At 52.0% G+C, this 142,894-nt stretch overlaps 2 protein-coding genes across 4 annotated transcripts in view; one reads left to right on the forward strand and one right to left on the reverse strand.

Annotated features, from left to right (window-relative positions):
• SNX20 (sorting nexin 20) overlaps positions 1-467 on the forward strand; it is an 11,250-nt gene extending 10,783 nt beyond the window's left edge. For both annotated transcript variants that reach the window (XM_033418922.2, XM_004264887.4), the window contains one exon: positions 1-467. This exon is cut by the window's left edge and continues 1,451 nt beyond it. The gene's annotated coding sequence lies outside the window, so the exon portion shown is untranslated.
• Positions 468-30,117: 29,650 nt separating this feature from the next.
• Positions 30,118-116,465, reverse strand: NKD1 (NKD inhibitor of WNT signaling pathway 1). 2 transcript variants are annotated; one of them, XR_004480664.2, is made up of 11 exons: positions 116,213-116,454; positions 116,058-116,090; positions 115,243-115,376; positions 59,689-59,755; positions 44,809-44,915; positions 40,920-41,015; positions 34,752-34,899; positions 34,153-34,237; positions 32,715-32,842; positions 30,646-31,676; positions 30,118-30,397 (listed from the first exon to the last, which is right to left on the reverse strand). XR_004480664.2 is itself a non-coding variant. In XM_004264886.1 (10 exons), the coding sequence occupies exons 1-10, from the start codon at positions 116,235-116,237 to the stop codon at positions 31,084-31,086; spliced, it is 1,416 nt and encodes a 471-aa protein (XP_004264934.1). In that variant the 5' UTR covers positions 116,238-116,465; the 3' UTR covers positions 30,118-31,083. The 2 variants fall into 2 exon arrangements, 1 of the variants encoding a protein (XP_004264934.1); XM_004264886.1 differs by having other exon boundaries at positions 30,118-31,676; positions 116,213-116,465.
• Between the last annotated feature and the right edge of the window lie 26,429 nt (positions 116,466-142,894).

Raw genomic sequence — 142,894 nt, forward strand, 5'->3', positions numbered from 1 at the left:
GACCAGTGACCTGGGTCCAGCGCAGGGCAGGAGTTGATGGTACAGGCTGGTTTGGACCCCATATGCCTATCAGGCTAGTAGTCCCTGAAGATCTAAACCATGTGGCTGAGGTTATTATCAGGGTGAGGCTGTAACTTGGGAACCTTAACCTGGGGCGCCACACTGGCCTGAACCAAGATCTAGCTCAGCAAAGAGCAGTGGGCAAGCATTCACTGAACTACACCAAACATATTCAACAGCAACACCATGTGGCAACACCTAGAGTGGCCCAACCAGGCTCCTTCCTGGAGGTTAGACACAGACTGACACCTTCAGAAAAAGAAAGTTTTCAAGTATCTCAATTTACTCCAGGAGAAGGACACTTTAAGTGGGAGAGATTGGATTTCTTGGAAATCTGGGCAGGTGGATAATTAAAGTGTTAAATGGAAAAATAAAAAGAGCTGCAATTCTTTTGTAATAGTAAAGAAGATCATATTGATTTTACAAGTCCTTTCATCAAATATAAAATGCTGCTGTCAACTGTTAAATGCACCAAATATTCACTAAGAAAGAAAAAAAATGCCCAACATTGGGGAGTTTAGTAGGCGTTTCCAGCAAAAAGCTGGGAGACAAAAAAGAGTTAGCTCCCAATGTAACGGTCCACGTAGAATAAACCTGCCTTGTAGAAACGGACAGTGAGGAAAGGCATGAATCAAATTTGACACTGAGTGGAGAGTGCGGACTCTAGAACTGGAACTGCAGACTGGTACTCACCCAGGTTTGGGGTCTAAACACACACAGTGTGGTCCCAAATCCTCAAGCTGAGAAGTCATGGTAAAGAGGTTTCAGATGCAGGTGTTTCAGGTACCTTGCACCACAGAGGCAAATTCTGAAGGAAGTGAACATAGATCCAGGCCAATAGAGAGGAAGATGCCATTGACTTCAGAGGTGCTAAAGCGTAGGGGGTGGAGGGTGACTGTGCATCTGAAAATCACATATATATGGTGTACATGTGTGTGGTGTCGAGACAGAGGAAAAAACCTTACGCAAGGTAAAAGGGAACTAAGAAATCATATGGGGGAGTTTCCCATCAGTACCCTTAAAGAAGGGCTGGGTACCGCAGAGTAAGGAAAAGGACTTACTCTGGCTTCTGAAAAGGGCCCACCCACAATGCACAGCTTCAGGCCTCCCACGTTGTCTCCTCCTGGTGATGCTAGATGCTGCCCTCCCAGTTCTTTTGATGGCCTTGGCCTGTGGGTCCACTGGTGTTTCTTCAGGCCACGCACAGTGTGTCTTCATCCACTCCGGGTGTCCAACGGCCTCTCCTCCTGACATCTCCCTTTGCCGCAGAAGTCTGAGACCCGCTCATTTCTTGGGTTCCTGGAACAAGTCCTTGAATTCCTCAACCCCTCCTCCAGGAAGCTTTCCTTGGGGCCCACTGTGACCCCACCAGGGTACCGCACTTCCCTGTTTGCCTGGACCCTCTCCCACCCGACAGTATTGCTAAGTCTTTCTTTCCAGGGAACTCTGGAGTGGTGGTAGCTGGGATTGGACCCTTTTCTCCTGACTTCTCAAAAGTTGAGCCCACAGGAAAGGTGAGAGGCACTTGCCCTCAATGCTCAGGGTGGAGCCCCGGACCAGAAGCATCTGTGTCACCTGGAGCTTATGAGACAGGCAGAATCTCAGGCTCCACCCTAGACCTTCTGAACCAGAATCTGCATGTTAACCAGATTCCCTCACCCACCTTCTCCTTCCTGCCCCACGAAGGTGATTCCTCTGTACGCAGGTTAAAATTTGAGAAGCCCCATGTTGAACTGACTTGACGGTGGCCTTGAGGAAAACCATCCACAGATCCTGGGCAGTCTGCCATCTGGGTTCCTCCCTGCCCCACCTCCTCCCAGCCCAGGCCCTCGCCGGTACACATGCTCCAGCCTAGGGCCCGAGCAGCTCTTGGTGGGAGCACCATGCCAGCCACACCCACACCCGGGAACCTGCTCTGGGCACTTGGCTCCGGAGCCTGAGGGGGGCCGGTTCACATGAAGGTCTGCTCCAGCAGCCTCTGGCTCCTGCTGGATGTGACACAGAGCCAAAGGTCTCCCTTTGGACGGGATTTGTCATCCTTATGAGACCCCATGCCTGGGATGCTGGCAAGTCTCTTACCCCCAAGCCAGGATGGGGAAACGGTTACTACCAGGGGCTCCCCAGCATTTTTGGAGCCCTACTGTGTGTCTAGGGCTTCTCTGATTACTGGTGGTCCAGCTCTGCCCAAGAGATATTCTTATCCCACTTAACAGACAAGGACACAGACACCCTGAGAGGTTAAGTGACTTACCCAAGGTCACACAGCCAACAACAGGTAAAGCAGGAAATTAAGTGCAGGCCTGTGTCACCCCCAGCCTGTGCTCTCCTCCCTGAGCCCCACATTGGAGGACTGAGAGGAGAAGGTTGCAGATATGTCCCTGGGGATATGTCCCTTCAAGAGACTTTCACTCCTCTCTGCTTACAGGTGGGGAAACTGAGACCTGGAGAAGGGGCTCTCTCCAGGTCACATGGTGAGACAGGGGCAGCTCCAGGACTGGGGTGTCCACGTCAAAGTGATGTGGTATGGCAGGCTGGGCAGACAGAATAATCCCGGGATGGGATTCCAAGAGGCCACGGGGGGTCACCCGGCTGGACCTGTGGGGCACAGGATCAGTACTGAGGCCTGAGCCAGGGCGTCCAGGCTGCTAGCCAGGAGGCTCTGTTCAGGGTGGGCTCCAGCCCCATTGCCTACATTCCCTTAGCTCAGCAATGGTCTCCTAGCTGTAACTCTGCTTTGGAGCAGCAAATTCAGCTCCAGTTCCACTTGCTGGGGACAGGAAGCTCCCACCGTGTCCCCAGCCAGACCCTCCTGGGCTCCTCCAGAGCTTCCTGTCCTCCTGCAGCTGCCTTCCCAGAATCCTCCCTGGGGGGCCCAACAGCACTGCCATCTGTTCTAGCATCCACTAGCCATCTTTCTTCTAGCAGTCTCCTTTTACGCATGTAAATGTATTTGAAAAAGAAACTTCCTATTACAACCCTCCATGGAAAATCAGATTCACCTGCTATAATGAGAAGGTAGCTATAAAAGTAAGCACAATGAAACCTCTCGCTGTTATTACACCTCTGCGGCCTTTGTCTGAGACAGGCCTTGAGTCTAAGGCCGCCAGATGTCCTCTGTTAAAAGAGACAGAGACAAGCCTTGGAGACCTGTCAGCACCACGTTGAGACTGCTCTCTGATTTACTCAGAAGGAATGGAAAATACCGCAAAGGGAAATCAGCTTCTGACCGCACGGCCTGGATCATGCGAAGTTCTCTGTGCGTTGTCTCAGACTAGTTGGGGCCTTGCTCCCTCTCCTGGGCCCCGTGGCCCCGATCCCCGTCCCAGGCCCTGTATCAGCCCTGCTTGATCAGTCGTGGGCCTGGTTTCGGCTTTGGCTGACATCCTTGGTTTTCCTCACCCCATCTGGGAGGTGGCACCCAGGCTCCAGCTCTGGGCTTCACACCCTGACATCAGGTAAGACCCACAAATGGAGGGAGAGTTCTGGTTCGGTCAAAGCCAGAACCTGCAGTGTGTCCTCTACTTGGTGTCACTGTGTCCCCTGGTAAAAGCCAAAATAATGCCCCTCCCTGGAAGAGGCCCTGCACAAGCCCCACCGGCCCAGTCAGCAGAATAGGGCCCCTCACCAGCCTTACCCATAATTCTCCTCTCTCAGTAAACAACGACTCCTACTCTATGCCAGACCCTGTGAAGAGCTGGGGACGCAGCAGTGAACAGGACATATTGGGTCCCTGTCCTCATGGAGCTGAAACATCAGAAGGGAGACACTTGCAGAGCAAACTGAAGCTGGGACAGAATGGTCTCCCTCAGCCAGATGGTCAGGGAGGGCTTCTCGGAGGAGGAGGTGTTTAAGGGAGCCATAGGGGAGGCTGAGGAGGCAGCCACCGCAGCGTGGGGAGGGGAGAATTTTAAGCAGAGGGAAAGCGGAAGCACAGCTCTGAGGCAGGAACCTCCTCTGTCCCCAAGGAGCATCAGCCCAGGCCCGGGACCAGGAAAGGGGCAGGTAGGCCCTGGACATCCCTTCCCCTGGCTGTGCCTGCTGAGAGGAAGGGTTCCAGGTGCTGATGGAAAGCCGCCTGGCAAGCCCATCTGTGCCGTGGCCCATCTCCAGTAACTGGCTCGTTGCAACATGAATGAGCTGGGAGCTCGTGTTTAGGGCACTCAGATCCTTTGGGTTTACGAGTGACAGAAATCCAGGGTAATCGGACAAAGAGAAATTTATTCTCTGAAAAGCCCAGGAATAGATTAGCTTTAAGCTGGAGCCCAAAACTCAAACCATGGCCTCTACATCTGCTTTCTTTCTCACTTTCACTTTCTCTCTAAATTTCCCTTTCCTTGGTTTAGCCTTCTCTCTCAACAAGCACTCCTCCTGGTGACAAGATGGCTGTAGCAGTGCCAGGCTCATATGCTCCTTCTCTGCAACCCCGCAGGAGCCCCCTGCAGGGCTCCCGTGAAGGCCGGGTCTGTAGGATGTGTAGGAATCGCCCACCCACATGCCCTTTCCTGAGGAGCCCAGGCAGGGCAGACCACAATGAACTCCCCCCGCCTTCACCAGAAATCGGTCACCACATATTGTTTTGTAATCGGCTTTAAAATTTTTTTTTACTAGACTTAATTTTTTTTAGAGCAGTCTTAGTTTCCACAGCAAGATGGAGTGGAAGGTACAGATAGTTCTCATACCCCCTGCCCCCACACATGCATCGCCTTCCCACCAGAGTGGTGCATTCGTCACAGCTGATGAACCTACGGTGACATATCATTGGCACTCAGAGTCCACAGTTTACATTAGGGTTCACCCTTGGTATTGTACATTCTATGAGTTTGGACAAATGTATTCACCATTATAATATACTGAGTGTGATAAAGTATGATTAGAGAAGGATTAAATTTTTTCTGTATACCATGAGCATTTTCCTGGAATATATAATATTTTCCCATGCTATTTTTAATAACACTGATTTCTAACGTATGTGCCACCGCTGGTTTAACTGTCTTGTAAGGTTCCAAATTTTCCTAACTACAGGCACCACTGCAGCCAACGCCTTGATCCAGTGTCTTTTTCGTATTTGTGCTCTCTGAAGGCAATTTCTAGCAGTGGTATTTCTGAATCATAAACACTGTTAGTGATTTTGATAATATTAATTTCTTTCTCTCCTTAGAGTCTGTACTAACCCACCCCTCCAGCAGCTAAGTGTGAGAGATGCCATTTCCCTGAACCTTCTATAACACTGGATGTTAGCATTTTTAAACTATTTTCAATGTGATACTGAGAAATGGTTTCCACGGTTTAATGTGCATTTCCTCCTTTCTGGTGAGTATGAGCATTTTTCTTAGGCTTCCTGGTCGTTTTTATGGTGCTGAAAGTTGTTTCTTTTCCCCTTTCCATCAGCCACTTCTGGAAGGAGGCGGGACCTGGAGAGGATCTATTCCGCAATTTTTAAAAAACTGGCCAGCAGATGGCGCTGCCGCATTGGCGGCACCGAAAGCTTCGCGGGCTGCGCTGGCGAAACGGCATTTAAACAAACAGGAGGGAAATTGAGCGTTTCTTTCAACAGAGAAAAACAAGACTTTGAAAAACCGTTGGAAGGGGTTTGAAATAATGCTGAAAAGAAAGAGCTTTGCTGGGAAAGTGCTGATGCTTCGCTGCTTCTTCACTGCACTTCCCACCGCTCATGTTGTTTGGGGTACCCGGGCGACCCCCACTTGCGGTTCAGAACGTCACTTCTCGATTTCTTCTCCCTCATCCTCTTCCCCCAGCTCACACACCCAGAGGGGCGGAAGGAAGCCTCATCGCCGCCGCCCCTCCACCTCCTCGATCAGCAGGAGGCAGTGAAACCGCAACTCCTAACAGAAGGGACCGCATGAAAATAGCAGCAGCGCGCAGAGCCCCCAGGAGCAGGACCGCACCCACTGTGGCCCGACGTTTGGTCCGCTGGCTTCTGAGGGAGAGGGCTGGACTAAGCCTCCCTCCATATGGGAGGAGGGTCCTTCTCCAATATCGGGGTGGGGGCGTGGGCACCCACAAAAGCCCTGCCACGTGACTTTCCAGGAGGGAGGCCTTGGGTGTCACCCTCTCCCCAGATCCCACCTCCGATCTCTTGAGGACCTAGATGGTGCTGGGGGCTTCCCATCCATCTGCCTGCGGAACTGGAGGAGAGGGGGGGCAGCATTACATGACTTCTTTTTACCATTTAAATACCTGGGCCCCCGGTCTCGAGACGGTTAGTAAAGCGTGGGTTGAATGAGTAAGTAAATGGAAGGAAGGAAGAGGGGAGAGAGTGAGAAGATAAAGAAAAGTCTACCATGCTTGTTAGAGTGTAAATTGGTACAACTCTGGGGAAAACCATCTGGCGCCATCTACTGAAGCTGAACATAAACAGCTCTCTGAGGACCCACAATTCCACTCTTAGGAATATACCCCATAGATAGAGAGACACCATCTTCACCAAAAGACATGAGCTAGAATTTCAGGGCAGGACTACTCCCCAAAATATTCCCCGGCTAGAAACAACCCAAATCTCCATCAACAAACAGATAAGTAGATGGTGGTACATTCATATGTTGGAATATTATACAGCCACGAAAACAAACTGCACTTATACACAAGGACGTGGATGAATGTCACAAACAAGACTGAGTGAATGAAGTCAGACACAAAGGAATATAGCCTGTGTGATTCCATTGAACGAAGTTCAAGAGGAGAAACTAAACGATAGAGGTTAGAGATGCTTACTGAGATGGCAAAACTCCCAAAAGGAAAAAAAAAAAAAGCAGAAAGGGTTGCTATGAAAGTTGAGAGAGTGGCTACTACTTCTGAGGGACAAAGGGTCAGTTGATAGGAGGCAGTGGAGAGCATCTCGGCAGTGTGGGAATTTCTATTCTTAGTCCTGGGCGATGGTTACAAGAGTATTTGCTCTAATAATTTCCTAAGCTGTACCATTGCATTTATGCACTTTCTGAAAGAATGAATGGATGTAGCCAATATGAGATCAATATTTAGTGTGCACCAAGTAATGCAGCACTCAAGGCTGGAATTTGAACCCAAGGCTTCTGCCCCTAGCCTGTGCTGCCTTGTAGCACTAAATCAATGGGGAGGGGCTGGGAGTCAGGGGATGTGATTACCTGAACTTCAGGCCTCAGACTAGTGAACGATGCAGACCAAGATACTTCACACCCAACCAGCAACTGTGGGGCTCGGACTCCAAATCCACACTTTCCTTAACCCCCAGGAACAAATCATGAAAGGTAGACATTCAGGAATAATCCTTACAGATGCCTCATTTAAATAAAGTGTGTGGTGAATTGCAGGGATGACGCCAGTTCTCTATGCCTCCCTGTCACCATGCCATTTGCCCTGTGACACTGCAGTTCCTCCACTACAGAGGCAGCGTCAATTTCCCTACTCCTTGAGTCCTGGTTGTTCTGGACACTTTCTTTGGCCTACATGATGTGGCAGAAGGGACAGTGTACCAGTTCCAAGCCTTGGCCTGAAGAGACCTTCTGTGTTTTGCTTGCACACTTGAGCTTCTACCATCGGCATGAGAAGAACATGCCCATGGTCTCCTACCAGAGGATGAGAGACTCGTAGAGCAGAACCAAGAGTAGCTGACAGAGAGCCGACTCCCAGACATGAGGGAGAACTCAGTCAAGATCAGCCACCTCTCAACCATGCGATTCGTGAACCCAAATAATAAATTGTTTTAAGCTACTGAATTTTGGGGGCTGTTTGTTATGTGGAAATAGCTAACTGATACATTGTCTGTAGACAACTGTGGAGTCCAGGAACTTGTTGGAAGAGGTTCCAGAAAGGAGATGCCCAGGATGGGGGGTGATCAATGCCGGTCTGCCCAACACCCCTGCCTTCACTGGATTCCCTTTGAGGCTCCCAGCAGCCTCCATGTCAACATTACCAGTGAGGCTACTGATGCCTGCCTACAGAGAATCTATCACACCAGGCCCTTGGTTCAGCACTTTACACACTTATCTCACATAACCCTTACAATAGCCCTATGAGGTAGGCACTATTACCATCCCCATTTGACAGATAAGGAGACTGAGGACAAGAGGTTAGATGAGCAGCCCAAGGGACCATGGCTTGTAAGAACTAGAGCTGGGATCTGACCTCAGAGCCTGTGTCATCCTGCCTGTCCATCCCAGCCAGCTCCCCCAGGAGCATCTTCCCCAACTGCAGGACGCCAAGTCCCTAGACTCTCAAAAGAAGGTCACCCTCCCCCCCGTTTGCCTTCTCCTCTCCCTCGGGGCCACCAGGTCCCCAGCATGAAGGCTGTGCTGAGCAGAAATCCTGTCCTAGCAGAAGATGGTTCCTGTAGATAAACAAGGGGCCGGTTTACAGGAAACAATCAGTGGAAAGGATGCTTTACAACAACTTCTAAACAGGATGAAGTGTGTTGGAACAGAGTTTGTCATTCTGATGGGGAATCTTGAAATATTGGGGTTGGAGGGAATTCCAGAGCTAATCCAGTCCAAGTTTCAGACATTTTTTAAGCCACAGAGTCTTCTTCAAATGAAATGTGATATAGAAACTGAACACAGAAGAAAGACCAAAGCCAAGCTTTTCAGGCTGTGAGGTCTGGGAGCTCTACCTTAGGCCCATCGGTGGTACCCCTGGGGCTTCGTGGAGCACTATTTGAGAACCACTGTGGTGGCCCCGTCGGGTCACTTTGCTGATGAGAAATGTCCTCAAGGTCACAGAGCACTAGAGTAGAAGAAACAAGACTTGAACTCAGATCTGCTGCCTCCCACCCCTGGGCTTGCTCTTCTGTTCCAAGTGTTCAGGAATAAAAACACTCATTCCAAAAGGAAGGCATACACCTGAGTTTTTTTTTAACATCCATTTTTCAAAATGGTGCACTTGGCATCTCACCTTAGTCATTGGATAGAATCGCTCAGTCAGCACATTTCAGGAAAACTTTTTTTTTCATTGCTTTGTCATATTTAGCTTGGGGTCCACTGGGACCCTGGACCCTTTTTCCCGGGATCACCTGCCTTGATTATTCTCCCCTCATCTCACTGCACAGCCCTTGTTTAGCCAGCTCCCTAGGGAACAGCTACCCCTAGAGCAGCTTTTCCCTGCTGCTTTTCCAACCTCTTCTACTTTCTGGGGTGATGGTCAGGATGCAGGTGTCTGCAGATGTGAGAAGGTGCTCCAGAGCACCCCCCAGGTCCAGGAGGAGCCAGAGAGGCCAGGGAAGGAGCTGGGCAGCGTGCATGGGGCGCCTCTGGGTTTTGCCTGCTTGGCTCTTTCTGGAAACAGCATCCTTTGGGAGCCACCCCTCCCTGATTCCCAACCATGTAGTTTGGGGGGAAAGTTGTATTCGTTTCCTAGGAATTCTGTAACAGATCACCACAAACTGGGTGCTTAAAACAACAGAAATTAATTGTCTCACAGTTCTGGAGGGCAGAAGTCTGAAATCAAGGTGTCAGCAGGGCCGTGCTCCCTCCGAGGTTCTGGCGAAGAACCCGCTTCACGCCTCCTGGCTTCTGGTGGCTTCTGGCAATCCTTGCCATGCCTTGGTTTGTGGGTACATCACTCCAGTCTTCGCCTGCATCTTCACATGACCTTCCTCTGTATGTGTCTGTGTCCAAATTTCCCTCTTCTTATAAGGACACCAGTCATTGGATTAGGGCTCCTCCCAAGCCAGTATGGCCTCCTCTTAATTTGGTCACATCCGCAAAGACCCCATTTCCAAATAAGATCACATTCGCAGGTACCAGGTGTTACGAGGTCCATCTTCTCCCCTCCTTTACACACCTGGCCCATCTGGTTCCTCGTCCCATTTCTGCCCTTCCCCCTCCACCGCGTGGGCCCCCTTGATCCTCAGAAACACCAGCGTCTTTCCTGTATTGGGCCCTTGCTCCTGCTGGCCCACCAGCTTGGGGTGCTCTTCTCACGGCTCTTCAGGACACCCTCCCCGGGGACCCGCCATTCTTTTGCCTCCTCCCATTTATCTCTTTAACAGCTCACATCCCCAGGAAAAATCCTCTTGAGGTCAGCTCATTGCCCCTCTTCCCCTAGAGTATGAGTCCCTTTGGGGCCCAGCTCACCAGGCCCCTGCCCTTGGTACCTAGAAGGGTGTCTGGCTGAGCCAGCATCATGGGCGTGTGACCTCTGCAGTCCCATGGGACCCCACGCCTACAAGGGCCACACGCTTGATTTAATGTTCTGCTGTCACGGACCTGAAAATCTTAATACTTTTTGAAACAAGATCCCACATTTTCATTTTGCACCGGCCTGGTAAATTACGCAACCTGTTCTGGTGTCCGGCAGAGAGAAAGCACTCCATAAATAATTATCGAATGACGCCACAGCACCCCTTGCGGGGAGGCAGACCCTATGCCCTGCAGATCTCCTTCTGGGAGGCTGGGCCAGGACCCTACCCAAGCTTAAGCAGAGAAGCAGAAAGGGGAAGACTGCTGGGATGGGCAAGGTAGGAAGTGGGGAAGGAGGCAAGGCCAACCTGAATCCCATACCTCTGTCCCTGGGTCCCTGAAGACACCTCAGAAACAGCAGCAGCAGAGCGCTGGGGCCAGGAGGGGCTATAGGGCTGCAGAGCTGGGTCGGGGGGAAGGGAGAGACAGACTGCAGGAAACTTCCCGCTGTCCCCCGCTCAAGAACTAACACAATGAACTCACTCACTCTGCAGGGCACACCTGGACGGCCAGGTGCACACCTGGAGCACGGGGAGGGCCCTCTGGCTCATCCAGACCAGTCTCTCCCAGAGTGGAGGTGCGGCCAGCCCAGTGACCCCATCATTTAAACCACCTGCACCCCAGAGTCAGATGTCAATCCCCTTTCTCTTCCTCTAATTATGGCCAGGAGAAAGGCCCCCTGACACTTCCCCAACTCTTGCCCATCTCTGCTTTTAACAAAGAGATGGCTGGGCTTCCCTGGTGGCACGGTGGTTGAGAGTCTGCCTGCCGATGCAGGGGACACGGGTTCGTGCCGCGGTCCGGGAGGATCCCACATGCCGCGGAGCAGCTGGGCCCGTGAGCCATGGACGCTGAGCCTGCGCGTCCGGAGGCTGTGCTCTGCAACAGGAGAGGCCACAGCAGTGAGAGGCCAGCGTACCCCCCCAAAAAAACAAAGAGGTGGCTGCTCTCCTCTTGTTGCTTCCGGTGGACAAGACTGTCTGGCTAGAACTTACTGATGTTGTGTTTCACTGTATTTATTTTTATGGTTATTTTTTTTATTATGGACCTGATACTGTCTCATTTTTTTCCCATTTATGTTGGTGACATAACTGTTCCTTATTAAATAAAATGCATTTAAGTTAGGAAAAGGGAATCTTCGTGAATAATGGCCAGGTGATGGTGGATATGGTAGAAACTGGCATATTTGGCACATGCCATATGGCAGCGGGTCCCGAGAAAAAGAAGGAGGGCGTTCTGAATTCTGGTCCGGGCCCTGATACAGAGTGGACACGGAGGCTCAGACTGGGGACGGGACGTGTCTGGAGTCCCACGCAGGCTAGTGGCGAGGCCAGTTCTCTGGGCTCCCTGCCCAGTTCTCCCCTCCAGCTGACCAGTCAGCCTCACAGGTCTGTGATTCATGATGAATCCAAGGCTGGGCTGCCGCCTTCCTCCCAGAAACTCCCTTCCACCAAGTCCCTTGGGGACCCCCCTATCCCCGCAACCTCAGGGTTCCTGGCCCATTTAATAACGCAAGCTATAGGCGAATCCTCCTTAACAACCCTCAGACAAGCAAGACTGGAAATCACGTTTCTGCTTTGAAAACTGTCACCGACTGCCTTTCCCACCTTACGCTCAGCAAATCTTCACAGGCGGTGTTTTAAATACTCTTTCTCCTTTTGCTGTGATCAAAGCACTTGCTTGTTCCCCTGATAGGTGACAAAAGATGTCAGAGAGACTAATGAGAGAATGTGGTGGCTGCCCGCTTCCTTTCTCTTGGGGGAAGAAGGCTCGCAGGGCGTCTGGGGCTGGGTGGCCTTTAGGATTTGGGGGCTGAGTGCAGGGAGAAGGGTAGAGGCTACAGGCAGGGATGGAGGAGGGGACCTCGGGCAGGCTGATCATTTCCCAGCATGCATTTCCCCTTCTCCTGGACAGAGCATCCTAATTTTGCTTTAGGATAACTACCCTTCCTCCACCCTCAACTGTTTCAGGAGGTGTTGGCTCCAGCCTCGGCCATGGGCTGTGTGCGGGACTTAGACCTTGTATTCTCCTGGCCCTGGTACTTGGTATTGCGGTGGGCGTATCAGCCAATCAGAACTGTGCAGAAGCGATCTTGGAGCTCCAATTAGATTGACTACTGGGAGAGAAGACAGCTCTTCCAGCTGGACTTGGTGGGACAGGGATGTAAGCCTGGAGCTGCTAGGAAGTTTGCCCAAGAGGGACTAAGCAAATGGAGCCCCCAAGTGGAGGGAGAAGTGGACGGACACTGAGTCCTGATGATCTTAAGTTCCTGGATCAAACTGTACCTGAATACGAAGTCAATAAACTCCCTTTTTGCTTAAGTTGTTGACGTTTTTCTTTCATTCTGACAACAGATGGCCATTTCATGATCATCTCTTATCATCTGAACCTGTGTCTTCAAGCACCTCACTCCCTATAGTGAGGATGCATATCCCTATGCCCAAGGATATAAATCCAGTTTCTTCCATTCTCTACATTTCCAGACACAATTTCAGCCCCTTCCAGGCTCATCACACGCCAACACTGGAAGACTCTCGGTTAGCGGGCACAAGTCCAGCTGTGGAAACTGGGACTCGCTCAGGTAGGATACCACATGGAGAGTTCCTGGGATGGGTCACACCTCCGGGGTTGTCTCTGCCTGGGTATCTTCCCACCCAAAAGATAGCCCAGAGGAATGGATCAAAGCCTAGAGACTCCTGCAACTCACGCTCCTTGAACATGACAGTCCCATTTTCCAGGTTCAGGGACTGAGGCAGCCAGGGCCAGGAACATCTGACACTCCTACTCTCATCTCTTCATCTTGACACACACTCAGCACTTAACCCTCCGCCTTGCAGCTAGGAGAGAGGGAGACTAAGCGCTGGCGTTGACTGTGATCCTGGATTCAGCCATGCCCAAAGGCCCTAGATCTACCTCTTGGATCTTTCAAAGGCCAATAAATCCTTTTTAGGCTAAACCAGGTTAAGTTGGGATTTGGTCACTTGTAACCAAAAGAGTCCTGATTATATAGCTGCCTTCAAATATTTGAGAGGCTGTGTGTCATGGGACCAAGGGAACAGCTATATCCAGCCAGCCCCAGAGGTCAGGAGGAAGACCTGTCACAGGAAGCTCACCTTTCATGGGCCTCCCTAGTTATCTAGGTGGAGTAGAGCCCCTGGAAGCAGTGGGAGGGAAGGCTGGCAGTGTGGGGACATGATGGAGACCAGGATGCATAGGAAACCACAAATGCCAGGGCAAGGTGCCCCTGAGAGAGGGGCTGGTCTTCCAAGAACTGGGGCCATAGATGCCCCAGACCAATGGTTCTCAAAGTGTGGTCTCCAGACCAGCAGCATCATCATCACCTGGGAATAACAAATGCGAATCCTCAGGCCCCGCCTCAGACCTACTAAATCAGAAACTGGGTTTGAGGCCAGCAATCTGTGTTTTAAAAAGACTTCCAGGGGGTTCTCATGCTGAACAAAGCTTGAGCACCACTGGTTTAGACATTTCAATAAATTAAATGTGCTCAGTGAAGAGAGTAAATTATTTACTATTGAGAAGAGATGCGGGGAGCCCAGAGCCCAGCTATTGAGTTTTCCTGTTCCCAAGCGTCTCAGGGACACTTAGCAGTTATAGATACCAGTACAGTGGCTCCATGCCTCTCCTACAGGCTTGCACCAAGCAAGGTGGCAAGGAAGGGATGGCCACCACCTCCAAACCCCTCCAAGCCCATTTGCCTCAGCCTCCTCCTGGGGACCCTCCTCCACTGAAGAAACGCCGGGAAGCATCCTGCCAGGCCCAGCATATGGAGAGGCGGGCACGGCCCAGAGGGTGTGAGCACTGGGTCATGGTTGACCAGATGACCCATAGCCAGACCAGCTAGGAGCAGATGCCAGCCAGATCCCTGACCACAGCCCTCGCTCTGTCCCCAACTCCTTTTCAGTAACTCCACCTCATACTAGTTAGGATAAGCCTGGGTTATCCTGGCAGTAACACACAGACCTGACCTCTCAGTGGCTTTGTACATCGCATATTACTTTCTTCCTCTTGCAAAGTCCAGAGCAAGTCAGGTGACTTTCAAGGATGGTTTTCTTCCTGCAACGTCATCTTAGCAAACCAGACTGCTTTGCTCTTGCAGCTCTGCCATCTCAATACAAGGCTCTAGGGGCGGGGAGGACTGGGGGGATGGGCACAAGCTCTTAAATCCTTCCACCCAGGTCACTTCCACTGGCAATCCATCAACAAGGACCAGCCTGTAGCCCCAGGTAGCTGCGAGGGGGCTGGGACACACGGGGGAACCTCTCAGACACCCCCAGCTGTGGTCCACTCTGCCACCTCCCTGGAATCACTCATTTCGTCACCAAACACCTATTGAGGAATGACTTAGAACCTGCCCCCTGCACAGCATGGGGTCCACCACCATGAATGGGACAGACTTGGCCCCAGTCCTTAAGGAGCTCACGGTGGGGGGGTGGGGGTGGGAAGATCAAGCAGACCCTCATCGAAGTCTCCCAGGACACCATTTCTGCACCCCCTTTGTTACAGCGTCACCTTCCGTCCTGACATTAGTCAGCTTTCATCCCTTGACTGAGCCTCGGTTTTCTCATCTGTATAATGGGGATAATAAGAGAGTAACAGAAGTCATCCAATTACAATGAGAAAAGGAAGTCACAGACTGGGGAAGCCTCACAGCCCTGGGCGGTGGAGCCGGGATCCAGACACCATCAGTCTGATTCTATGGTTCAAGCCTCTTCAGTGGCTCTGGTCTCTTCAGACCTCCCTGGGTGAATGGCCCCTGCAGAGTTTCCCTCAAGCTTTTAAACTTTCTATAAGGAGGGGATTTGACAGCCCAGCCTCCTGGCCAAAGCCAAGGTTGGCCATGCCTGGCCTCGAGCCAACGTGGTTCCCCAAAGATAACTTGAGGCAACCCAGCCTGACCTCCGAGGCATCCTTGAAACCGGCTGCTGGCTCAGGTCACTCCAGAAGGGCCATAGCAGCTCTCCCACCCACCGGGCCATGGACAAGTTCAGCTCCAAGCCCCTCACCCCCACTGCCCTTTCTCCAGACTTAGATGCGATTGAAAAGCTTACCACGGGACCAGCAAGGCCACCGCTGCCACCATTAGAAACCTGATCCCCAGTTGCTGATTAAAACCAGGAGGGGGTTTTAATCAGCCGCGGCCATATGCTATTTAACTGAAGATGAAAGTACGAATGATAAGCATCATCTCGGAAAGGATGTCGTTAAAGGAAGAGCAGAGCAGCAAGTGGCATCTTTTATCATTACAGCAGCCCCTCGCCAAGCTCTCGTTAGGGGCTTTGAGGACCATCTGGGCCCTATCTTCATTATGCAGTGCTTACAGCGTCATTGTGTTTGACGACGGCTCCCGAGCCCACACCACACTAAACTTCTAAATATACAATTAATGCCCATTAATTATAGTTTTCAAACCAGCAAAATGATCCTTCATTAACTTAATCGCCTCTTCTATTTTATCAGGAAATTGTATTCTCTCTTCTCATAATCCCCGCATCTGAAGCCACCCGTTGGCGGCGGCACGTGACGCTTGGCCCACTGTTTGTGGGACAGCCTGCCTGCCTGTCCCTGGCCATCTCAACCCCCCCGGGCCCGCCCTCCACCGTGAGACGGGAAGCTACCGCGGGCCTCCAGAGCATTCCTACAGGTTGTCCGAACAGGCGTGGGGTCCAGAGAATGGTGGTGGAAGTGAGGCTGGGGCAGCTGCCACCCCCCGGCACCTGGTCAAGCTGGACCCCAGGTCGGATCGAACCGGATTTAAATCAGTGTGTGTGGGGTGGCGGGGTGGGGGGCGATGTGGAGAGGAAACTGGGGTCACCACCTTCTGAACCACTGTGTGTTGTCCTCATCCTCACTGCCAGCAGCCGTGGAGCCCCCCTTCCCGGTCACACTAGCCAGCCACTTATGGTATTATTAACCCCATTGCATGAGTGGGAAAACTGAGGCTCACAAAAGGGGAAATGATTTCCTCAAGACTGCAGAGCAAGTCGGCAGCCAGGCTGGGACTCAGACGCTGGTTGTCTAACCCCCCAGGAGTGGCCTCACCCTATTTGCAGGCATGAGAGCTGGCACGACTGTCCAGCAGCTTTCCCTCCCCATCACCCCCTTAGCGTGGAGGGTGCTCTCCTGCCCCATCGCCTTTGGCTTGGCCCTGTGACCTGCTTTGGCCAATGGGATGGGAGCAGATGTGATGCCCACCACAGCCCCTGCATCTTGGATGGTCAAGAGATGCTCAGGGGAAAAAAAGGGAGGCGGGAGGGCAAGGAAGAGAGAGAGAGAATATCACAGAACACAAGCTTTGCAACCTGACTGGGTCAAATGCCCTAGAGAAATTGTATAACCTCATAGCCTTACCTTTTCCATCTGTAAAATGGACATGATAGAAAACCTACCTTGTAAAGTGAGGATTAAATGGACAGTGCTTTACCTCCAGTGGGATTTGGATACCGTGGCACCTCAGAGAGCCTGGAGGAAGTGGCTGCTTCCTCACCCCAACTCCATGGGTCCCCGAGCCCGTCTAGATTCTGTTAAAGCCCTATTACAGTGTTCTATAAATTTAAAGGATCTCTACGGTTCCTTGCCTCTGCTCCAACTTTGTTTCCACAGTCTGCTTTTAAGCCCTATCACCACATCTCATGTATGCCTTAGTTTACAGACAAGCAGTTGTGATGTGGGGGGAGCATGGATGGCTCAGGAGGGGCACATGGCTCAGCCTTGGGGTCAAGGGGGGCTTGCTAGAGGAGCCAGGTCTCGAAGAGGGAGTGGGGCAGATGCACCACAGACCCAAGGCCACCTACAACTTCAGCTGCAACTCTGAGGAACAGCCCAGCAAGCACAGACTCCCGTTGCCCCGGCAGGCTTGCCTCCCTGCAAATTCCTGGGGCCCCCTCCAGTCCCCCGGGAGTCTGCTTGCAAGCACACAGCCTGGAATTGAGGAGGCATCACCCTGAGACACAGTCTAGAACCAGTGAGCACATGCTCCAGCCTTTCGTCCTGCAGGTGGACACGCCGGGAGCACTCCGTACACCTCCCAGAGGTCCACCACCTCCACAGTAAAGTTTTGAGGTAGGATGATGAGTTCCTTCAGGGGCATGTAGCTGGAACTCCTTGTCAACGGCCTAGAGACGGCCATCAAGGCCGTGGCAGTGGATGAGAACCCCGAAAGTGAGTCCATGGAGGAGACACGGAGGCCAAAACTGAGATTGAAGCAATGCCACTATTTTTAAAACTTTTTATTTGAAATACTTACAGATTCTGCAAAGATAGTGCAGAGAGGTCCCATGTACCCAGTTTCAATGCTGCAATTTTTAAAGGAGGATTAGGCAAAGCTGACTGCTAAAAGCAGCTCAGAGAGGCTGGAGCAAATCCAAAAGGGCTTGATGGCAGGGAAGCAATTTCACTTAGGATTCAGTTTGATTACAAGGGAGAGTGGTTTAAACAAGTGGGAAGTTGATTTCTTCCTCATTTAATAGTCTAAATGTAGATTCCAGGTCTGGAATAAAAGCCCTGGTCCTCTAAACCCTTAAGGACACAGGCTTCTGCCAGCCACCCCACCATCTCTGGGGTGTTCTACTTGTCCTCATGGTCCGAAATGGTGGCTAGAATTACAGTCATCACACCTGCTTTCCAGGCAGCAGAATGGAAGAAGGAATGGAGAATAAAAAGGATGATAGGAATAAACAAGGCAGCTCTTAAGGCAGATTTCCAGGAACTGCCACATAAAACCGACTAGAATTTAGTCACAAAGTTTAGTGACAAAATAGTCTGAAAACTGTCATCTTTATTCTTGAACTCAAAACCAGAGATCCTATTACCAAGAACAAAGGGAGAATGGATACAGGGGAGCAACTAGCATCCTGGGCACAGAATCCAAGGGTGGAGGGTATTCTGAAATGAAGGGTATGGTCACCATCGTGAAACACAGCCAAGAGGTCAAGAAAGGTAGCCACTGTAATTCCCACTGGATTTAGGACAAAAAAATCAGTGGCAACTTGGTGGGGAGAATTAGAATTGTCCATCTGACCCCAGAGCTCTTGATCCTGAGCGCTTTACTTTTTCCAGAGTTGGCTTCTGTCATATGGATGGGGCAGAAAGAGAGAGGTGATGGAGTAGAGGGTACTGGACAGAGAGTGGTGGAAATCCAGACCACAGCCTATGGGAGAGGAAGCAGGAAGTGAAGATGAGGGAGTGAAAGGGAGCTAGTCAGGAAGAACCGAAAGGGAACCAGTGTGAGAAGGACAGGAGTAAGGACAGAGGGAGGTAGCAGTTTTTGTGGCTTCCAGGGTGGGGTACTTCTGGGTCCACAGTGGGACTCAGGAGTGGGTAGCTTAAGACAAGAAAAAAAAGGAGGTTGTTTCCGGGAGGGGGTTGGTTTACAAAGTTTAGAGATTGGATCTAGGTGAGTGCTGAAATCCCCTAAGATGCTGGCTGGATGTCAGGTAAAGGCAGATGCCGAGCTCCCGTAGCGAAGACCCAGGCACCTTCCACACCACCCCTCCAAGTCTTCAACGTCCTCATCGTGACATGGCCCCAAACCTTGAACGTCTGCCCTTGGATTCCCAGGAACATGTTCAAAGCCCTCACCTTTTCCTTGGAGGCCCTCCATGATCACCTAGCAGTGATTAAGATGCTGTCAGCAACAGAAACCCTAAGGAACAGACAACGCCAGTGCCTGGCCCCGAGTCCCCCGCGTGAAGCGTTTCTGTGTCTGCTCGTCCGCTCCCCAGCTGCCAGCGCCTGTGATGGAAGGCTCCGTCTGGCCACCGGAGCTCCCCCTGCCTGTGGTGGGAGCAGCCCTCGACTAAAAACTGGTGGGAATGGGTGGATAAATACCCCAGCTTCCTGGCTCTGAGGGTAGGTAACTCTGATGGGCGTTTCACATGGGTTCCCAGCAGAATCAAGCTCTAGGTATCTTTCCTGCCCTGTCCCCTTCCTCACTCCCCTACCAGCACTTCCCAGGATTGCCTCAAAATAAACAACTTGCTCTCAAATCCACATCTCACGATCTTCTCCTGAGAAAAGCCCAACAACTGAAGTGCAGATGCTGGGTAGCCACCAGTTACTGTGCAAGTAGGAGCTCAATGACATCCTCTCGGGCCCGGGCTCTCCCCGCGCCTGCTCTGTGGTCCTCAGGCTGGTGGCCAGACGGCTGTCATCATGACGCCTTACAGGCCCCTCAAGAGACTTTCCTTCAGGTCTCATTGGCCAGAACAGGGTCACGTGACCTCTCCTGAACCCATCACTGGCAAAGGGGATGATGGCTTTACCAAGACTGGCCGAGACCAGCAATGCGATTAATAGAAAAGGCCTCCTACATCTGTGAATTTGTAGAAGAAGAAGGAGAAGGAGGAAGAGGAGGAAGAGGAGGGGGGCAGTAGAGAGAGAAGAAAAGAAGATCAGAAAAAAGAGGAAAAAGAACTCAAATGTATAATGTCAAAAGAACAACTTTACAAGGTCAAAAATTCATATTTGGTTATGTTCTAATTATTAGAACCAAAATGTAGTTTAAAAAAACGACTGGCAGGCTTCCCTGGTGGCACAGTGGTTGAGGGTCCGCCTGCCGATGCAGGGGACACGGGTTCGTGCCCCGGTCCGGGAAGATCCCACATGCCGCGGAGCGGCTGGGCCCGTGAGCCACGGCCGCTGAGCCTGCGCGTCCGGAGCCTGTGCTCCGCAACGGGAGAGGCCACAACAGTGAGAGGCCCGCATACCGAAAAAAAAAAAAAGACTGGCTTAGACTAATCACCTAGGGGCAGAAAGGATATTGGGGTCAATCACAAGGACCAAAGCACGCCCCCATCTTCCCTTGCAGTCTGAGTCTTCCACCATAGACATGAAGTACTGAAAAGATGGAGCTGGTTGACTCGGAATGCCGTTCATTCACTGATTCGTTCATTCAACCAGCGTATATTATTTACTACGTCCCTGCCCTCAAGGAGCGCACCGGCTGCTTGCTGGGGGCAGAGGTGTGGAGACAAGAAAGGCACAGAGGGCTGAGTGTGATGGGGGCTGGGTGGCCGAGGCATAAGCCAGGGGTCCCCTGATTCAGCTGCTTCGCCATCTAGAACCCCCCCCACCCCCCCACACAGCCCCATCATGCCTGCCTCCTCCAGGAAGCCTTTCCTGACTTCCCCAGGCCCCCAGGCGCTACCCTGCCCCGAAGCCCCCTTGGACTTGGGATGGATCAGGCCCTGGGCTGACACTGCCTAGGATGGTTCTGAAGTGTCCTTGTGTCCGTTTGTCTCGTCTTCCCCATTAAAAGTGAGGACTCCTAGAGGGAGGGGTCGTGTGTCGCCGGGGCCAAGCCACAGCCTAGGCCAGCCTGCTGGTCCTCGTCTCAGCCCCCATACGTGCCTCGTGGCCTCCTCTTCGCCCTATCTTTCCCATCAATTTCTTTTTTCATAAAAATCAATTTCTGTCCCGTTTTTGCCATCTACATAAAAGACTGTGGCATCAATTAGCCTTCGTTCTCTCTCTCTCGGTCTCTTTTTTTTGCTTCCTCGTCTTTTTTGGAAACCTTTGTAGGGAAAATCTCATATTTCAGCAATTTGCATTATCCACACACTCAGCTTTGAAGTTCTAAGTTATGGTAAGAAAAGGACCCACTTATCTGCCCATAAAAAATGTTCAAAGCTTATAAATTCCCTGAAACAGATGTACATTATCATTGGATTTGCCTTTCTTTTTGCTAGAGCATGCCTAATAGAGTTTCGGCCGCCCCCTGGCCCCCTTCCCCCGCCCCTGTTAGCATCTTGTCTCCACAGAAGCCTGCTCCCCACTGGGCCAGACCGACTTCAAAGGTCCCAGGCTGTCTGTTAGAAGCAAAGCACAAAGTGGGAACATAGGGGCCTTTTAAATCCCCCATGTTTAAGTCAATATCATGCCTCCCTTCTTTCCCCTCTCCTGGCAGAGGGACATAAGTCAGCCATTCCTTTTCTGCCTTCACAGGCGCCAATTCAGCAATCTGAGGCCTCTGTCTCTCTCTGCCTTTGCCTTCTCGTACTTCCCAACTTTACTTTTTGTTCCTTCTCACACTTACGACGTTGTTCAACAGCAGAGAAGGTATTGCTGAACCCGGGTATAGACAGAAAAGTGGATCCCCAGCACTTTTATGGGTGAGAATGTCATAAGCAACTTGTACGAACCCGGCTGGCCTGTGTCCTATGATGAGGGCTTCCTCTCCAGGCTACTGGCTCCAGCTCCTTCTCCACTAAGCGGCCGATGGTCATATTCTGTGCCCACCTTCCAACCTATTGTTTGACCCTCCTACTTCTTGATGTTTCTTCAGGGTCGTGAGCAAACTCTCCACCGTGGCCCCCCAGACCCTGCCCACCCTGGGCTTCTCTCTAGGCTGTGCTCAGCCTCTCTGGCCTCCATCCATGTGTCCAATGGCCTACCCGGTCTTGTACCTCAGGGCCTTTGTACAAGCTGTTTCCTCTAGCTTTCACCAGACTAATTCCTCCTCATTGTTGAGGTCTCCACCTAAATGTGGCTTCCCGGAGAGGCCCTCTGCAAGCCCCAATCTCAATCACGTCCCCTCTGTTATTCCCTCACATGTCTCCCCAAAAGTTATCACAGTTGATAACAATATAATTTTGGTGTGACCGCTGTCTCCTGAGGAGACTGAAAGCTCTGAAGGGAGGGAGGAAGGAGGCCTGTCTTATTTCGTGCTGAGCATGGTCTTGACACGCAGCAGTTGATCAGTAAGTAACTGAGAGTATGAATGGATAGGGGAATCTGGTGATGAACATGAGACAGGTGTGGTCCAGGGAAAGGCCACCTGGACCTGAGAAGGACCTCTCTGAGCAGTGAGCACCAAGTTTGGGTCACCCTTTGCTCTGACCAGGCTTGATTTTGGCCGCTTCTTGTCACCACAGGGGTGGTCTGACCCCAGACTGACTTGCAGTCACCAAACCGCAAAGCAAGACTGAGTGGGGTACTCAAATGCCAGATTCCTTCTCCACAACAGAAGAAGGAAGGAGGGAGGGAGGGAGGCAGGAGGAAGGGAAAAAAGGTCCTATGGACCACACTAGAATATTCTGGCATTCTGGCTAGGAATTTCTGAACAAATCACAATCAGATGCTGCTTTTTGAGACTAGAGCCAGAGGAAATGGAATCGTGTGACCTCTGTTAAGATGGCCAAGTACACTCTCCATCAGGAGAGGATCTGGCCTGGGGACAGAGCCACTCAAAGTCACCTGAGACCCGTGTCCCTGGTCTGTGCTGGGAGCCCACTGGCTAAGCCCAGGGATGCTGTCCCTCAGCTCTGTGCCACCCAGAGCGGCCCTGGCACATCCCTGGGTTTCAGTCTGTCCAAAGGCTGCTACCCCTTCCTGGAGGCTGAATCAGCACGTCAAGGAGCCTGAGCAGGACCCTGTGAGAGGGTGTCCCCTGCCTGGTTGTCCTCATGAATCCAATCAACAGAGATGTGCTGAGTGCCGAGAGCCGGCCATATGCTAGATCTGGCTTGGGGCCGGGTGGGCAGGCCAGGAACTTGCTATCGTTCCGGAGCTCAGCAGATATTTAACAAGCACCTATCTTTGCTGGGCCTTTGGGATTACAAAATAATCTTTGGTGAACAAGATAGCACTTTAGTGGAAACAGATGTTAACCAAATAATCAGAGGCACAAGCGAGCTTATACAGTCGATCCTGATGACTCACAGACTCTTTATCTGTGAATTCGCCTACTCACTAAAATGTACTTGTAACCTCAAAATCAATACTCACGGTGCTTTCATGGTCATTCGTGGTCACGCGCACAGCACCGAAAAATTTGAGCCGCGAGTCGCGTGCGTTCTCAGCTGACATCCAACAAGGCAACACTCTGCCTTTCCGTTTTAGCTCTCACACTATAAGCGTGTTCTTTCCGTGGCCTATTCAGCGCTGTGCTTTTTGCATTTTTTGTGCTTTGTGTTAGCCACGGCTGAAGGGCTGTCTAGTGTCCCTACGAGCAGGAAGGCTGTGGTGTGCCTTACGGAGAAAATATGAATGTGTGTGCAAGACAAGCTTCATTCGGGCATGGGCTACTGTGGCTGAGGGCCTTGAGTTCAATGTTAACCAATCAACATTGTAGAATAAACAAGGTGTCTTTAAACAAAAACACAACACAAAGTTGATGGAGACGTTGTGACCAGAGGCTCGCAGGAACCTAACCCTACATTTCCCCTAAGACCTGGCTAAATCAGTGTTGGCAATAACTTTACGGAGAGTAAATACCGTGAGTGACGAGGCTCTGCTGTAATGACAAACGGCATCAACACTGTGAATGAAGGGGAGCGGCAGGGCACCGTTTGGCTGCCGCTGGGGCCTCGAGCCAGACCAGCAGCCCCATCTCTCAGACCTTCCTTGCACTCACATGTCCCTGGACTTGACTGGGGTGATGGCAGAGGAGGGGTAGGACTGGTCTTTGCTAATCTTTGTCAGTGCCCACAGGTTTCTGGCAAGGGAGGGTTGAGGGACTAACAGCTTGTCTCCAGGGACAGGTGTCACACTGTGTTTAACACATTAGCGGTAACCTTGCTACGTCATTTAGCTGGACCGTAACTCGGCTTCCTCCGTTTCCTCACAAGGCTCTTCTAAGGATGTCAGCAAATGCAGGCTGAACGTACCATGAGGGCTCCGTGAGTGATAGGTATGGAGGTTTAGATTTCTCTGCAGTCCTAGGGCTCAGGGCCCGGTCCCAGGGGCTGGGCCAGATTCCTGGAGGACAAAGGAGAGGCCCAGATGCAGGACAGCCCAGGACTGTTCCTGGGGCCGCCCCCCACCCGGGGGAAGGAGCTGCTGGGCACGGCTCTTAGGTTGCCAGTCCCACCACTCGCTGCCCCATCCCTTTAGGGCACAGAGCTGCCACCCCAAGGCCCAGCTTGTCAGAGCCAAAGGCAATCTCATTATGCAGATTCGGGATTTAAGGCCCAGAGTGGGCCGGGGCTTGCCCAAGTTCACACTGCAGGTTGGGGCTGGAAGGAATGGAGTGAACTCATCGAATGTGGAAGGGAAAAGCAACAAGGCAGGTGGGGAGGTGGCACGCTGCGGCCGCTGCTCCACAGGGGCTCTGCACCCTTCAGCACTCGGGACTCTACCGCCTTCCCCACAAGCCCGGCGGGGCCAGATTCTCATAACAGCAGCAGCCACGTCCTGAAGGTCTGCTCTGCCTGGCTCTGAGCTGGACGCTTCAGGCCCAAGAGATCATTGAATCTGATCCTCACAACAGCCTAACAGTGAGCGGGATACTCTGATTAGTCCCATGTTACAGAGAAGGAAATGGAGGCACAGAGAGGCCAGGTCACTTGTCTAAGGTGGCACAGCTAGGAAGTAGCAGGACCAGGACTCACTTCAGGTCTGCCTGATTCCAGTGTCCATACTCTCAACCACGGGCGGTTCTGCCCTTCTGAGCCGAGGCCCCCAGCCTGCATTCTGCGGTCTGGCTACTGGATCCCGTCACCTCCTCAAATTCCGTCCGCCAAGCCAAAGCAGGCCTGAGTAGGGGCTCAGCAGGGCACCTGTAGGCTTGTGAACCAAGAGCTGGTCTGTAGCGTAGCAAAGCAGCACGGCTAGGTGGTTGCACGGAGCCCCCTTCCCCAAGGCTGGCTTTGACCAGCTGCACAAGTACCTCCCCAGGGAGCAAGGGCCTCAAAGCAAGGCAGTAAGACTGGGAAGGGCCCACTGGCGTTTCCCTAGAGAGCCGAGGGACGAAGGAGAGCAGTGATCCCCACACCAGGGCTCACCGTGGACCTGCCCCCGTTGGAGCACAGGCCTTGAGTCCCGCTAAATCCGTCTCTTTGGCGCTTGTAGCTTTGAGGGGAGGGTGGTAGATTACTGAGGGCCCAGGAGGCAGGGCAGCTAGGAAAAGAACTGGGCTCACCCCGGGAGGGCTGTTACTGAAGTCTCCACCCTGTCCTCTGGCATGGTCATGGCCACTTGCCCCAACATCGTGAGGCTTTTTGGAGGTTTCCAGGGGTTGGGACAGGGGCCTGGGGAGCTCTCTCTGTCTCGCTTATACCTCAGTGCACATACTCCCTAAGGCCGGGCCACTGGGGTCCCACCCTGCTTGTGACAAGGCCCTGGGTTTCTCACACTGTGCTCTATGGGCCCAGCTGCAACATCATTTCCTGGGGTGAGAGCGTGTTCAAAGCCCTGATCCCTGCGCCCACCCCCAGGCCCATGGAATCTCAGTCTCTGGGGGTGGGCCTGAGTCTCTGCATTTAACATGCTCCCTGGGAGATTCTTATGGGCCCTGAAGTTAGGTATTGCCCTCAAAGGAGCCCTTTGAGGTCATCTGGGTTCTCAGCCTGGCCACACGGGAGCTTGGAACATCTTGGTGCCCAGGCCAGGGAATCAGCACCATCAGAGATGGGACCCGGGCACCGGTATTTTAAAAATCTCCCCGGGTGACTCTGAAGCACTCGTAGGATGAGAATTACTGGTTGTGCGCATTCCATCCCGCCCACCCCCAGCTCCCACCCCCAGGCTGTCCTGTGGCAAAGTCAAGTCTGGAGGGTCTCTGTCGAGGTGGAGATCCTCTTGTCTCTGTCAGGCTCACGGACCGGATGCATCACAATTCTACTTTACGGAGGGAACGTGGAGGGGAGAGGAAACCCCTTGCGGGGGCAGGGGGGTGCTCGGTGGGAGACGGGGAGTCTAGGCCAGCCTCCGCTACTTCCTCCCCTTCTGAGGTCACCTTCTGCTGCTAGGAGATGGACCTCACTCCCATCCCCCCTTCTCATGCTAAAGGAAGATGCTGGGTGCAGAAAACCCTTGGCAGGGACATGCATTAACCAGTAAAGTTATTCCCCCGAGAAGAGGGGTCAGGTTCAAAGGTCTGCTGGTTTGGGAGAAGGTGACAAGACCAAGAGCCAGATCAGAGCCCCTACATAAGAGGCGTGACCGTAGGAAGTGATGAAGCCTTAATGACTGGAGAGGGTGCCCTTGTACAGCATTTAGGAGTCAATACACAGCTTTTAGGGGCTATAAGGCATCTGGCTGAACCGCCTGTATTGGTTCTGCAAAACACAGCCATGCACACGTAGGGAGCAGGGGTGAGGCTGGGGTTACACCCATGGGCCTTGGGGAGCAAAGGCAGGGGCTGGGAGGGCAGATTCTGGGGCTGGCTGGACCAGGGGCGAGGCCGCCTTGGGGTCTTTGGGGCCTGCAGTCTCCTGTACATGCTGGTGAAGCCCTACCTTCAGTGAGGAGGTGAGGACGGTAGCGGTGGGATGCCACAGCCCTCCAGCACCGAGCACAGCTCCGGGGCCCCCTTTCATTCCCAGGAGCGCTGACAGGTCTCACAGAAGCCGGGTTATTAGGGCAGGCAGGCTTCCCCTCCTCCTGTCACCTGCAAGGCTGCCTTCCTTCTGGCCCAGTAATGATTTGACATCTAAGCCCTGAGAATAAAGTGGGGCGGGGTGGGGGAGAGTGAAAGAAACTGCTCCCAGCTGTTTCCTTTGCCATAAAGTGTAATTGGCATGGCTGGGTGTGAAGCGCACAGGCCCCCGGGGCTCCCCGATCCCCAGTGCGCCCTGGGTGATGAGAGCCTCGGCCCAGCTGGCTGCCTTAACCAGACGTCCACAGTGCCAGTGACAGATCGGCGGAACTGGGCATCCTAGCGACCAGCCAGTGCTTTGTGCAAGCGTGCATGAGGCTGGCAGAGCCGCAAGTGAGGGAGCCCCGGTGCTCAGAGCTCAGGTCCTGGGGAAGCAGGGGCAGCTCCTGCGCAGTGGGTGTCAGATTTGCACACAAGACAAAACTCACCCCCACCAGCCTGCAGGAAAATGTGCTCAAAACCTCACCAAGAAGCATGGTTGACCGTTCGTTCGTTCCATCCTCCCTCCTTCCCTCCCTTCCTTCCCTCCCTCCCTCCCTTCCTTGCCTCCCTCCCTCCCTTCCTTGCCTCCCTCCCTCCCTCCTTCCCTTTTTCCCTCCTCTCTCCTTCCTTCTCCTCCTTTTCTCTCTTCTTCCTTAAACTTCCAGTTACTTGGTACAACTTCTTTAGAGCTCATTTACAACCGATCAACATTGAAATCACGCATGCTCTTGAACTCAGCTGTTCCGCATTGGCGGTCTGTTGTCAGTGCTCTGGCCTGTGGGCACTGAGACAACCCGGGCACGAGGATGTGCCGTGGCCTAGGATGAGACCCACCTGCCTGCAGGAGGGGATGGGCAAGCCCGCGACAGCGCCTTGGACCAAGAGGGGGTTGAGCAGTTGTTAGAGAGGAGGGGGCAGAGCTCTGTGATGGATGCGGGGAGCTCTTCAAATACATTAGGTCACAGAGAAAAAGGGCCTAAGTATGAATACTACGCTACTCCTTGGGTAAAAATAAAAGGGTGTGGTGGGAAGAGGATTAAGCAGTAACTGCAGTGTTTTCTTTCTTAAAAATAGATCTGAAATAAATACTGCAAAATGTCAGCATTTGTAAAATCTGGGTGGTGAGTTTCACGGTTACACGGTTTTCTGTTTCAAACTTTGAAATATTTTTTGAAATAAAACTAGGGGTGGGGGAGAGGTGAATAAGCAGAACATGGAGCATGTTTAGGGCAGTGAAAATACTCTGTGCGATACTATAGCTGTGGATACACATCATTATACATTTGTCCAAACCCATTGAATGCATGACATCAAGTGTGAGCCCCAAGGTAAACTGTGGACTTTGGGTGATTATGATGTGTTGATACAGGTCCTTCTTTGGTAAAAAATGTACTGTCTGTTGAGTGATGTTGACAATGGGGTAGGCAATGCATGCAGAGGTCAGAGGGTGTATGGGAAATTTCAGCACCTTCCTCTCAATTCTGCTGTAAATCTAAACCTGCTCTGAAAAAAATAAAGTCTTTAAAAAAAAATCAACAGAATTTAAATGGGGAGATATCTCATTTAAATGTATTTATTCTTATTAAAAAAAATGGCAGTGACACTTCCATAGTGCTCCTGTGGGCCAGGCACCGTTTTAACTCACTGAATTCTCACAACAACCTGTGGGGTAGGTCTCTTCTGACCCCCCTTATAAAGGGGAAGCTGAGGCTTGAGAAGTACACAGGCTACTAAGGGAAGGAGTCAGGATTTGCACCAGGCAGCTGGGCACCGACATCTGTGCTCACACCACCACGCCACATCCAAAGGGCCCCAGGAAGCTGGGGTCAGGGAAGTCAGAGGGATGTGTACTTCTTCCTGTACACCTCTGTGTACTAATTGAATATTCTACATGTGCACGTTACTACTTTTTAAAGTTAGGTAAATTCCAGGTACCAAGAAATAACAGAACCCTGACAGGTGTGGGGCTGGGAGAGATGGCAGGGACCTCCTCTCAGAGGCTTCGGAAACGCTCTCAGCCCACCAGGCCACAGAGAGGCTCCCTGCGTGGACCCAATGCCTGGCTTGTCTCCATGGTTGCAGCAATTCTCCTGGGGCGCCATCTGCTCTGGTCTGCTCAGCACCCCTCCTCTTCCTTCTTCTGGCACAGGCCCCTCCCCCTCTCCACAGGCTGGACGTGTGACTCCAGAGGAGCCACGGTGATTGGTCCAGGGATGGGTACCAGATCCAAGCCCAGCCAATTAGAATCCTTCCTTGGGCTTGCCCTAGTGGGAAATCCTTTTCCATCTGGTTGTGCAGCCCAAAGGGCCAGCAGTCCCCACACCACGGCAAAGCATGTCGGGGGAGAAGTAGAAATCCAGAAAGGGAGCCATGAGAACCAGCGAGCCTCAGCTTCATTCACAGCCTGTCCTCTCAAAGCCAGCTTCCTCCCTGCCTTCCCTGGGTTGGTTACATTCCTGTCAGTTTGAGTAGGTTCCTGACTGACAGAAGCCCATAGCCCTAAACAAGGGAAGCCCAAATCCACTGGTTCAGGGATCCTGGGAAAGACTAGAATCCCACTTCTGCCACCTGCTGTGTGGTCTCGAGAGAGTTACTCAACCTCCCTGAGCCTGTTGTGCTCCCTGAGCTTCCACCGGCTGCCTCAGGGTTGTCATAAGGATTAACTGTACTAACAGTCCCAGGCACACCAGTAACTAATAAAATTAATACAGTGACAACAACTCAGCACACTATCTTCAAAAACAAACTCCTTACCAACCACGGTGAGCCAACACCAGAGGCTCTGGAAAAGGGAGTGCCAGCTGGGAGACCAAGTGGCAGAAAGGCAGGCAGCTGGAGCCGCTTTTTCTTCCTGTGTCCCTCCAGATTCACCCTCCACTCTCCTCTTCCCCGGCAGAACGCCTGTGTGACCCCCATCAATAGCTCCCTCACTCTCTGGCTCCTGGCGGCTTCAGCCAACGGTGCCTCCGCAGGATACAGGCGGGCAGGAGAGTGAGGTCAGGAAGTCATTTCCCTGTAGCGTCCTCACAGGCTGGCTGCATCCTTCCAGTGAAGGTCACGGCTCCTTCAGGTGTCCCCACCCCTCTGTGTCTGCTGAGGATGACTCTCTCCCACGCCCTCCACTCCAGGGGCAGGAGTGGTACCACAGTGCTGGCGCACGATCTTTCAGGAGGCTTTGCCCACACTATGTAAATATTCCCTTTATTAAGCTCACCCCATTACCCAATCAAAGTGTGTGTATCATCAGTTTTTCCCGGGGTCCCTGACTAGTTGACAGGTGTCCTTTTCCTGGCCTCCCCGGGTCTCAATCAAACAAAATTCTGCTCTACAGAGGACATTGCTCCAGGGTCCCAGCTCTGGCCACTGTCCCCGTTTCCCTCCACGCTTCTGTACTCCAACAGTCCTCTCCAAAACCAGCCAGATCCCGAACCTCGAGAAAGGATCCCTGATGAGAGGCAGGTGGCCACTGGCATCTAATGAACAGCACCCCAACAGGAGGCACACAGGGTCACGTCTGGGCTCTCTCTGGATGTGTCTTGAGAAGCAAAGCACGGACTTCTGCACACCAGAAAAGGTACCTGAGAGTGTATATTTATAGAAAGATACATAGAAATGGACAGAGGGCATCTATCTACAGATACAGAAAGCTCTGTTAGAGAACCACGTAGGTATGTATATATTTGCCAATGGTAGGACACCAGGTTTCCACATCTTCGGTCACAACCAACAACACACAATTGCCCGATCTGGGAAAACCACACTTGTCTGTGTGGTTGGTTCCCTCTCCGGAGGTTTCCAAAATGAGAAGGCTGGTTTCAGGGGCAGCCTTTAAATATGGGTGTGTATCTTTCTAAAGAGAGGAGGAGGAGAGAAAAAAGAGAAATGTATCTTCATGTTGCGCACGACAGAAAAGATGGGACTGGTTTGGGGCAGAGGCGTGATCCCACTGGAAAGGTGTGAAAGGTAACTCCAGAAAGGACAGCTAAGCTTTCTAGGTTGGGACATAAAAACACAACAGCTGGGAAGGTCGCGCAGTCCGCTGAAATCCCTTGTAGCACATTACAATCAGTTAAGGGCAAAATAAAATCAGAATCATACTAAGAGGTAGCAGCTGTTTATCTTCTCGGAGATTTCAAGGGTCTCTGGAAGCCGGGCCAGGGAAGGGTGTTCTCCTGGAAGAGACTGGGATGGGGCAGAGCTCTGGCCGAGGGCTTGCCCGGGGCTGGGAAGCGTGTGGAATGGCCTGCGTGGACACCGCAGCTCCGGAGCCCCAGGGAGCCTCTGCCACTACAGGCCACTTCCAAACCCAGAGTCATTTCTTGGGTAAGTTATGCAGTCCCCACGACATATAAATAAAAGTTTAGTTCTGTGTTTCCATATATCTTCTACATGGAGGCTAGCTGAATATTAGTGGAGTAACAATAATTATTAATAAACAATAATCGTCATAATAACAATAATTAATAGAATAATAATGCCTTGGGGGCAGGGGGAGGGGGGTCCTTCATATGGTGGGGCAAGGGCAGGGGCGGGGCTCTAGGTCTGGTAGAAGTGGTGGTAATGGTGGTGGTGTTCGTGGTGGTGGTGATGCTCGTGTCTCTGGACCGCCTGGCCGGCCTGGCTCTCGTACACCACCACCGCGGGCAGCTCCCTGACGTGGCCCCGCCCCACGACGGTGCCGCCCACGGCCAGGGGCGCCTGCAGGCCCCGGCACCCCTGATGGCTCTCCTTGGCACGGTGCTTGTGCTTCTTGTGCCCGAGGGGCGCCAGAGTGGGGAGGAGGGCCGGGCTGGCGGCCAGGTGGGCGGATGGGGACACCGCAGGGACAGCAGGTCCCATGGGGGGTTTGCTTCTTGCCCCTCTGGCCACGTGGCCCACACCCACGCTCTTGCCCTGGGCCTTGGGGGACCTCACAAAGTGCTTGCTCCCGTCCTGGGTACCACCCCGGAGCCGCTGCTGGACCTCCGAGACCTTGGAGAATGGGGCGTCAAGAAAGTGGAAGAAGCCGGGGTCCACGCCTGGGGGCTTTCGGTGTGGGACGTGGATGGCTTCTGGCTCGTGGGAGCGAGATCGAGCGGGGTTGGAGGTGCGGGGCGGCAGTTCTGACTTCTGAGCCACTGACGGGGAGCCTAGGAACCAATTCAACAAATGTTTAATGAGCACCTACTGTGTGCTGGTGTCACACGGTGCCCTGGAAACCACTCCGCCCCCAGTTCTCCCAGGCTGACAGAGGCAGCTGCTCCTTATCAGAGCTAACCCCATGCCCCGACACCCAGCCCACTGCTCCTCCCTCTGCCTTGGAGGAAACTTTTCTGGAATGGAACTTTGCCATCTGCTAAGTGGGAAAAACTGTTTCTGTGTTAGGTCTTTAAAAATAATTAATTCTCCTTCTGAGAGCTTGGAAAGAGAGGAGACAGGGACATTGTTAAAACTGTCTAAGGTCACTGGAGCACAAAGGAAATCTACAAGCATGTTCCTTAACTGATAGAGGTAACTCAGAGAGGAATTAAACACGGGGCAGGGGCGAGGGGGAAGGGGAGAAGGGCGTTGTGGGGAGTGAAATTAAGTGGACTGTGTCTTCATCTATTTTAGCAAGAGCTGAGATGTCAAGGGCTGATAAAGACAGAGCCCTGGGCTTCCCTGGTGGTGCAGTGGTTGAGAGTCCGCCTGCCGATGCAGGGGACACGGGTTCGTGCCCGGTCCGGGAAGATCCCACGTGCCGCGGAGCGGCTGGGCCCGTGAGCCATGGCCGCTGAGCCTGCGTGTCCGGAGCCTGTGCTCCGCAACGGGAGAGGCCACAACAGTGAGAGGCCCGCGTACCGCAACAAAAAAAAAAAAAAAAAAAAGACAGAGAACTGTTTTGCTTAACGAAGCCCAGAGTCCTCACTGGAAGAGAGGGGTGGGTCGGGGTGCAGCACCGAACTGTTGTTTTCATTGAATTATAAGCCCTCGGATACTACTTGATTTTGTTCAACTTTGTGCATGTTTTAATGTTTTAAATGTTTTGAATGCCATCTCCTCCAAGAAGACTCTATACTCTGTCCAGTAAAAGCTAGGTCTTCCCCCAGCCCAAGGGGGCCAGCGAACACACATTCCCCCACCAGCCCACCTGCCCGCCCCGCCACGCCCTGCCCTGGCCGCCCTCACCGGTGAAGGAGCTCCCTTACCAGGCCCGAACTGGGACGTGTAGTTTTCTATCCCAGCGAGATCTAAGTAGTGGTTTCTCCTCTCAATGTTCTCATCCACGCAATGGTGGTAGCAGCCGGACTGCTCCAGACGGCTGTCACCCTGGAACCTATCAGGGAAGGCAAGCGAGAGGGTGGGCCCTGGCCTCGCAGTGGGAGTGGTCCCACGAGCTCCTGGGAAGCCACCAGGACAAACCCTTCTGGACCCTCTGTTAATTTCTGCCTGGGTCTTGGGAGCAGGGGCGGGAGGGAGTGAGCACGTCGGCACTCTGTCCCTCCTCTTCCTCCCCGGGCCTTCCGGGAGGACGGGTTAGGGACCATGCTTTGAACAGGCCCAAAGCAAAGGAGAAGGTAACTGGTCACAACTTAAGGATGCTCCAGAGCCAGGCTTCAAACCATGTGTTCCTAACGTCTACCTGGCTCCCCACGGGGTGGGGAGGACAGAAGCCCCCAAGCCACTGGAGTTGAGGCTGGAACACTCCATAACCTGCCCAAAGCTCAGAACGGGCCTTCCCGGTGTGCTGTGAGGTGCAGGGAGGGGCGGGCGGGGGAGAGAGGTGACCTTTCTCCCACTGCAGGATTCTGGGCTCCCTGCCCCTCCCCTTCAAGGGCCTCTGTGATCTGCCCACACTAGCTTGCCTGCTCCCCCAGGGCAGCCCCCCGCATCTGTAGCCAGCCTGGGCACCCCCAATTCCTAGCTCTCTCCCCACGCCATGCTGTGTCCCTGCCTGGACCACCTTCTCTCTTTCCCCTATTTGCTTCTCAAATCCCAGTCATTACCTCTCCATGTTCACAGTAGATACTGTCCCACATTACTGTTACTTTATATTACTGTTTACTCAGCACTTTTCTTTACCCAGTCTCTCTCCTTTCTTTCCTCCCTCTCCTCACTTCCTTCCTTGCAGTTAAATAACAACAGGTGAAAGATAATTGCAGCTTTACAACCCCTTAGCCACAATTCTGAAATCCAAAGCACGTGAAAACAAAGATCTTCCATAACCCATGTGGCAGCCAAGCGTGCTCTAAACGGATGCGAAGGCAGCTATAGTCTTTCTCTCACTTAGCATGAATATTTATGTGTGTCCCTGCAGAAGTATCTATGTGCTAAACCCTGGGGTGCTGTGCAGATCCCAGATAGAAATACACTGGGAGCACCTTTCTAAAACTCAACAAATGCCAAATTCCAAAACAAATCTGGCCCAAAGCATTTTGGATGAAGCAACGTGGACCTCCATTTAGCTCTTTGGACAACTGAGTTTGATTTGCGAACCTGACCTCTGAAATCACTGCCCACCCCTGTACGCCCTGCCCCCCAAGGAGAATGCAGCCTCCTGCCTGGAATCCCTTAGAGGCAGGTCCACAGCTGGGGCTCAATCCGTGCTCAGAGGCACTGGGCCGGCTCTGCCCGCGCTCGCCCTACCTGAGAAGGGCCCGCTGCTTCTTCTCCCAGCTTCGCAGCTCCTCGGCGGGCTTGGTCTCTGCTCTGGGCCTGGTGCTCTGCAGGTCTGTGTCCCACCGAAGAAACAGCCCGGTGAGCAGCCTGTTCCTGCACCCATCGGCCTCCCGGCCCCACCCAGGCTGCCTAGCACAAAGCCCTTGAAACTGGCCCACAGCAGCTTCGCAATGGTTCTGCGGGGAAGGTTCTCCCAGCCAGGACTAAATAGAGGGGTCTCGCAGCTTCCTGCCCGGCCTGATGCCTCCCCCGGACTCACCTCCTCCCCAGACTGCTTAGCTGCCTTCGAGGCCCCGCCCACCTACACTCCCCATCACAGAAGCCTTTACTGCGGCTGCTTGCCACGCCCAGGCCCACCTCCAGCGCTTTGCTTATGCAGGGCCTTCCATCTGGAATTCCTTCCCTATCCAACCTTCAAGGACCCACTCAAATGCCACCTGTCCACAGAGCAGCTCGCAGGAAAGGCCCCAGGACTCCCTCCCACTCCTCCCAGGTGGGGCTCTGACCCTCCCTGAGAGCTGGGAGTGGACCGGCTCCCGTGGCCAGCGTGGCCCTCCAGCCCTCACCGGGGTGATTGAGAAGGACGCTCTTCTTGCTCTGGCTCCCATCGGGGGCCACGGTGAGCTTCACCCGCAGCGTCTTGCTCGACGTCGGGGAGTGGTTGACGGAGGAATCGACCACCTCGTAGATGGTGTGCAGCAGGCTGGTGATGTCCTGGATGGCAAGGGAAGCAGAGACCCACGTGCATTTAAAACAAAGGAATCGGAGGGCCTCCGGAATCTGAAAGGCCGAAGTTCCCCCTGGTTCCCCCAAAGCCCAGCCTCAGGCAAACACTAGGATGTCAGGGGTTCACAGGAAGGGGAAGCAAGAGTGAGGGAGAGGGAGAGTGAATGACCTGAGTGCACAGGAAGGGCCGTGGGCAGCGGGGTTCAGGGACACTGGGGACCTTGGAGGGACTGTGGAAGCTGCTTCAGAATACTCCCATCCCAGAGGGAAGCCTCCTGCACTGCTGGTGGGAATGTGAATTGATGCAGCCACTATGGAGAACAGTATGGAGGTTCCTTAAAATACTAAAAATAGAACTACCATATGACCCAGCAATCCCACTACTGGGCATATACCCTGAGAAAACCATAATTCAAAAAGAGTCATGTACCACAATGTTCATTGCAGCACTATTTACAATAGCCAGGACATGGAAGCAACCTAACTGTCCATCGACAGATGAATGGATAAAGAAGATGTGGCACATATATACAATGGAATATTACTCAGCCATAAAGAGAAACGAAATTGAGTTATTTGCAGTGAGGTGGATGGACCTAGAGACTGTCATACAGAGTGAAGTAAGTCAGAAAGAGATAAACAAATACCATATGCTAGGTCATATATATGGAATCTAAAAAAAAAAAAAAGGTGAACCTAGGGGCAGGACAGGAATAAAGACACAGACGTAGAGAATGGACTTGAGGACACGGGGAGGGGGAAGGGTAAGCTGGGACAAAGTGAGAGAGTAGCATTGACATATATACACTACCAAATATAAAATAGCTAGTGGGAAGCAGCTGCATAGCACAGGGAGATCAGCTCGGTGCTTTGCGACCGCCTAGAAAGGTGGGATAAGGAGGGTGGGAGGGAGACGCAAGAGGGAGGGGATATGGGGATATATGTATGCATATAGCTGATTCACTTTGTTATACAGCAGAAACTAACACAACACTGTAAAGCAATTATACTCCAATAAAGATGTTAAAAAAAATTACTATCATCCCTCAGGGGTAGAGAATTGCCCCAGGGATGCTATGGGTGGAGAGTTGCACCAGGGACGCTACATCCCCCAGACTTCCAGGCTGTACTGAAAAGCCTAAGCCATCTCCCAGGCACCAGAGAAAGCTCTTATGCTGGGCACTAACAGGTGAACTTGGAGGAGGGCCTCAGATACTGTGGGCATGGGTGTCAACAGCATCTACCTCTGGTCTGATGAGCACCTCCTGCATGAAAAATGGAAAAGTGGATGCGTCTACAAAGATAAACTACTCTGTGAGAACCTGACCAAATCTCATCTTCTCTCTGGGCCTCAGTTACCCCCTTAACCAGAACAGTGCTCTCCAATCCTGATTGGGTGACGGAGGGGGAAGCAGGTTCCCCTCACTAGGTCTCCCTTTGTGCCGGCCATCTGCTAAGGTCCTTGGTCTGAGGGGAGGGTTCCTGCTTTGAATGAGGTTGGAAAACTCTGCAAAAGGTATTTCCCCTCTATAGGTCAGGCTCACAGATGGTCGATTATCTGCCCAGAGACTCTTCATGAACACAGACAGACTCAGCCCCCTTTTGCCCCCTCACCCATAAGCCCTTGGGCAGAGGTGACACCAAGCACTGCCATGGCCATGCAGGTAGGTGGATGGATGCCCAGGAATGCTGGGGCCAACTGGGGTACTGTTCCCACCCACAGGAGGTGGCAGCCACCCAGCTCAACCGACTTGTAATGTGGCGGTGCAGGCTGAGGGTCATTCCAGAGAAGCCAGAAACCCAGAATCTCTTGTTAAATCTTCAGAATCTTTGATACTAGCAACTAGGTAATTTTTTTCAGCTCATTCCCCTCTGCCCCCAGCCACAGGCAGCCCCCATTTTATTTCTGTCTCTATGAATTTGACTACCTCTAGGGACCTCATCGATAGCCTCCAGGGATCATACAGCGTTTGTCTTTCTGTAACTGGCTTCTTTCACGTAGGGTAATGCCCTCGAGGTTCGTCCATGGTGTAGCACGTGTCAGCATTTCCTTCCTTTCTAAGGCTAAATAATATTCCATTGTATGGATAGGTCACATTTTGCCTATCCATTCACCCATCAGTGGACACTTGGGTTGCTTCCACCTTTTGGCTATTGTGAATAATGCTGCTGTGAACATGGCTGTATAAGTATCTCTTAAAGAATCTGCTTTCACGTCCTTGGGGTATACTCCCAGAAGTGGAATTTCTGGGTCAGATGGTAATTCTATATTTAATTTTTTGAGGAACCTCCGTACTAGTTTCCATAGTGGTTGAACAAATGTATAAACCCATCAACAGTGCGCAAGGGTTCTGTTTTCTCCACATCCTCACCACCAGCACTCGTTATTTTTTTGTCCTTTTGATAACAGCCATTCTGACAGTGTGAGGTACTATCTCATTGTGGTTTTGATCTGCATTTCCCCGATAATTAGTGATGTTGAGCATCTTTTCATGTGCTTATTGCCTATCTGTGTATCTTCTTTGGAGAAATATCTAGTTAGTCTTTGCCCATTTTTTAATCGAGTTGTTTGTTTTGTTGTTGAGTTGTAGGAGCTCTTTATATATTCTAGACATTAATCCCTTCTCAGACACATGATTTGCAGATATTTTCTCCTATTCCATAGGTTGCCTTTCACTCTGCTGATTGTGTCCTTTGATGCACAGAAGTTTTTAATTTTGATGTAGTCCAATTCATCTATTTTTGCTTTTGTTGCCTGTGCTGGGCCAGAACATCTGAGGGCTAGCCTGGGATGGTGGGGCTGCCAGTCTGAGACTTGGGTTCCAGCTACTCACTTGCTGGCTCCCTGGGGATCCCAGCTCTTCTGGCAAGGCCCACGGAGGACCCCTCTTCCCCCTTCTCTTTCCCTTGAGCTGCTCTGCACCACCATGACTGCCCACTCTTTCTCATCATCTTAGGAAGCCTGTGAAGGAGGTGTCATTATTTTACAGGTGAGGAAAGTGAGGTCCACCAACGTCATCACCTAAGCATCATATACCAGGCCTGGGGCCCTGGTGTGTGATCCCCGAGGGTTCCAGCTGATTCGGGGTCTAGGAACATGTGTGCTTTGTCTATCCCAGCTGGAAAATCAGCCCTGTTGACCGCACAGGGTCCGGAACGGAGAGGGGTAGGTGCCTGTAAATACTGTACAAGTGAACACCTGAAGGATGAACAGGTTCTTTCTTCCGAGTCGGGAAGCTGTAGGCTGTGGTTGCAGGGAGGCGGGAGCGCGTCCGCCCCAGCACACAGGAACATGCATGCTGATGCTCAGAGGGTGTGGAGGGGAACCGTATTTATAGCCAGATTTGAGGAGTGGCTTTGGGGCTAAAAATAGACCCAAAGCAACACCAGGCTGGGTCTTCCCTGGACTGGAAGCCAACCTCCTTGCTGCTGGGCAGGAGAAAGAAACCAGTGAAGGCTCACCCCAGGGGCCGAGCTGGGGCACCCTCCTTGGAAAGCCTCACTTCCTTTCTATTCATCTTGTTAGCAAGGGGTAAAGGAAAGCAGAATGCAGTGTCTGCCTGCAAGGTTTCTGTAAGGTCTCCGAGGTGGGGGGCAAACCCTTTTACAGTCAGCTCCTGAGGCTCCCTTGGCCTCTTCTGAGCTAGAAAGGAAGAGGACGGCTACCAGAGGCTGAGTCGTCTGGGCCACCGCACGTGTTAGAAGAGGGGAGAGGCCACCACGCCTCTGAGAAGCCCAGCCTGGCTGCCCCCTATTGCCACCCCAATTCAGTTCTGTTACGCAGGCTTCAAGCCTGTCATGTGTTCCCCTGTGAAGATAATGACTCCATTCCCTAACAGGTGGGGGCAGGGGGGTGGGAAACAGGGGCTCCTCGCTATGGAAAAACAATAACCCCCAACAAAAAGCATCACAGCTGGAGGGCACTTGGGGGTCTCACCTAAACCATCCCTCATCTCCCCAGGGTCCCAAACCAGGAAGGGTCTCCACTGCTTCCCAAACACCCAGGTCCCTCTGGGGGCTTTGCCTCCCTAGAATCCATTCTCTCTTCCCCTAATAACAGCACCTTGATTTTATTTTGTAAGCCAAATCCACCCCGCCCCGTTTTCAGTCTGTGTGACTCACGGGTCAAATAACTTTCCCCTGACTCCAGAGTTGGCCATTAAAAGCATCACAAACTTATGGCAAAAATGACTGGTTCAGGAGCAGACATGTGACTCAATCAAAGCCAGTCAGATTGGGCTCTGCAACTCCAGTTGACATTCTGAATTTGGGAGGGTTGCAAAGAGCATGGGATACAGACTGAAACTATCAGCTGTTATCTCGCTACTGCCAAGGGGAGAGCAGGCCTGATAATAAAGGAACACAGAGGAAAGAGAACCTTGAAGAACAGCTAGTCCTGAAGACCTTGAGCCTCTGGATCCAGCCATGCCTGAAGTCAGTGCCCATGGACTGAAGTTTCAGTCACATGAGCCAATATAGTCCTCTTTTTTTTTTCTTACTGTAGTTTGTGCTGGGATTCTGTCACTGATGCCCCAAAGAGTCCTGAATGATTAAAATTCACTCACAGCTTCTTCCTCCGACCTGTTCTAACAACCCCTAAACCACAGCCTGAGGAAGAGGTGGGCTTTTTTCACCCAGGTCTCCCCTCTGGCAGCTTTTCCTGCACTATCTACAGAGAAGAAAATACTGAGCCCTGAACTGGGACAGGGAGATAAGAGAGCAAAGCTTCAATTCTCCCTGGGAACACCCTGAGGCCCTCACGTGCTGGGTGAGAGGTGGGCGTGGAGCCAGCCATGCTCAGCTCAGACCTCTCTCTATGCAGATCTGTTACAGGTAGCGCACCTGAACACCAGGGCCTCCTGGGGAGGGAGAGGATGTCAGAGAGAAACAGGACAGAAAAGGCAATAAGGAGGCAGAAGGGATGATACCAAGACCCAGGCATAAGAGAGGCAGCAACAGTCAGCAATAATTCAGATCAGATCACTCGCCAGCTTAAAGCAGCCCTCCCCTGGCTTCCCTTAACACCTGGAATCAAAGTCAGGATGCTGGCTGGAGCCTGAGAAGCCCTGCGTGAGCTGTCCTGCCAGCTCCCGGCTGCAGCCCTGTCTCTCTGGATAAGCAGCCACCGCACCAGTCTCCTCTGGTTCCTTAAATGCCCTGAGCGCTCTCACTCTCCCCGGCCCAGGGCTCTGCCCAGCTCAGCGCCCACGTCACCTCCTCCAAGAGGCTTCCCTGGACACTCCTGCCCATCTCGCTCATACCGCTCCGTTTATTTCCATCACTGAACACGTCACAGCTTACGATGACCCTGTGACTGTTCGGGCTCTGCTTCCCTCAGCGGACTGTTGGAGCTACACGGCTAGAAACTGCGTCTGTGCTGTTGCCCACTGTGCACCCGGTACATAGGAGATGCACACAGCAGGTGCGCCATGCACAGACTCAGGTATGTAGAGAGGGCGCGAGGAACCGAGGGAGGAAAGAGATGTGGGGAGATTTGAGATTTGAGGGAGAGAGAGACACAGGCATGTAGGCGGAGGGGAGGGGGAGGAGGAACGGGCCTGTGAACTGAGCTGCTGGCCGGGCCCTTGGGGCTGCTCGTTCCTGCATCAGTGGGGGTAGGCACTGCCTGGCCTCTGTCTGTCCAGCCCACCCCAGCTCCTGGGCAGACTGGCCGAGGTGGGAAGTGGCCTGGGGTGATCTCAGAGCTCCAGGACCAGAGAGAGAAGGAGGCAGGACAGGACTCTGTCGGGGCCCAGGGTCCTCCTCTAGGGAGGCCTGGGCTCAGCGCCTGCCTCTTGCCCCTTCTGCAGCAGGAATGGTGCCTCGGCCAAGAGCAGCCCGGCAGCCCTTCACCTCCCCATTCACAGGTCTCCGTGAAGCTCCCAGCAGCCTCGCTCCTGCCCGCCCCACCTACCCTTAGGAGAAGGGGAAGGGACAGCAGTGGCGGGCTCACCATGGGCCTGCGCCCGAGGGCGTGGCCTGGCGGGAGGCCAGGCGGGTGCACTCACCTCACGGGTGACCTTGCCATTGTTGTCAAAGTCGTACAGAGTGAAGGTCCACTCCTGCCGGCTGTCCTCCTCCACAGACACGTCACACTGCAGCTCCTGGACACAAACAGACAACAGACGAACGTGGTTGAGCACGCGGAGGCTGGAACACCCATAGGCCACGTCATGGGGCTGCCACCTCCCCCTGTCCTCCCCAGACTCTGTGTGAAGAAGAGCGTGATGACTACTGAGCCCACACGCCACAACTACTGAAGCCCGCGAGCCACAACTACTGAGCCCACGTGCCACAATTACTGAAGCCTGCGCGCCATAACTACTGAAGCCCGCGCGCCATAACTACTGAAGGCCGCGCGCCTAGAGCCCGTGCTCCGCAACAAGAGAAGCCACTGCAATGAGAAGCCCACGCACCACAACGAAGAGTAGCCCCCGCTTGCCGCAACCAGAGAAAAGGCCGCGCACAGCAACGAAGACCCAATTCAGCCAAAAAATTTAAAAAAAATAATAAATTTATTAAATAAATATATACATTTATTTAAAAAAAAAAATAAGAGCGTGATGACCAAGACGTGATGGGCCCGGGAGAGAGGCCAAGCCGGGCAGGGGAGCGTGGGTCTGGGGAGAGGTGCCTGCCGGGTGCAGACAGTCTCTGGGTCTTCAAAGGCCAAGGACACACAAGGCGGGCTCTGGGAGGAGGCTCTGTGGCCTCAAGAAGAATGCACTTGGACCCAGGGCTAGACGCTACTGGAAGATGCAGGGGTGACTCAGGGAGCCGTGATGGGACTCCCAGGGTGGCCACCTGACCTGGAAGGTAGGACAGGAGGGGCATTAAGAGTTAAAGAGTCTGCCCCAGGTGCCAGCCCGGGCTTGGCCCTCCGCAGCTGCGTGACCTTGGACACGGCCCTGCTCTTCTCTGGGCCTCAGTTTCCCCTCACATAAATTATGGAAAATGATGGTATCGACCTCAGAAGGTTGTTGGGAGCATTAACTGCTCTGTCCCACGTCCCCTCGGCTCCCTCCACATTCCCCTGTAGCTGCGGTGGGCGGTCCCCGACCTCCCACCTCAGGCGTCCGGCTTCCCTGTCCGAAGGCAGCCCCAAGGAGTCAACCTGAACAAGGGAGGGGCCAGGCCGGGGGACACACCTGAGCGCATTCCGAGTGGCTCTCCGAGGGGCCCCAGCGGACAGAGCCGAGCTGCCCGTGACCCGCCCATCAACCCCCCATCACGGGCGCCCCTGCTTCCCTGCTACCCCCTGGGATCACCTCCCAAGTCCTGTCTCGGTCGGCTTTAGGAGAACTGGAAACAAGTGCGTATGCCTCTTGGCACAGAGAAAAGCCTAATTAATGGTAGTAGCTGCTATTGTGTTTGCTGGAATGATTAATATCGTGATGACATCATCATCATCACTCCCACAACCCGAGGTATCCAACCATGGGACTTGGAGCTGGGAAGCGGGGGCTCCGTTACTGGCGGCACATACGCGGGGGCCGGCGGAACCCCAGACAAAGAGATCCAGAAAGGATGGCCGTTTGGGGAAAGAGAATCCAAAAACGGCCTTTGAGAGCCACAGTTCTGTGAAAACAAGCAACGACACCCCCAGACCATCCTGTTCCACGTCTTGCCTCGGCCCACCTCTCCTTCTGCATGAGAACACGCTCAGCCCCCAGAGAGCGGAGGTGCCCGGCCGCCCAAGGCTGCTGGGAGTGAGCGCCAGCACGGCATCCCTGCCCCTGGCTTCCACAGCTCAAGCCGGCTCCCTCCAGCAGTTCTTGGGCAGCCCACGCTGAGTTCAAAGTCGGCCTTCCCTCAGTTGTGACATGCCTGTCTGATACCTGCCAAGTGCCCACTCTGCTCTCTGAGGCACTGCGTCGTGCAGCACAGCAATCGGCCCACACACATGCCTGTACACGGGTGCGTGCTTGCGAGGACACACACACGGACACATATACGTATGCATATACACTCCCACACGCACATACACATACTCACACATACATACATACACACGTGCATACACACACATTCATACGCACATGCACGCACATACACACACCTACGCGTGCGCGCGCGCACACACACACACACACACACACACACACACACATACACACGGTGTTTACCTGCTTCCCTCTCCCAGCCCCTCCACTTGGCTCCAAAGACAGCTCGGGTTAGAAGTTCAGAAACACGGGTTAAGTAACTACCCCCACGTCCCGTGACCTCTGTCACGCGCACCTTCCTGTCCCCCCAGCCCCGGCCCTCTCAGGTGCGTCTTCCTCTGGGACCATGGATGAGTCACAGGCAACAGCCGGCCCCACTCCGGAAGCGGACCCACTTGGGCCTCCTGGGAAGACGTCTGGGTCTGGGCCTTCCCTCTGCCGCTGGGCTTGACATTGGCTTTGCCGAGCACCCCCAGAAGACCTGCAGGGACCCGGGGTCGGGGAGCTCAGGAAGAAGCTTAGCACCCACAGCTCCTCAACCAGATGCCGCCTGACCCCTCAGCGCCCGCATCCAGGGCCCTCGGCGACCTGTCTTACCCACACTCCTGCGTCATCCCCCCGACTCCCTGCACAACGCAGCTGGCTGTCCCGCACAGCCCAGCGGCACTGCCAAGCCTCCAGGACTCTGCCCCGCTGTTCCCTCCACCAGAAGCGTCCTCCTCAGCCCAAAGGCTACCCCCGTGCATCACCGCTCCCAACCCGGGCTCCTATGCCCAGAGGCTCAGATAGACCTCTGCCTGCAGCCACGGCTCCCTCCTCCGGGCACTGCACCGAGTGTCTGGACTGCCAAAATGCCCATCACCCCGCAGCCCTCCGGCCTCGCTTAGGTGACCTCCCTGTCCCCCTCCATGCTCCCAGATCCCCATCACGTCACCAACTGTGCAGTTACTGGGCCCGGGTCACTCATCTGTCCCCCTTGCCATGCTGTGCTCCATGAGGGCAGGAACCATGTCCAGTTCACTGCCGGGTTCCCTGGTACCCGCAGTTGTCAATCAACACTGGTTGGAAGGAGGAAAGAAAGTACTCATTCTGAATTGAACACCCTTTTAAGCGCTTGAGATGCCTTAACTCAGCGTGCTTCCGACATCCCAATAAGATGGATATCGCCATTTCACAGGGTGGGGCAAGTGAGGCAGCGGCAGAGCTGGGAACGGTCCCCCCCCTGCTGGCCCCAGAGCTATGCCCTAGTGATCTCATGAAGGAAACAGAGGAAGGAGGTGAGGGTAAAAGGAGGGCGGGGAGGAGCCAGTAAGCTCCCTGAGGGCAGGTCTAGGTCTTGCTCTCAGCACCTGGCCCTGTGCTTGGTACACAGAAGGAGCGTAATATTCCATTCGGGGAGGCAGGACAGACAGACTGTGGGCTCTGGGCGTGCATGTCCCCTTTGGTGTTGACCACCTGAGTCCCAGACAGAGTCAGGGACCTGCCCCAGGTCTCCTGGTCGTCCACACCCCACCTGGGAGTCCCCACATGCTCCCCAGAACAGCCTTGGGAGAAGCAAAGATTTCTTTCACCAATGAGGAAACTGAGGCCCAGAGAAGAGGGTGGTCACCCAGGCAGTAACAGCACCACCAGGGCCAGGGTGCTGTCTCCCCCGTTCACTCTCCTGTCCTTCCCCCAGGCCACCAGGCCACAGCCCAGGGGTATCCTCTGGCCACCACTCCATGTTGAGAGGGGCCCCAAGCTGAGAGGGGAGGGCAGAGGTGAGTCCCCAGGGCCTGAGCTGAGCTGGGGCGGCCCCAGAGATAGCAGTAGAAACCTCTCCCAGAGGGTGGCTATTCACCCAGGAGGGGAGGGCCTTCAAATCTGGATGGGCCTCAGCTTCCCTCCTCGAAAAGCAGCACCGAGAAGAGAAAACACCTCCATCCAGGGCCCAGCACCAGGAAAGGAAACTTACTTCGAATTTCAGCTGCTTCTTGGAGCCCGGGCAGGATTCGCCTGTCTTGTCCATCCTCTTCTCATCTCCACTGGCCAGCCCGTCCGTCTTCTCGGGAGGCAGGGCCACTGCAGGGAGAGGCGAGGGAGAAAGCGTGAGGAGGTGGGTCCCGAGCCTCCCAAGCCCAGGTGCCGGGCTGCGGGGCCAACAGCTCCCTGTGGCTTTGTCCCGAGGATGTCCTCACCATGGCGTGGGGCCCATTCTGCCCTGCCGGTTTGCTGGAGTCCAACTGCTCTGTCCTCTGGCCCCGTTAATGCCCAGGGCTGCCCCAGGGGAGACCCTCTTCCCAGGGTGCCTCTCTGCCCGCTGCTCAGGTCACCCCAGTGGGCCTCTCAGGCCTCTGTTCTCTGCAGCCCAGGTAAGCATCCTGAGGCCACCCAGGGCAGTGCTGGGCCAAAGGGCAAGTGAATGAAGGCAGACAGGTGCTTTTGGAGCCCCCAGGGGGAGCTCTGGACCACAGCCACTTTCTGCAGTCTCTGCCTTCCAGGAGGACATTGTGGTGTCCTCGAAGATGCCACCTGCCTGGGCACACTGCATGCTACCTGCATGGGGCGCACTGGTGGGTGGTCAGGAAGAGGGATAGAAATGGGGAGTGATAGAAATGGAGTTCACTGGGGTAGGTGAAGGGCATATACACGAGCACACACGCGCACACAGACACGCAGGCATGCACACCATGGTATCTTCAGGAGCCGGCTCGCCCCGGGCCTTTCATTCTGCCTCTGCTCACCTAGAGGGTCCTCCCTCTGCCAAAGGTATTGAGCAGAGGGTTCTATGGTCCCTGTGCGTCCTCCCAGGAGCAGTGGGAAGGTGGGCATGAAAGCCCGGGGCCTGTGGACACCATTTTCCCGTGAATACCCCTAACGGGTGCCAGGAGAACAGTGCAGGGGAGCAGCCATCGTCTCTGAGCTACGACCCAGCCCACGAGGTTCCCTCGGATCTTGAAGGTCCCACAAGACCCCTTCGGCCCCTTCTGTCTCTGCCCGATAAAGGGGACTCAAGTTTGCTCAAAAATGTGCTTTCCAAACCAGCCTCACAGCTCCTCTCTTCAGATTCCCTCAGCTGCCCTGGGGCAGTGATTCTGTTGTCCTGTTTTACAGGGGAGCAAATGGAGCCTGGCTCCCACCTGAGGAACTGTCCCCTTATGCCTGACTCAGGGCGGCCCAGGAGGGCCATGTAAGGAGCTGAGATGACTGGGCAGTGGCCCCAACCGTGGGTGGACTTCCTTGGGAAGTCAGGAGCCTGGAGAAATGCAGCCACCAGGCCAGGAAACTAGGTGGGGGGCTTTGCTTCCCCCCCCCCACCCCTGTCCTTACACCGCACTCACACACCCTTGCATACCAGTACCCAGGAGTGGCTGCTGGGGAAGTTCCCCAACTCTCCTGCTTCACTTCTGCCCTGTGGGCCCAGCAGTTATCCAAAGCACTTCCCGTGGGGCCCCGCACAGCTTGGTGGCCTCCGTGCATAAAGATGAGGCAGTGACCTCACACAGTGCTGACTACACCGTTCAGCGACTCCCTCGGTCCTCACAGCAACCCTATGAGGCAGTGACTGCTATCAGCTCCACTTTCCAGATGGGAAAACTGAGGCACAGAGAGGTTAAGTGCTTTGCTACTAATTGACGGGGCTGGGATTTGAACCCAAGCGTCGACCACTCCATGCCATTCCTGGCTTCAGGAGACTTGTGCCAGCCCAGGGAGAGGTTATAGTCTCTGCTTGGGTTCTGACGCTCCCGACACTGTGTGTGGCCCTGGGCAGGTCACATAACTTCTCCAGACATCTCAGTTTCCTCAACTGTAGAATGGGGATGATAACAGTCCCCTCCCCAGAGGATTCCTGTGTGGATTCAAGGAGCTATGACTGAAAGGGCTAAGACCCAGCAGGGCCAGCACACGGGGTCCAGCCATTAGTAGTCATAGTCTGGGGAATGATGTCCCGACACATTTAATCTTTTAGGAATCATGAAGTGGGCAGCTAAGTTTTTTTTAAACTGAGGCTTTGGGATACAAACAGACACAAAGCGTCATACCAGCCTGGGTGGGGAGCAGGGCAGGGAGGAAGGAGATAAAGATAAGGATGCTCCAGTCACAGGCCAGACAGGCGGGGACAGGAAGGCCATGGCAGCCAGCGACTGACCCGGCTCCATCACAGCTCCCCTCGTGGCTGGGCCTGGGCGCTGAGGCAGCCGCCGCCGGGTGTCCCCGTCCTTCTCTTCACACCCAGTGGGATGCAGGGAGCCCCCGGCTCTGCACGTCCTGCAGCAAGGCAACAACTCCCTAGAGCTGTCAGGGGCTCTGGCTAGAGATCCCGTCTCAGTCACAGACCCTGGCTCCTCCCTGGTCGTTTCACAGAATGAGGCCAATGAGAATAAACCTAAAAGATCTGGCTCCTCTGGGGTGGGGGCGCTTGGCATCTCCATCACTGGGGTGGTTGCAAGGGGAAGGTCACTGGTGCTGACCGCTCCTGGGGTAGTGGATGAAACCAAGTCCAGCCCTCCCTGCTCCTCCAAAGCAAACACCTCCAGGGCCAGGAGGTGTCCCGCTCTGGTGTGACGCCGAGCCCCAGGGAAGTCAGGTGGGAGACTGGCCAGTGACCCAAGGACAGCCAAGCATACGGCCTGCGCCGCCCTGATCCCTCCATCTCAAATCTATCGGTGCACTGCTGGGCCAGAGCTGCCACCATCATGGGAAGAAGAAAAAGAAAAAGAAGAAAGAAAACAAAGGCCAGCTCCATCTTCAAAGCTGCTGCCTCCCTCTGCCGAGGTCCTGGCTGGAGATGCAAGCCGGCCAGGCTTATCGAAACCAAACTTCAAGTTCAAAGGGAAGTTATCAGAAAACCACCTTCAGGTTCAATGTTGCTTTTCAAGTTCCACTTGATAAAACCCAAAGAAAAGAAACCTCTGTCCCTGCTCTCTCCTTCTCTGGACCACCCCTCCCCCTGACACCCAAACAGCCCGGGTCCTTCCTCAGGTCCTCCTCTCCTGCCTTCCTTTCTCCTCTCCCAGGGAGGAGAGGGACATCCCCCTCCATCCCTTATCCTCATCGTATGTCCTCTCCGAAGACCAGGGCTTTGTCCTTTCTTCACTAGGGGGGTCCGATCCCTCATCCCACCCTAGCTCAGAAAACCACCTGGACACCCAGCCGGGGCCGCTTCCCAGCATGGGGACAGGTACAGCCGGGTAGTAGGACTGCAAGCCATCTGCCCTGGGGCCTGGGGGCCAGGAACAGTCAGCGCCCCTTTGTCCCCACCAAAGAAAGTCTTTCTCTCTTTCACTCTCCCCTGCCCAGCGGCCAGAAGAGGTGGCAGATAACCAATCAGCAAGCCATGCAGACCCAATACCAGAGGCCTGGGCTGGGACTCAGGGACCCTGCTTCTCCATCCACACAACCCACTGAAACCAAACAACGAAAACCCGCCACCTGCCCCAGCCACCCCTGTGCAGAACAAATCGTCCTCCTTCCGTGCATCCGTCCTCGGGCACATGGGCAGGTGGGAGAAGGGTGAATGGGGCTCGCCACAGGCTGCCTGGGTCCAATCAACTGGAGATATTTTTGTCAAGATGGGTTTTAGCACCAGAGTCCAAGCGCATTCCCTGTCTCCTATTCCTGTCCAGCCCAGCAGGTTTCCCACCCCCCGCCCCCAGAGGTGATCTTTTGCGGGGCATAGTTTCAGGGGAACTCTGATCACTCTTCAATTGCAACAGTAACAACACTGCTAATTTGAAAGCAGAAAGGAAAGCCGTGCAAGGGGTAGGAGAAAAAGGAAGGGAAGGGACAGAGAGAGGAGGAACCAAAGCCTTTCACTTGCCTATGAAGCACCCTTGGTGACCTAGAGCAGGGGTTGGCAAACTACAGCCCGAGAGGCAAGCCAACCCAACTCCTGTTTTTGTAAATAAAGTTTTACTGGGACACAGAGACACTCACATCCATTGTCTATGGTGAAGCAGAGTTGAGCAGCTGCAACATAGACTCTAATGCCCACAAAGCCTAAAACATGTACTTTCCCAGCCCTTTACAGTAAAGCATGTGGACTGTGCCTTAGGTTAAGTGCAGCTCTGCACACCTACGAGGATACATCCTTGATAGGCAGGGTGCAGGCTTCGCCTGCTGCTCACCTGCTTGACTGGAAATCCTTGTGCAGTCCACAACCTGCCCAACCATACACAGTAGCCATGGAAGAAAGAAAACGTCAACTCTGCTTTCTTAAAACCAGGTCTCAGCTCCAACAAGTCTGGGGCAGTGTGTGGAGCTCCTTCTCTTTGGAAGCTGTTCCCTATCCCTCCTCTCACCACGGCCACAGCCACGAGGAGCCAGCCGGCCGTCTGTGTTTACCAGATGATGGCTCTGTCCCACATTAGCTCCCAACCTGGCATCTCTCCACCCCTAGCAACTGCCAGATTAAATGCATTACTTGACCATCTTCACCCGGCTCCCTTTGATGTTCCCTTCTCAAGCTTCAAAATACCTTTTGGAGGGAGATCAGACAGCATTAAACAGAATTACTAATTAATTAAGCAAAGTTAAATTTTAAACACTGTTTGTTGTGTTAGCCAAAAGCCTGAACAGAACAGACTTTTTTCCTCCGCTGAGATCAAAGACAGTCTCTTCCCTCTCCCCTCCCCCAGTTTAAAAAAAGGGGGTGGGGGTGGGGCGGAAGAGAGAGAGAAAGAGGAGAGTGCTTGAGCACCGCGGAGAGTAGGAAATGCCGGAATGGGCGCAACTCTGATCATGGGTCCCTGACACCCACCCAGGGACCTAATGGGAGGCATCTGAGGCTTATTTGGGACTTCACGCCGGGAGAGCCACGGTCACTTTCTCGGGACTGTTTAGCAGTGACCCAGGGAGCAGGACGGCATAGCCCACCCAGCCTGAGCTGTTGACAGCTGGCGCCGCCCAAGCATGAGAAGAAGAAGGGCTGTGAAATGAAACAGATCCAGCCTCCTGAGGCCCCACCCTCCTGAGCAGGACGAGCGCCCCAGGGTTCTTCCCCCCCTGGCCTTGGGGTCAGGGTCATTTGGGGTCATTGGGAGACCGGCTCTGAGAAGCCGGCTGTGCACGGTACAACTCTAGGGGGCGCTGTTCATATGCCGGACATCCTAGATTTGTGTATTGCTTGTGACCGTTTTCGGACAGATGGCAGAAAGATGTCTGGAGGAGGGGCCCCTTTTTCCAATTTGTACAGATGCATTTGTTGCTAGCAGAGGGCTGTCTAAACCCATTCAGTCTGCAGTCCTATCTGGGATCTCCTGATGGCTTCACGGGAGCCGGTCACATCCACGCAGGCAGAATGCAAGTTTCTCGAGAGAGCTGGCTCTGCTAGCTGCTGCCTCCTGGGCTGCCCACAGTGCCTAGCACGTACCGTACGTGCACAGAGCAGATACTCCATCCCAGCGAGGTCCACTGCAGCAAACCCCACCCACAGGTGGACGGAAGGCAGGCTGCATAACAAACACCATGAATCTGGTGTGATTGAGACTGTGAACTGGCATGCGAAAGGGGGTGGTTTAAAAGGGGTAGGTCTGTTCCTGAATCCCAGATGTCGGCTAAAATCCAAACCCTGGATGATATCAGCCAATGCCAGCTTATTTTAACACAATCCAGAAAGGCCTGGTTGATATTAAACTTTGGAAGAAGAGACAAATTTGAAACATGTATGATTAAATCAGCCCCACCAAAGACCAGAAATTACTAACGCTGAAATGCCAGGTGCACACCTCTCTTAGCCTGGTTACCTGGCAAGTTCTTCTCAGTTGATACAATATAAGTAAGATTTAACACAAGCCAGAGCTTGGACCCTGGCCTTAATGTAGCCACAGGCCTTTCTCAATTGTCCACATGCAGATTATCTGCCACAAATATTTTAGGCTCAGGGTGGCTTGCCAGGATGTTTCTGACTCCCCAACCCTCCGAAAGCAGCTGTTAGAGGGAATGCAGATGAATTTTAATATTAGCCTATGCCAAATATAATTAGGAGGGTAAATCTACTGCCAGTAAAAAGAGAAAGATATCATATGTGCATTCCGGGCCAAATGGTTTCTTACATTATCTGCGTGAGGCTCTCCTCGGGGAACGAGGGTCTAGAGATACGCAAATCTATTTGTCCCTGCACACGGCAGCGGGCTGTACGTGGAAGCTGGTAAAGTTAGTGGGTGCACACGTTATTCCATTAGGTCCTCTTAATAGCACCATGCGGGGTGTGTTACCGTTTGCATTTTACAAGAGGGAACGAAGTGTAAAAAGCAAACTTGATTGAGCCATTTCCCCGCTGCTGTCTCTCAGCCCCATCTCTCCACCGAGCTGCTTTTCCCCACCAAGAGCACACTCTTTCTGTCTCTCCAATGCCTGTCCACCTTTCAGGTCTTCACTGTAAATGTCCCTACCTCTGAGAAGAAATGCCCTCATGCCCTCAGGGGGCTAGGTTAGATTTCCCTGCTCAGTGATCCCAGATTCTACTCTCATTATCATTATTCATTTGACCGAATACTCCTGCTGCAGCTCCAACATACATTACGGTGCCTGTCACCCTACGTAGAAGTGTCTCATCGTCATCATCATCAAAATGAAACAACAGGAAGCAGCACAATCAGGATGTGAACGCAGACGGTGTAGGAACAGAAAACTAAAATCCCAGTTTCCTGCCTCCCCAGCCACTGTTCTCTCCATTCTGTCACCCAACAATAGTTAACACCTGTTCCCGCCTGTCCCACAACCATTCTCCCCTTCTGATAATAGCATCTGGGTTTTCTCTAGGGGGCCACCCTCCCCCATCTCAATCCATCTGGTTTACCAGGGGCTGATCCCACTCCGAGCTTCCAGGATGCGCCCAGCGCCCAGACCCGACCAGCTTATTTCATCCTGATGGCCCTGTGACTTAGCTCAGTGGCAAAGGACGGTTCATCGTGGAGCTAAGGAAGCTAGAGCTCCTGGGCCTCTTGCTTGCACGGGCCTCTTCCAAGTTGGAATGTGTTGACATTGGTTGGTTGGTTGTTTTTGTGGCACTTTCAAAATTAGATATTTTATCCTCAATCGGTTAAGAACACTGTTTCTTCCCATTCTGACTTCCCACACGTCCCCTTGTGTCGTGGAGTGAACACGAGCATTTCTGGAATCACGCTAAGGGGAGGGTGAGTTGGGGATATACTTATTTAGGTTTAGTGGGAAATATATTGTAAACAGTAATATATAAATACATATATTTGTATATAACTGGTTCATAGTTATGAAAGAGAAGCATGTCTTCTTTTTCTTAAAGAAGACCCCACCAAACTGGATAAGCTTGGGTCCCACAAAATCTATACCTACTTGGTCCAGTAAAGTAAGAATCAAACTTCTGCAAGAAATAATGGACTTGGGAGATCTCTTTCACCTGCGATAGCTCAGCTTGTAGGATGTGAGCACCCAGATCAGGGTAGTCATCTTGGCCACCTTAGTGGGAGAGACTAACAGAGGGCAGAGGGAGAGATGATAGAGAGAGAGAGGATGAACTATGTGTGTGTATGTGTGTGTGTTTTGATGACATGGTTTGAGCTCCTGGATCCAACCAGCCCTTCTTAGGCAAGATCTACTCCAGAGTTTTTCAATTTCATAAGCCAGATCTTAAGCGAGTTTGGGTTGCATATCCAAAAGAACCCAAAGAATCCTGACTTAACTATCCATCACTTGGAGCCCTTGCTTTTCAGGAAAAACAAAACCAACAACAACATATAATTGACCCAGTGCAATACTCTCGAAGCTGGTTTCTGGCAGTTTCCACCAGCAGGTGTCTACCCCTTCCTGGGTTTTTTTCTCCTCACTCCTGCTTCCCCAGGTTACATTTTTCTGTAAGTAGATTTTATTTAAGGGCCAGTTGTGACTGAGGGGAAAGAAGAAAGGGGGGGAAAAAAAAACCCTTCCCAACAAATAGCATTCTGGCCTTTTTTTCTCATCAGAGCATAAGGTTGATGGCCACTCTGCTTTGAGGTTTGAATAGGATTGAGACGAAACATCTGTTGGGGGAAGGAGGGGGAAACGCCGGGAGAGGGAGAGGGAAAGGGAAAAAAGCCTTCTTTGGGCTAAAAATATCATGTCCCTTCCACTCTCCCCCATCCCCGCCCAAGTTAAAACATGTGATGAAATTCAACTTTTAAAATCTAACCCCGAGCTACTTGAAACTATGAAAGCCTCCTCGGTATCTGACACCAGTCAGAATTTCCACTGTTCAAGCTGAGCTTTTATGAAGAACAGACTTGAGAGAAACTGCTGTCGCGGCTGAAGCCCGGGCTTCTGGGGGGACTGCACTGGAGTGGAGTCTGGGCGACTGACACTCACCGGCAGGACAGGCTCTGAACTGAGGGAGAGAAGCCAGCGGGGTGTGGCCTGCCTGCCCCCTCTGTCTGGGGGTCCCTGCTGCTCTGCAGTGAACTCCCCTTCCTCCCAGACTTATGGGAACCACCGGCCAGCCCCACCAATTGACCATCCTCACCCAGGACTCCCATGGAGCTATCTGTGGCCACTTCCTGAGAAGTCCTCACTCTCTCCCTCTCTCTCTCCGTCTCTCTGTCTCTCTCTCTCTTTTCCCCAAATGATCCCTGAACTCTAGACTCGGTGTCCAACTGTCTACTCAGCATCCCTACCTGCCTGTCAAACAGGCATCTTGAAACTGACATATCCAGAAACGAAAGCCTTGACGGTCACCTGCCAATACCTCCTCCGCAGAAGTACCAGCAACATTTCCTTAGTTCCTTAAGCCAAAACCCTAAGGTGTGCCCGGGATCCCTTTCTTTCCCCCGCCCCCCACCGTCCACCTCCTGTCTCCCAGCCCTCCCCCCTCTCCCCCACACCCATCCACTTCTCTCCAGCCCCTCAGCCCCAGGCTAGGCCAAGGCCATCACCTCTCCCCTGCACTATCGCAATCACCTCCTGTTTTCATTGCTTCCTTCCTTCCTCGGAATGACCCAACCTTCCCAGGAGCCACAATTAACTGGTGAAAATGGAAGTCAGAATCTGACACTCTCCTACCTCAAACTTTCCCACAGTTTCTCTCCAAAAGCAGCGTGAAACCCAAGCCCGTGGCCCCATGCTCATCCCCCAGGTCTCCTGCTGCCACATGGGCCTCCCCTCTGTGCTCCCCTAAACCCCACGTTCCTCCCATCTGGGGTTCGGCTCACCCTTCACATCCTCCCGTGGCGGCTCGTTCCTGGTACCTGCATGTCCACTGAAATGTCACCTCCTCAGAGAGGCCTGTCACACTCCACCCTTCCCTGGGTGTCACCTCTTCCCTGAGCGCCACTCCCAGAGCCTTGTGTGCTCACTCCCTGGCTTATGTATCCACTACCCTGCCTCCTCCATGTCGACACCCTGACAGCAAGGTCTGCCGACCTCGTGGGTGGCTCGAACCCAGAGCCCAGCAAGGCCCCACACCTGCAGCAGGTACTCAGTAAATACTTGCTGAGTGAGGAAGAGACTGTCCTCAGTCTGCTGTGTGACCTTGGACAGGTCACATCCCCTCTCTGGGCCTCAGAGTTCTTACCGCAAAGAAAGGGGACTAACGGCCTCCCAAGGGCTCCTCTGCTCTGTGAATGGTTGACACCTCATACCTGGGAGCCTGGATGGACTGGAGGGGGGCACATGGGGCCTGCCTGGGGACCTGCCTCCAGTGACTTCACGGTGTTGGCTTCATTCTTCTTGTGAGCACAGTCGTGACGTCCTCCACTGACGATTTTTCAACTTTACAATGGTGCAAAAACGATACACAATCAGTAGAAACTGTACTCCGAGTTTCAAAGCTGGATCCTTTCCCGCGCCGGCGATACGCGCAGTACGACCCCTCTTGTGATGCTGGGCAGCAGCAGTGGGTCCCAGGTCCCAGTCAGCCACACGATCACAAGGGTCAGTAATCCATACACGTACAACCATTCTGTACCCAGACAGCCATTCTGCCTTTCGCTTCCAGTACAGCATTCAATAAAGGACAGGAGCTATTCAAGACTTGATTATAAATAGGTTTTGTGTTAGATGATTTTGCCCAAGTGTAGGCTAATGTAAAGTGGGCAAGGCTAAGCTATGACGTTCGGTAGGTGAGCTGTACGCAATGCACTTTCGACTAACGATATTTTCAACTTACAATGGGTTTATTGGGGCGTAACCCCATCGTAAGTCAAGGAACATCTGTATTTATTGAGCACTTATGGCATGCCAGGCTATGCTGCACACTGAGAGTGATAGGAGACACTCAGAGAGTCTAATAGGATTAAAGAAGCTTTGAAAATAGGCCTTCTTTGATCTGGACTAGTAAATAATTACAAACACCAGTTGGCTCCCCCTCAAGAAAGAGGAACCCACGAGACAAGAGTCAGGACAGCTCACAGACACGGGCATACGCTGAACCAGGGCTGTTCTCAGGGCTTATATAACCTCGCCATCTGCACAGGAACTCTGAGGAAGGAATACTATGACTGCCCCCAACAAGAAACTGAAGCACAGAGAAGTTAAGTGACTCTCCCAAGGTCACACAGTGAGTGGTGGTAAAGCCAGGCTGGATCTGGGGTCTGACTTCAGAATCAAGGGAGAAGGGTGCCTCTCATGCACTCCGATGGGGTTGCAGGAAGACAACGTTCGAGCCATGCAGACTGGGACAGGCCCTGGACTCACAGTGGGGCTGCTCAGCCGTCCGGGTCTCAGTCCCAACACCACTGCTCTGCTCGGCAGGACCACGGCCAGGGAAGCAGAGACCCCACGGACTCTGCCAGGCGAAACCCGGCTTGGGCCAAATGAAGGCCTGCCTGGCAGCAGCCCTGGGAGCCTGGAGGGAGGGCCTGGCCCCCGTGGGAAGGGCCGCCTGACTCAGGGGCTTTTGGTCCTTAATGCAGGCAGGACTGGGTTCTGTGGAGTCAACTTTCTATGGAAGATGCCAAGCTGGTTGCACTCTGCCCACTGTCCCCTCCAAGCAAAGAGGTCAACAGACAAGAAACAGCCACGATACTGACACTCAGAGGGCAGAGGCTGCGGGTGAGAGGCGGGCGAGAGCTAAGACGCTGGAGAGAAGGGGCCTGCGACCAGGTCTCTCCCTCCTGACGGGAACAGTACTTCAGTCTTTGCTGGGTCGGGAGGACACCCCCAGACACAGGGCTTCCCGGATGCCTGACACCAATGTCCACCTTGGGCCACAAGCCACAGGCTGCCACCACCTGTCGTCCTGTCCAACTGGGGAGGTGGGGACGTCGGGTGGGCACTGGAGTGAAGTGTGGGATGACCCTCCCCAGTCCTCAGCGCCCTGCTGGGTCAGCAGAGGTAGGTCCCTCTGGCCACCCCGCCACCCCCCCAGCTCCCAAGCCGCGGGTCCCGCCCTCCACACCCGGCCAGCTCTGGAGCGCGGGACTTTTCATGCTTACTTTGTTCTCTGCACAGTTCAAAAGGAGCTCACAGCCCCAGCCCTAGCTCCAAGCCCAGCCTTAATCTCCCATCCCGTGAGCTCCCAGCTGGCCAGTTAAGGCAGTTAAGACGCTGGATTAGGGCCGGCTTTACATAACAACGCAGGAGCTAAAGCCATCCTCTCCTGGGATGGCTAAAAGACTTCTTTTTATCTTCACGCCTCAGATGGCCTTTTTTTCCCTTAACAGCCCTCCAGCCAGCCAAGAGGCAATGAACTTGGCCGACAGGAAGACAAAGAAGAGATTCAGGATTCAGCTTGCTCTCCCTTGGCCCGAGGCACAGAGGGATGCCCGCAGCCCCAGCTCCAGGCCAGGTGGACGCTTCTCCGTGGCCAGACTCGGCAGAGCTACTCTCACCAGGCCTAGCCGTGGGGTGGCCTGCCGTCCACAGCCATGTCCTTCATCCTGGGGCGGGAGGGGGCGCCTCGGACCTGGCGCCAACGGTGGCCGGAGAACCACAGACGGTCACTGGGGCCAGCATCACCTCCAAGGAGTCTCAGGGGCCACACAGGCAGGCCCAGAGCAGTCCCACCCTACTGCTTTATTTACACTATTTTCACTTTTTAATTCTGTTATTAGTCTTTCATTTCAAAGGAATATATGATCACATTCTTCTCGTAAAACTTAAAACGTGAATTACAGTTAATACTACAATCCTCTGACCACGCTTTCCAATTTTAGTCTCTTCCTCCCCTGTCCAGAAGGAACTACTCTTTCTGTCCGTCTAGACCTCTAGCTACACAACAGTATACATACATATGTGGTATACATTCATATATACAAGGAAATACAGAGTATTGTCTGGTACCGTTTTTTACATAAAAGATAACATACTGAATATAACACACCGCATCTCTCGGCAACCTGGTCTGTCTTACCTTTTGTGCTTCTGTGTAAGCTTTTGTTTGAAGAAAAGGGCTGGAAACTTGACCACCAGCAACCTGATCTAACCCCTCAGTTGGGAAACTGAGTCAGGCTAGTGGCTCCCAACCCCTCCCCTCGTCAGTGGTGGCACTGATGTGCCTGGACACCATGAGTGATTGGCAAGGTGCCCAGGCTGCCCTCAAAGCTCGACCTGCAGCTGGTGGGCCGTAGGGACAGACCAAGTGCCACCAATCTCCGCACTTTGCCCCGACAGGAGCTGGGAACCTCGGGCACCTCCTATTTATCCCCCATCCATCAACCAATGTTTGTAAGTACCACCCCACCGCAGTTCATCCTTCCTGCAAGGTGCCCACGTCCTCTGAGCAGCAACAGAGTCCACATCCCCACGCATCGTGTCACAGAGGGCGAAGGGGCCCCAAGAGGGAGGGGCCTGGCCAAGAGCCACAGCAAGTCACTGCAGGAGCGGGCAGGGGAGCCAGGTCTATGGGCTCCTAGGCCAAGTGCTCTTCCTACTTCATTACAACAGGGCATGCTCTGCACAGAGAGATCAAACAAAGCAGGGAGAGGTGGATTCTGTGGGCAGGCCGTTTCATGTCTGCAGGGAAAGATGCCTCATGTGAAATCAATTACATGATTTCAGACTGAGCCTCAGTGGCCAGAGAGGTGCCTCATTTGGGGTAGTGACCAGGGACCCAATAAATGATGAAGAGATAGACAGATGGTGAGATAGGTGGATGGCAACTGGAGGATGGTTAAATGGGTTAAGGAATGAGTGATGGATGAAGAAGAGATGGGCAGAGGATGGATTATGGGTGGCTAGGTGATAGATAAAGGCTGGCCAGCTGATGGATGGGTGACAAAAGAGTATGTAGATGAATGAATAGGCAGTGATGGCTGGGTGATAGGGGGAGCAACAAACGGATGGATGAGTGCTGGATGGGGTAGGTCATGGATTATTGGGTGGGCGATGAGTGAGTGATGGGTAGATGAATGGATAGATAGATGAGTGGACAGGTGGGTGCTTGGATAGAAAGTGAATGGGTGGTGGATGGAATAGATGGAAGGATGAATGAACAAGAGGATGAACTTGCTAAGTTACCAGGTGAATGAGCAAATGAATAGAAAATGGAATGAGTGCTGAAGCCCACGTAATCAAGGTCTGGGGTCACCTCAGCCTCCAGACCCTACATCCTGCAGACCTTTACCTGACTGCCCAGATCTACTCTAGGCACCAAGCCCCAGCGTCTTTCCATGGAGCTGAGGATAATAGCTGAGGCTCGGGGGAGCCCAGGGCACAATAAGAATCGAAGCCACTGAATCCCTGAGTGTAGCCACCAGATCCACAGGCAAACATGCTCAAGGGAAACACCGCAGAGCCTGGACAGAGCTGTCTGTTCCCCTTCTCTTCAGGACCTGCTCGAATTTAAGCAAAGCCTGAGAGATATCTGGGTCTCCAGCCAGCCTCCAGCTCCTGGGCTACTGAATGAATCTCTCAAAATAGCGCTTCTCAAAGTACAATGAGCATACAAGTTATCTGGGGAGCCTATTGCAGGGCAGAGTGGATTCAGTAGCCTGGGTGGAGCCAGGGATTCTACATTTATCACAGCTCTCAGGCCCCACGTGGCCACAGTCCTCAGGTCTGGCCCAGGCTCTGCTCCAGAACCTCCCGGCACAGTCTCCTCTCCTGTCAAGGCCCTACAAGCCCTCCAAGGCCTAGATTCCCCCCAGAGACCCCGGGGCCCCCAGCTCTCCTAACAGCTGCCTGTCCTGGTCCCAGCAGAGAGGGCTTTACTGTCATAAGGCTGCCCCAGTTCGGTGATGCTCTCCTCTGATTCAGAGTAAAAAAGGGAAATGCTATCCCTTTCAGCAAATGCTTTCTGATCCCATCCGGTCCTTTCACCAACTCAGGGAATCAGGCAGGAAAAGGCCCTCGTTCCCATTCTACAAACATGGAAACTTGGGCTCCGAAAGGGTACATGGCTTCCCAAAGTCAAATCAGCATGCCAGTGGCTGGCCGGCCCTCTGCTCGAGTGTCCTAATTCTTTCTACAATGCAGTGCTTCTCCTTGAAGAAAGAAAGGAGTGAGAGCTACAGAGGAGAGCTCTGGGGAGGGGCTGGGGGTGTTCGTGCGTGTGCACATACCCGTGCTCCAGGTGAGTGACACAAGCAGAGAAACACAAGGGCTACTTCATGCAGTGCTCACTACATACCTAACTCTGCTTGAGGGGCCTATGAGTGGTCACTATGCTCACCTCCAACAGGGAAGCTGAGGTCAAACAACCTGTTCAAGACCCCACGGCTAACACGGAGCAGGGCCAGGATGTGAGCCTGGGTGGTCTGAATCCACTCCCGGAGTGGACCTACGAGATGCTACACTTCCCTCTTGCTTCTCACTCCACCTACACCCAGCCCACCCCCACCAAGAGTCAGAGTCCTGTCCTCCTCCACCTGGTCTGCCGGTTTTCTGGAGGGTACTTGGGGCATGAGGTAGACCAGATGGCCCTTCCCCACCTCACTGCCTTTGGGAAGAAAGCAATGGACTCCAATACCTTCTAACCGAAAGTCTTCCTCTTCCTCCTCGCTGAGCGTTTCTCTGAAAACTTCGCCCACGAGCTCCTACAGGAAGAAAAAGCAGGGATATTAAAGGAGTATTGGGGTCAGGTAGGAACCTGGCATCATTACGGCCAAGGTGGCATTGTGAACGTGTGTGTGGCTGGTCGCAAAGAAGCAGGGACCCTGTTCTGATTGGAATTTAGGTCAACTATGTAGATCCTATCACACTTGAAAAGTTAATCGCTGCACTACTTTTTAGGAACTAAGTTATTCTCAGCTTATAGCCCGCCACAAAACATTACACAGGACCACACTTCTCCCCCGGAAAGGGAGTTCCACCCTCCACCCTGGAAAAAGACAAAGATGAGATCAGAAAATGTCCCTCCTCTATCCCTCTGAGCCAACTTGATGGACTCGGGACCATAGTCACCCATGTGGGTCCCAAGAAGAGACCTCAGTTTGGATCCTTCCTCTACCAGAGGGTCCCAGGTGGGCTGTCTTGGTGGGTTTATAAAGAGGGCCTGGTGTGCTATAGAGGGGGCTCCCTAACACAAACCCAAACTCTTCAGCACAATATCTAGAAAGCTATAGGCTCCGCCTTCAACTGACCTTCAATCACGCCTCCTGCATCTCCCCCAACACACGCACCTTCCAGCTACTGGCCTGCACACGCCTTGCCTTGGTCCCCAAGCATGAGTTAAAAATGTCCGGTATCTCATCCCATGTAGCAGAGCTGCTCCCAATCAGTGGTGAGGCTGCCACTCAGGTGTTGTCAGGCTGGCAAGGGAAGTTTGTTTGGTCCACAGGCTGGGAGGCTGGGAAATTTCTGGGATGGCAATAAAGGTCCCACCTATCTGACCCCACCCCAGTAGGACAACTCTAGGTACAGAGGAGAACAGACTAGCGCTTGTCAAACCGTCTTCTGTATTTACTGATATTCTGCCAGGAGGAGTGAAGTGATCAAAAAAGACTGTTTTAAACAAAGGTAAACGAGACCCCTTACTGCAGGACTTACTATGGTAACGGATGCTGCGGATATCTAAGTAGTAGCTTATGCTGCATCCCTCAGACCTATTTAGACCATGAAGTTTTGTTTTTCAAAAGCATCACATGGGATTTGTGTTCTGAGGAACCCACGTTGGGAAACGCTCCTCTTTGGGGGAGGAGAGATGAGGTTGGGGGGGTGGGGTGTCACACCGCTTTATCTTTTTTAATGCCCACAGGATGCTGTGGCAGTGCTTCTTGAACCACAAAAAGGCAAGCAATAAAAAAGCCCAAACTCAGCAGCTCTCACCAACTTCTCCTTTTGAAAAAGAAAGAAAAAAAGTATAAAGAAAAAGAAAAAACACCCTCTTCTTGAAAAATCAGAAGAAAAAAAACCCTGCACTGGAGATGCTTGAAAGAAAAACCAGAGCTCGCCTTGATTAACAAAAGAAAAACAATGCTTTGTATAGCTGATCTTATCAATTGGACACAGCTGGAGATAAGTCTCTTGCATGCATGTTTTTTAAAGATGAACAGCTAACGTTTTATGGATTAGAGATGGTTTTCTCTGTTCTCTTTCTTCTTTCAAATCGTTCTGGGGCATTACACACTCTTCCTTAGAGGTTGTTCAAATGTGGTCATTCAGACTCCTGGTGTCCCATGGACTTCAAAACCAGGCTGCTTTATTCCTCGAGTCAGGATGTCTTCTCTCTCCTCCTCTGCCAATTATTATAATCACCGAACACTTCCTGGGCTTGTAAACTGGCTGTTTGTGTTAACAGAGCTGGAGTTGACGGGGGAACTGGGAGACGGTGACAGGAAAGGGCCGCACTCGGCTGGCATCATTAGATGGCTGGGATGCCCCAGCAGCCAATTAGAGTCGATCTTTCATGCCAGAGGAAGACGGAGGCCGCTTCCCTGGAAAGGCTGGCAGGCAGCGCTTCCTCACAGGAGCGGGCGACCATCTTCAAGGGAAACGACACACCTGATTGTGCTGGGGCCTTGTGGAGGCTGGGAGCCGGCGCTGACCTCTGTGCCATCCTGACCACTCCTGGCAAGGCCGACAGGACCCGTGAGGTGGAAACTTTTGAGCACCTGCATCTTTTTACTGGCACACTCAGAGGAGTTTAAAGACTCCAAATGTCACCAGCAGCAAAGCAGCCGTCTGGAAGCCCTATAACGATGCCTCGCGGTGTGTATAACACACCCACAGTCATCACTCTGATGACGGCTTCAATGCTCTCTGAGAAGAACTGTCAGCTGAGAGGACCCAGCTCTCTGACATATTAAAGATATGTCTCTGCATATTAAAGCAGAGTTCTGGCAAGTTCTGGGGTCGGTCTCTTCCCGGTAAACCTTACCCTGCTCTGTATAACAGATCGAAGGGCCCTCAGCACCGTGGTCCGCTGACACACAGTGCAGTGCAGGTGCCCAACTCTGGCAAAAATTCATTTCCTCCACTGACCCAGACAGCCCGGGGCCTGAGGAGTGCCGTGTCTGTGGTCCTCAAGCTTTGAATCACTGCGCCAGAGGCAACGTAAACTGTTGAGCCAGACACAGGATCACATCCTGGCTCCACGGCCGCCCTCGCCCTGGATGTGGCGCCAGCCACTGCCTTCTGCGAACCTCAATCTACTTACCTGTAAAATGGGCATATGGTGATAAACCACAACAATAAGAAGACAGCTGACACTTATTGTGCCTTTCCTATGTGTCGAGCACTTTATATTATCTCCCTTTATCATCATAGCAGCCCTGCTCTTTCCATCTCTCAAGGAACAGATGCTCAAAAAATGATTTGCAACTTGTAAAGTGAGAGGTAGAATTGCTATTGTTTTTTTTCTACAAAGCAAGTGCCCCAACCCTCAAGGAATGAGACAGGAAAATGATGCCAATGACAGTCACTTACATCACCAAGCACTCATGATGTATGAGGCACCGACCAACTGGAATCTTCACCAGAACCTCTGGAGAACAGGGTTCCCAAGAGCCCTGGCTTTAAACAAGGAGGAGCCTCCAAGAGGCCCGGCGACTGGCTCTGGGTCATCAGCAGAGCCAAGACTTGAGTCACCTCCTTCCAGTGCCTGGCCTGAGCTTGTACAGTGGAATCGGGGCTCCTGTGGGCATGGGGACAGAGGTGGCCAAGAGTCCTGCCACTTGCCAGGGACCAAGAATCACGCTTAAAGAAGTGCAAGAAAACAGCCCAGCCAGCAGCTCCAGTGGGTCAGGGGCCAAGTACTCCCATCTGTCCTGCAGGACTCAAAAGCCCCACGGCTCCTCCCCCGTAGATTTGGGACAGGGCCAAGAGTCAGCCGGGAGCCCTGCATGCAGGCTTTGGGGCCAGGCCCTCAGGACCATCCTGCAGGAAGGCACTTGTACCCCTCGACAGCCACGAGCCCCAGTGGGAACCCTAGCACGGAGAGTGCAGGGCACGGAACTGGCGTTGCTCAGACCTTGGTTCAAATTCCAGCTCTGCATCACACAAGCCGGTCATCTGGGGGAAGGAGCTTTATCTCCAGTGTGCCTCAGTCTCCCCAGCTGTGCATAGGGATGAGAGCAGTCACACTGTCTCAGGGTGGGTGTGAAGATCGAGCAAGCCATTGCACGAAAAGTACTTAGCATTACAGCTGATACCACGATGGGGGCTCGACAGACAGTATTTACTGTTTATTACTCCGACTCTTATTGTCAAATGGCTACCAGAACGTTGCTGGGCAAAGCTCAGACCCAAAGTGCCCCTGCAGACACCGAGAAACACGCTCTTCTCCTGCCTGGTGCACATTTCTAGCGCTTTGCATTTAATCCCCAGGGCAGTCCTTTGAGGAAGAACCACTATTATCCCCACTTTACAGATGATGAAACTGAGGCACATAGAGGTTAAGTGACTTGCCCAAGGTCACACAGCTAGTAAGTGTCAGAGCCAAGATTGAAGGCAGGCTGCCTGGCTCCAAAACCCTTACCCTTCACCACTGCCCTATAGGAAGCCCACTCGGGGCATGGTATGCAGTGATCTCCCTTTGTCCACTCAGCCGTCACTCTGGCCCCCTGGTGCCAGGCCCCCTCTGCTCTGGCCTCCAGGACAGTCAAGACTCAGCCTCTGCTCCAAATTCTCATCAAACACTTTCCTGGATCCCCAGACCTTCTGCCCCACCCAGCCTGGTGCCAGGCTGCCTCCTGCCTAGTGGCCGGGCTTGGTGGCCTCTCAGGCCACAGGATCCGGACCTGCCTCCCTCCCAAGTCCCAGCACTGCCCTCCTCTGCCCCATGCTGGGCCCCAGGAAGACAGGGCAGCTCCTCCGGGTGCCGAGAGTGCAGCCAGCACCAGCCCAGAGCCCAGAACTGCAGGCACAATGCCTTATAAGGCCTCCGGAGACGGGAACCCACATCAAAACAGGGCCTTGGGGAGCGGGCTGGAGTTCGGTTGGGGTTTTTCCTCTTTGTCTTTGAGACTTCATAACCCTGAGCTTAATATCTCTCCCCATTGCCTGCCCCAGCAGTTCTTTGTCAATCTTTCTGTTCTCTAAGAGCTAACAGATGTTAGTGCCACGGGGTTTCAAAGGAAACTCCTGGTGCCCACAGAACACGGCACAACTTATAGATTCCAAGAATGCACAGGGCTGGGACATGCCGGGGGAAGAGAAGGGTGGGAGGCAGGACCCAGCCACCCTGTAACCCTTAGATCCAAGCAGTCTGCCCTGGACCTGATCCAGGAAATTCCTGGCGAGCTCCCTCTTCCCAGCACACTGCACAGAGGCAGCGTTCCTGGGGAACTGGCGCTGCTGTGGGCAGGCCCCTTGGAGAGCAAGCTCTGGCCGGTCAGGGCAGGGATGCTCTGTTCCCAGAACCCAGCCGGACCTGGGAGGCAGGCGCCTGCCTGCCCGCCCTTGGGAGCTGAGTGATAGCAGATACTTTACTTAACCCCTCTGGGCCCCATTTTACTCTTCTGTAAAACGGGGATTTCGATGTCAAAGAGAACTCCGTACGAAAGTGCAGACAAAATACCTAGGACGGTGTCTGATGCAAAGGTAGGAACACAAGCATGAACTTCTCTCCTCCTTCTGTAGCGCCCTACTCCTGCCACGTGCTCAGAAGAGCCTAACCCTAATACCCAGTGATTCAATGCCTCAGTGTCTACCCTGGGACAACACTCAGGCGTGGGCACCAGGGAGGCATGTTCAAGTTCAGTGATGTTGAGGGCAACGTTGTTCCTATCAACCCACAGTCAGAAACACGCCGAATGCCCGTCAAAGGAAAGTATGCTAGATCTACGCAGTGGAAAACCACATAGTGGCTCAAAAGAGTCAGGCAGACCTGTACACACTGACACACAGAGCCCATGCCACATGGAAGACACGCAGGGTATGATGCTACGTGCGTACCCAAGAAAGCACCAAACACACACATGTACCGTGAGATCACCCACATCCCAATATCCCGTGGTACCCAACATCCATGGCTACCCCCAAGGAGGGGAAGGAGACGAGATGGAGGGAAATAGGAGTCACAAACTTCAACTTTATCAGAATTGTTCTAATTTTTAAGATAAGTATATTCATGTGTCACCTGGGTCATTAAAACCTGCTTTAACAAAACCGCACCCAATAACCCACTTGACAAAAAAGGGGACTGAGGATCAGCCAGGAGATTAAGTGGCTGGTCCAAGGTCACTTAAGGAGAGAAAAGTGGCAGGGCTGGGCTAGGGCCCCCAGGCCCCGGGCTCCTTGTCCTGAGAATGGGGCAGCAGGCCACGACGATTCTCATGGTCCCCTCAAGCACAGACCTTCTGGGGCTCCAGCCCCCTCCCCCAGTAGGGGGCCAGCTCCTTCTCCTGGGCTACAGTCAGGAATCAAGAGTGAGAGGAAAACCAGGGCCGTCCACTTTCTGGGCTTCAATGTCCCCAACTCCAACATATGCCTCTAACTTGTGGACCTTTTATACTTCTGCCCCTCAGAGACTTCTCTGGCCTCCCAAGTCTGCTCTACCCGCAAGGGCGGGAGGAAGGGATAGAGGGTGCTGGCAGCAGCATTAGGAGGGGGGGCTTCTGGGGGCCCTGGCTCCAGGGCTGGGGATTCCCTCCTCCCCAGGGATGGAAGGGAAACAGACTCACTCTTCCGGGACCTGATTTCAGCAGAACCCAGATCTCAAGGGGCAGCTTCCAAAGAGAAATGGTACCTCCTCTCAAATGAGCAAAATGGGGCAGAGCCCTCAGCCACTCCCCTGAGGACACCGCAGCCTCCCGTGGTCGCGGGTCACCCGTGGGCACTACAGGCCCGGCACCTGTCCCCCAGCATCCGCTAAGCTAAGTGGAGTCATCCCCGGGATCTTTCTCACGGGAGCTGGCGGGAAAGACGTCTTCTCTGGTGCCAAGGCTGCATCTAATCTCCTGTCCAGCTGTTGGAGAAGGCCCACCCCAGGAGAGAGCTCCCACAGGGACAGAGAGAGGCCAAGGCTGGGAGAGGGCGCTCGCTCACGGCCTCAGCCCCAGCCTTCTGTAACAAGTAGGCTCCCCAAGGGCAGGGATCCGGGTCTGTTTTGCTCTAGGACAGTGCCTGATGCATAGTAGACAATAAATATCTGTTGGATGAATCCTGAGTCAGGCCCACCCTCACCGGCCTTTCCTGGGGAAGGACAGTTACAGAAGCCACTAAATTGCCTTCCTTGTTCACACCAATTCAGGTCACTTAGAGCCGGAAGCTCCAACCCCCAAAACCCCCAGCACGGAGCCACAGTCTCCTAAAACCCCAGCCCAAGATTCCCAGCCAAGCTTGGAAGCCAGAGGGAGGAAGCTGCCACCGCCTGCTTTGCTGCAGCGCCTCCACGAGTGTCCCCAAGCCCAGCCCCACAGCGGGAGCCAAGCGAGCTGGGCGGAGGAGGGGAAGGCAGGCCCGCAGAGTTGGCCAGCGTGTTTGGCCCGCGAGGACCAGGTCTGCAGGACTCCAGGGATGTGCGGCAGTAATTAAAATTCCTCAGATTTCTCCCTGGCTGCTTTTAATCTGCTCGAGGTGTAATCCCTGGGCCCACATCCCAGGGACTCCAGCCTGAGCTTCCTTCCTGGACTTGAAGGATTGCTTCTCAGGAAGGTGGGCCGTGGGCAGGGAGTGGGACGGCGGGGAGGGCTTCTGACCCTTGGCGCCAGACTCTGGGGCCACCACATCCCCTTCCTCTGAGCCGCAGGTCCTAGACCCTACAGGGTACAAATAATCCCCAAAGATGGGTTTGTCCCGTCCTGGAGACACGGCCGGCCCCAGGCAGCAAAGAGCCAGCAAAGTCCACTCCCTGGGCTGTCACCCCAGCGAGCTGTCAGCATCCATAAGCCATCGTCCCAACTTCCCCCGGAACTGGGTCCCACTTGGGCTACCACGAGTACTTCATACGTTTCTTTAAATTGGCTCTCTCTCTCTTTTTTTTTAAAACTAGTCTTGCCGTAAGCAAGAAGATCAATAAAATCGTGTGTGTGATGTCCTAGTTAGAGTTGGGGTTTTAAAAAATATCATGCAGGGGCTTCCCTGGTGGCGTAGTGGCTGAGAGTCCGTCTGCTGTTGCAGGGGACACGGGTTCGTGCCCCGGTCTGGGAGGATCCCACATGCCGCAGAGCGGCTGGGCCCATGAGCCATGGCCACTGAGCCTGCGCATCCGCAGCCTGTGCTCTGCAACGGGAGAGGCCACAGCAGTGAGAGGCCCGCGTACCGCAAAAAAAAAAAAAAAAAAAAAAAAAAAATCATGCATATGAAACAAATACAGGACCATTGAAATACAAGATGTCCACCACTGACCTCAAGGGCCATCCCCCCAGCAGAATGCGGAACGTGCTCCGGGAACCACAAGGTTTAAGGAGCCCAAAGCGGAAGTGTGTGCCCACCTCCACTCTGAGCCATCAGTCTCTTTCTGACAGGTGGGAAGAGGGGAGGCACCGGGCAGGTGAGGCAAGCAGCTGGTGAGGTTGGATGAAAGAAGGTTCTCATGGCCCAACAGATGCTCCTCCCCCCTCCCCCCCAACCACAGGCCCTCCTTCTAGAGCTCATGCTTTTGGAATGTGATTTCTGGACATGGAGAAAATGGCTGATGCCAGCAGAAGATGGCAAAGTTTAGCATGACCCAGAAGGCGCCCTAGCCTCCAGCCCCCGGGATTTCAGCGCTCTTCGGAGGAGATGACCCAACGCAAGGCAGATTGTCCAGGCTGGGCGGAGAACGGGGCTTGCGGCTGCGTGAGTGGAATTTTCCTACAAGTCAGTGTTCAAAGGAGTTTCTACATTGGAAATCAGGATCCAACGGGCTTGTCGGGGCGTGGGAGTAACTGAGGTCACGAATATAAAGGACTCAGTGATAATCATAACCAGCGTTTCTTTGGTTAGGGCCCGGCATGTGCCAGCGCTCCGCTCAGCACGTTACGTGCGCTGCTAAATGCTCCCAACAGCCCTACGAGCTGGGTGCCGCTGTCGCCCGGCTTCAGCCACCAGGAAACTGAGGCTTAGAGAGGTTAAGTGGCTCACTGGACGGTCTGATTTTGACCCTGGCTCCTCTGCTGTGTGCTGAGTGACTCTGTACAAATGATTTCACCTGTCTGTGCCTCGGTTTCCCCATCTGAACATGGAAACGACGCCCCCCCCCCCCCCAGCGGGGCAGCTGCAGAGGGGAAATGGGAGCACTGATGGAAGCGTGCAGCACACACCAGGCAGTCAGCATGTCGTCAGCACAGCTGTTCCTTCTCTCTCTGGGCCCCGTTTCATTCTCTGCCCCCCCATCCCCTTCCACCCCCGCTGTCTTCGGGACGCCGTACAGCTGATCAAAGCCGGACCCGGCAGGGCCTCAGTCACCCTACGAGGCCTCAAGCAGCGTCCCCGGCAGGCTGCCTGCACTCAGCACCTCTCAGAGTCTCTGCCTCCTGCCTGGCCACTGGCCAGCCATGCCACCGCCAGCTGACCCTGCCACGCGACCGGTCTGCCATGCCACTGGTCATCACACCACTGGCCTCCACGCCGCCGGCCTGCCGTGCCCCGCAGCCGAGTGCTGATAACGGGAGAGGCCAAAGGGGCTGGGGTGCGCCTCTGATGGAGCAGCTGGGCCTGCCTCTGCCAGCAGCTCCTGGCCTGGGGACAGGCCCCAGGTCTGCTGCCAGGGTCCAGCGCGTGTGCCCTGCCGAGCAGGGTGGCCGTGAGCCAGGCTGCTTATGACAGACGGCGCTGTCGTCTGTTGAGCAGAAAACGGGGCCTCCCCAGACCACGGGCCACTCGTTGTGGGGAAAGGTTGTGTGCCCTCCCCCGGGGCCAAGGCCAGCCCAGCTGGGGGCCCCGTGCGGCCAGGGTACCCAGGGAAGTGTGGTATTTGTCTCAGCCTTGAGAGTGAGACGCTTAGGCTCTTGCTTCTGCTAATTTAAATAGATAGATGAATAAGATCCTCTTGTTTCGAATATCCCGAGTCCTCGTCAATTTCATGAGCGAAGCAGAGAACAAGGGTGTGGGCCAGACTCTGGGGCCGTCCTGCTACACACACACAGGCTCGCTCTCTCTCTCTCTCTCTCTCTCTCACAGACACACACACACACACACACACACACACACACACACAGAGCCCACCCCATCTGGCCCTGAAGTTCTTGCAGGAGTCATCTTCCTGCCCCTCTGATCCTAGCTGACACCAGGCCTGCCTTCCTCTCTCCTGGTCCCTCACCTCACCCCCAAACCCCAGCTTTGACGACCCCTCACCATCACTCGCACCAGCTGGACCGCCTGCCTCAGGGCCTCTAAACCTTGCCCATGCTCTTTCCTCTGCAGGGAGAGCCCTCTCCCCTCGACTGCCGGGTGAAGTCTTACCCCTGCCCCCGCTCTGGCGTGACTGCTGCTTCCCAACATCCCCACTCCACCGAACTGGGACAGAATCAAGGGTCACCCCTCTGGACTCCCAGAGGACTCAGTTCCTTCAGGATCTTAGTTGATGATGTGTCGCCCAATCTGTGCCTCAGTGTCCACATCTGTAAAATGGGCCTGTGACCCAGGAGTGCCCTGAGGGTCACACAAGAGGCCGCCATGAAAGAACAGAAGAGTTAAAGACACTGGGAGTGAGGGGTCCCAGGGTCCATAGTGCTGTCAGGTGGGTGGGCAGGTGAGGAAGAGCCTAGAGTCTGATCCCATTGTCTTTATAAAGAAAAGAGGCATATTCTCCGGAATGTTTCCGGAAGGACACGCAATAGTAGTGGCTACTCTTGGGGAGCTGAGGAGCTGTCCCGCCAGCTGTCCAGCTTTCTAGACTGTTTGGATTTTGTATTGTCTCTCTTCTTTCTCTTTCTTAAACCGAGAACAGGCAATGGTTTTTTGCTGTTGCTTTTGTTTTGGGGTTTTTCCCTTTTTTTGGCCACGCTACACAGCTTGCGGGATCTTAGTTCCCTGACGAGGGATCAAACCCGTGCCCCCTACGGAGGAAGCGCAGAGTCCTAACCACTGAACTGTCAGGGAATTCCCTACATGCGACGTTTTTCTATTAGAAAGAAATTACATTTTGAAATTAAACTTGATCCATGAAGAAGAATGACGCGGCTCCCCTGCCTACCTGACAGCTCCATCAAGCCGCTGGGCCGGCATCTCACACCTCACGTGTCCCAGCCCTGCTCCCGATTTCTTCCCTGTGTCCAACTGGGGCAGCTTCGTTTTTCCTGTTGCTCAGGCCAGAAACCCGGGAGTCATCCTGCCACGTCTATTCCAACCCTTCTGTTCAATCCACCACACATCCTGTTGGCTCTGCCTTTAAAAGGTACCCTGGGGCTTCCCTGGTGGCGCAGTGGCTGAGAGTCCGCCTGCCGATGTAAGGGACACGGGTTCGTGCCCCGGTCCGGGAAGATCCCACATGCCGCGGAGCGGCTGGGCCTGTGAGCCATGGCCGCTGAGCCTGCGCGTCCGGAGCCTGTGCTCCGCAACGGGAGAGGCCACAACAGTGAGAGGCCCGCATACCGCGAGAAAAAAACAAAAAAGGTACCCTGACACCAGGTCCTCACCTCCTCCACATCCACCCTGTGTTCCAGGCCATGCAGAGAGGCCATCCTCCCTCGCCAGGATGATGATGATCATTTTCTATTCTCTGCACCCACCTCCCGTCCCATTTCCCAGTCCTCCTAACGCCCCGCAAAGCCCCACCTAATCTGCTGCATCACCTCCCTACCCTCATCTGTTACTTCTGTCACTCTTCCCCAGCCACCCAGGCCCCCTTGCTGTTGCTCAAACATGCTTGGCACTACCTCAGGGCCTTTGTACTTGCTGTTCCCTCTGCCTGGAATTCTTTTGCCAAATATCCCCTCCTCCCACCCCTCCTTCACGTTTTCGTCACTGTCACCTCATCACCTGGGTGAGGGCTTCCAAATCCCCCTATTTGTTTATTTATTTGTTTGTTTGTTTGTTTTTGGCTGCATTTGGTCTTTGTTGCTGCGCGTGGGCTTTCTCTAATTGTGGCGAGCAGGGGCTACTCTTCATTGCAGTATGCAGGCTTCTCATTGCCGTGGCTTCTGTTTGTTGCAGAGCACTGGCTCTAGGCACACGGGCTTCAGTAGTTGTGGCACACAGGCTCAGTCGCTGTGGCACATGGGCTTAGTTGCTCCGCGGCATGAGGGATCTTCCTGGACCAGGGCTCGAACCCGTGTCCCCTGCACTGGCAGGCAGATTCTTAATCGCTGCGCCACTAGGGAATTGCCAAACCCCCCTATTTAAAATTGCAGCGCCCCCTCCACCCCCTCACCCTCCTCCCTGCCTCGGTTTTCTCTGGGGCACTTACCGCCATGTGACACACACATCAGTGCCTGACAGAGGAGGCATGCAACGAATACATGTTGACGACTAAACGCGGCTCTATGTTTACTGACTCAGAAAGACATTCCCCGCATTTTCTTGAAAGAGAAAAGCAGTTGCCAAAGAGTAGAGAGCATCCGACTGCATCTGCTCAAATTATCTGCATGTGTTTCCATGCAATGCAGTCAGAGAGACCCATCTGGAGAGACCGGCACCAGAACGTTCCCAGAGGTTTGTTCCTGGGCGCCGGATTCAAGGTCGTCAGTTGTTTGCCACCAACGTGCATGAGGACTTCTACGATCAGAAGTAATAGCAAGGCATTTGGAAGAAAGCACATGAAAGCAAGCAAAAATGGGCCCACGAGCCAGTTCTAGAAGGACTGGCACACGGAAGTGTGCCAGCAGCGTCCTGGCCCCAACAGATGGTGAGGTTTGCAACTCTCCAGTGAACTGGGTGGTTTCCTGGTCCTAGCTGGGAGGGAAGGTGGAGGCGCTGGGCTTCTCTGCTCCCCAGACCCCACTGCTCCCTCCCCCAGCCACGCCATGCTCACCGACCATGAAGAGACCATTGCCAGAAAACCGCCACTTCCCAGTGCCTTAGGCTGCGCACGCATAGGAAGCCGAGGGGCTGGCAAGACCCCTCTTTGTGGTCATGTAATGCAGACAAGGCCTTGATTCCAGAAATGGCATGAGGCCAGCTGAGCATGTCAAACTGGGCTGTCACCGGGAGTGGGGGAGGGTGGCAGCTCCCTCCTCCCAACTCAACCATTGCACGCCAAATTCTGCATTTCCATTCTCAGGCAAGGAAGGGAGGGAGGGAGGGAGGAAGGGAAAAAGGTAGGTTTGGGGGATCAGGAAGGCAGCCCCTGCTGGTCTGGTCAGCAACCCACGTCTAGGACTACTGTCGCTACAGAGTGGTCCTCTGGGAAGTCCATGGAGCTCTGGAAGATGCTGTGTGGCCAGCATCCAAGGTCTGAGGATGCTTTTGGGTCTGGGGGCAAGAAGGCATCCATGGCAGTGACTTCACCCATCACACCTGTACCTTGTTCCTCTGCAGCCTTTGGGTCATCTGACTCACCCAACAACCCTGGGAGGTCAGTAAGGGAGCTATCACCCCCTTTTACAGATGAGGAGACTGAGGCTCTGAGAGAGGAGGTGAGAACGTGAGCAGTTGGGAGGTACAGGACCTCCTGGGAGGAAGGCTCTCGGGACAGGACACCTGGTGTGTGCCTGTGTGTAGCAGGAGAGAAGCCTGCAACACACGCACACACAGCCTCCTGGACCACAGGTGTTGGAGCCAGACTGGAACCCTCATTCAGAAAGGTCCAAACCCCTCTAAGAATGTCCCCCCAGAAAAACTCCATACAGATAAAATTGCACATTGAACCTTTTTGCGAACTTTAGGTTAAGGACTCTCAAGAGTACAGATGGAGAAACTGAGGCCTCAAAAAGTGACAGGATTTGCCCAGAGTCACAAAGCTGGAGAGTGGCAGACCCATGATCAGATCCAAAACCAGCAGCAAAGATGAGCCCCCACAGGGGCCAGAAATAAAGACCAGAGCCCCTCAACTCCACCGGAGGCCGGGGAGTGAGCACTTCCGTGAGCCGGGTTCCATGGCCCATGTAGTTCGGGGGAAATCCTGGGATCTGCTGGGGAACTTCTCAAGCCTTTACAGACTATTTGCATTAGGAAACCCTTCAAGTTGTCCACCGCATGCGGGATTTCCCCGACTCCTCCAGATCCTTTGATGTAGGCTCACCTCTCAGTCTCTTTCACCCCCCCAACCCTCTCCTCCAGTGGGCAGTCCCCGCCATCAGCCCACACCTGGGAGGTTTCTTCAGAGAACAGCCCTAGGGCTTTGTCTGTGGGGTCAAAGAACCCCAAACCCCACAGCCCGCCCCCACCAGGTAGCCCTGCGCCAGTTACCGCCTGGAGCAGAATGAAAGCCCAGCTTCCACACCTCCAGTGAGGACTGACTGTGAGCCACAGTTTATAGTCCAGAGCTCCCCACAGGGTCAGGCTAAAACCAAGACTTTGCCTGCAATTGCACCTTGCTTGCCTTCTTCCCCTTCTCTGTCCTGTCTCCTCCCCTCCCATACTGGCCTGTCCTGGGAGAGACAGAGAACAGACCTCCATGAATCACTGGCACACAATCCTCGTCTCAGGCTCTGCCTCCATGGTACCTGTGGCTCTGCTACCATGGTACCTCTACCTCCATGGTACCTAAGCCCTCTCTCCACTGAACTACCTGGGTAGTTGGAGGAATCCCGACACATTTGGTGAATTCACACAGAGCAGACAGGCCCGTTAGTCTCGGACAAGGCATCACCCCATGGCCAGGCCAGCAAGGTCAAGTACCAGGGGCCCTAATGTCAGGGTTCAGGCTTGAGTGGCAGGCAGGTGAGGACAGACATTTTTTCCCACCCACCATCCACCCCACCCCCACTCCAAGAAAGCCTCCCCTTCTTTGAGGCCTAATTCAAGTACAGGAAGTCCTCTCTGAGCACCTCACCCCCCCCCCCCCCCAGGACTTCTCTTGCTGACTACCCACAGCTCTCAGGGCGGCCTTCACAGATGGTGCCTTCAGGGGGAGTCCTAGGCTGAAGGAAAGCTCTCCGTCCCTTTCAACACCTCTGCACTGGGCACCTGTGACTTGGACCACCTCCCCCCACTCCCTTCAGCGTCCACTCCTCTTTCTTCTGGCAACACTCTGATCTTCCTTGGAGAGGCACGCCTCCACAGGCTCACCAGATTTCACAAATAAAAACATACGACACTCAGTGAAACTCGAATCTCAGATTCAATCATTGTTTTGTATGAGTATGTACCATGCAGTATTTGGGATATATTTATATTTTTAAAAATGTGTTATTTATCTGAAATTCAAATTGAACTGGGCACCCCGTATGTTATCTGGAAACCCTAGCCCTCCACCATTTTCATCCAAGAGGTGTGGACAGGGCTGATTTTTCCCCCTAACCCAACAAGGATGGACACATGTCCCAGGCCTGACCAATGAGAACTCTGCACAACCCGGGCCACAGGGATTGGCCAAGGCTGGGCACATGACCCAAGAAGGCCAGAGAGATGTTCTGTGATTGCCCAGAACATCTGCTCTCTTTCTGGTGACATTAATGAGATGTGAGGGTAGGGATCTGACACTGAGGAAAACATTTTACCTCCTCACAGGGAGAGTCTGTCTAAGAAAAAAGCCGTCACAGAGGAAAAGAGAACCAGGAGGTGAAACAAAAGAAAACGTGTCCTGACAATGTTGTCTGAGCACCTGGATCAAACTATGCCTGAAGCTAGTGCTTCCCCTAGTCTTTCAGTTACATGAGCCACTAAATGTCCCCTTTTTGCTTAAGCCAGTTTGAGCTTGTTTTCTGTCATGAATGAGTCATGCTCAATTCAGTCTCCTCTCACCCTACCCACCCCTGGCACAATGCTGGGCACAGAGCCCATGATCAGAGAGTATTTCAGTTGCATATGTCTGTAATGTTACACCTTACTGTGCAAGGTCATGTGGGATTATGGGAAAGCCTGGGCTTTCAAGTCAGGCAGGCTCACTTCCCACCCCAGCTCTGTCCCATCCTCATTCCAGGACCTTGCACAAATAACTCAAGTCTCGTGAACCTCAGTTTCCTCATCTGTAAAGCAAAGATACTAGTACCTATACCTGCCATGCCCATATAATGTCACTGCCCAAACCAGGACACTTTTGAGAGTGAAAAGGGGGCAATTTTAAGAACCAGGCCAGGACAATAGGAGTGGTTGGAACTGTCTTGGGTAAACAGGCCAGTGGTAGCCTGACCTACAGCTGACCTTACCCACCTCCACCTGACCCACGGTCAATGCCTTCCATCCTGTCCACCCTCCCCTCTGACCAGGACACTCCCCCCACTCTCTCCTTCTAGCTACTTCTGCCTCATCTTTAATGTCCCCTCTTGGAGAAGCCACCCTGAGGCCTCCAGACTTAGTATGGTCCCCCACTCTGTGTCCCCCAGCCGCCTGTGACACCCTCGTTGCCCTTAGTGGTCTGTATGACTACTACTTGTGGATGGCCAGTCTCCCCTCGTGGCTAAACCCATCAAGGACAGGGACTGTACATTTCCTCCTCATTACTGAAGGCCCTACAGACCTGGCACAGTGCCTGGAACACATAAAACAACAGCCAGAAAAGTAAACAGCTAACCCTCCTTTTTCTCCTCTCTGCAGATCCTGTATTTTCTCCGCGTTGATAAAACCATCCTGGGTGAGATGTCAAGCAGGGCCCAATGGGACTAGGATGACGGAGTAGGGAGGGTGTGGGGCAGGGGCACAGCCTGCCCCCAGCCGGCCAGGACATGCTAATAATGATCTCAGAGCCAGTGACTCTGGGGACAGCAGTCCCAGAAGCCCCCGCCCAGCTCGGCAGCCCCTAGGCGGTGGCGGCGGCAGCTCACTGGCCCTGCGACAGCTTTCACTGATCTGGGGCCAGCGTGGACTGGACCTAGGCCGGTTGCCTATTCCAGAAATCCAGCCCTGGCTCCTGTTCAAAACACAGGCCCGGCGTCTCCCCGCAGCCCCGGCCAGCTCTGTGCTCGGCAGCGGCAGCCAAGTCACTGCCCAGAATGCAAACTGGGCAGGTGCAAAGGGCCTCTCCAACCAGAGACCAAGGCCGTGGCATCCCACACACAGCCCGCCCTGTTCCACTCATGAGCAGACAGCGTCCCCTTGGGTTGCTCAGCCCCTTCCCACGCAGCAATCCTGACCTGCCCCGGGGCAGCCTCCTCACTTGATTTCTTGGTCCAGCCAGGCTCCCAGCCTGAGGTCAGCTACCTGGAAGACACTGCCACACTAGCTCCTGGACTCACAGCCCGTTCAGGTGGCACACCACTGCTTTATCCTCACAGGCTCCCTCTCCCCACTCTACAGCCCTCAACGTCTCCCTATTCCTGACCAACTCAAATCCTGCTGTAGTCTTGCCCTACCTCCTCAGTCCTGCTCACTGGGAGACAAGTGGTTATGGGCGTGGGGGGATACTAGCCTGGGAGCTGCGCATTCTGCCTCGGTTTCCCCATTTGTACACGGGGGGGCTCCAACAGTCCATGATTCCATGGGCTCACGATAGGGCCCATCCAGCCAGGCCCTGACCTCCGTCCTTCCTCTGCTCTTCAGGCCACCATGAAGGGCTACTGTCCACTTGCAAAGCCACTGGTCAGCTCTCAGGACCGCCTCTCTCAGGAGCGAAAGTGCCTTGAGGAGAAGGAAGGAGATCTGTGGGATCTGAATGCTTCCCTCAATCAGATTCTGGATCAGCCCAGCACGTAGCTCCCCCAGCCCCACATATCCTGCCCCGGGAGTGAGAAACGGACAGCTCACAGACTGAGAAACAGCAAACACATGGAACATCCAAGGCAGGACCCCAGCAGCTCAGCCTACGTGCACCTCAAAAAATAATACTTATCAAGGTTAATCTCACAATAGGTTGAGTCCTAACGGCCATGAGCTCGGACAGTGCCACAGGTACCAGCAGCATCGCCGAGTGGGCTGGGGCCCAGATTCTGGCCCAGTCTTCCCCAGGTTTGGGTCTCGGCTCTGTCACCTACCAGCTGTGTGATGCTGGGCAAGTTGTTACCTTCTCTGTGCCTCCGTTATCACCTTTGAATTACAGGGAAATAATAATACCTACCTCGTGCAGTCACTGTGGTGATTAAATTCAGTAATATTTGTAAAGTACTTAAAACCGTGCCTGGCTCATTGGAAGCTCTTATATAAAGGTTTGTTCAATAAATAGAACCAAAGATTACAATAAAATACATAAAGAGGTACTCGTCATAGAAAAGAAGGATGATTCCCCTCCCCACCAAAAAGGATGACTGTTTGTGAATATCTTTAGCATTGGTCGGCTTTGACGTATAGGAAGGTATAAATGTCCGTGGATAATTTTGCTTCTTCCATTGGGTGTATGCCAGTCTTACATGAGGTACTGATATGTTCTTGTATTATCTGTACAAGCACAAAAGGATCGATGTGGGGAGATGAGGTTCGGCCCAACAGTCCTGGAAAAGGTTGGGCCTCTTCCAGAAACAGGAAGGCTAGACTGGCAGGAGAGGTTACTTATAATGCCAGGGTCAAAAGAGGGATCCCACGTGAGTCATCTGCGCAATCCCTTTACAGGGGAGCAGGAATGGCCCAGACTGTAGCCACCACCTCCCAGATGAACCCTCAAGGTAGCTCCACTAATTACAGGATGGTGCTAGCAAGGCAGAGCCCTGCCTTCATAGCACCCCTGACTAGGGGAGAGGCCTGAAAGCCCCGGTCACAAGGGGCTTCTGCCACACAGCACTACTGGGCACACTGGACTGCAGGAACGCAAAAGCAAACAAAACGCCAGGAGTTTCTTGTAGACAGTACATAGTTTTTGTTCTTTTGTTTGTTTGTTTTTATAATCCATTCAGCTACTCTGTGGCTTTCAACTGAGGAGTTTAATCCATTTACATTTAAAGTAACTATCAAAAGGGAAGGATTCACTATTGCCATTTTGTTCCCTGTTATCTGTTAGTCTTACAGTTCTTTTGCCCATCTTTTCCCCTCTTGCTGTCCTCTTTCCTGTTTTGGTGAATTTTTGTATTGTTATGCTTGTACTTCTTTGTCTTTTTCTTTTGTGTAGCTCCTCTGGGTATTTTCTTTGTGGTTACCAGAGGGCTTACATAGAATATCTCAGTTATAAGTCTATTTTAAGTTGCTGAAAACTCAAGCATACAAAAACTCAACACTTCCCCACCACCACCACACTTAACATTGTGGTTGTCACAATTTACATCTATTTATATTGTGTATCTATTCATGTATTTTCTAGTGATAGGTATTTTTAATATCTTGTCTTATAACTTCTGTACTGGAATTTAAAGTGACTTACCCACTGTCATTACAGTATTCTGTATTTGGCTATGTGTTTATCTTTCCCAACGAGTTTTATACTTTCTTATGCTATGGTGTTGAAGGACTCCTTTTAGCATTTCTTATAAGGCAAGTCTACTGGCCTCCCTCAGCTACTGTTTGTCTGGGAAGGACTTTATCTCTCCATCATTTCTGACGAACAGTTTGGCTGGATATAGCATTCTTGGTTGACAGGTTTTTTTTTCCTTCAGCACTATAAATACATCAAGATCTCAAAGATATATTAGCAAACCCATGTTCATCGCAGGACTATTCATAGTAGTCAAGATGCAGAAACAACCTAAATTTCCTTCAGTAGATGACTGGATAAAGAAAGTGCAGTACATACATACAACCGAATATTATTCAACCTTTAAAAAGAAGGAAATTCTGCAACATGCAACAACACAGATGAGCCGCACCTATGAACATTATGCTAAGTGAAATGTCAGTCACAGAGGGACAAATACTGCCTGCTTCCACTTATATGAGGTACTTAAAATAGGCAAATTCATAGAATCAAAGAGTGGAATGGTATTGCCAGGGGCTGGGGCAGGGGCAGGGGGAAAGGGGGAGCTGCTAATCGACGGCCATAAGGTTTCGGTAAAGCAAGATGAATACGCTCTAGAGATTTGCTGTACAACACTGTACCTACAGTCAACAGAAATGTATGATTGGACACTTGAAGATGTGTTAAGAGGGTAGATCTCATGTTGTGTTTTTACCACAATAAAATAAAAATTTAAAAGTTTGTCTAAGGTGTAAATAAATAAATAAATAAGAAAACCTCTTAAAAAGCCCTATTAAGCCACAGGTAAAGTTTAATATTTAAAAAGGAAGTCAATAAAGTTAACTGTTTGGTATACCTGTGTGACTGGTTCGAGGAGACTCATTTCCATATTCTCTCTACTTTGTGTATTGAAATTTTCTGTAATGAATACTTTTTTTTTTTTTTTGCAGTATGTGGACCTCTCACTGTTGTGGCCTCTCCCGTTGAGGAACACAGGCTCCGGACGTGCAGGCTCAGCGGCCATGGCTCACGGGCCCAGCCGCTCCGCGGCATGTGGGATCTTCCCGGACCGGGGCACGAACCCACGTCCCCTGCATCGGCAGGCGGACTCTCAACCATTGTGCCACCAGGGAAGCCCACGAATACTTTTTGAGAGGTTGGGAGGAAGGACAGCTTAGCCTGAAGACTAAGAGCATGACTGTGAATCCTCTTGGGAGAAGAAGCCAGGCCCAAGGCTCATCAGGCAACAGTGAGTCAACAACCAAGGTCCTGTGATGCTGGGTTCTTTTAGGCACAGTGAGATCACAGCAAAACAGTAGGGGCTAGATGTTGTGTGGCACTGACTGTGAGCCAGCCACCATCCTAAGAGCTTCACACTGACTAACTCATTTAACCATCACAACAACCGTGAGGTAGACATTGCTACTTCCCCCTTTCTACTGGTGAGGAAACTGAGGCCTGAAGTGGTTAAGAAACTTGAGCAAGTGGCTAAGAAGTGTCAGCCCAGGCCACGTGGTGCACGAGGCTGTGCTCTAACCACCATACTGAACTGCTCTTCCATGTCAGCCCAGAGCAGATCGTGGTCCAGCAAAGGTCAGATATAGAAACAACAATGGGTTAAAGCTATAGCGTCACCATAGCTTTGGAACGGATTTCATTTTAAGTGCAGAGAAAATCTGGTAACTATGATATCCACTATTAGGGTATCTGATCTGTCATTCTACTGTCTACTCTCAGCCCCACTTGTTTATGGCAATTCAACTTGAAATTAGCATTTAAATCTTTAAGAAAACTTGGCTCTTCGCTTAGACATGTAAGTTGAATGAACTGAGCAGTACAAGTATGAATGGGCATAGGTGCCGCCCCTCCATGCACGCAAGTCATGGGGACATTAGGGAATCCCGTCAGCACCAGGGTGCTGCCCCATCACCCACACCGGGCCTGCTTCACTCACTACCCGCCTGAGTTGGCCACCCCTGCCCTGAGGAAATCTGCTCTATTGGACCCTCTGGGACTCCCTGTACTGATTTAGCTTTGGGCTTAGTCACATGACACATCCCAGGAGCAGAAGGATGTCCAGAAGCAAGTCATGTCTCTCGGAGAGCCTCAGGTTCTTTCAGATTCATCAAGATACATGCAAACTGCAGGACAATTTTTCCATAAATCACTAGTTCAGATTCAGAAGCCAGAGGACTCAAGCTATCTTGATATTCAAGATAATACTTTTTCCCCCCTACATAATACAATGTTAGGTTGCATTAATAGAAGTATTACCTCTGGATCATTGGAGGTGATGATTTTGCTATCACTAGAATAGGATAGGCCCTGCCTGGAAAATGAAATTTCATATGTGAAGAAATGCATACACTAGCCTTGCTAGTCAAAGGGTGGCCTGAGGACCAGCAGTCTCCACATAGTTTGGGAAGTTGTTAGACATGCAGAGTCTCAGGCCCCACCTCACCTACTAAATCAGAATCTGCATTTTTTTCATGATCCTTATGCAATTCATATGCACCTTCAAGTTCAGGAAGCCCTAGTCTAGTGATAACCAGAAAGATGACTGCATAGTTAGAGCTGATATTTATTTACTTAGCAGGTACCAAGCCCTGTTTTAAGTATTTTACAATATTAACTCAAGTAATCCTCACAAGCAACTGACGTAGGAACTATCGCAATCCCCATTTTATAGATAAAGAAACTAAGATTCAGGGAGGCTAAGTAACCTACTCCAGAGCACACAGCTTCAGAGTGATAGAGCTGACAGCACAATGGTGAAGAGGTGGAAACTCAAGCTGACCTGCAGGAGAGTGTGGGAGAGTCTGGCTTCCTCCCTTCGGTAGAGGGAGAAGGTCAATTCTGGGTGCCTCTTAAAGGCAGAGCAGAACTCATGGCAGAAAGGACTCAAACATTCTATCCCTCTAGGAGCTGGAGCCATCCAACAAAGAAAGAGGCCACTTGAGGTGGTGAGCTCCCCATCACAGGGGGGCATTCAAGCAGAGGCTGGGTGGCCTTCTGTCCAAAGTGTACTGGAGAGGATTCCTACTTCATGAAGGAATCAAGTTTGTTGGCTTGGACTTTCCTCTTTAATCCCAAGGCCAGGAAGATGTTTCCTAAATTTGCTGGAGGACTGGAAGGTGAGAATGCCCTCCTTCCCCACTAACAGCTGGCTGTGGATAATGAGCCATGGGAACCTAGGAAGGCTCTGTGGCCTTAGGAGTCCGAACAGATGATGGGACCTATTGTTACCCCTCTGGCCCAAGCACCTTCCTCATCCTGGATCCCAGACATGTGGCACTGCTTGTCCTCAGAGAGCAGGTAGAGCTAACCGACCCCTGGCTGCGGATGGCAGGGGGCGTGGGGATACACCCTACCCCTGCTCTGAAGCAAGGCGATACCTCTGTGGCTCAGTGATTCGAGCTTTCACCCTGGGAAAGAAGCCCCCATTCCCTCACTCATGGGCCAAGGCCATAGGTAAGCAGACCCCACTCGCTGGCATCTTCAAGTAACTGCAATTTGGACTTGGCTCACAGAACATGGTGAAAATGTTAAACCCTGATGGGAACTTATCTCCTAAAAATGTCAGACCGTGGAAATCTTTCAGAGGAACACAGCCCTGGTCTGGAGGCAGCACGGCCGAGGCTCAGAGCTTGACTGCTGGAGCTGAAGTCATAGCTCCCCGCGTGAATGGACCACTCTGGGCCTCAGATTCTTGTCTGGGACATGAGGACAGTAACAGCATCTATCACATGAAACACACTTAGAACTGTGCCAGGCACACAGTAAGCACTGCGTTGAAACACAAACACAAAAAAGTGGACCAGGGCTTCCCTGGTGGCGCAGTGGTTGAGAGTCCGCCTGCCTATGCAGGGGACACGGGTTCATGCCCCGGTCCGGGAAGATCCCACATGCCGCGGAGTGGCTGGGCCCATGAGCCATGGCCACTGAGCCTGTGCGTCCGGAGCCTGCGTGTCCGGAGCCTGCGTGTCCGGAGCCTGTGCTCCGCAACGGGAGAGGCCACAACAGTGAGAGGCCTGCGTACCACAAAAAAAAAAAAAAAGTGGACCAAAACATCCTTGTAATACAAAGGAGTGGTGAGCTCTACTGGGTATGTTCATGAAATAGTGCACTCAGTGAAATAACGAACAAAAACACTTGGCACGTCAGGGCATAGAGAAGTCTCTGCGTAAACGGTGGCTGTTATCACCGCAGATCCTGCTGCTGTCATTTTTATTACTATTACCAGATTCGAAGGAGAGAAGAGAAAAAAATCGACACAGATCACAGTGTCCAGCCCAGGGGGTTGGGTTACAGAGAGGAAGGATGGGAGACCCTGACAGCTGAGGAGGGTAGCGTGGAGAGGAGGGGAAGGCCCTGCCTGGGTAAGAGCTGAGCGGTTGCATCTTGGAGGCAGTGAGGCCTCCACAGAGTCAGCTCCTCAGGCCTTAGAAGTCAGGCCAGCTTTCAGTTCCCGGCATTCCGGCCCTAAGTCCCCAGGCAGGCCCACTGCCCAGGGCGCTCAGATTCTTCCAGGGCCTGGGATGTACTTCCAAAGCAGCCTCATCTCAGACTTAGGCCCAGAATTCTTTGGCCGGCAGGGACCTCGTCTCCACGAGGCTGACATAGCCCAGCTGCTAGGGCGCCTTCTCCTGCACTCCCACCAAGGCCCCGCCAGCTGCTGAGCGGACGAACTGGAACCGCCAGTGTCCCCAGGCCCTGCTTCAGCCACATGTTTGGTACAAACGCCAGCGAGGGGCTTTGGCCACCCCTCCTGAGCCCTCAGTGCCTTTACAGTGGCAGACACCATGTGGTCAAAATCGGTATCTAGAGACAGGTATCCCCACCCTGGAACAAAATCCCATGAAAGGCCAAGTTTTAAGGAAAAAGAAACAAAAAAGAACCCTCTCTGTTATCCAGAGCAGGAGCCTGAATCTACCACTGTCCGTGATTCTTCAAGGGAGCCAAAGAAACTGGTCCCACCGCAGGTCCATTCATCAGGAGGCTCTGTGCAGCCAGCCCGTGTGCACCCAGGCCCACGTCTGGGAGCTCAGTTTGGGTGTCTGGGACTTGTTACCATCTACAGATGACAATCCAGAGCCCTCAGGGATACAGGTGCTGCAGGATGGGGGCTAGGGTGTCACAAGGCCCCTGCCATCCACAGTCAGGGAGAGATGGGCTCAGCGGGGGCCACCCTAGGTGGAACAGACCACTCGTTCATTCATGGAGGTCAAAGATGAGAAACCAACCAGCCCCAGTCGCTACCAATTACAATGTGCCTGTGACCTAGGGTTACTTCTATTGCCCGATAATTATGATAATTGCTGACACTCGCTAAGTGCTTACTCTGCGTGCCAGGCATTGTGCTACATGCTTTCTACTTACCTTCTTTTTAAACCCTTGCAACATCCCTTCTGTTATTATGCCCATTTTATAGATGAAAAAACTGAGACACAGGCTGAATGACGACGAAAGTTACACATACATTTAGAAAGTGGCAACTCCGGGGCCTGTAGGCAGGGAAAAGACCCCTCAGCCCAGCTGTGGCAGGCTGATCGCATTAATGGCCCGATTGGTTCACAGCCCCCTGCATGCACCCCCTCTGGCAGTGTCCTCCACAATGACTCTAAGTTTAGCCATGTGACTTGCTCTGGCCAAGCGGACTGTGGCAAACATGATGTAAGCAAAGACTTGATCAGGCCCTTGGGGTTTCCACTTCCTTTCTTAGATGCCAGTCACTATAATGAGAAATGTCTGGGCTTGCCCGCTGGAGGAAGGTGACAAGCACCTGAAGGGGAGTCAACTTGTCCCATACAGTTCTTCTCTAGACCAGGCAGCTGCCAGTGAACCGGCCAACTGCCCTCAGAAGCACAAGTAAGCCCAATCCAGATCAGCCCAGCCCAGCCCAGATCAATAAAACTGCTCCAACCAATCCACAGATGCGTCAGGAATAACTAATGGTTGTGTTAAGTCATTAAGCCTTAGGGTGATTTGTTACACAGCAATAGCTCACTATATATATATATACATACATACATATATATATGCACACATACATATTCTCTCTTACTGCCTATTCTCTTTGACAAAGGGAAAAAACCTCCTGAGATTAACAAAGTGAACAGTCATGCTCCTGTGAATGAGAAACCCGTTTAAATCAAGGGGTTGATGCTAAATGAGGGACTGTCACTGAGTTTCTGTTTTTAGATGAGTCTAGAACTCTGGACAACACCCATGAAGGGATCAGGCCACATCTGCAGCCGTGACCCTCGTCACTCCATCACACCTGTGCACCGCGTCCCCTAGGTGGAACCATTTATTGCCCCGCCCCCGCTCTCTTCCACACTCATGAGGCAATGCTCTAGCACGTGCCGGGGGACACATCAGCTTTCTCCCATGCAAGCGGATGTTAAGCTACAACTCTGCTTTGGTTCTCTGTTGTGTAACAAACTGCTGAAAACGTAGGAGCTTAAAACTTCCAGTTCCTTATCTCTCATGATGCTGTAGGTTGACAGCCCTCAGCCAGGCGGCTCTGCTGATCGTATCTACGTCTCTCACGTGGCTGCTGGCAGATGGAGGCTGCGGCTGCTGTCACTGCGAGATCCACTGGGCTGGAGCACGTAAAAGGGTTCAGTCCGTGAGTCCGTGTCTGGCCCCTTGGCAGGCATGGCTGCAGGGTCAGGCTCAGCTGAGACACTGGCAGAGCCGGCCTTCTCTCCTGCCCCATTCTGCCTCCGAGCCTCACTCTCTCTGTGTGACCTCTGCACGCGCTTTCTCCAGCCAGGCTGCTGGACTTCTCACAGGGCAGCCTGGAGCTCTCTAAAGCACGATAGCAGAAGCTGCCAGGCCTTCTTAGGCGTTCCTTCCAGTGCTTTCTACAGAGTGAAGCAGTTACAGGGCCTGTGCAGATTCAGGGTAGGAGAATAAACTGTCGGGGCGCGGGGGGCGGGTGACAAAGAAGTTGCAGCCACTTTCATCCATCACAACCTCCTACCTCCTACGCGCGGCCCACTCAACCCAACACCCAGGTCAGCAGCAGTCCGCATCCTGAAGTGCAGCGGTCACACATCTTATACCTTCATCCACACGAGGCAGCAGGCCTGGGATGGGTCTGCAGCACATACACTGAATACGCAAATGGGCATTCCCACCAGAACCACAGGCAGGTCTGGAAAGAACACCAAGGTGAAGGCAGCGGGCTTTGGACCCCAGAATCCCTGCTGCGTCACCGGAGGCCCCTGAGGTCCTGTCCGGAATGAATGAGTGAGAGGACCCGTGAACAGGGCTGTTCCCATCCCTGCATACACACAGGGACATCTGGAAGGTATGAGGCCACCACGTTCTTTGCAAAGACCTCAGTCTGGAAATGGGTACCTGCAAGACCTAGCCTCCCTCGAGCCCTGGGACAGAAAAGAATCTCATCTTGGCAAGAGCTCTAGGCAGAGGCCTGAGGGACTGCTGTAGGGAGGGCCGCCCCGGGAGAGTCCTTAATCGTTTAACTAAAATCACATTTGAGGCATAATTAGCAGACAGCTCCAAATTCATGATCTGAGGCGCATCGGCGCAAATGGACTAATTAGTTGAGACATCCTTGGGCGGGCAACGCACTCTGGCCTTCTCGGAAACATCCCAGGGAACTCAGCAGATCAAGGCTGGCATCTGGTCCACGAGCTGCCTTACTATGGCTGGGCAAAGAGACAAATGCATTACTGGGTAAGAAATACACCTTACAGCATGCATAGCTCAGGGAGGTCAACCAGGCAATCTCCCTACCCCCACGATTCCACCCTCCCCAGAATGCACTCCTCCAGCCCTGTAGGCTCACAGAGACAGAGAGCTGTTGCAAAATTACCCAACATCATCGTGGATCAGAAAAACAAGTCACCAGCTCTGTGGAAGCCCACAAAGTACACAGAGCCACAGACCCACCACAGAGAGTGGGCCCTGGCTGTTCAGCCAGCTTTGCTCAATCCAAGTTGCTTCTGAGCAAGTGGCTGGGGACGCACATAGCAAGGAGGACTCGAAATCTCAGCGGGGAGCTTGGGAAACTGGTCCCCAAATTGAAGGAACACTGAGTTATACTAAAACCCCATATTCCAGATTCACAATGCACCTTAGCACAACAAAGGCTCTGAAAAGTCCTGCAGTAAAGAAACTTGTTTAATTGGTTGTTGTATCGATTGTTTCCCAAACCTATTTTAGCACAGGATCTTTTTACCCCCGGAAACCCTAGTGGGATACTGGATTTGGGAAATACTGTCCTACAGGAAACATAGGGCATCAGCATAGGGCAGATGTCTTAGCCACAATCCTATAGGAATTCAGTTATCCAAATAAGAGAAGTGCACCAGGTTTACTATTTGCCTGGGAGACATATAGAAACTTTCATCTCCATGAAAAGGTGAAATATGTTCTCTCTCATTTTTCTTAAAACAAAGAACCATCTTTTCCTCCCATCTCTGATAGAAATGTGTTTTCTATGAGAGAAATAGAAATATTTATTGAAAAGAAACATACCTCTACAGGAAAACATATGCAAGAGCAGCGACAAAGGGCAAGAGAGAGAGAAACGGGATTGGTGGGCACACTGGGCTCTGGCGTGTGCCCCCCAGAGCCCCGGCCACTCTCGGCTCCAGCCAAATGTTGCCAGGCTAAGAAGTTGATGCTAGTGTCACCACATCACAATGTGGTACACCTGTAACTTATGTAATACTGTCCATCAACTATACTTCAATTTTTAAAAAGTGAAAAAAATAACAAGAAGTCAGAAATCTGGACTTCTAAGTGAAATCCCCCATTTTTAGATGTTGGTTCTATTTTTTCCTTTTTTAATTGAGTGGGTCAAATACAACATTCCTGGGGGCTACATTTGGGCCACCAATTTGCAATCTCTGCCAAAAGGAAGAGAGCAAAATGTTCATTAACCTGGTGCTATCACCTGTTTCCCAAGCTTCTCTGGCTAAGGCACCCTTGGGAAGCAGAGCTGTAGGGTTTGAGTGTCCTTGCCATCTTGGGTGCTGTCCCTTGCGTTTACGCAGCACGTGTACTGCATTCCCTATGTGTACCTGCTCTTATGCCAGATGCAATGAAGGCCTCCCAAAGATGTGGGCTTTGCCTTTGCGAAGGCTCCACCCCAAGCCCCGGGCCCTCTCCTCTGCCTGGGCTCACCCTGACATATGCGGCAAGGGTGAGCTATGAGCCCAGCACACAGTGGGAGCCCAGAGTGGCCGGGCCATCAGGAGGACCCTTCATGGCATCATAACGTTAAGGTCCCTTCCAGAAATGGGATCCATTCTCAAACCAAAAATAAAAACAAAAAGCCCACCTGGAAATACTTAACAAAGGAAGGCTTAGCTCAGGGGACAGACAGAAAACCTGGGTGTAGCAGGTCAGACTACAGGAGTACGTGCACAACCATGAGTTTGCTGGATCCTCAGAACGGCCCATGCGATAACACAGCCAGGGCTTTCTTTGAATGCTCATTTACTTATTTTCACAGATGAGGCCTGTGGATGTAAAATGACTTTTCCCTAGGGACATGGCAACTCTTGCGTTCCCAACGGGTGGAGGCTCACGAAAGCAGTGACCAGACACAGCCTGTGCTGCAATCAGGCTGGTTCTCCAAGTTGCCCAGGAGGACCCAGGCCTGCAGGAGGCCTCCTGGGCATTTTCTGAACCATGAGGGAAGGTATATTCGTCTCATACATTTCTCAGAATCAGATGGACAACCACAGCAGTGCAAGAAATGCATACAGAGTGGGCATCCAATTGGAACCTGAGTATGAGTCTCTCCGCAAAGCGCTAGCAGCTCCCCAGGGGCAACACCACACCACATGGGAAAAGAGGCAGAAAATTCTGGAGCACAGAGCTAGACACAGCCAGGTGAGGAAATCGGCAGAAAAAGAGGCCCAGGCACCAACAGCCCCAGCAAAGGGCACAGGACTCAAGCTGGGGTGGTGGCAGAGATGGAAACCTGTGCCCAAAGAGTCATGCTCCCCCTTCCACAGTGTGGGGTTGTCAGTGGGAGGTGGCTGCCCAGACAGGACTACATTTCCCAGCACCCCTTGCATCATGGGACCACGTGATGACACACCATCTCACAGCCAGGGATCTTAAGTAGTGCGTACAGTTTTCTACTTTCTCATTCCCTGTCACTAGCTGGAAGCAGAGGGCCAGAGAAGCAGATGAATGAGCCACAAGATGGACAGAGCCTGGGCCACTGAATCACCACATGGGTGACAGTCAACTTCTAAGTAAGATACCTGTTTTTGACTGGTACATGAGTGTTAAATAAAATTCTTATGTGTTAAGCCACTGTAATATCAAGGTTTACATTTTTGCTACAACAACTAAGCTTACCCCATCTAAACCAGGAGGAAGAAAGAAAGGAAAATGCCATGGATTGAGAAAAGAGATCCTCGCCAGGGTGAGCAGCTCAAGGCCAAAGCAATACAGAAAAAACTCACCTTGCTAAGTCAGATCAGCCACCTCCTCCTACATGCAGCCCTCCTGAAAGCCCCCAAATAGAGGTCAACTTTAAGACCCCTGGGTGCTTAATTACATCTACTACCTTGATCAAGAATGCCTTATGAAAACTTATTTTGGAAAAAAACAATAGCTATTTTCCGAGTATAATTCAGCCCACCCACCCAGTGACCAGCTGGAAGGGTATTCCCACCATCTCCATCAATAAGTGAGGACCATGGGGTCAAGAGATGCAATCACAGGTCCAAGGTCAAGCAGCTGGGAGAGGTAGAGCTGGGCTTTGACCTAAGCCACTGTTCCTTCCATCAAGCCCTCCTGTATTTCACACCTTTTCCCACAAATCACTTTGTGCACCTCCCACCACACTTGGTACCTCCTAAAGGGGATGCTGAGGCCGTGCCTCATGCAGCCTCATTGTGCCCAGGGGGGGCCTCAACAGTCACTGCTGGGAGTCATGTGTCAACCCACAGTCTCTCGGGCCAAATTCTGGTGTCTCCTGAGCCTACCTGGGAGGCTCACATCCAAATCTAGCTCTCTAACCCAGCTCTCCCAACAATCTCATTAGTCACTAGTTATCAATATTTAAATCAGGCATTATTATCACTGGGGTGGGGGATCTGCATCTTCTCTGCAGCCTGGGGGAGGGGAGGAGGGGGTGAGTGGCCAGCTGTCTTCATGGGATCTGATGTGGGGGCTAGGGAAAGCTGCTTCTCCCACCAGTTCTGGGGCATGCTTAGCAGTACACACATCTGCCAGTCACCAAGCAGCCATTTATCTAGGGCCGGAGCAGGGCCCTGGGGGGGAGTGAGGGCAAATTATCACATAGTTCCAACTTTGAACAAAAGGCAGGAATAAGCCCAGAAGCTAGTGACCAATCTCAGGAACTCAGAATTGTCTAGAAGCCAGAGGTGGGTTTGGTGGGACTCTGCAGCCCCGTGGAGCCCACATGCCCCCTACAGCACGATGGCACTACGGAGGCTAGATCGTTCTTTGCTGTGGGACCATCCTGCACACTGTAGGGGGTCTAGCAGGACCCCTGGCCTCTACGTACCAGACGCCAGTAGCAACACCCACCCAAGCTGTGACAATCAAGAACGCCTCCACACATTGCCAAATGTCCGCGATCCCATCGAGAAACGCTGCTCTGAATTAGGCTGTGACCAGGGGTGGCCAGGCCAAAATGTAAGCCTCGTGCTCTCAGATCTTCCATCTCCTCATACCTGGATTCTCACGTGAAATGTCCCAGTGTTTAAATTTTGCCAACTAACTAATTAAAAAGAATCTGCTTATGCTGCGAGAGCCAAAAAACGTGTGTGCGGGTCACCGGCCGAGCTTCTGCTCAATCAAGAAGGACAGCGAGAAAGGACATAACCCACTTCCCGACACTGGAGGCCCTGAGCTCCCGACAAGCCAAGCTCAGACCCCCCAGCCTGGAAGAGCCCGCTCCTCCTCCAAAGGTGGAGACGGACGAGGAATCGAGTTATTTCCGGGGGACTAATGTCACCACCTCACCCGCTTTGCAAACACCCTCTCCCAGGAACACAGACTGACAAACCATCCCCAGAAGAACAGTTTCCCTTTGCAGAAAAACTGAGAGAATTTCCTCACTCACGTCCCTACCCCGACTTAGCCCCCCTCCCCAAAACACAGTCACCCTCCTGCCGATGTTTCTAGAGCCCAGGCCCTGTGTGGTTCTGGCCTATGAGGCAGATACTTGTGAAACACCCACCTATAACGACAACCAGCCTCTGGGCCCTGGTGAATCTTTTAGTGCCAACATTCCCCCGGAGGACTGGGCTCTGTAGCCCCTAGTTAAAGAACTTGTTCTAAGCAAGTTTCCTTTACTTCGAGTGAAAATCTGGGTTACTAGGGGGAGGGAAGTGGAGAATCTAATAAATCTTAGAATATACTTTTTGGCTAAAAGAAAAAAAAAAAACCCTACTTACTGGTGTCATGAAACAACTTTCCAGCGCTCTCTGAAGAGAGCGGGTTCAGAAGTTACTATTGTATTCAAGCTGCATTAAATCAAGCTGTGAGCAGCACAGGGGTTATGCTTTTAAAGAATGCCCTGAGCCAATTCTGATGTTTAAAGGGAAAAGGAAAAGTTTCCAAGGCTTCCAAGGCTTCCATAAATTCCGACGAGAGGAAGTTTCAAACTTGGGTGTTCACAGTCTGTGGCCCCCACGTGGAAACAGCTTGGTTTCATGTATTTGGTTTTCCTGTTCAAACTTGAGGGTCTTTTAACTTTTTATTTTTACAGGGCTCCAAAGAAAAGGGAGAGGGAGCCATTAGCTCCCTGAGTGCCAAAGAAAACCCCGGAGCCTCCCTCAGAGGGCCTCTGCCTGAGGCGGCTGCGAGGCAGGGGTGTGGGGAGGGGACCCCCTGGTCCTGGCACACCCTGCCACCTCCTCCTGCCCACTGGAGGCCAGGCCTGCGGGGCCAGCTGCTAATGAACTCCAACGAGATCAATGCAGGCCAGAGCGTGTGAGTGGAGACCGGGCAGGACAGTCACTTGGCCACGGCTGGGCTTCGGCCGCCGGCAGCAGAAGGAACAAAATGGAGTCTTTCCAAAAACAAGAGGAGGCCCAGCCAAGAGCCGAGGAATCCTAATTTTAGTCCCTGGAGGGAGACGGCTGTGTCTGCTCAGCCAGAGCACCAGCGAGGCCCAGCATCCCTCAGAAATGTCAACCAAACCAAACAGGCCCTCCCTGGACACCTCAGCCCCAAGCCTGACTTCGAGAGGCTCACCCTCAGCCCGGAGGCCTGACGCACACACGCCAGTTTCCAACCCCCAGCCCCATTCTCCAAGCGCTGCCTGCCCAGGAGGCGGTCAAGGTCAGTGTAGGATACCCATTTGACAGGCAGGAACACTGAGTCCCAAGAGAGGCAGTGGTGAGGCAGAATGAACGTGGGCAGTCCTGAGGCTGTACCCAATACCGTCCCAGCACGCTGCACCCACGTGACCTGGAAGAAGGCACCTTGTCACTCAGAGCCTCAGTTTTACCATCTGTGAAATGGGAGTGAGAATGCTTCCCTCAAAAAGTTGTGGTAAGGCACAAATAAAATGTGGAGAGGTATATGTATATACGTACACATTTACGTACGTATGTGTTAAAAAGTGACTCCTGGGCTACACCCCAGATAGAGAGGATGTCTATATAGATATAGAAGACAGCTGTCCTTCCCATGGCCAGATACCCCTCCCCCATCTGGGGTAACAGCACCCTAACACACCTTGGGCTGCTGCCTCCTCTCTCTCAATCCCTGTGGCTATGGGCCTGACCCGTTTCCAGAAGGGTTCTCAGACACCTACTGAATCAGAATTGCCAGGGGTTGAACCCAGAAGTGACTTATTTGTTTCATTTCCCCAGGTGCACAAGAGGCAGTCTTAGGAACAGCTGCCAGAAAAACTCAAGACGGCCCAGAAGCTGTGCTCATAGAAGGTGTTAATCCCCCCAGGAAGCCGCACATCTGCAAAGGGTCTCAGATTCCAAAGGGCTGTCAGGATGGGACCCTCTCCCGGACCTGAGCCAAGGTGAGAGGCCCCGAGGGGAGCTCCGGCGGGGCAGAGACCAGAAAGAGTTCTGATCTGACCCAAGAAAGTACTCGCTGGCTCTTCCCCCCATGATCCACCTTCACCCCACAGAGCCGATTAAGGGGAGGATGGATGTCCAGAGTCTCCAAACTGAGCCTTCCCTTGTCCCCTTAACCTTTGACTATAGCCCCTAGGCCTGAGAGGGGAAACTGGGGACATCCACCCTGCCACAGGGCAATTTCAGCATAAGGAGGTCTCCATAGCAACCCCCCAGCTGGAGAAACTGAGTTACCTGGTGACCAGACAGGGTGCGGGGGGACAGCGGCGGGACAGGGATAGGGTGGTACTGAAGGATAGGGCTGGGGCTTTTCCAGAAAGGAGGGAAATAACAAACATTTGTCCAGAGGGGAAAAAAACTTGCAGGAAGACTTTGCCTTCTTCTATCTCCTTGTCCCTCATAAGAAAACTTGAAGGGAATAGTTAGTAGTTGTAACAAGAGCAGCTTTACTGAGCACCATCTATGCCAGACCACGGGGGTTCACGACCTTGCTGAATTCATACACCCACCACAAGAGGGAGGGTGAACTGGTAGTCCCATTTTACAGGTGGGGAAACTGAGGATTAGGAAAGATTAGGAAAGTTGCCTAAGGTCACACAACAAGTAGGTAACAGGTCCCAGATTCAAACTCATGCAATTCCAGAGCCCACTCTCCTACCCTCTTCTGCATGGGCACGTCAGCACCCCTTCTAAACTCCACAACCTCTGGGCTCAGCAGAGACTGGCTTTGGATCCACCTCTGCCTGACTCAGAGGCACACTTGGGCCCCAACACCATGCTGCCGCGAAGCTGGTTAAGAGGAACTTGGGTTGGGGGTGAGCACCCACTTTTAGGGATGGGCTAGCTGTGCACAGAGGATTTCTTTGTTTCCACGGTCCCACTGCAGACTCCCTGAGCCCCTGCCCTGCTAGAGCACGAAGGAAAGGGGTGGGGCACATGACCCTGCAACACCCAACCTCCAGCCCCCAAATAACACGTAGGGTGGAAGAGAAAGCACTGGTTAATTGACAAAAGCTGTCCACCTGTTGGCTATTCAGTTGAGGGAGGGGAGGAAGAGTTGGGAATGACCTCCAGGTTCTGACCTGAACAACAGGTGAACAGAGGGCCAGTCACTGGGCCAGGGAGGTCCCTAGGAACCTTCACAGGTTCCCTAGGAAGATGAAGAGGGTAGTTTCCGACAGCTTATGTCTGGATGTGTGAGTGACATTGAGAGGAGGTACCAAGCAGTGGTACCCAGGTCTCAGTCCACCTGAAACTCCCAAGGCCCCCGCGCAACCCCCAAAGCCGCCATGTACATACAGCCTGGGTCCACCCAGCCGTGCAGCTGGCTGGTCATCCTCATCCTAGCTGCCTTGCTGACCGGCCTCTCTCCATCACCTCCTCCCACAGAAGGCAGAGCCTCAGCAACTGTGTCTCTCAAATCATGATCTCAGAAGAGGGAACTTGGTTTAGTTATTGGAAGGCTGCCATCTGCAGTCCCCAAGCCAGGGCCCGTGTCACTGACAATTTCCAAGGCCTTGAAAGGGACCTTTAATCCAATTGTCTGTGTCAGGCAGTCAATGGGCAGCCCCTCCTTCCCCCTCCACCTTCCTTCCAGCTCTCCCTTTGAAGGCAGCCCCAGGGAGGAGCTGCCCAGCATAGCCGTGGCCCAGCCCTGACAGCTGCACACCCGCACGGCCTGAAGGGTCTGCCAGGAGCCCGGATAAGACCACCGGTGACCAGCCCTCGGTGTGAAATCCCTCAGTGCCTGGCACGGTGCTGGTACGGTTGGGAGTACTCTGCAAATACTCTGCAAATACTCTGCAGCCATGTTCCTCACTCAGCATGAAGCGCTGCACAGATGTTACAGTCCCCCCAGCAGCGACACGTTTTCCAGATGGAGAAACCGAGGTTAACAAACATTACGGTCACTACAAATTCTGGAAGTGGAAGTCCTACTGCGTTCTGCCTCCAGAGGGCTCGCTTACTACATATCAGTATAAACCACGGTAATAATGCCCTGCTGATTGCCTGCTCTGTGTGTGTCAGGTCCTAAGTGTTTCACGGGCATTCTCAATCTACACAACAGCCCTGTGGGGTACGTATCATTTCTCCTCCCATTTTACGGATGAGGAAACAGAGGCACAGAGAGGTTAAGGAACTTGCTCAAGGTCACACAGCTAGTAAGTGGCAAAGCCAGCAACTGCATCAGGTCTGGCTGTCTCTGCAGCACTTCTCATTCATTATTATCTGCCCCTACCCCATATTGAGCCTACTTACACTTTTTTTCCTAATCACCCCAACATGAAATTTGGGTATACCATAGGTATACTGTTTGTCCATTTGTGTGTATGTATGTGTGTGTGTATACACACACACACACACACACACACACACACACATATATTGGGGGCAATATCATCACCATTGCGAATGGACTAGAATCTAGACCAGCGCTGCCCAGTAGGAATAGAATGCAAGCCATATGTGTAATTTTAAATTTCCTAGTAGCCCCATTAAAAAAAGAGAGAAAGAAACAGGTGAAATTAATTTTAATAATGTTATTTAAGCCAAAATATCAAAAATCTTGCCATTTCAAAATATCATCATTCTTTGTTATCAATGTAAAAATGATTAAGGAGAAATTTACATTCTCTGATTCAACACGAAGCCTTTGAAATCTGCTGGGTATTTACAACCCAGCCCGGCCCTATTTCAAATGCTCAACAGCCATGTGAGGCTAGTGGCCACATAGTGGACAGTGACCCCCATGCCCTAACCCCTCAGCTAAAGCAATATTGTTTATCTTCCCCAAAGCCTTGAAAATGATGCTCTGAGAGACTTTCTCAACCAAGGAACCCTTTGGAGAGTCACCACCACTCCTAACCAGTGGGTCCTACTTACTGTGTTCTTAGGCCTACTATGAACAAGACACCAGGCTGAGATGCTCTCAAGGAGATATGAAGATGACTAAGAACTGGCATTTGCCCTCGAGCAGCTTATAATTTAAGACGGGGAGCGAAATAGTTACCAAACCCTACTGCACACCAGGCCCTGAGTCTTCCCACTCATTATCTTTTCATCCTTCCACTCTTCCGGGGCAGGGGGGAGATCGATATTACCATCCCATTTTATTGATGAGGAAACAGATTGAAAGAACATGGATCTTGTCCAGGGCCATCCTATCTGACTTGGCCAACCCAGGGCAGAACACAGGAGGTATCAGCAAAGCAATGGAAAGGCTTTTAGCAACAAGGAGGGCAGCCTTGAGGGAAGGCTTTGGGGGGGTTATGATGAACGATGGAGGCTACATGAGAAGGAAGAAGGAAGCCAGGTTCTGAGGATAAAGAAGGGGCATGTGCATTTGCAACGAATGAAGAAGCAATGCATGGATTCCTGGCGGAAGGCACAGCACAAGAGAACCCCTAAGAGGCAGGAATTCTGGGCGCTGAGATGCCTTAGCAATTAGCCCCAAGTAGCCCATGTGCAGGGCTTTGTATGAGAAGAGGTCAAGTTCAATCTTCGAGTCGTGGAAAAGCACCCATTGCCCAACTCACGGGCTATAATGCCAGAGGAATCCCACTTCCCAAAATATTTACCAGAAGGCTCTGGGCACCAGACTCCATTCTATAAACTTGGGTACCGTTCCAAAGCTGAAACGATAGATCTCCTGGAGAACAAGATAAACTCTCCCTCACATTCTAAATAACGACAGGGAGGTGAGGAAGAGAACGAAATAAATCACCCCTCTCCAACTGCCCAACTTAAAAGGGATTATGCTCAGAAGCAAGAAGAGGGCAAGGATGCCGTCTCCTTATCAGACACATGGCTGCTCCAGACACAAACAAAACTCTTGGCAGGCATCCTTCTTCCACATCATGGGGGGAGGGGGGAACAAAGTCTTAATCCGCAAAGGTCAAACCCATCCTCCTTGAATACAATCAAGCCCATATTGTTTCCCCCTAATTTCCAGGAGAAAACAGTCCCTTCCGCGAGCTGAAGTACAAACGAGAGCTCAAGGAACGAGGCTCATAGATCTCCAGTTTGCTGGAGGGACCCAGATCTCCAATCCCCCGCCACAGTATCCAACCGGAAGTCACATTTGGGACCGGGAAATATGCCCACTGCACTCCAAGGCACCAGCAAAGGATGAGCTGCAGGACGAGTTGGTTCCGGAATGTGGAGGAGGAAGGTCCATCTCCCTCCCTCTGACAGTCACCACTGGATATCACAGATTGAATAAATGAGAAAGTGCTTGACATAGATGATCTCATTTAACACTCACACAAGCCCATGTGGTGGATAACTTCGTTATCCCCAATTTACATATGGAAATGGAGGCTCAGAGGGGTGAGGACCCAGAGTCACACAGGCGGTAAATGGCAGAGCCAGCTGACCCCAGGCTTGCTCTCCAGCTGGGGGGCTCCCACACTGGCGTACAACCCTGTTTCTTCCTTTCTCTGCCATGCACTCCCAGGTCAAAGCCCAGGTCTGATCACCTCCCTTCCCTGCTCTATAGCTTAGGCTCCCTTATGCCCGTACAACGAGCCCGAAATCCCCAGGGAGGCACACCCAGCAGCCCCCCAGGCACCCACACCATCTCATGTCACCCACTCCCAACTCCAGAAATGCAGCCCGGCCTCTCAAACAGCCCGTCCAAGAAGCGGGCTTCCTAGCATAATATTTTCCTCCCACAGAACGTGAGAATAAAGGGCTCTTTGCTTGTCTCCTGAAATAGCTGGCTCTCACCAGAAAGCAATCTTCTGCCCAGTAAAAATATTTCTGTAAAACTTGGTAACTCTATCTGTGGTTCCTTTTCTGAAAGTCAAAAATCTTGGAGAGTGAAACATGGCAGGGACAGACTTTATGACAAGCTCATGAAGTCACGTCTACCCAGACATTCCCTCCTTAACGCTGTGATTAATTTGCTGTTAACCACAGGGACTTTGTGTCTTAATACTCTCAAAGCACCAGTTTGCATTTCTACAGAACAATACCCACCACCCGAGACCTGGTGTCCAGCCAGGCGGGCAGAGGAGCCACTGGCTGGGGCTCAGGGGCCGGAAAGGACGCCGCTGAGATCAGGGAACTCCTGCAGGCAGGCATCATGCACAGGTGAGCTGTCACCTGTGGCCTGTCCGTGGCCATGCAGGAGGCACTGTTTATAAAATAAGTGAGGGGTGTCCTAAGACCAGGATGTAAAAGTGTTCACAACTAACCCAAACTAACCCCAAGACGCCTGGATAAGTCACTGAAACCTCCTTGGCCTTAGTCTGCCCACCTGGAAATGGCAAACAATCACTCCAGGGAACTCTTGAGTGAACAAAGATGTTCTCTCTGAACCTCTTCATCCATCAAACAGCAACCAAGCCCCTTCCAGAGACTGTCATGGGCCCCAGAGAGATGGCGTGGGTTCACTGGGAATCTTCCAGAACATATCAGCAGCTCCAGAGGCCTTATCGGACTACTGAGTATGTTTACTGAGTGCTTACTGCATGCTGAGCCTTAAATCACAACATAAGTTATTTCACTTAATCCTTGAAATGACTCCAAGAGATGGATACTTTTTTCCTTCATTTTACAGGTAAAAAAATTAAAGCCCACAGTGAATACAGTTCAGTACAAACCCAGATCTGAAGACCAGGTCCAAAGCTCTGTGCCCCCTGGAGTAGATAAGACCCATATAGGAAAAAAAAAAATAATAAAAAGTTAAATAATGAGGTTTTTAAAATATCCATACAAACTGAGGCAGAGGTTCTTAACCTGGGGGCCCTGAAATTGGGGGTAAAGGTGTAAGAGCACTTATTTGAGGAGAAAGACACCATCCAATACAGCAGATTCCCAAAAGGGTCTTATTACCTACCCCCTAAGGGTTAAGAATCACCTATGATCATCATGGAGAGGCTAGAAGCTTGAAAGGAAAGCTGTGACCCATGTGGGCTGCACGGAGGAGGCAGCGAATCACCCAGGCTCCTCCAAGATCCAATGGCAAGGAGTGGTTCTCCCCGGACAGTCAGCTAATTGTCAGACCGCCTTGTTCCCACCCACGCTTGCCAGCTGCTGCCTGGAGCTGCTGTCGGTGAGTTTCATACAACGCACAGATGTTGGTTCTGTCCACCCAGCGTGCATTCTGCAGCCTTTCCCTCACAGGTGGTTTTTCTTTGGGGAACCACCCCCTCACTCCCAGCCCTTGAGGTTTGGGGAAGCTGATCCCAGCCCCCACTTGAGGGTAGCCACGTGACCCAGAACCGGCAGAGGCAGAGGGTTTGGTTCTGGGATGGACATATGACTCAAGTCAAAACAATGGGAGCCAGACTGAGCTTTGACTGAAACTCTCTCTTCTAGTTGGAGATGGAAGCCCAGACCGCTGGGAGCCGAACTGCCACTACCTGGGGAGAGTCTGCCCAAGAATGAAGCCGACGCAAAAGAAACCAGAGCTGAGGGCAGAGTTGGAGCCGGGATCCAGATGTCCCTGAATTCAATTCACCCTCCCAACTTCCCCGTTGCACAGGCCAATAATGTGCTTCTGTACGAAACAGCTGAGATGGGCTTAAAAACCAAAGGATTCTGACTCATCCACACAGAGAAAGGTCGCACTTACTTAACCACAGACCCCCCTGAAGCTGCTGCCCTCCTGGATTTTGAAGACCCTGGCTTGCGGGAGAAACTCTGGCTTTGCCAGAAAAGAAGTAGAACCATGCCTGGAGCTCACATCAGGTGTGCAGTGTGTGTGCTGGGGCAGCAGGGGTGTGTGCAGAAGCACAGCTACAGAAATGCACCACATTGATCTAATAGTCTACTTTAGACTATAGGCACAAGCCCATAAACAACCTAGATGCCCAACAACAGGGAATCAGTGCAATGAAGTATGGTCCATCCCTACAATGGAAGGCCTTGAGAGCCATGAAGAGCAATAAGACTGAAGGGCAATTAGATTATATGCACTGATAGGGAATGATTTCCAAGATACACTGTTAAGTTAAAAAGGCAAGGTGCAGAACGAGATTATAACATGCAACTTAGGTTAAAAGAAAATAAAGTCTCTATCACTTTTTTATGCATCCCCACCTTAAATGAATTTTTCAATTAACCTACAAATACCAATGCTTCCCAGTCTTGGACGGGCTGTTTATTGGCCAAGAGGACTGCTTACTGTCTGTGCAGGGATAAGGGCCCATACTCACAGAGCACGGCTAGAAGCACCTCCAGGGACCAGAAAAAGCAGATGCCTTGGGAGAGGGGTGCTGGGAGGCCAATGGTATTGGCAGAGGTGGGAAGAAGGCTTCCTTTTTATTACATACCTTTTAGTACTGTTTTGAATTTTTTTCCTTTTGTTTTTCACCGTGTGCATGATTTCATTTACCAAAAGGAAACTGGCGAGGCCCCTTTCTGAAAGGCAGGGGAAATGCAAGTGGAGGCTCTCATCAAAGGCCAAAAGGAGGTGGAATTTGGAGGGACAGGACCTCCAGAGGCTATGTGCCCTCTGGCCAAGCTGCTAGGCCTCCCCGAGCCACATCCACCAGGCAAATGTTCCTTGAGCACCCACCACGTGCCAAGCAGTGCAAAAGGCCCTGAGGACTCAGCAGTGAGACACACAGAGCCTGCCCCATGGACTCTGCAGTCTGGTCTCGGTTTCCCCATAGTATTAATACTGACCCTGGCCAGGTCTCTGCAAATAGTAAATGCCTGACAGATCACTGCGAGTAAGGCTTTGCCAACCATAAAGCTCGAGAGGAATGCTGCCTCTGACTCCCGGGGAAAAGCTGGTCCCACTCAGTGCTGAGCTCCAGCCCCACGAACGGGTTCTGCCTTCCAGCTCCTCAGACCAGAGCCAAGGGGACAAGTCCTCACCCATGAACCCCAGAAGCAGATGCCAAGCAGGCCCTCCAAGGTTGAGAAGGCTAAGAAGGCCCCAGTTTATGACACCAGGAGAAGGTGCACCAATCCACCTACCTGGGAGACCCACCATCCTTCCCATCACTGACCCCAGCAGTGGCCAGCCTGGGCCTCCTCCCTCCAAGCTCAAGGGAAGCTGTGCCTCCCAGGAGCGGGGTCTGGAGAGGCCCCAGGGAGGGTTTCACCAGTGCCTCCTGGGGGCAGAGCTCGCCTTCCACCATCACCTGCTGCAAATAGCCCCTCCCACCCGCCTCGGGTTGGGGGTTAGCCTGATGCACCGCAGTGCTGCATCTCCTCCACTGGTCCAGAGCTGTGCTACCCAGGCAGAAGCCACTAGCCCCACGTGGCTATTTAAATTTACATTTAAATTAACTCAAATACAGTATACTTAAAATTCAACTCCTCAGTCCCGGTAGCTACATTCAAAGCACTCAGTAGCCACAGGTGGTTAATGGTTCCCATATTGGACAGTGCAGACATAGAGCATTTCCATCATCACAGAAAGTTCTACCACTAGGCTAGATATCCCTTTAACATCTCCCTCCTTCCAGTTATAAAAGGAGGGGCCTGGCCGGTCTTGAAAAAGAGGCCAGCTATCAATAACTGTCAGCAAAGTTCTAAACCCACTTATAGGGGGTAAGGATCCACGGCCATAGGGAACTGCACAGGAGACAGAATCACTGACTGAGAGCGCGTCATGAGTCAGGAACTGTGCCGGCTTCTCCTCTGGGCCGCACACTCGATCCCCACCCTTCTACAGTTGGGGAACACCATCCCTCCCTCCGCCCTAACCCCTCCAGCTCCCTCCCACCATCACCTTTCCTATAGGGTCCAGTCGCCCAACACAGAGAGGCTCTGATTCAGAGGGCTTGCGGCGGGAGGGGCCCCTAGGTCTCAGCATTTTAAACAGCGCTCGGAACTTCAGATGTAGGTGGTCCTTGGGCCGTACCCTGAGTCCATCCCAGCCCCACGTCCCCTTCCAGCTACCGGCTTCTCTCTCCACCCCTTCCAGAAAAGCTTGTCCCGAGACGGATAGCTGATTCACTCTGTTATACAGCAGCAACTAACACAACAATGTAAAGCAATTATACTCCAATAAAGATGTTAAAAAAATAAAAATAAAACGTATTGGCTCTTTGAAAAATACAAAAGTAATACATGCTCATGGAGAAAAAAAAAGTCAAACAATGTAGAAATATATAATGTGAAAAGTGAAATTCCTTCTCTCCTCACCACCTCCCACCACTTCACTCCTCAGGGAAACAGACTTTGACAGTGTATTATTCCAGATCTTTCCATGTGCACCTGCAAATATATAGAGACACAGGCCTGAACAGACCTTTGTATAGTGCAGAAAACGGGGCCACATTATAGTGATGTTTTGCTCTTGCTTTGCTCATTCAACAGCATCTCAGGGCCTCCTGCCTATCAGCCTGTGGCCCTCACTCAACCTGGTTTTACCAGTTGCAGAGAGATCCATGGAATGGCTACACCACTGTTTATTAGCCTGTCTACTGGTGATGAATATTTGAGTTGTTACAAATTTTCCTTCTTCCAAATAATGTAGCCATGGATGTTCTTACAAGTATGTGCATCTGCTCCCGTGTAAGTGCTCCCCTGTCCCTTCAGGACCCATGCCAGTCTCACCTCGGCTGCCATTCCACCACGACAGCTCCTGTCAAACCGGACAGTGACCACCAGGACCCTAAATCCAATGGACACCTTTCAGTCCTTTTCCTTACTCAGAGTCTCAGCCGTTTCTCTCTGGGAGACCACATCCTCTCTGGTACACTACTTTGATGGCCCTCAATCAATCACACCTCACAGTATGTATGCCCCTGTGTAATCCCTTCCCCTAAACCTGGGCTGGACCTGTGACTTGCTTTAACAAAGAGAATGTGGCACTGCCAATTCCAGGCCTAAACCTAAAGAACCTGGCAGTTTTCACTTTTGCACACTTGGGAAGCCAGCCACAGTGTAAGAAGTCTGATTACCCTGAGATCGCCATACTACGAGGAAGCCCGAGCTAACCAGTGGTGAGGACACCTGGAAGAGAACTGAGGCCCCAGACATATAAGCCAAGTGGATCTGTGGCAGGTGGCCCCTCGCTGTTTGAGCCAACCCAACTATGCACATGGAGCTGGAGGTAAGTTGTCCCTGCCAAGCCCTGCTCAAATTGCATAATCTTAAGCAGATCATAAAATAGCAAGTCAGTGAGTTTTGGAATAATTTGTCACACAGCAAAAGATAACCTAGACAGCCACCTTTTCTTTCCTACATTCTGAGAGGAGGAAGCAAAGGCCAGGAGAGATCACAATAGATACCTAATAGCTAAGCTGCAGCCACCCCCAGGCTCAGGATTCCCAAAACAATGTTCTGTCCAGAAAGATTTAGTTGCCAGGGTGCAACTGCTGCTTGTCATGTTCAGAGGCTGGTTTCTAAGGTGAGAGGACATCAGGGTCCCCAAGAGCCCTCTTCATGCCCTAAGCAAATGGAGTTGATGAACAAGACATCAACCATGGCAATCCTGGGACAATCTGTTCTGGCCAAAAAGTCAACAAACCAAAAGGCTCTGAAGCCAAGAAAGAAAACTTTGGCACAGAGAGGTTAGGGAACTTACCCAAGGTCACACAGCTAGTGAGAAGCAGAGCTAGATCCTGAAACCAGGTATTCAGACTCAGAGTCTAGACCAGTGACCAAACACCAGTGTTTTCTAACACTTTGATAGTGACCCACAATAAGAATTATGTTTTATAATGGGCCTTTGTATATATGGGTTTGGGTATAGATGTGCGTTTAGATATACACATATCTATCTATAAATAGATCTATCTATTTATCGGTATGGATATCCATGTCTACATGTCCATATCTATCTATCAATCATCTATAGACATGGCTATCCACACCTATAAACTAAACAGAAAGTTACACAAAGCAATATTTACTATTACTATATAGGATATTCTCTTATATTTTTATTTTTGTCTATTTCATTTTTTTTTTAATGCTGGTCACTACATGGATTTCATGAGCCATGAATGGGGTTATAACATACAGTTTAAGGGAAAAAAAAAACTCACTTATAATGATTTAAGATAGCTCTAAAATCAGACTGATCTGAATTTGAATCTTCCTAGAGCAAGATTCCACTTCCAAGTCAAGTGACTTTGGGCAAGACGGTAGATTTCTTTAAAGCCTCAGTTTCCGGGACTTCCCTGGTGGCACAGTGGTTAAGAATCCGTCTGCCAATGCAGGGGACATGGGTTCAATCCCTGGTCTGGGAAGATCCCACATGCTGCAGAGCAACTAAGCCCATGTGCCACAACTACTGAGCCTGCGCTCTAGAGCCCACAAGCCATAACTACTGAACCCGCGAGCCACAACTACTGAAGTCCACGCGCCTAGAGCCCATGCTCTGCAATGAGGAGCCACCGCAATGAGAAGCCCATGCACCACAATGAAGAGTAGCCCCTGCTCGCCACAACTAGAGAAAGCCTGTGCACCACAACGAAGACCCAACCCAGCCAAAAATAAATAAATAAATAATTTTTAAAAAACGCCTCAGTTTCCCCAGCAGTAAAATGGGGATAATAATAGTACCTGCCTCATAATGGTGTTGTGAGAACTGAGTGGTAGGGACAGCTCTTGGCCCAGGGCCTGACATATAGCAGATACTTAATGCGGCACCTATGGTTCAGCACAGGGCTCAGCATACACAGGCACTTAACAGTCACACTGAGGCTGCCGCCACAGAACACTGAGAAAGGAGGCACATACCCAAGACTGACCGGGGCAGTGGGCTCCTTGGGATTTCCAGGGCAGGGGAGCAAGATAAGTGCTCCCACCATGCACTGAAAAGGCAGCCTCGTTCCTGGTTTGTAGTAGTTTTCTGACATCATCTTTTTGCTTTTGAAGTCTATCTAGATCCCTAGGGGAAAGAAGGGTAAAACAAGGTCGAGGTCAAAAACTGCCCTGTAACAAGGTTACCTCTGGAAGCCAGGCCCGGAGTGGCCTCAGTACCCCAAGGTAGCACCCCCAAACCTACACAGTGGAGCCACCATCCGCCAAAGCCTCCGTGAGAGGGGCCCACCAGCCTGCGCAGACTTCTGCAGTCAGAGATACACCCTGGGCCTGAGCCCATTTGGGAGGTTCCGGTCTTCCCCAGCCTCACCTGTAGCCTGACGGTGGCCAGGCCCATCCTGCTGACAGGGACTTTTATGCTCTGCCCTACCCTCTCCAGGGCCCCAGCTCTGTACTCAAGCTCAAGGCCAGGGGCTTGGGCAGCACGTGGCAGACCAGCCAATCAGCTCCCGGCTGACACTACTTCATGGGACCAGGAGGTTCTCCCCAACCTCCCACCCAGCCAGAAAGGAGAGAAGCTGGAGTGATCGGACATCGATAAAAATAAAACCGTGGAAGAAGATTTGCAGCAGGTGGACGAAGAACCAAAACAGGTTGCAACATAGAGCATTGCGTCCCGCAACCCCCAAGAGCTACCCACCCCCGGTGCCAGACCGCGTATGTCTGCCTGAACATCTCAGAGACTGGATTCTGTCCTAAGCCAGACACCCAGAAGTGGGTTGAAGACTCTCTATTGCCAGTCGTGCCTCCCGGCCTTTGCACTTCCCAAACCCTTTGAGATGTTTTTACTAAACCTTTCATCACCTGGCTATTTATCCTTTGGGTCTCAACAACTTAACTCCCCAGTGCAAAGTAGAACCCTCCTCATTCTCTCTCACCACGCCCTGCTCTTCCCCTTCATCATGTTTAGCACACATCTGGATGATCGTTAGCTAACCACACGAGAAAGCTGCAAGAGGAGGGGTGACGTCTGCTTTATCCTCCCTGATTTGCCAGTGAACTCACTTCAGTCCTCGAACAACTCCATCAGGTAGCCACCATGACTACCCATCCCACCAGCTGTGAAAGTTGAGGAGCAGCAATGAGCCGTCACGTGGCCCAAGGCCACTCGGCTGGGGAGAGGTGCGGCTGGAACTTGGCCCCAGGAAGTCTGATTCTGAAAGCTCTAAACACACTCCCGACACCTACTACATGCACACGCTGGGCCTCAGTATAAAGTGGCCCAAACCACATCTATACTGTACTTACCCCACCTGCCCTCCTATCCTGTTCCCCGGCAACTGAAACATGCTACCCATGACTCCCCAGCACCCAGCCTTGGCTCGGTCTGTACCCTCTGCCTTGGAGGCAGCCTGACTCCGCTCTCCCTTGGCTGGGCTCAGGACTTAACTTGCTGAGCTCGTCTCCTCGTCTGTACACAGGGTGAATAATACATGTAAAGAATGCATGTAAACCATTAGGAACTTTTAATATTCCCTTGTACGGACTATTATCACTAACATATTCATACCCCACCAAAATCTTGTAGGTCTAAATCAACAGTCACAAGCCAGGCCAACTCCAGCTGTCTGGGTCCACCCAGAAAAGTGTTTTTGAAAAATTGTATGTAGTTGATGATAATTTTTTAAATTAGAAAAATTTCACATAAAAATCCAGGTGGCTGGATTCTCTTAACGAGAGAATGGCAATACCAGGGCCACATTCCCACGTGACAACAGTTGGCTGGGGCTGAGGGACACTGTTCTCTTGACTCAGGACATGTGCTCCCCAGGGCACCCTAGTCCCCCCACCTCCCCGGTGTCTCCCTCCCAGCCTGCTGCGTTCATGAACATGACTTCTCTGGCCTTTAGATTCTGACCCCTGGTCCCAGTCTTACCGTCCTTAGAGCCATACTGACATGCCACCTCCTTCAGAAACACCTCCCCGAATCTCCATAACCCTGTGTCTCTTCCTGGTCTTATAACTGTAAGAGCGAACTTGTATTGAGCACTTACGGTGCGCCTGACATTACAACTGTTTTACAATTTGAGTCCTCACAACTGCCCTATGATGCAGGTACTATTATCATCCCTGCTTTACAGATGAGGAAACACAAGCAGAGTTGATTATTCTATTGCCATCCCCACCCCCATCCATTCCCCACCCTCTCTGTACTGCCCCGTGCCTCCAGGAAGCTGACCCTGTGGACCAATTCACTGGAGCTTTCTGGCCTCTGGCTTCTGAATTCAGCCAATGCGAAGCCCCGGCAGGAAACGGGAGGATACGAGGAGATGGGAGTTAGGGTATTTCTTCTCCACTCCCTCACTACTTCTGTACCATGTCTCTGACTGTGGTTAATCCTCCATCTTTATAGCTTCTGCCTGGTCTCCACCCATCGTCAGCTGTGGTTCCTACAGGGATCCAATCTAAAATATCCAACATTTCCTCCCCTGGCCCTTTCTGCCCTAGGGGTGGTAACAGCTTCCCACTCTTGCCAGGGACCATCAGTCCCTGGGTACCTCAACGCCCCATAAAGTATCCCTGAACCCTGCCCATACCTCTGGAAGCTAGTTTCATTTAAACTCTCTGCAGTGCATCTGTTTCCCACTAGACCTCTGGCTGACAGAGGTTCGACACTATGCCCAAGGTCCCACAGTTAGCAAATGGTGCAGCAGGATCTGAACCCAAGACATCAGGTTCCAAAGTTCTCGCTCTTTAAGCACCACCCTACACCGCCTGATGTCCTAATCTACTTCTCCTGGTCCTTCACCTGCTTACGGCCTCCTCAAGAGTCCCCTGGGTGACACTCAAGAACCAAGCACTGTGCCTGGACCAATGCAGACCTTCCAGAATCTCTCACTGAGCCCACAGAATACAGTCACTTGATTCCTCTTTATCCTCCCAAGTATTTTTACGAGGGAGAGCCCATCCCCACATTCCTTCTCCCCCCAGATCACAGAGCTCACCTCTTTCCTGCTGGCCCCTCACACAGGCCCTTCACACACTTGTCTCCCCTCTGGACAAAGACCACGCTCCGTAACATGGCTGAGAAGGGCCCCAGGCCCAGGCTGTGACCTCTCTTCAGCCAACTGAACTTCAACCAGCATCTCAAATGAACCACCCTCTTCTCTACAGGGCTTTCTCACACGTGGCCGGTCGGTCCGGCAAACACTCATGGCTGTTACATGTCCTCTCCCCTTGCCCTGCTCACCACCACCCCTCCCCCCATGCACCTTGGCCTTAAATCCCAGCTCCTCTGAGACTACCCTCTGACCCTGGACCAGTTGGTACTTCCTGCTCTAGAGCCCCCAGAGCATCCTCTAACATTCCCTGAACATCGTCTTCATTATTCGAGAGCTACCTTCCCAAACCATGAGCCAATCAAACACAAATATCAATGCAAAGTAAAATATTAGCAAATCAAATACAGCAGCATTTTAAAGCAGCAGCCTATCATGGCAAAGAGGGATTTAACTTAGGAGTGCAAAGAAAGCTGAACACTAGGAAATCTAGTTATGTAAATCATGCATACAAATCTACATTATATTAGCAAAGAATCACCAGCTCCATCAACACCCCAACAGCATTTGATAAAATTCAATAATTATTCCTGGTTTTAAAAATCCTAGCAATCCAGGAGATGAAGAAAGCTTTCTTAACTAGATAAACAATGAACATCATACTTAATAGTTATTAAGTAAGTTGAGGCGATTCTAACCAATGCAATAAGATAAGAAAAATAGATGAGAGGCAAAGATGAAAGTTTAGTTCCACTAAACTCCAAGTTCTATGACGCAGGAACTATGTTCTCTTCCTCATAGTTTCTACAACATCCTACCCATGCTCAAATATATGTAGAATGAACAGCCACCCAGATTAGGTCTGATTCCTATTAAATGTTCTCAAAGCACCCAGCACTTCTCCTTTGAGGCATAAATCACAGCTTAGGTTGTGTAATTTGCTTTTAAAAATACTTATCTTTTCCTACTAGAGTGTAAGGTCCATGAAAACCAGGACCATGCTCTACTGACAGAGCAAATGTATACCTGGCCTAAAGCAAGTACTCAATTTCTATTGCACAGATGCATGAATGACTTGAATAGAATGCATTTACTACATAGTTTCTAAATTATAATACATGATTTTATCCTACTTCTCAGCCTGAAGATCCGAGGCCCAGAGAAGGGGGGGGTCCTTCAGCTGATGGCACACCACTGTGAAGCCCACCCACTACCCTGGGATCCTCTGAAAGGCGTCAGCCACACACAAACCGCAGCCCACATGGCTCAACAAGTAAGGAAAGCGAAGCCCAGAGCAAGTCCTCAGAGCCCTCTAAACAAACACACATCCAGGACGCGCCCCAGAGGGCAGAGCCGTCTGGTGAGAGCTCCTGTGTGCCGCCCTTCTGGGGCTAAGGGTGACTTCAGTGGAGGGACCTGAGGCTTCCCTCGCGAAGCCCCGTGACGGGTACCCACATGGATAAAGAGCCTCCTCTGCTTTCCCGGGAAGTTATCAAAGAATTACTTATGTCTCTGGAAATGCTTGTTTGGAAAAGGTTCCCCAGCCCACCTGGGCTTGGCAGGAGCGGCAGCGTCACCAGGCCTGCCCTCTGGGGAGGGATCAGGCTTTCCCTCCAGCTCCTGAAGGGACTCGGCCATTTTTCATGCACAGAGTCTGAAGCCAGCCATAAAGAAGCAGGCAGCTTCCCAGGATAAACGGAGCACGGTGACATCAAAGCCTGCCTTCCAGATTAAACAACTGAGGCCTTCAGCTCTCTCTGGCGTTTCTTCCAGGATATTCTGGGCTTCTGCCTCAGTTCTCCCTCAGATGGAATGGCAGATATTTTGTTTGTGAGAGTCTGAATTTTTTCCTTCCTCTGGGAGGGGGTGGGGAAGGGAGGGGGGAGAGAGAGCGAGAGGAAGAGAAAGAATGTCTGTGAGAGACAAGAGCCACAAAAAGAACATGCGTGAGTGGAAAAGAGAGCGGTAAGTCAGGGAGGCAGCCGGAAGGGGCTGCTTTGGAATCCAACGAGCGACCTAAAAATTCCAAAGTTGTGAACCTACAGCCAGTGAGAGAGGCTGCGAGAAACCCCCGAGCAAGGAGGACTGAGGGGTCCCTGACTCCCCAGCGCCTGCAGATCTCTTTGTGGGCCCCTGCCTCATTGCCCAGAGAGTCAGGCTGCATGCCCCTTCCTCAGACACATCTGCTAAACTGAGGCAGGAGACCCTCCTCCCTCAGGCACAGGTTCACAGCACTTCTGGGGCAGGATGGGCTCTCTCTGGGATTGGCTTGTCACTGCCTCTTGCCCCCTGGTTCTTGGGGTGCCTCCCTCTGCCAATGCCACCGCTCAGGCTGCCACATCCCACCACGGCTGGGCTTCTGCCCCTCCTCCCCCGCAGGGCAGCAGGGGCTGCCCCTCCACCCAAACAGCTGGAGAAATGCCCCAAGTCCCTGTGCATGACGCTGCATGCGAATCAGCCCTACAGAGCGCGCTGGTGGCTGCCCGCCTGGCTCCGCCCCACCCACCTGTCCAGAGGGGAAGGTAGCTCACACGTGCCAAGAGCCACTGACATGGGGGGCTTTGCAGAAAGAATGAGCACCAGAGAGAGTTCCAGACCCCACAGGCTGCAGAGCCGCTTGGAGGCCACAGTCCCTTCTCAAGGGCCCAACCCAAGCACCACGCATTGTCCATGGACACTAGCGAGTGAGGGGTCTCCCCCAGCTCCCACTGCACAAACCCATCCCCTCTTCCCACACTTTCTCCCTCACTGCCTCAGCTTCTCATGAGTGTTACTGTCTGCCAGTGTGCCTGTGACCACGCTTATTCTTTGTCTCCTTTATTAGACTGGAAGCTACAGGAGGACAGGCACCACAGCTCTGTGATTTGCCACTGTAGCCTCAATGCCCAGCACAGCTAGGGAATCCATAATTAATAACAATTCATTATTGATCATAATTAATTAATAGCTGAGTGTCTGAAAGAAAAGGCCTAATTCCACTCTTCCCTTTATTCCTACTTCCAGCTCCACCTGGCGGGGGAAGAGAACCTGGGGGAGGAAGAGGCAGGGATGGTGACTTAATCTATCTCCATTCATTCATTCAGCAAATATATCATGAGAGCCCACCATGTGCCCCAGGGCTGCCACAAGGAAGATGGACTCCTCAGAAAGTGATTCTTCCATTGCTGACAGCTTAGCCTTGCTGTTTTAAGCCCTCCAAGGGACAGTCTGGCCCCTGAGCCCAGGGGCCCAAGCTTCCTGTTATGAGGAGGAATTCACTCTGTCTATCACCCACCTTCTCTCCTCACTTCTGACACTCCCACTGGGTGAGGGGATGGAACCTTCCCCAAGGCTAGGAGCTTGTGGGACATGCTGAGGTTGTCTCCTGGGTTAGCTTCCCCCTGAGTTTGTGACAGTTTGTGCGAGATATGAATGTAGAGGGTCTGTTCCTGAGTTCGAGGGACACAACACACACACAGCCTGACTCGGGGAACCAGTGTCCTTCTCAAAGAAGAAAAGTTTCGAAGGGAGAATAAGGCACTCCTCGAACCTCTACCAGAGACCCCATCACAGAGATGCATGAAAGCACCCAGAATGACAACCTTGCCCACCTCCCACCTTCCTGAGGGATCCAGACCTACCAGAAACAAGAAGCCCCACCTGGCACTCTGTTCAGCTCCAGCTTGCCCCAGCTCTCCTCCCCATTCCCCAGGGGTCCAGAAAGCTGCCAGGTGGGGCTATGAAGCTGGCCTGGGTGCCAGGGGCAGAGGGCACCCTCCGTGGAGAACTCAAAGAAGCCAGTGAGTGGAGGTCCAAACGCCTCCACTGGCCTCAAAGCAAATCATCTTTTAATTCTGAAACACCAAATATTTAATTTATGCTTTACCTCAAATGTCAAGTCCACCTCCCGGCACATAGCTTTGAAACCACGTAAGGAGGCCTAACACTTTCCATATGGTGAAGACATGGGGCCTTTTAATTGTGCCAACTGGTATCATTCAAGGGTAATTCCCCTGGAATCCGGCACTCAGGCAGCAGCTGGGCCAGCCTCCAATCTCATCGCCCAGCTCCATACATCCCCACGGGCTCCAACAGGGCCTGCGCCCTCCCAATCTTCCCTAAACATCAAAATGCACTAGGTGCCCCCTAATCAAATTACCAAACCGCCTGGCAGCCACCTTTGATCCAGAGGCAGACTTGCCTGCACCGAAGCTCTCAGCCTGTTTCTTCAGGCGGCTCTGCCATAAAAGAACAAAAGGACCAAACTGGGGGGTGGGGGAGGGGAGGGTCTTAAATCCAGTTGTACACATTTATATATGCACACGTGTGCACACGCTGCAGGAGCGTACACAGATGCGCAGATTCTGCTTCTCTGAGTGTTCTCCTATCAACATCTCTGCGTCCATTACGCTACTCCATCCATCTACTAAACTTGTTAGCTTCACCCATTATATTTTCCAGAGCCAACATTTCCAGTTGGTTTTCTTTTGTAACTGCCTGTTGCTGCTTCGTGTTTCTAATATTGTCCTTTATCTCTGAGATTATTATGCTTATTTTAATTTCTAATTGCTTAGCATATTGTTGTCTGGCATACAAACTGTTCACCTATCAGTTGTCTTCTGCAGTACTTGTACAGGTCACATTTCTCATTATTTTTCTCTGCCAAGCTCATATTCCCTTGAAGTTCAGCATGTACCCACTGAAAGGGCAGAAGCCCTAGCCTGTGTCCCTCCAAGTGAGGCTACAGAGTATGGGGGAGGGGGAGCCTCTGGTTTCGTAATATGGGCCCCCATCTCCACCTCTCCCAGGGCCTCAGGAACCTGCCAGTACTTTTCTCCCCACGTTCTACTTTCAGTGAAGAGTTATCTGCCAGAACCCTGCCAGGGATGAGCATGTTATTACACCCATTTTGCAGATGAGCTAAGTAAGGTAGACAAAGGTAAAACGGCTTATACAAGGTGACAAGCTATTGTGGCCGAGACTGACCTCATTTAGTTTTGTATTTGGGAGGGCAGGCATGGGTTAAATTGCCGGTGAGGTCACCCTCTCATATCCCAGGATCTTGCATGAAACTCAGACCCAATTTAAACATTTACTAAGCTACTCAGGCTCCCTCAGAGAGGAAGAGGGCAAGCAGGGGCCCCTCATGCTTCTGCCTGCCCCACAACCTGCCTCATCCCAAAGTACTCGGCAGCCGGCCAGGGTGCCACCTCTCGGGAATGAATAAGTGCGACCCCCTCCAGGCAGATGTTCTCGTGTGGAACTTTACCACACATGGTTTCCACTGTCCTAGAAAGTACTCCAGAATGGGAGAAAACCAGAGTCCACACCAGCCGGCTGGCAACTTTACAGGGTTATGAGGAGGATTAAGATAATGTAAGCAAAGTGCTTGACACACACAGGCGCTTAATAAATAGTAGTTATTGGTGCAGTAAAAATGCTGGTTGGATGAGCCATGAATGTGCCCCCCGCCACTTTGGTGAAAGGCCGGGTGACCGAGTGGACACAGAGGCCAACCCCAGGACGGGTCTGGGGCTGGTGAGGGGACCTCTGCCAGTCCTTGGAACTCAGCACACTTTGGAGCCCACGCCCTCCTACATCCTGATGAGATAATGGAAGAACCTGGAGCCACCCTTTCCGTGCCACTGGAAATCACAGAAATTAAACAGACCGGGGGTTGCCTACTGCTATCCTGTTCGGTATCTCAACATTTCCCAAATGTGGGGCATTCCGTTCTCATTCACAATTTTGACCAGTTGTACTTAATATTTTTCTCAGAATTGACTTTAGACTATCTCTTTCCACTTAGCTTCCTCCTAAGCAATAATATCTGCAAATTCAAGGGTTTTATGTCCCAGTTATTTATTTTTTTCTGGTTAAAAAAAATGTAACTCTTAAGATAAGAAATATTCCTCCAGGTACCACTTGAAATCACCTCACAGGCCTCCACGGGGCAGCCCCACACCCTGGGCTCACCCTGACTTCTCCCTGGGCCATCCCCACCTCTGCAGGCTCAGGAGTGAGGCCAGCGGTGGTGGGAACCCAGGCATCCAGGTCCCAGTCAGCAAGCACAACTCTCAAGGCAGCAGAGATTCCCTCCCCTTAATATGTTGGATGGCAGGTCCCACGCTCCACCACCCAACATATGTCATGCTGATGGCTCTGTGTCTCACATCTTCAAAAGTGCTTTGAACAAACACTAATGACCCCTCAGCATTTCTCTGAGAGAGGGGGCTGGGGAAGGAGGGGGCAACACCATCCCATGCTGTCCTCAGATGGGGGAAGAAACCAGGCAACAAAATTCCGTGACTTTACCAAAGCCATAGTCCTAAGCTGGGGCCCCCTCCCTCCCCTCCTTCATTTCCCCCAATGGCAACTTTTACTGGCTCGCATTCCTCTTGCTGGGAACACTACTATTTAATTAAAAACGACAGACTTTTGTTTTCCTCTCCTTCCTTCCTCCTCCCTCCCATCCTCCAGGACTGGATGCCAAGGAGACCTACCAAAAACATGCGGGTAACATTTGTTATGGCTTTGAAGATAAAAGTCAATTGAAGTAAGCCCTCGCTGTATTTCAAGTTTCCCCTAAAGCATGGAGCAAGCTCCCTGGCAGTTTAGGAAAGAAAAAAAAAAGCAGGGGGGACTGCAAATAAATGTCATTCTGCAGGAATACTTTGTAAAAATAAACAGGCTGAAAAAACCCAAAACTTGATTAATGGAAATCCACTCAGTTGGCCTCTGTCTTCAGCTGCAAATGCATTTGTTCATATGGCTAAATCGGATCATTTTCATTGGGCTTTAAATAAATAAGGAGATCAAAAACTAGAAATGGTGGGGGAAGAAAGGGAAGTTTGGAGTTCTGTTTTTAAAGGGCCCCAACTGCAGTGCCCCCGCCCACCGAGTTTTGGCCTTTCCCGGGGGACAGCAGCTCCAATTCTAACCCAGCCAACAGATGAAGAGAAATGGCGAAGAGAAGGCCCCCAGCTCAGCAGTGGCAGTAGAGGAGGAGATGGGAGCTTCTTCCAGATGCAGGGGTTATTTCATACGTGCACAAGAGTCGACTCTATCCACAGGCTCACCTCCTCCAACTGGCTGCACCCAGTCCAGGTCCCACCACCAAATACACACACACACACACACACACACACACAGCTGAAAAGTCCACTGGCCCCTCCCCAGCCCATGGACAAGACCAAAGAACTAACCAGACCTGAGACTCAGTCTGTTCTCCTCTAAGTTAAAAAAAAAAAAATTAAATGTCACATCAAAAAGTTGATTGATCCTTTGATCCTTGGCTTGCTCGAGTTCCACGCAGACCATCTGAAAGCCCTGTGCAGAGTTCTGGAGCCCATAGGACATCTGTGAACACCAGTGCCAGGCCAGGAGCTGAGGCTGGACTCACTCACTCCCCTGTCACATCTACTGCTCCCCTAGGAACAACTCCAACCTCAGGGACCCACTGGGGGAGGGCTAGGGGCAGGCCCAGGCTACAGCAGAATGAGGCCCTCTCTCTCCTTGTGGGCCAAGCCAAGGGGTCTCCCAGATCTCAGTACCCCCCAAGTTCTGCCCACCACCAGATCACAGCCGGCTCTACTGGGGCTGCAGGACAGATAGTACTGATGAATGTCACACACTTGGAACACATCAGAGGCCGGCACAGTTCTGCCTTCCACCCAGACACCCCCAGATGCCTTCCCACTTCCCTAGCCCCAACTCCAAATCCACCTTTGAGCGCTGGCCACAGAAACAAGGTAGAAGTCAGAGCAGGCCCCCAGATCCCTCCAGCGCAGACAAGCTTCCCCATCAACTGGACCTGCACCACCACATCACCTAGGACATTCCCCACACACACACACGGCAGCCCTCTGCCCCCAACTGAACAGGAGACTGCCACCTGTGTCACCAATAAGGTTCCCCAAGGCAGGGGGTGTACAGGGTCATACTGGTGGGTCAGGGGCAGCTGAGAAGGGATTTCTGGACTTAGAAGCTGCGCCGAGAGGGTGCTAAAAGTTGGGGTTCGGGGGGTAGGTATGGAGAAGCATCTCTGAGGTTGAAAGGGACGTAGGTGGGGATCGTACCCGAGTTCCTCTGCCAACGGTGCCAGCCGCCCGCAGCTGTCGGGATCCGGAGCTGCCACCCGGGCAGCGCTGCCTCCCGATCCACTCCTCAATGCCTTTCCGAGCCCAGGCGGCGCTCGCAGCGAAGCTGTCACCTGAGGCGGGGACGACACGAAGCCCCTGAGTCTGGCCCCTAGGCTGAAAGTTACCCGAGAGAGGAGAGAAAGAGTGGGCGAGGCAGAGGCAGCAGGGACCCGGAGGGTGTTGGGAGCCGCGCACAATCCGAGAGAAGGACGCAGGTAATCAGGAGAAGGGAGTTCAGCGAAGCCCCAAGAGCGGGGATCCAGAGCGGAGCCAAGGGGGAAGCAGGACCCCAGGAAGACGCGTCTGGGGATCAGAAGAGCGAGCGCCAGAGGCCAGGACTGAGGAGGGGAGGGATGAACACGGGGTGAGGGGAAGAGGGGAACTGAGCGTCGGGTGAGGGGGCGCAGAAGCCAAGATCTCGGGAGAGGGGACTGAGGGCCAGAAAGAGAGGGCGCAGGCTCTTGGAGAAGGGGCTTAGGAGCCTGAAAAGGGGGTGCAGAGAGTGCGGGGTCGGGGTACCGCAACAGGAGGGGTTGAGAGTCAGAAGAGAGAGCACAGGATAGCGGGGAGGGGGTAGGATGGACAGAGGAGGGGACACAAAGTCCGCTCCAAGGAGAGGGTTTGTGGGACTGGTGACTGGAGTAGCGGGTGGGGGTGGCCCTGGTAATAAGATCCGCGGGCTAGGCCATTCCGCCGCCGTCCGCGGTGCTTCCCAGTCTATCGCCCCCGGTCCGTGCCCCGCGCGCCCCTACCTTCCGGGCTCTCCCTGCGCTTGCACACGGCGGCTGCAGGCACATCGCGCGCGGCGGCGGCGGGAGCCGGAAAGAAAGGAGAGGCAGAGAGTTAGCAATCGCGGGGGCGAGGGCGGCGGGGACCAGGGGGCCGGCACGCGGGCGGGGACACTGACCCGGCTTGGAGTGAAGTTTCCCCATGCTGGGGGTGCTGCGGGAGGGGGCGTCCCTAAGCCATGCGCCCGGCCCGCGGGCCCTGCGGCTCGCCGCGCCGCGCCTCGCTCTCCTCCTCCTGGAGCAGCCCCGAAGCCGAGCGGATCCTGAAAGGTCGCCGCGACACGATCCTGCCGCCGTCGCCGCGGCCGGACTGACGCCCGGGCGCGCCGAACCCCTAGCCCGCCGCCGCAGCCTGCGCCTCCCCGCGCGCCCATTGGCCGGGCGCGGCGCATCAAAGGCGAGGCGGGCCGCGGAGGGAGAAGTCTGGGGGCGGGGCCGGCGGGCTGGGGGCGGGGCGTGGAGAGGCGCTGCAGGGCTGGACACAGCGCCCCCCTCCAGGCTGCGGTCTCTGACCCGGGCCGGGGGCTGGGGACCCGGGACTGGGGATCGGGGGTGGGGGGGGTGATGGGAGGCGGAGGAGCTCTGGCCATGAGGAGTATTGGAACAGACACCCTCTTGGGTCCTGCCCGCTCTGCAATAACCGCTCCTCTGGCTCACGGGGCTGTGCGTTCCCTCCGCTCTATTTTTCCTGGCAGCGGACAGGAGGACTCAGCGGCTCCACTTTACAGGTGATGAAACTGAGGTCGGAGAAGAGACGCTGCTTGGAGCGCCCGCAGCGTTGCCCCTTCCGTTGCACGATCGGACTTCTGCAGAAAGTGTTCGCTTATTACCCGCCCCGTGCCCGCCCACCTTCTCCTCCGACTCTTTACGTTTTGATTTGGTTGTGCAGGAGAAGCCCCCACTGCACCTTCGGCCAGCTGTGGACCCAGCCAACTCCCGGCGGCTACAAGTGTCCGAAAGCCACGAGTTGCCAGCCAATCGCTGTCCCCGCATCCCGGGGCCCGTGGGTGCCCGCCGGGGGTCGGGGCGCGCTGCCAGCTGTGCAGCCCGGAAGGGGGTAACCGCTGGGTCTTTGATCTTCCTTGGTTTCCGCTCCCCGCTGCAGTTCGCCAGACCAAGGGCTTGTTTGTTTTGTCTGGGGAGGTCTCTGCGGAGGGGAGGGCGACATCAAGGGGTTCCACTCCACCTTTGTGGTTCTCAGAGAGAACGCCTGCTCTTCTAGGGACGCTGTGGGCCTGTTAAGTTCTTCCTGGTACTCGGTAGCCTAGGCGTGGGAAAAGAAAACTCTGAGCTAGGACTGAATTCTCTGTGTGAGCCTCAGTTTTATGGTCTGTAAAATGGAGGCTCAATTCTGCCCTTCTTGCCAACTCCTTAGAGGGGCACTGCCGAAAAGGAAGATAATGTGAGCAACATATGTAATTTCCAAATTTCCTAGTAGCCACATTTTTTTTAAAAAAGTCAAAAAGAAACATTAAACTTATTTTAATATATTTTCTTTAACTTGATATATCAAAAACGCTTTAATTTCAACTTATAATGAGATATTGTACATTCTTTGTTTTGCACTGTTTAAAACCTGGTGTGCATTTTACATTTAGAGCACATCTCAACACAGACGAGCCACATTTCAAGTGACCAATAGCCATGGGTGATTGGTGGCTACTGTATTGGACATCATAACTCTGGATCATCTACATGTCTCAAAAGGATATTGGGAACTGTGTGGCCCTCCAGAGTCATAAATCCCTTCACCCAACAATGTCTTACTTCCTTTCTCCAAACTTGCTTTCTACACACCCATTTGTGTGGAAATGAAGGCTAATCTTATAAGCAGGTACATTACCGCTCACAGCAGGCTGGTTTCATTTGAAGAGTGCTGGGACCCCCCAAAACATTATTATTGTCCATTTTATATTGCAGTTCTCTATTCAGTACCTACTGTGTGTCAGCCATTGTCCTAAGTCATGTATAACTCTTACAACCACTGTTTGATGCAGGCTCATACTTATTCTACAAAGGAGGGAACTACTAGGCTCAGAGAGGTGAAGTCACGTGCCCAAGGTCACACAGCTAGGCAATGACCTGATTAGGAACTGAACCCAAGCCCCTTGATTCCATTGCCCATGTTGTTTTTACTACACCAGGCTGTCCCAACACTGTCCAAACTTAACATTCCACCATTAGAGAGAGACTCACCCATCTGGAAACAAATACTGATTCAGTGCCAGCTGTGTGCCAAGCACTGTTTTAGGCACTTAAGATATATCAGTGAACAAAACAAACAATCCCCACTCTCATGGATCTTGCACTCTACTGGGAGGAAGACAGAGAAGAAACAAGAAACATAATTGAACAGGCAAACAGTATGGTAAGTTAGAAGGCATCACCAGCTATAGCAGTGGTTCTCAACTGTGGGCAGTTTTGCACTTTGGTGGACATTTGGCAATGTCTGAAGGCATCTAGCAAGTAGAGGCTAGCGTTGCTGCTAAACATCCTACAATGCACAGGACAGCCACCCAAAACAAAGAGTGATCCAGCCCCAGGTGTCAATAGTGCCAAAGTGAGAACCCCTGAGCTGCAGGAAAATGGAAAAGCAGAGCAGGATGATAGGGACCAGAAGTAGGAGGGAGGTGGGGGGCTCTGTGTGTCTGAGTTCCAGTAGGAGCTTTCCTGCAGACCCCTCCAAAGGAAATGGAATTCGGTTGGGGGTGCTCTCTGTCTCTCTCACCCCCGCCCTCCGCCAGCGCCAGGGTGCATCTAAATCAAAGCAAAACTCTGAGCGGTCTTTCTCACAGTGCTCAGAAAGTTGGTTACTTCCTTAAACCGGTCATGGCTTTCTTCTTGCATGAGAAAAAAGTATCCCCTCTTCCCCTTGGGAATTTCTTTTTACAGTTCAAAAAGAGATAAAAGCAAGAACTGAAACTGCAGTTACCATTTTAAGTCTTGGGGGAAGTAAATCCCAAATGTCCAGCCCAGACGCAAAGCCCCCCTCCACCTTCAGCCTGGCCCTTCCCAGCCCAGCAGGCGCCTGGGACTCCGCTGCTATTGGAATCGTGACACACCCACCCCCACCAACCTGGCCCTGGGGGGAGACACAGGAGAGGTGGGCCTGGTGGTAAAACTTCAGCCTGTCCAGGCCTCTGAGGAGGGGCTCCCCAGGGGCCACCAACCCACTGTCCACCTGGGGTGGCTATTCGGCCTTTGCCGTTTTCCTGCCGCACCACTCGCTGTCTTTTTATGTGTTTTAATAATTTATCTGGCCCACTTCTTGGGCTGTATACTTACAGTGACACATCTTTTTCTTTGAAGATTTCCCATCCTGTAGGGGAGGAGAATGGGGAAGGAAGGCAAGGAAGAGATAAGAGAGAGATTATAACAGAAACGGGTTTCATGGGGCTTGAGATTTAGCAAGGCTGGTTTAGGTGAAATCTGTTAGACGTGGAGTTGGGAGGTTTAAAAAAAAAAAAATCACCCTGGTTGGCTGTCCCACGCTTGCCCCCAAGATAAGCCATCTGCTCTGGCCCCCTTCAAATGCCACTTCCTAGAGGAAGCCCTCCTTGACCTTCCCATCTGAAGAATTCTGACCACTCTGAAAGAGCCAAGGTCCCCTCCCCTCTCTCCACTTGGCACTCCTTATTTTTTAAGGAGGGAGCTAAATTTCCCTCCGAGAGTTTGGGCTCCTTGAGGTGGGGTCTTGTCTGACTCACATCTCTAGATGCAGTACCCAGCATTGCCCATAGGAGGTGCTCTATATGAAACGAGAGGAACCGGCCCAGTCCCATCTCTACCCTGTGACGTGTTGTGATCAGTAAGAGGGTGGGAGGGCTTCCAAGAGTATGATCTGGGGTATACTGAAGAAATAATGAATGCCCAAATTTTGCTGGTTCCCCCTAGGTCCCGGGCGTTGCTTCATTCCACAGGTCCCTGGTGAGTTTTGGCATTGCTAAGTGCCAAACCTGGTTTGGGTGAGAAGAGGAGAGTTAAACTATCCTGCATGAAAAAGTCACAGGAACTTTCAAGACGGCAACCGGGAAAGGGAAGGGAAGAGTGGCAAGGGAAAGCGTATGAGTAGAGAGTGACGAATATAAGTGCCTAAGAAGGGGCAATCCAGTGAGGTAGGGGCAGCCAATTCATTTTCAGGACAGTGAAATGTGATTGGCAGTTGTCACTTGCCCTGCTTTGTTCTGTAATCGCCCTTCATCCCTCCAAATCTTGGCAAAATCCTAACCACATCTTTGGGGTAGTGGCAGAGGACAGAATGAAGGAACCAGAAAGACAGCCCAACATGGATCCTTCGTAGGGCAACAGGTCACAGTCTTCCGAGTGGACATGTTCATCAGCAGGAAAAGATGGGAGCAAGAGGCAGCCGGGAGGAACGCCAGCCCCAGCATCAGTCCTTGGAGATGAGGTGGGGGGAGGCTGGGCTTCCCCCAGGACAAGGGGTAGGGTCCTCAAGCCACTCTGTTCAGGTGTTAGAGGAAAGACTCCCCAAAGACAGCTACTTGAGCCTAAATGAATTGAATTTTTGTGCCGCCGACACATCCCAGGTCAAGGGTGTCTCAGCAAGTTCAGAATGCAGGCTTCCCAGGTGACCTCTGAGGAGGGAGACAGCCAGCCCGGCCTTATCCTGTCCCTGCTCTCCTCCAGTCCCTGCCTCTCTGCTGCTCTCCAGGCTCCTCTGAGAAGCCCTTCCAGTCACAGCACCACTCTGTCTAGTTCCCAACGTCTTTCGCAAAAGGGAGAAAGAAACTCCCATCTTTTCAAGGCTTTGGTTTTCAGTTACCATCTGGGCCTAACCACCCAGATGCACAGTCTGCACATCCACAAAATAGAAGGAAGTGTCCAGCACTATTCACTATTTGCTGAAATGGGTTCCAGTGAACACCATAATTCCAGTGAGATGCTCTCATTGTGTGAAAGAAAGGGCTCCATAGGAAACTTTGGGCAGCCCTGGCCTAGCAAAGGGAGACAGGTTCCTTTTCTGCAGGACTTGTCAGAACCTTCAGTGAGTAGCGAAGCTTTGTGATTCTCCAAGAGGAAGGCATCCTAAGGAGTGTTTTTCAAACGCACTGGACCGGGGAATCCTTTATAAGAGGTGCAAGTGAAAACAGATGTTCATGGAACATACTTTGGAAAATGCTGGATTAGGTGGCTTCTAAGTTTCCTTCTAATCTGAAATTCCAAGTACTAAATCCAGGGACCTAGCCTAGGAGGGTGACAGGAAGGAAAGTTCACTGGGGACAAAGCCAGTGCGGGGAGGCTCCCTGAAGGAATACACCCGCGTGTTTATGATGTGCATTTAACATGTCTCAGAACGCGTATGTCTGCCTCCAGGCCTCTGAGCAATCAGACACCTCCCATGCATGAGGCTCCACGTGGGGCTTCTTAAGGCCAAAGCGCAAGGCAAGAAGGAAAAGCATCACTGTTACAAAGCTCATGGTCAGTTTGCCTGCCTCACCTGCTTTCCCTTCAAGCTTAGCCTCCCCTTCCCCCTCCTCCTCCTCGGTCCCCACCACCACCACCATCTTCTCCTTCCATTCCACAGAGCACAGCTTCATGGTGGCCCTGCTGCCATGTTGGTACCACATGACCTCTTCATTCCCTGGCCACAGCTGATTGGATGCCTGACCCATGAGCCTGACCAATCAGGATCTTTTTGCAGAATTTGAAGAGCAAGGCCCAGGGCCTGGGGTCTGTTTGCTGGTGGTCTCTGAAGCTGAAGGGCTCCATAATGCCAGAGGCTGGAGCAGCTGCCGGGGAGTCCATGTGGGCTGATGAACAAGCAGAAAGAAGCAGGAGTAGAAGCAGTCAGAGACGGGCAGAGACAGTCAACCAGGTGGAGAGAGATGCACAGACAGACAGACACACAGACCGTCTTGGTCCCTGATACTACCTGTTCCCAGCTCCTAGCCTTGTTAGTTCTGCCTTGTATGTTCTGTTCTGATCTTGGGTCTCTGAGAGACCCTTGGTCCCTCTGTTTTAGGCTGGGGTCAAAGAACCAAGATGAAGGTTCCCTGGAATTTAATAGGCATATGAATCCCCTGGGATCGTGTTAAAATGCAGTCTGGGGCGGGACCTGAGAATCTGCATTTCTAACAACCTCCCAGATTAGACTGATGCTCCTGGTCTGTAGACTGCATTCGAGGCTCTAGAAAGTGAAGGCTTCTCAGCAGCTACTAGGGTTATAGAACTTGCTTCTTCATTGAGTAAGTAGCAGTACTGGGCAGGAGAAGGAGAGACAGACGTCAGGGAGGAGGCACCTGAGAAATAAAGGTGTTCTCTTTTATTAATTAAGTCATTCAACAAAGATTTGTTGAGGGCCTAATTTACACTACGCTGTTATGTTAACAAAACAGACAAAAATAAGTTAGTGAAATATACGGTGTGTCTATGGGAAAAATCACGTAAGAAAGAGGGAGATGAAACACCAGGGGAGGGGTTGCAATTTTAGGTAGAGGGGTCAGAGGGTAGCCTCTGAGCAAAAATGTGAAAATGAGGAAAGGAACCATAAGGACGCCAGGGGAAAGCAGGTCCAGGCAGGGGGAGCAGCAAGTGCAAAGGTCCTGAGGTGGGGACATGCCAGAAATATTTTGGGAAGAAGGAGGCCAGTGGCTCTGAAGCAGAGAAAGTGAGGGGGAGGGGAAGATGAGGTTGGGAAGTGACAAGGTAGATCATAAGAACCCTGTGGGCCTTGGCCAGGGCCTCAGCTTTACTGGAGGGAGATAGGCGCCATTAGAGGATTGTGACCGGGAGTGAAGGGGCTGCTGGGTTGAGAGCAGAGTGTGGATGTGGGGCTGGTGGCAGGAGACCAGGCAGAGGCAAGGAGACCAGCCAGGAGGAGATGGCAGCAGCCCTGGCAAGACGTGATGGTGGCTTAGACCAGGGTGATGGCAGTGGAGGAGGTGAGAGGTCGGAGGCTGAATGCATTTGGAAGTTAGTGGCAAGAAGTAGCTAATACACTGGCATGGGGTGGGAGAGAAAGAGCAGAGTTAAGGAAGTTGCCAAAATCATTGGCCTGAGCCACTGGGAGAAAGAAGCTGCTATTAACTGAGATGATGAAGCCTGTGCGGGGAGCTGTCTGCAGGGCAGGGAAGCTCAGGGCTCTGTTGGAACACGTTATTTTGAGAGGCCTTTTGGGTATCCGAGCAGCCGGATCAAGTAGGCAGTTGGATCTATGCGCCTGGAGTTCAGAGGCTGCAGCCCGGAGAGCTGCACCTGGGTGTCCTAAACCTCGAGAGGGAATTTAAAGCCTGCCATTGGATGAGATCCCGTGAGGAGAATGAGTGCAGACAGAGAACAGAAGAGGGCCAAGGACAGAGCAAATTCAGGGACTGGCAAGTATCTGCCCATCTCCTCGGAATCTCAGTGGCTCCGCAACTTCTTGACCCCCATCCAGTTTACATGGGCTGCCCTCCTAGAAAACCCCCTGCTCAGTAAATCCTTCTCACACCTGCTCACCCCACCCCTGAAGCCCTAACCCATCCCCCCCACCCTACCCCCACCCCCGCTCCCCAGAGCAGGCAGGATTCCTGGCTCAGCATCTCAAGTCTCAAAGCAGTTCTTTGTTCAAAGCAGCCCTAGAGATAAACGAGACAATGTGCGTGAAGCGCTCCGGGCGTCCAGCTCGGGACCGGTGGATGCCAGCTGTCCCTGATGAGGCGCTTAGAGCAGGGCACCCTGCCCTCCCCAACTTAGCCATGCCTACGGCTGCCTCACACCACCGTGGGCCTGGCGCACAGCTGGGGCTTTAGAAATGTTCACCGTAGGCAAGAATGGCTGAGCGAACGGGCCCGTCTGACCAGGGGTGACACTATCTCCCACGGCATCTCCTGGAGTTCTCCAAAATCCCCTCCCACATCACTTTTGTTTCTTCTGACTCGGTGCCCAAGAGAAGGTCGCTGCCTCTCTATTGCTCCAACAGCTTTTACCCCCATCACACCAACCCCCAGCCAAGGCAGAAAGGGCCACGGAGGTGCTCAGACACCCCACCACCATCATCCCATCTCTCTGAAACCACTGGGATGAGTGTTTTCTTCTCCACAGAACGGCGAATTCTCCATCTGCATCTTCCAACAGAGAGCTGGGGTACATCCTCCACCTGGCGCCTCTTTTAACATCATTGTCTGCGGACTTCTCTGGGTGACAAGTATCTTTGTACTGAGCCCCCCTCCTCGGCCCCTCCCTCTCTCCCTGGGTTCTGATTCTTTCTCACAGGCTTCCGTCTGCACAAAGGGACCATTGAGAGGCAGGCCATGGGACGCCGCCTTTGATCTGGGGTTCTAATAACGTGTGTATGTTTGTGTCCCAAAACAATGCAGCAGCCTCGCTGGATGGATAGAGCTGGGGGGGGGGATGGGCGCGGGGAGCAGAGGAAGGGAAAGTCAGCAGGATGGTTACAGTGGAGGCTTGGCCGTGAGCATCAGCACGTTGGCTGGCACATTCGGAGAGAACCTCTGCTGAGTCTGTCTGGTGAGGTACACTTGTTGCACGGACAAAAGCCCTGGCACGGCCATGATTTGCCAAACCCAGACCTGAGAGGTCACCGGGACTGCCCAGGAGCTCCACAGAGCTAGCGGCCACAGGTACACCAGGGGAAGGTCAGGAAACACAAAGGAGGGGTTTGGACAGGTAGAGCTGGTGGCATCTGCCTAGTCTAAAGGGCCAGCTGCAGCTCAACGCCAGCCCAAGGGCCCATAGTTGCTGGAGTTTTGATTTTTCAAGAGTAGCTGCAAATCCAGGTTTCTAAGTGAAATCTCCAAATTTTAAAATATCGGCAGCTAACTTAAAATTTTTTAAGTCATAGTGTAGGCCAAATGAAACATGTGTTCCTCCTAGGATCCAGCCCCTGGGCACCAGTTTCACCCTCTGCTTAGGTAGATTCATCCAGAGAAAATGTACATTGGAGACAGGCAAGGTGGGGGGAAGGCAATAATTCAGACCAGGCCCAGGCTCTCTCCAAAAGGGGAAAAGAGGGGAGATGAAGGCAGAGTAGTGCCTCCTGCCCCAGTGTCCCCCAAACACCCTCTCTGCCATCAGCATTATTCCTCCAATCTCTCGTCAAATGGGTACCAAGTCCCTCCAATGTGCCAGGACTGGGCTGGGTGCAGGGGATACAGGAACGGATCAGAAAGGACTCTATAAGTCCAGGCAAGCAGGCAGAAGTGTGGCAAGCTAGGCTGTGCTGAGGGCTCACTATTGCCAGGCTCTGTGTGAAGGGCTGTATGCATTTTGTTACCTCACAGAATCCTTACAACCCCCTGGGGAGGAGGGACCTATGATTACCATCCCCGCTTTATAGATGAGGAAATGAGCTCAAGAAGAATAACAGAACTTCTCAACAAAGTGACAGAGACTAGGTTCCCCACTGCCTGCCAGCTGAGCTCTTGCCTGTGGCCACTACTATACACTGACCTGCAAGATGGATCACCCAGGTTTATGCCACATAACTCTTGGTGTTGTGCAGTGTGTAACCTGTGCAACTGTACATGCCAACCCTGTAGTAGAACAGACAAATTACAACAAATTAAGTGTTCATCAAAGTGTATATAAAGCCCAAGAATGCTGAGGCTGGGGCCTCCCCTGAGAACCTCTTCCCAGCACAAATCTTGCTCCTTGAGAAGAAAAAATTTTCTCCTTTGCCCAGACTTTCCACCTTCCATGGGTACCTGAAAGAAGCAAAGCAGAACATTAGCACTTCCTGGCTCCAATATTTGCCCTCAGTTTTCTCATCTGTAAATGGAGATTATAGCTAGGAAGTAATTCTAACATCCCTGAAACAACTGGAGAGGGATTCTAGGCTAAACAGGTAGCTCTGCCTTCTTCACCTGCCAGATGGGTAACCTTGACCTGCTACTTACCCTTACTTCCTCCATCTATAAAATGGCAGACAGCACCCGGCTCAGGGTGGGCTCTCGGTAAGCCATCATTAGTGTTGCCTAACTGTTGTCATCATCATCATCTCTGTGACCTTCCACCACCGGGACCATGCTCCGGAGGGGCCATGCCCCCCTCCTGCATAAACGCATCCCATGGTTCCTGCTCCCATCAGGCATCAGACCAACTCTTTCCAAGAACTCACTGGGCTGCACAGCACAGCTGACCTTTCACATTTGCAACATAGGAGTAATGTGACGGAGCTCCCAGACAGGGTGAAGTGGGATTGGGCCCGCCGTGTCAGCTGCCCGCCAACCTGGGGTGCACTTCCCCTGAGCAGGGGGGCTGGGGCCAGGGCTGAGGCTCCTCCATCCATTGCCTTGGATTTCTCCAGGGAGGACCCTGGGGAGGAGGGCTGGTCAAAACCCTTTATCCAAGGTTGGCCGGTCAGGCCACTGGCCTCAGAAAGAAAAGGAGAGAGGAGGGAAAGGCTGAAAATTGGGCCCAGAAACCCCTCACCCTCTGCTCCCTGCTCCTCCCCTAAACCCTTAACCTCCCTCTTTGTAGGAGGATGCTCTCAGGGGCCCAAATGGTTCAGGCAACAAGCAGGGGACTAGTAAACCTTTAAAAAGCTCTTTGGCCTCACTAAAATCCAGGAGAATGGGAGCTAAACAGCAATCAAATACCTTGAAAGAGATTTGAACAGAGGAGAGCTGTCGTCCTTCTCAAACCCCGTGCCCCCTTTATACAAGTCAGCATTTTAATGCACATGTAATATTCTGAATATCTCTAACTTCAGATGAAAATCATTCAGCTTTCAAAAAATTTTAAACGCCAAGAAAAATGCCAGCTTTTCTGTTCTTAAAAGTTAGCAATATGTGCCGGCATGTCAGAAGCAAGTGATGGGATGCCCACTCTCCCTCTCATCTGCCCAGGCCTCCCTGAGCTCCAGCCTCTGGCCAGCTCCTCAGACACCCAGGTGGCCTCCTGACTCTGTCCTCTCGCTGCTGCCCCACTCACTGCTCTCCCCACTCCGGCCACCTGCTCATCCTTCAGCCCCAGCCTGGATGTCACCTCTTCCTCTATAAACCAGCAGTCCTTCTCCTGTCTTAGTCCCCAGCTGGAGCCCTGGGGAGTTCGTTCCTTCAACCCAAGTGGCTTAATAACACACTTACTCATCCCCAACTCTCACAGCCCCCAGATGGAATTCTGGGGCCAGCTGTTAACATACTAATCAGAAAGGAAGTGCCGAGGCTGGGGCTCGCAGGATGACCAAGAATGGGGATCCACCCCACATTTAAGTGGCTACCCTCTGAAGATGAGTCCCAAACCAGCTCCTGGCCAGAGGACCAACTCCATGCAGCCTGTGGAACCCGTGTGGTGACAGGGTGTCTGCACTGACCACCCCACCCACCATACACTAGATGCTAAGTTCAAGGTGATCCACTGAGGGGGCTGTCATCTGGCTGCCCTACACCCAGTGCAGTTCAGGCACCATGCTGGGTGCTCTAGGCAGTGCTGAGACAAACCCAACCTTGGGAGATGAGCACACAATAGCATGGATGGAGGTGAATCATGAGCTAAGCTATGGGAAGGCTTAGCACAGAGCCTGGCAAATAGCAGACATGCGGTACACAGGATCTCATCATTGTTATTATAAGAACTCCAAAAAATAATGTTTTCTTTAGGACTTTCTGGTTGTAAGTGACAGGGACAGAAACCCACTAAAACTAATCCAAGCAAAAAGGAACATTATGGGCTCACATAACCCAGGTTCTGGGAGGACAGATCATGGGCAGCTTCAATTTATAACCTGACAACATTGGGTTGAGAGTAAAAAAAGAATTATTCTCCCCCCGCTCAGATGAGAAAAATCCTGGGGAAGGACCCTGATTGGTCTAGCTTGGGTCATGTACACATTCCTGGACCAATCACTAGAGGAGTTTGGTGGGTCCAACTTGCGTCCAATGGCCAACTTCTTGGCCAAATGGAGTTGATTGGCAGCTCCATCTCCATGAGAATAGTGGATGAGAAGGAGCAAGTTCCCTAAAGGAAGGGGGAAAAGGGGACATTATCTTACCTGAGGAAGTCAGAATGTCCTCAGAACTCCACCCTTCCAATACATGAACTCAGGGCCTGTCAAAGAGGTGTTATCCTCACTTTATGGATGGGGAAGGTAAGTCTCAAATCTATGAAATAACTTGCCCAAGGTCACATGATCTGTAAGTGGTGGCCCAGGGACTCAGTCTAGGAACGTCCGCCTCCATAGTTTTCCTCACATCTAATCCCTTTCTTTCTTCAGGAAGAAGAGAAAGATTGACCACGCACAGGCACTCACGTTTCCCCAACGTAGTTGGCTGCCTGCCTGGGCTAGCCCAGCTGTGTCCAGAGCCAAGTTCGATCTTTGGAAATGTTTTTAATTGGGTGGACTCGACCTCTTGAAATTGACCCCTGGGAAAGCAAGAGGGAAGACAGTAGAGACACAGGAATGAGAGACCGAGCAAATTGAAGAGCAGGTTAGCAGCTGTCCTTGACCTTGAAACAGGTGACTTGGAGACCAGAATCCTCAGGTCTAAAGGAAAGCTGGTTTGGTGAGGGAACCAGAGGGGAAAAAAATACTTTAGTGAAAAAAGGATAGAAAAATATATATCATACCTGACCCAGGGCTGCCCTCCGAGGCCTGTTCTCAATGTTGAGAAAGAGGATTTTTGGATTCTCTCCTGTTGAGTAGGACCATGAGCCCTCCCTCTCCAGATGAGCATGGGCCTCCAAAGGTGGAGGAAAATGATGAAGTGGACGTTGCCATCAAGACTGATCACCTGGGTCGACTGACACCCCTGGGAGGAAGCCAGGTGCCACCCTTGAGGGCAAATAATTCAGTTTCTGATGATATAGGCAAGAAATTTACTTTTCAGAATAATCAGAGGCCAGTCTCTGTCCCGCTTCCTGACCTGCTCACACTACATCTTAGTCTGGTTTCTGCAACCCTCTTCTCCCAGGAGCATCCAGTACTTTTTCTTTCCTATGTTTTTGCTATCCAAACTTACCTCTCCTGTGGCCTCTTCATTTACTGCTCTACCAGGAGCCCGGCTAATCTATCTGATGCCGCTGGAATAATTGTAGTTGTCCTGGGTAAAAGTGCCAATCGCCTTTCCTCCCCAGGGGACACAGTTAATACATGACAGAGGGATTGTTCCCTAGCTGGCCCTAGGGTTTGAAGTGGCCACCCCAATAAATCCTCATTGCCAGGATTTCTGGGCATCCCAAGTCTTCCTTCCATGACCAATGAGGTGCTAGCTCCTGTCCTTTCTTTTGAATTCTCCCTTAGATCTGCACCCCCTCCCTCCACACTGCCACTGTCCGGGTGTGACTGATTAAAGATGGCCACACATGATTTGTCACTCTCCCTACGGAGCACAGGTGTTGATTTTCCTCCTTGAGTCTGGGCTGGCCCTGTGACTGTTGAACCAATGGAGTGTGGGAGAAGTGAGCCTTGCAAGTGCTGGGCCTAGACTTTAAGAGGACAGGCAGCTTTTGTTTTCTCCCACTTGGAATGCTCACTTCTGGAACATTCCCTCCCAGAACGCATTTGCAATGCTGGAAGCCCAAGCCATGTGGAGGGGTCATGTACCTCTGCAAGTCAGCAGCGCCAGCTCAGCTTCGAGCGGACAGCCGGCAACAGCTACCAGCCATGGGAGTGCGCCATCTTGGACGTCTAGCATGAAAGAGTCCCCAGATGACAGCAGTCCCAGTCGACATCACATGAGCAGAAGAGCTACCCCACTGAGCCCATTCAACGCTCAAAATCACAAGAGATAATAAAATGGTTGTTTTAAGTCACTGAGTTTTCTGGTGGTTTGTTTCACAGCAACAAGTACCTGAACACCAGGATCAAGCTTTCATCTTTCCTGTTGGAATTGTTTGCTAACTAACTGATCTCGCAGCCTCCACACCCATCTATTTCCCAAGGCTATTTTCCAGACCCCGGACTGAGGGTGTCATTCTTCTGCTCAGAAGCCTTCAACGGCTTCTCACTGGCCATAACAATAGTACTTAGCCCTAGGGAGTGCATGTCAGAATTACTAGGGCATCTTTATCAAAATACAGATATTTCATTCAAAGGCTTCGAATCAGGGTATCAGATGGTGAAAAAACACCCCTGGTGTGGTAGATTAAATTATTTGCCAATGATTCTTCCTTGCCTACCTGTACCATGAGTCCCAGCGAGCAGAGGGAATGCTCCCACACCAGTGGACTTGGCCATGTTTTTTATTTTGCCCAATTGAATATGGACAGAAGCAACACTGTGCCAGTTCCAAGACAAGGCCTTGAGAGGCACTGCATATTTCCACTCCTCCCTCTTGCACTCTTGCCATTCCCCATGAAAGAGTATGCCCCAGATAGCTGCTACCCTTTCAGCCTGGGCCCCCAAATGAGAGACATACGGAACAGACCTGAATGCAACCCCCAGTGTGGACTCAAGCTCAGCGAATTCCAGTCAAGTTCATCAGAGTCACCCCAGCTGATTTGCAGACCTGTAGTGAGAAAAATAAATCTTTGTTGTTGTATGCCTCAGGGGTCACTTGTTAGACAGCATTATTGCAGTAATAGGTAACTAATACATCAGGTGATTCTGAAGTACACCCCTGGTTCTTAAGAACCACTGGCCAGAAGGATAAAGTCACAAATGTTTAGCCTGGTATTCAAGACCTTCCTTGGTCTGACTCCCAATTATCTCTCTGGCTTCATCTCCCAGCTTCCTCTTCTGAACCAGTCAAGACTCTGGGTGCTAAAACAGAATCCAATCCTGATGAACCCTAACAGTAAAGGGACTCAGAGGTACCTGTAAAATCAGATTGAGAAAATGGGCAGAAAGCAAGAAAATCAGGCAGCTTGGGCCAAGGTCAGAAGAGGCATAGTTAAAATGGGAGCACCACCGGTTACCTGGACTCTGGGCACTAGATCTTTAAGCCACTGCTTGCAGAGGGGGAATCTTTGGCTCTCCTGCTTCTTTGGAGAGGGAAGCACCCCACTGGTGCAGCCACACCCTAGCTGCTACTAGAGAAAGAACAGGTGGAACTCCTAAAGAAGACAAGGTCAGATTCTAGGCATCCAAATCCCCACAGACATCCCCTGAACCTCCACGCTCCCTGTGAATAAGATATGAGTTCACATTTGCAAAGCTCTTGAATTTTTCTAGCATATAGTAACTGCCATATGAATGTTTCTCAAATAAATATTGAAAGATATAACTTCTAGGCCATGGGCTAAATCAGGCCTTTTTGATTGCCTTCTCCCAGTTCAGTAAGTTCAGATACTTTCAAGCCTATCTCAGAAGCCACCCTTGCCTGAGGCCTTCCCTAAGCCCCAGGTGGGAAGTGGCATCTCTTTCCTCAGCATCCCAACCCGCTTGATCTGCCCTTCTGTTCTGATGTTGGGCAGGACCTGAAGTCATCTGTGACCTTGTGAGGGCTGAGGTCTTCCCGGGCACTGAGGCCGGTGCCTGGTGCCTGGTGGGTGCTGAGGAAGTACCGGGAGAATGCCTGAGCAAGGGAGCCTTTTGCCAACTGTGAGAGCCCCAACTGCCTCTACATCCTCAACATGTGAGCAAGCAGGAACCCATTTGAGCTTGGGCTAATATACGTATGCAGCCTGGCCCAGCCCAGGGCTTGCTAGTGAAATGCCACAGTGCAATAGACCTCTGGGTCTAAATCCTTAATTCCTCAGGCTGGGATTTCAAACGAGTACTGCTAGCTTTTGAGCTGAGCACAGGGAGCCTCCCACTTGGAAGGGCTTTGCAAATCGGCAGCTCCAAGAGGAGAGTCCTGGAGCCACAGGGTGGGCAAGCTCTGACCCAGAGGCAACCAGAGACCTCAGCCAATGTCCGTCAGTCTGGGAGTATCACTACCCCAGCTCACGCAGCTCATATGACTACAGATCTCCTCTGTGGGAGTGGGCCCAAATTACCCTCTGGAGGACTTTGTTTGATATCACATCTTTGCTAGATAATATGTCCTGGCTTGGGTATCTGTACCCTGATACCTTCCCTTCCTGGCCTCACCTGCCTAACCCCCTACACATTTCCTTCTTTTAAAAATCTGCTTCTGGGAACCCGACCTAAGAGAGAAGAGAGGGAGGGAAATTAGAACAATGAAAAGCAGAATGCTCACTCTACTTCAAGATCTTCTCGTGAATTACCTTTTAACTCTCTCAACTACCTTGCAAGGAATCTTTGTCCCCATTTTAAAGATGAAGAAATTGAGTCTCAGAGAAGTTAAGTAACTTGCCCAAGGTTATATAATTAATAAGTGTTGAGCAAGGTTTTCTAACTGCTATATGTACTGCCTTCCATTAGAAAGATGCCATCAGTAGGGTCTAGACACATATCTATAAGTTAAACTTGAGAAAAAAAAAGCCATAACCAATCCATTAAACAAGCATGGATAATAGGGCACATCTATGGGAGATGGAAGTTGTGATGGTGATTGCTTTTGTCTGTCAGGCATAGCTCCCCCTCTTCACCCCATCTTTTTCTGGTACCAGATAGAGGTGGGCATACAATCAGAATTCCTTTCCCCAGACCTGGCCCTTGAACTCAGGGGTGGGAGGTGACTGCAGAAGAAACATCAGGTGACAGACACTCCTGTTGCTGACATCCTCTGAGATAGAACTTCCAGATCCAGCTGTTCAGCCCCATCTTCAATCCTCTGAGAATACCCCAAGATTATTCTGATAAAAGTCCCCAAAAGGCTCAGGTTAGACGGAGCCCATTGCTCCATTTTGCCAACAAGACACCTGGAGTGACATAGAAGTTGGTACGAAGAGTGGGGTGTTGAAAGTGACCTAATTTAATTTCCATTAAAATATGGAATTGGGGGCTTCCCTGGTGGCGCAGTGGTTGAGAGTCCGCCTGCCGATGCAGGCAGGGGACACGGGTTCGTGCCCCGGTCCGGGAAGATCCCACATGCCGCGGAGCGGCTGGGCCCGTGAGCCATGGCCGCTGAGCCTGCATGTCCGGAGCCTGTGCTCTGCAACGGGAGAGGCCACAGCAGTGAGAGGCCCGCGTACTGCAAAAAAAAAAAAAAAAAAAAAAAAAAAATGGAATTGGTAAAAGTATACAAGCCAATAAATGCCCCTTCGTTATGTAAGCAAGTATGAGTGAAATTTTTGCACTTGCAGCCAAGCAGATCTTGAGAGATGTGAGAAACAGGATGGGAAAACCCCTTCCGTGGATGGCCTTTCTTCAGCTACATCTCTCTGCTCGTTCTTTTTGATTGTGTGCTACAGGTTTACTTCATTCCTTTCCTATTTAAAGTATGTCAGTGCTTTGCAAGGTAACACAGAACAAGGAATCAGGTGGTCAGCTCAGGTAGGGAGCCACCTGATGTGTCCAGGAGGGAGCAGAAAGAACTGAGTGGCTCAGCAGGAAAGCCACGCGCCAGGAGGAGGACAGTGGGTTCTAGTGACACCCTTGACTTGCTGTGAGTCACTGGGCAAGAGTCTTCCCCCTCTGGGGCTCAGCTCCCCTTTTATAGACTGGGGGGTATCTCTGAGGTCTCTTCTAAATCCAACAGGTTCAGATGTTTGGGGCAAACATGAATGCACCTGGTCTAGATAACGTGAACAGCCTGACAAGGTAAGGAGAGTCAGTAATGCCAGTGTGCTGAGTCGACATAGGCCTCTCTGGGCTTTCACCTGAGAATCTCTTCGTGTCTGAGAGCCTATACGTGCCACATTCTCGCTTTTCCCACATTCTTCTCTCCTGATCCTACACCATTCCCACTGTAGCAGAAAGAGTTATCTCTACTCCAGTGTCCACTCTCCCTTACTTGCTTTAGTAAGAGAATGGCCGCACAGCTCCAGACACCATTTTCCCACCTCCCTTGCAGCTAAGCATGGCCCTGTGTGAGCAGCACGTGAGCAGAGGGGATGTGTGTTTGCCCTTCACCTTGTCCTTCCCTCTTTTTGCAGGTTGGAACATAGACATGGGGTAGATATCCAGCTTCAGCCATGGGGATGGGCAGAGAACAAGATGGAAGTTGCTTAGGCCCCTGACCCACTTCATGGAGAGCACTTGTCCTCCACTCCCAGACCACCTCCTAACCTGAGTTTTACCTGAGAGAAATAACCTTCTACCTAGTTTAAGTTGCCATATATGGGGGCGCTGTTCTTACAGCCGTGTACCTGTGCCCTAACTGACAGCTCCTCCAGTTCATACCAAATCCTCAGACACTTTGCCAGCCATGGCCCGGGAGCTAATCCCCACCAAAAAGAGAGGAAAAGAAGGAGAGAACTGGGGGCAGGGAAGAGGGAAGGCTAGCATGTATTGCATACCCACTCTGGTCCAGGCATCCATTATCTTGAAAGCTTGAATTACATCACTGACAACAAATACTGTCCATTTTTTTTCCTTGAAGTGACAGGCACGCTTCCTTCCTTTTGGGGAAAATGTCTCCAATACTCAAGTCTGAATAACCATAATTTCTCTCTTAGTCGTTTCTTCCCAAGTAAAAATGGAGTTCAGTTAGATCAGCTCACAATTCAAACCATTGCCCCAGTACTTCTTTTCAAGACAACTACTGTACTTCAGCAGGAGAAATGCTTTATGCATTTGGTCACACAGAACATGAAAATGGCTTGCACTCAAGGGTCAAGAAATTAACAAATCAATCAAGTTTCCTGCTTCAAGGACATTCTTACGTGATGACTGTCTCTTTTTCTGTTTTTTTTCTGTTTGTTTGTTTTACCATGAGTGCATCACAGCCTGATTCATGCTCCAGCGCCAGGAGGTTTACCCACCCTTGCTCTTGCACAACCGGTGCAAATGTCCACCCAGTTAAAAGGGCAAATAGCATCTCAGTATTCTTATGAAAATGGTTCTGACCCTGTAGACTCCCTGACAGGGACCCAGGCATTCTCAGACCACACTTTGATACGCACTGCCTTTCACTATTCACTTTCACTGGCTTTTTCCATAAGCATACAAATGTGCACGCGTGCGCTCCACACACACACACACACACTCACAGCTTCTATCATTTGATTTTTAAAAGGGCATTTGAATATCAAAAAGAAGAAGGACGTCATCTCAGAAGAAAGGCTAGCCCAGTAAACTCCGTGCATTTAGATTTACACACAGCTCACTGCGCTGTCCTTTTCTGGTTTTGCCAAGGCCAGGGGGCAGATGTTGGCATAGAAGACGGGTGTTCAGAAACCGCCTCCAGCCTGACACACCCCTTCTCGTACAGATGAGAGAAATTACGCCCCAGAGGACTGAGTGCTGGCAGGGGCACAGCTAAGCATGGTTCAATGGGGCTGGACCCTGGGTTGGCCTCCAGACAGGCACCAACTGGCAGGAGGACCCCTGGTAAGATTTTACACCCGCCCCATCCCTCCCGGGAGATCTGGGAGCAGAATAGCCCTCCTGGAAGCCCCCAGTGAGGCATGTGTGGAAGTGGGTTGTGTCTGAAGGGGGTGAAGATCTCACTCCCATCACGAGCCTCCTGGAGAGTCGGTTTGAGTTATTAACTGGCTGACACTGCTTGGCCCTTGCCCGTCTCCTTTCCCCACCCCCCTACCCCCCCACTCCAGAATCCACTGTCACTTTGTATGAGTCGCACGGACTCACACACCGACTCGTGCACACGGCACATGTATGTGTCACGTGCCTCCACCTCACACTCACGTACTCCCCACTCTACCACCTCCACCCCTAATCACGTTACTTACCTCCTCTCTCCGCATCAGGCCCACAGCCCTGTCCTCACTACTCCCCCATTTGCCTCCTGGGAACACACAGGAAGACCATGGCCTGGGGGTCAGGGCAGCCACCCTAAACCAGTCCCTTCCCCTCCCCAGGCCTCAGCTTCCCAGCTGTAAGGAAGGAGAGGAGGATTGGAGAAGATACACCATCCCTAAAGACCCTGCCAGTTCCAATAACCACACTGGTCTACGAATGGAAGAAGGGCATTTTGAAAGCCACCCAAGAGCCCAGGGAGGTTTAGGGAGAAGGAGGCCTCTGGGAGGCAAGATGGGAGGGGGGTGTCAACCGGGAGGTATGGGCGGCTGGGACCACCCAGGATCGAGGCTCTGGGATGGGATGTGAGGGTAACGGGGAGCACTTGCAGGCCTGAGGGGTGGGATGGGGAAAGCACAACAACCAGGGGGGCGGGGGTACAGTTTAGGGGGTGCTAAGGTCTCATGAGTGGATGGTGAAATTGGATTGACCCTCAGAAGTCCCCACAGTGGCACAGAGACTGGCTCAAGTCTCTCCCTGTGCACAAACCTTTCCGCCAGCAATGCCAAGCCAGCGAGCACAGGGACAAACGTCCACCTCTTTTTTAAAGAGTTGGCTTCTGTGGGCAGTGGTGATGGTGAACTGCATGTGTCAACTTGACGGGGCTCCAGGGTGTGCAGACATTTGGTCACACACTAGCTTGGGTGTGTCTGCGTGGAACTTTCTGCATGAGATTAACATCTGAATCGGGGTGGGGGGGACCGAGTAAGGCAGATTGCCCTGCCTAGTGTGGGTGGGAATGCCAGGTGGAATTTGCCAGCAAAGGAGCCTTATGCACCCAGAATCCTGGAAAGGGCAGAGACCCTCTTCACTGTGCTTTGAGTCTGCCTGGATTTACGCTCAGCAACGCGGCCGGCGTGTGAGTGGGCAGAGGTATGACTTTGTGAACCTAAGTCAAAAGTTTGATGGATTTTCAAAGTCTGTGACCCACGTGAAGAAAAACACACATGTGTGTCTTTCAGAAGCTGCCTCCAGAGTGACCTCCTGGATTTGCTTGTGCTTGCTCAGAGAGAAACTGGCTTGGCCACACAGGCTCAAAAATCCCCTCTGTTTCAAGAGCTAGATCAGAGTCACAACTCCAGAACTGCCTCCCTGGAGCCCTCTCCCTCCTCCACCACCAGGAGGATGGGAGACAGCTGCCTTAAACTCTTAAAGAGCTGCTTTTCGTGTCATGGAGGAAACAGGAACAAGGTTAGTATCCCCATTACATCTACTCACCGGTAATGGAGTGGATATCAAGTCATACCAAATTAGTTGAAGTTAATAATTAGAAACTGAAAAAGGAAAATTAAAGCTAAAGGAATTCCATGTCAAGGAAAGGATTGCCTTCTATTTTATATACTATACATAAATCCAGACTGTCCTTGGGCATTTTCCCCAGAAGTAGGACCTTCTTTCAGGGAGGGAGGGGGAGAGGGACAGAGCAGGGAGAGGCACGCTTCATGGCTTGGGTGCCAAGAAGGAGGAAGACCCCTCACCCCAGGAAGTTCCTGCCCAGGGGTCCCTGCCCACATGGAAGGGAGAAACCTGGTCTAGGAAAGAAGAAATATCCGCCCCAAGGCTTTCTCAGGTGAATGGAATCACCAATTTAAAAGGGGGAAAACCAAGACCAGAAAATCAGACCAAGTAGCCAGACGCAAGGTAGTAATTATGACAAGATGGTGGAGTGAGTAACATCAAAGACTTTGAGGGTCCAGCTCCTTGAGTTCAAATACCCGCAACTCTATTTGCTAAATGTCCCCTGCCTCAGCTTCCTCATTTATATATAAAATGAAGATGATAATCATAGTAACCATATCGTCAGGATGTGTAAGGATTCAGTGGGTTCACATGCATAGAGCCCTAGAATAGTGTCTACTAAATAAATACCTATTCCAGGCTGTCATCTTCAGTGTCATATCCTGATGTGGTAACATAAGGACTTCAAGGGTCTGGAGGACCCGCACTCCCAGCTCAGTCATCTTGCTTGGGGGATACCATTCAAACCCTCTGAGCCTCAGCTCCCTCATTTGAGAATCAAAATGACTGCTTTGCAGCATTATCATGAAGAAAAATGGAATGATGGGAACAGGCAATCCCTAGACTGTAAATGGCATCCCTAGGATTGTGCAGTGCACAATCTGAACAACCGTCTGCAGCAGCCCTGATGATGAACGTAAAACAGTTGGCGCGCTGGAGATACCACCCATGTGCCTCCGTCTGGGTAAGCTTACCTACCGAACCATCAGCCTGAACTCAAAATCGTTCCTGTGCACCTCCCTCCGTAATGAGTACGGCGGATGCCAACGCTGAGGAAGAACGGCCATCTCCAGTCTGTGAGGGTTCCTGCCCTCAAGGAACAAACGTTTCTAGCAGGAAATAGCCCAAGTCCTGCTGTAACGCAGAACCAAACTCCATGGGTCAGGCCCCACAGAGCGAAGCAACCCACAGCAGGTGAGGGGGACAAGGCTGGGACAGCAGAGGTGTCTTCTCACCAGGGAAGGTCTGGACTCCCACGCTTTGACAGAAGGAAGGCGGTCACTTGGGTGGAAGGGGCAGCGTCTGCAAATGTGAGGAGGGGCATGCTTCAGAAAATAGACTCCTCTGGGTGCCCTTCCATACGCACCCAGGAGTGTCCACCCCACCCCGACTGGGGGTGAGGCAGAGTCCCGGGACGGGCTCTGGGCACTGGCCCCTTGTCCTGTCCTGTACCAGTCGGTTAATCCACTTCAAATGGGACAGCTCAGGGAGAATCCCGAGTGACACCATTGTTCTATTACCCTTCATTACCGCCACTTAGATCTTTTATTTTATTACAAACATTCTTTAGCCCAGTCACGGGCTGATCTCCTAATTGGAGCTGCTGCCTCCACCCCCGCCCAGATCAAAGCCGCCCTGTTTGTTTGTGGAGGACGGAGGATGAACCGTCTTGCCGGCCTTTGAACATGAAGGCCCCTTTGTCTTCCAGCTGAAGTCATCCCTGGCACCAGGAGGGGAGGGGGTCTGGGGAGGGGTTGCTGTAGCCTGGCCAGAGGCTTGGACCAGAGCTTGAGTGGGGGACGGCCTTCAGAATAAGACCCCAAACCTCCCTGCCTGACTCCGAGGAGGACTTTCAAACTGGCAGCCCCCGGGAAGGTCTTATTTGACCCCCATGGTGACTTTTTATTTAAATATTTAATTCAAATATTTTTTTAAATTTTAATATAGCAGATGCTTAAATATTTCTTAAAGAAATAGAGTAGTTCCCTTCTATTTCCTTTCTTTTAAAGATCAGAATACCTGGCAATACTGGGCCTCTGCAGAGGGAGTGAGCTAACCAGCTTTCTAGAGGTTTTTCCCTCATCTTAGTGGCATCCATGGGGCATTTCAGGTGACTTCTTTTTTTTTAAACTGTTGCTTTAAACTACTGTTTCCCCTGAAGTTCCTGCTTTTGTATCCCTGGGCCCACCAGAATCTAAGCCCTGTCTGTAGAGATGGTAGGGTATAGTGGGGAAACGGTTGTGCCCATTTTACAGATGGGAAAACTGAGGCCCTGTGACATTCAGATAACTGGCCTGAGGTCACTCAATGGGTAATGATAGACTTGAGAAGTAGAAATTACAAGACAAAGGGAATTAACACTTATTTGTCCTCTCTTATTTTGATATTATGGCCAATATAACTATTTTGGAAAAGAAAAGCACAATGAAAGTGTCCTCCTGTAACGTAGGGAAGCTTGAGGTTAACACTTGGGGTGTATTATTGTGCAAGGAGCTGAGTAGACATCATCTACTCTTCACGACAATCGTATGAGCTGAGTTATAGTTTCTACATTTCACAACTGAGAAAACTGAGTATTTGGAGGCTCAAGGACTTGCCCAAGGTTACCCAGTGGGTACAAGGGTTAGACCCAGGTCTGCCTGTCTGAGTGGTTCTGTTCTGGGTTCACCATTAGCTGCGTGGTTACTTCTCAGAGCCTCTGGTTCTCCTATAAAACATGGGGGCCGCCTGCACAGAGGACAGCCCTTCCACCCAGGACTGGACCTCCCTACACCCAAGGCACCCGCAGCCTTGCTTATCTCCCCCCCACTATGCCCTCCCTCGCAACAGCCAGTTGGGCCAGAAGTGGACACCTGACCTATGCTGGGCCAATCAGTTCCTTCCTCCTGGGGAGAGGAGATTGGAGTCCACTTGTGAAAAGCTGTGCTGAGGTGACCAAAACTGGACCACAGGCAAGTAAGATGATGAAATGTCTGAAAGGAAAGAAGGATGAAGCTGATGTGCAGAAAGAAACATGCTGAGCCCAGATGGCCCCAGAGAGCCGAGGGAAGAGCCTCTACTCTCTGTGTACAGGTCTTGCAGCCTCATCTGCCCCTTGCCCTTTGACATCACCCTGTATCCTTCCTGTGGAGCATCATTTTATATTTAAGGTGATTTGAGAGATTATCTGTCTTTACAGGCATATAATCCCCCAGGTAAACAGAGTAAGACAGAGCTGGGTTTTAATCCTGCCTTTGCCCCTGGCCGTGTGCTTTTAGACAGGTTATTAACCTTAGTTTCTCCTATTCATAAGGCGGGAGAAATAAATTCCTACCTCATGGGGCTTTTCGGAGATTCAAAATAAATAATGTAGTTGGAGATCCTTGTACATAGGACCTGATGCAGCAGAGCCCCAGCACCTGGCCAGAGCTTTTATCATCATTGTTATATTACATTAGAAATCTTTAGTGACGAGGAGAACAAGCAGTAATTTCAACCAACTATTGACTATTCCACTTTGCAGAGTATCCACAAATTAATTTTTATTGTCTGCTGATGTCTTTCCATCATCAGTTTCTGCATATGCTCAGGAAAGACGGAATCATTTATCAGTAGTAAAACCCTACAATCGTGGAGACAGAGGTGCTTACAACTAAATCGTCTAGAGCAGATGTGAATTTTACTCCATGATCTTAGATGTGTAAAAAAAAGTTCTTATTTTATTCTTCTAAAATCAAATTAAACATGATTCCAAGCACCCTCCCAGCAGCCTGACTAGAAATTTGTCCCTGGTCACTGTTGATCTGTCCCCATCCCAAGGCAGAGCTGGGCAACCCCAAAGACCCCTCAGAGGCTGCAGCTCAGATGCCTCCAGCCACACCTGGGCATGGGATCTTGGCCAAGGTCTGGCGTCTCTCAGTCCAGCAGCCCAAGCTGTGGCCATTTCCTTCGGAGGGGCTACCATACCCCTGTCCCCAGGTTCTGTCCTGTTACTTTAAGGATCTGAGAATTCCACACAGCCCTTTCCTCCCTCAGGTAATTTAATTTTCCTCTTATCACCTCTTCTCCCCAAATCAACCTCCCCCACTCGGAATCACTCTCCTCCCACTCCTTCGCTGTGGAATGATCTAGGACAATTGTTCTCAAAGTGTGGTCCTAGGCCAGCAGCATCTACATCACCTGCGAATTTGATAGAAATGCAAATTCTTGGGCCCCTCCAAGTCCTGCTGAATCAGACTCTCTGGGAGTGGAGATCAGCAATTTGCGTTTCAGCAAGGCTTCCGAGTGATGCTAATGGATGCTAAAGTTTGAGAACCACTGGTCCAGTATAATCGTTACAGTGAATTAATAAGTTTAAAACCAAAACCCAAGAAAGTGGGACTGTCTTGAGACAACTTCAGGCTCTAGTCTCAGCTGCGTAGCATCCTCCCACCTGGAGAGCAAACAATAAACACCTGAGTCTTGGGCTAGGTGGGCACAAAGGACTTGCCTATCATGTATGGCAGTGTGGGTCATGCACTGCACAACTCCAGAGGGCGCCATGCACAAAAACTGCCACCTGAATGGCAAAACATGGTGACCAAGTTGGGAACATCAAGGAACCAGGGAGCATGAGGAGGGATCTTGTAGTCACCTGAATAAGTGGGTTTTGGGGATTCCGTCCCAGGCAAGGGGTGATTGGGAAGATGAGAAGAAAAACAGTGCAAAACCTGAACTCAGCCCTAGGGGGTGCTGTCTATGTGGCCAACACATCACAGGTCAAAAAAAAGACCATGTTATTCAGAGGGTCTCAAACTCAAATACCTAGAGGAACCAGGCTGGCAAGTAAAAGAGGCAGGAGACTGAAGGATGCAGCCCATGTAAAGATGCAGGCACTACCCAGCCTCAGCCACTATTGCCTCATGGAATACAGGGCTCAACCTTGCCAGATCTTCCAATTTTTTATTAAACCAGAAATCCAACTTTTACATGAAATCTTTTTAAATATTATAAACAAATTTTGATTTTTAAAAACACTTTATATCTACCCAAATATATAAATTACTCTCAAAATCTAATTAAAAACAAATTAAACAAAAGATCTGAACACTTCACCAAAGAAGATATACAGACGGTAAATAAGCATGTGAAAAGATGTTCTACATCATTAGTCATTTGGGAAATGCAAATTAAAACCACAGTAGGATAACTCGATGCACCCACTAGAATGGCTAAATAAAAAAACTGACAATACCAAGTGCTGACAAATATGTGGAGCAGCTAGAAATCTTAACACTGCTGATGGGAATGCAACGTGGTGCCACTACACTGGAAACAATTGGGCAGTTTTTATAAAGTTAAACATATTCTTACTATGCAACCCAGACATCCCACTCCTAGGTATTGCCCAGGAGAAATAAAAATTTATGTTCACACAAAACTCTGTAAGTGTATGCTTATAACAGCTTTATTTGTAATCACCCAAACTGGAAACAATCCAAATATTCCCTCAACTGGGTAATGGATAAACAAACTGTGGTATACTAATCAGCAATAAAAGGACTGACCCACCTACACATGCAACAAAATTGCTGAATCTCATACGCATTCTGCCAAGTGAAAGAGCTCCGACTCAACAGATTCCTAATGTAGGATTCCATTTCCGTGACATTTTGGAAAAGACAAAACTGTATAGGGACAGAAAACATATCAGTGGTTGCCAGGGGTTGGGGATGGGGGCAGGAATAGACTAAAATGGGCATGCGGGGGATTTTGGGGAGTGATGGAGATGATCTATGCGTTGCTTATGGTGGTAGTTTGTCAAAATTCACAGAACTATATACCATATGAATTTTACTCTATGTAAATTGTATAATAAAATTATACCTTATAAAACAATATACCTTAATAAAACATGGCAAATAAAATAAAAGTC

This window comes from Orcinus orca, chromosome 20 (assembly GCF_937001465.1).
Source record: "Orcinus orca chromosome 20, mOrcOrc1.1, whole genome shotgun sequence".
In the NCBI taxonomy this organism is placed as follows: domain Eukaryota; kingdom Metazoa; phylum Chordata; class Mammalia; order Artiodactyla; family Delphinidae; genus Orcinus; species Orcinus orca.

Bases quoted from the DNA above. Each gene is read 5' to 3' on its own strand.
- NKD1 (XM_004264886.1), bottom strand. From the start codon at position 116,237: ATGGGGAAACTTCACTCCAAGCCGG. The intron at 41,016-44,808 runs GTAAGTTTCCTT...GTTTGTGTCCAG, and splicing joins AGAAGCAGCTGAAATTCGAA to GAGCTGCAGTGTGACGTGTC. The intron at 34,900-40,919 runs GTGAGTGCACCC...CTTGCCATCCAG, and splicing joins ATGGCAAGGTCACCCGTGAG to GACATCACCAGCCTGCTGCA.